Source organism: Manduca sexta, chromosome 6, assembly GCF_014839805.1.
Source record: "Manduca sexta isolate Smith_Timp_Sample1 chromosome 6, JHU_Msex_v1.0, whole genome shotgun sequence".
NCBI lineage: Eukaryota > Metazoa > Arthropoda > Insecta > Lepidoptera > Sphingidae > Manduca > Manduca sexta.
Window position 1 is genome coordinate 7008761 of NC_051120.1, and position 134336 is coordinate 7143096.

A 134336-nucleotide genomic window follows, 5' to 3' on the forward strand; every position below is an offset into this window, starting at 1 on the left:
TATAAAAAATCTAATCAAGAAAACATAAATCCATAACTTCCTAAACACATTTTATCAATGCCATTATTTATTACATTATTAGTTTCTAGACACTATTGGACGCTACTAGATAATTATATCTCCAGAGGAAAAACGCTGCAGATCGAAATACAGGTTCTTCCTAGATCACCTACAGATACTTCAATATTGTATGAAAAATTATAAACAGAATGTAGAGTTAAATATTGTTACTGTACTTTTAAAATAAATAAATTTATATTTATAACTTATTCAACAAAACGTGAAAATACAATTTCAATCATGCACATGATCCAAATTCTCACCCAAAACCAAACACCACAACGCTTATCAAAATTAATGGTATTTCTAGTAAATACCGCTTTACCATAATATTGTATGACAATAGGGTGTTTCCGAAGGTCAGTGACGTAATTATCTAGAAGCCACTGAACAGCTACATTGTAATTAATTGAGTCCAGTAATGGCCTTGCTATTGCTATTGTTTGTGAAGACTATTATATAATATATCCTTTATCACGTGATATATGCTTCCATATAGTGTGAGCTTCAATTCTCCTACTTTGTAGTAATTTAAGTCTTTCTCAAAATTAGACCATTATTTAAACACACACTTTACGCTTATTCTCCAGAAGGGTTAGACAGAGCTGCCGCTAGTTCACCATCCTTTTGCCATGTCTATTCCGTCCCATGAGGTAATATGGAGCATGCCTATCGCCATATCGAACATAGATTCCAGTGTCCGTACTGATATTGAGCAGAAAGTCCAATATCACTTCACCCGACTCGGCGAATGACAAGACCTTAGCTTCGCAAAGACCGCAATACAACTACGCCATTAAGACAGACATTATAAATTAGATTATGTTAAATATGATTATAATCATATTTATTACCATAATATTTGGTAAGTACCGATCTAATATTTTCTTTCTACATCTCACTTCCTTTATGACTAGTGAAAATACTTCCAAAACTATTAATGTATCATTGACTGCAATTCACGTGATGCTTGATCGTATGCACACTGACGTATTGTATCCCCGAAGGGGTAGGCAGAGGCGCAACCGGTGCACACACTTTCCGCTGTGGGTATTCCGACCCATAATGTGATAGCGGGCGAAACTATCGTCATATCGAACACTAGATCAAGCTGAGTAGAAAAAACCTAATAACACTGCCTGACCTGGAGGTTGAATCCGAGACCACTGCAGTCGTATGATTCATCGTACTTTTCATAATATTATTTTTATACTAAAACTAATAAACAAATATCGTAAAAGCATAGAATATGGACTTGCCTATTCTTATAAAATTAATAAAAAACACGAAGCTATAAAGAAAATTGAAACAGTGTTTTACATGCGAAACTTTTATTAATATTGTGAAATATTTTTGCTCTAACCGCGCCGGGGAAGAAAAATATTGTTATCTCCAGAATTCCTAAGCTGGATGAATGTTCTCCATTTGTAGGACCAGACGCATTGCAGACGTCATCCAAATTTCATAGCCAATTACTGCAAGTGTTGCGTAAATGTTTGGATTTATGTCTGATATAAAACTTTATTGTCAAATCGTTTGATGACTACTTAAAAAACGTAGTTTCTTTAAATTTCTCCAATTGCGATGTTAATTATATTATTTGTAGCTAGGTGTTATTTGCGGCTTTGCTCGCGTGAAAAGCCTTTCTCGCTACTAATGTATTTGAACATTATGGCGATTTATAGCGTCGCCTGAGGACGCTAGCGCCATCTATGCAATTAATCCGATCAAAATGTCCAATATTTTCCATGAAAGCAAATTCCCAGGATAAAAAGTATCTTATGTGTTAATTCAGGATATGGTCTATCCATCTGCCAAATTTCATACAGATCCGTTTCATCATTTCTGTGTTTACCTCTAACAAACATACAAACATTCAAATACTTTTATAAATTTACATATTTATAATATTACAAATTTAAAAGTAAAAAGTAAGATATAGATATAGTAAGATAATATAGAATGTCTGTCTAAATACTCAAAAGTTATAATAAATAATATATGTATGGATAAAAAATATTTATAGTTAAAGTAACTAAAATTAAAAATATGTTTCTTTAATTCGGTACCATAATTTAAAAGTTCAACTAAAATATTACAATGTTATGGAAGTTGACAAGTTTACTACACTTTGATCTTAGCCAAAAGGCCGAGATGTATGTTTTATCTTTTAATATTTTACTTGTGACAAACAGTTGCAATAATTATGTCAAACTTTCATTTCATTCATTCAATTATGTCAATTCGTTCAAATCATTCATTATTCATTCACTATCATAGAATCCAATCACGCGAAGTTAAGTCAATATCAATCCCGCTCTAACACAATAAAACAGATAAAGCTTTATAAACAACCTCCATGCAACATCAATACCGCAATGAAAATAATAATATTTGTACTATTGAGTCGCAAAGCCCCACAGGGACATCTCAGTAAATATTTGCTTTCAGCGTAGAAAAATTAATGGCAAATAGGTTTCCCAAAGTCCCTCAAGTAGGCCATTTAAATTCTTCAGAATTCCCAAGATGCGATTACATTTAGAGACCATTGGTATTTTTAAAGAACGTCAAAGTTTTAGTGTCAACGGTCCGTGCCAACTGCCAATCCAGTTTTCAACTTTATTCCATTTAAATACTAAAGAAAGGAGCGTTTATGAACTCGTTAATATGCTGAGCAGCATAAATACAAAAGAAATGCGCTGACTACATAAATTCTAGATTTTTGGAACTATTTGACTTTCGAACGGAAATTTCCTATTTTAGAAACAACTTAGATTAAATTCTAACATATTTAATAAAACAACTAACAAATTTTGTATTGTGTTTTTGTATTGCAATACCATTGGCTTGTATTGCTACTGATATTTATAAGGCATCGCTTAAGAGCGTGGTTAAAAACGTGTTCCCGAACTAGTGTTAACTGTATCTCGGGAGTCATTGGATTCAAAATAAAATATACATTTATATAATTGTGGCTATCAAGATTTATTTATTTTTTCTTTGTAATATCCTGACTGTAATAAAGTTCGATCAGTTCAGTCCGCTCCGTGATTCGAAAACTACTTTTACTTTGATTACTACTAATTTAAACTCACTCATGCGCCTTTACAATTTGTCCTACATAAACGTTTGCAGCAAATAGCATACACTATATCTGTCTCGGACAACCCAATTCTATTAGCAATCTGCTGTGGCACCGTTCATAATAGAATAAACGGGCTGCATCCAGACAATTATGGAATATGATAGCTAGATGCTCGCGAATGCTGTAGGAAATATAGTTGTTAACATTCCTTACGCTAAAATCTTTACAAGAATTATTTAAATATTGTGAATATCTCCGAGCATTTAAGACCTTTTATGTCTGATTCATATACCTTCTAAAAAATTTAATATAGTTGGTTCAGTCTGGCACGTAATTATAAAAGGTACTAAAAATATTAAAAAGATATTGAATTTTTCTGGAATAAAAGTCCCTTATATTTTCCAGGGATCAAAATAGCCCTTAGATGTCCTTCTTTATGATTTAAGTTTACATCGCACTAAAATTCAATAAAATCAGTTAAATACTTTGTTAGCTTAAAGCATAATAGAGAGATAGACGGAGTTACTTCGACATCTATACTTACATATGATTAGGACTCTTCAGCTTTATATAATACTATAGATTTCACGGCAATTACTGTATCATCATCCTATTTACTCTGCTAGCGTTCACTATTAAATTGAATGATTCTGCTTGCTTGTCCACCTTCTATTACGTTAGAATATTCGCGTCTCGGTCAGGGAGGCGTTTTAAACACTTTATCTAACATAAAAGGGAGACCGAAGCTGAAAAGCATCTCTAAAATATGTAGGGCTCTATTAACATAAAACTATGTAGTGCCCAGCAGTAGAACATATAATACATTGCTGATATTATTATTATTTATATGTTAGCAACATTATTCTCCTATGAGAATTGGTAAAGCCATTTAATGCGGGCTTCTGAGCTAAGCGAAATATGGTTGTAAATTTCTAGTAAATAATCTATCTAGACAGATTTTTTTATGTATACAGTAATAGTAAGATTCTTTCAAATTGAGTTTATACTTACACTTTTAAAGATAAGACTGGCAGGAAAAATAACCTTTCTATATAAAATCTTACACAAAAAAATGCGAATGTGAATATGTATTGAATTCGATTTTGAATTGATATTTTAAGCAGTAATACTCCATCGATTAGATCACTTATGTAGATAATACAATAATTAGGTAACTTGATCTTAACAAAAGTAAATCTCGCGACAAGCTTTTACCTCTACATAGTATTGTAAAAGGATGTTCCCCACATTAAAGACTTTTTTATACTGCAAACGTTTTTTTTACGATTGCAGGATATATTATATTTAATAAAAATACCGCTGTACAAACAACAATTTTAATTCATTTTGACAAATTGTTTTCAATATTTCAATACATTTTTAACTCTATAATAATAGAGCGCTGCCTCAAAGAATATAACTTACCTATTCTCCATAGTATAAAACAAAAAATTTATAAAAAAATTAAGGTTACTTTTTCTTTTGGTTTCATTACAACGTTAGAATACTGCGAGTGTACCCACTTTAGTACCTATCAGACTAATAGTAATTACACAATATGGCGAAAAATCTGCTATGGTGAGTCGTTCGGATGAGTCACGAGCCATGTCCGAAGGTAACTGTCGCGCAATACGATAAACTGGGGATCACATAAGCGACTATAGAAAATACAGTCTCACATAATTGATGTTGTTACAACTACATTGTAGTTTCCATTAAGTTTTTACCATCATTTTGCCGTGCAAAGATTTTAAAAAATATCCGCTTCTATAGTCATAATCATTTGTTATTTCAATTAGAAAACCGATGCAAACTAGACTGCAAACAAATATCAGTTATAAACAAAGGACATGAGAATACAAATTCATCATTAACATTTTAATATACATCAATATGGTTATAATGATACGTCGTTCAATGCGCGAATTTGCATTATTGTAAAGGATTATTTTATCCATATTCGGATTATTTCACGCACTACTTGCTTGAATACAATATTAAATGAAATTTATAACGAGCGATAATTCCGCAAATTCATTGTATACTGTTTATCTTTCCTTTAAAATAATGGTTTATGGTTGTAGATGGTTTATCGAACAACTACATTGTTCGTTTCTGCCATAAATTATTATTTCACTAGTTTTGCTAATATTACAAGTAAGTCTAAAGAAGTTTATTAGAAGTAAACTCAGAATCCGCAGAATGGATTGGAATGGAATTTGGCACCAGATAGACTAACTTACTGGATAATTAAAGTTATTTTTAACCCGGTAAAGTAGAGTTTTCAAATGAGAAATCTAAGCTGGTACACAAGGTGTTAAAATTGGCCACAGTGACCCACGTGAGTGTTTCATGATCCGAGATTAGTCTGAGTAGGCCCGGATCCTACAGCCCGGCATAATTACCTCGACTGCCGGGGGTAATCATCAGTCGACATTCTATTAGACCACGCTATACTTACCATCAGGTGCAGTGGGGTCACTTCGATTGTAAAAATCTATGATAAAAATCTATATTTATCATACTATGGCGGAACTATAAAAATACCCACCCTCTTAGTTCTTATGTTGCAAGCTTGAGTATAATGCAGGTGGGAAGTAAGTGGACTCATTACATCTTGGATATGTATCTCCCACTCACACGGTCCTCCCACCGCTATAAAATCTGGATTGTTCCTAAAAATACTAAAGGTTATTTAATAATGGATGTGTTAAATGATTGCAGCGGTAGCGTCGTTAAAAAATTCCTAAACATTAACTATGAAACATAGCCGTTAAGTAGTCATGACTTCCAAAATCAGTATAAAAAACAACATCAAATCCCCAATAAATAAATTAATAGTACACTAGAGTACAGGCTCTCAGTAATACGCGTCTTTTACGCCAGTTTACTGCGTTAGGTGTGACCAAGAGAGCAATCAATACAGCCATTAAGTTTATGTTGGGCATTACGCGACACATTTCAACGTAATTGATTATTTTTGTGGTTCTTACAATATTGTTCGTGACGTACATTTGGAGTTTGTTGTGCTAGAAGTTATTGACCAAACTTCACACAAAGATTAGTACAAATTGTCAGCTATACTAATGACTACTAATTAATCATTACTCAACTTTACTCATATAATGAATGCGAAAGTTTCTAAAATGTTTGTATGTTTTTTGACCGAACAATTGAACGGATTTAGATGAAATTTGGCTCATGGACACACCATATCCTGGATTAATACATAGGCTAATTTGCTTTGATGGGAAAAATGGTATTTTTATCTGATTTTTTAAATAGATATCGCTGTCGTCGTAAAGTTTTTTTGGAACTTTTGAAGTGGGAAAAGCTTTTGAGTGAGTTGCGAACAAGTTATAATTTATTTATTTTACTATAAAGTTGTTAGATTTTTTTAATCTAATAACTAATGCTCCAATTTCGAAATAAAACAAATGTTCTTACATTTCTTTTTTTCCCGACGTTAGAGTGAACTCTAACGTCGGGAAACAAACAAGCACAGGGTGAACCCTGTGTCTAAAAAACGCGATAAAATCCGAATACTAGTTTTATTTTCATGTCTAACATTCGCGTAAAAATAAGAAATCATAATACCACATATAAGGCCTACTATAGGCCAGTTTCTACGCTAACAATAGAGGTTTGCCCGGCGACGCTGTGAACAAATGCTAGTGATAAAAATTTTATTTTTACTATAAGCGGTAAAATAAGTTGCCTTAACCAAGATGCTGTTTTGCCACCGTCAACCATGTTTATAGATCGTTAATCTGTATTTTTGCTGTATATACGTATATGCAAGATATATGAATGGTTTATATTAACAACATTGTTATTATGTATGTGGAATGTCTTCAATAAATGCCAAAATAACCGGGGATTTTCCAAATACACATTTTTTTTTCTTCCGTAATTTACTTGTCTTAAGTCTAACGTCGTACTTACAATAATCTTCTTTTTTTCATTCCCATTCTTCCACTCACTTATTCTTAGCATTGAATTTATAGCTTTCCCTCCTACCTTATTCTACTAGTTTATTCCTTTCACCTACCTTCGGTCCATATCTGTGCGTTCCGTTTCTACCAAAATGATAAGAAATTAAATTTCGATCCTACATATATTATTTTGCAGATTAGCTTATGTTTGGATGGACGGCAGCGCTGGCTCACGCTACCGTTCCTAACGCACCGAAGATGGTCACCACAGAGATTTAGTTGGTATGCCGGGTGGTCGCCCAACGTTTACCATCTTTTCGAGCGGCTCAACGCCGGGTCGTAAACAACGGCGAACATAACATAACCACCTAGTTACGGACGCAGGACGAAGAAACAAAATAAGAAGGGTATGTTTATATGAAAGTGTATACAAGTCTTTCAAAGGTTCACGATGCCTCCTTTGTTATTCAGTTGTGTAATATTGAATATCTTGATAGACGAGCACGCCTCTGCGCAAACCTTAATCGAATTCAGTTCCTCTTAGCCGAAGTTAGACGGAAATAAAGATTAACGAATATCAGCCAAGTATGCAGGAGATAGAGGTGTACAAAAGTGTGCGCAATACATAGGTGCCGTCTGTCGCTTCACTCGTATCGTCCATTGAGACGGCAATCCGACATGGCTAGAGAGAGATTAGGCACAGGGCTAAATTTACGTGCTTTTTGAGGTATGCTTTGAGTTTGGAGTCGGAAAGGTAGTGGTGTGATACCCACACCACTACCTTCCCTACCTACCCTTTAAGATAAAAAAACTCAATCACAATTACATTCGGCCCGACCCGAAATTCGAACCCAGGACCTCAGCGCGGTAGTCGTATCGACTCATTAAATCTACGCCGCGGAGGCTGTAACAAACCGTAAATACACAGATGGTATGCCCAGATAATGCCTTCTCTGTGTACTTTCTTGTCAGAGGTTCGCTGGGTGTTTACACTTTCAAAGTATCTACACCCGAGATGTTTGCTGAGGTGGATGAGAGCTGAGTGAGCGTTGAGATATCAGATTATGGAGTTCGAAATAAAACTAGTTTTCTGATTCTATCACGGTTTTTTATATTTCAATTTTCAACGTTTACGTGAACTGAGGTGTTGGTCATCTGAAAGTCAGTTCTAATATCTACCTACATTTTTAAATATACATTTTTTTATTTAGCTGTTGACGGTCCGATCTACGCAGAGACAGTTTCTTAAAGTCTGACAACCGATCTATTAGCTTCTGATTTTATTAAATGTAGAACAGGATCCTAGGCTAATGCAAACTTCCAACCATTTTCTCTATTGCAATTTGTTTTTTTTTTTTTATTTCCATAGCCTTGCGCATCGTCCTAGGTAGGAATCGATATTCTTTAGCAAGAATTTGTAGCTTATCTAGTCAAAGATAATATTTAGAGCCTTCTTCCGTCTGTTCAACAACTGCATACTTCCATTCAATGCAAATATTATTTTATTTCGATGTCTAACTCTCGCATAACCAGCAATCATTATGGATTATAGCTATCAAGGAACTACTGACGTTAATAGTTTGTTCCTGCCCTTATTTTCATGAAGGTGCTGCTACTCATATATTCATGAAAGTCATATGCTTTTATTACATAATAGTTTTCTATTGCTAGGCACGAGTCTCCTCTACTACCACGCTAGAATAGTATGGATCGAAACAAAAATGTATTAATAAAAACTTTTATTTTCAGCCGGTAGAGATAGACTGGAATATGATTCTGCATACTCAATAGGCCCAGGTTGATTCCGCCCAATAGTGAGATAGCTGACAAGTCTATCGCAATATCGAGCACCAATTCCAATATCGATCATGTTTAGTTCTTTTTGTTTGGTAAAACTCACGTTTTGATTTCCCAGACTGGTAATAGAATAATGAACCTTATTAGTAATACTAGTATTTCGATAGAATAACATGATAGACTAATTATATAGATAAAGAATAACAACTATAAAGATAGCCTATTTTTTTTGTAACTTCCTCCTCTAAATGTAAGACGGTGAAACATTATAATTTATGCCATGATTGAAGGAAATAAAATTATTTTGATTTTTACGGTCTATCGCTTGCATATAGTCGTCTGACACGAACCTATATGTATATAGATGTATATATATTTCTCCACAATTCGCAATCAGTAATATAACATCGCGTACAATAAAACTGAATTTCCATAGTTATTTTTGTTAGGAAACTACCATATTAAAATAGCTCATGTTGTTCCTTATAAAAGCACATATTTTAATATAACGGAGTCAAAGTTCTTGAATATTTTACGTGGGCCGAGCGCAGCCAAGCATTAATTTTCAAAGCATGTCTAATTATGCCGGAGAATGTTCGAACAACGCACAACCCTCACTAGTTATACAGGTTTCTTTACTCATGCATACTTCTATACTTATAAATGCGAAAGTGACTACTAATCTCTCTCATATGTGAGAGTCCGCTTGGGTATGTATCACCGTAATGTCTATATCTGCCACAGAGCAACAGTGTTTAGTCATTGTTTTGTTCCGGTTTAAAGAACATTGTAGCCAGTGTAACTACTGGACATAATGAGAATAATAAACACCAAACAGTACTTTGTAATTTAAGGTGTTGGATGGTGTTTCTACCGTTTATGGGCGGTCGCATCGCTTACCACCAGGTGAACGGCAAGCTCGTCTCGTCATTCAAAGCGAAAAAAAATAACTCTGTCTGGGGACTGCCCTGGACAAAACAACCTGATGTGCATTGCAAGAGGCCTACACTCAGCATTAGCTGGATATATGGGCTGAAGAACTCTTAATCTCTGTAATCCTTACACGGCTCAACCACTAAACCGATTTCGATGTTTGTTATGAAGATAGTTTAAGACACTTAGAATGAAGGATTTCATCCCAGGGTAATAACGGGAATTTTATGCCGGAAATATGTACATTTCGCCTGGGCAAAGTCGCGAGCAAAACTTAGGTGTCTTTATACTGCCGTGCTAAGGTCAAAATTGGTATCTCAAAAAAAAACAAAATCTTGATTTTTATGGCGTCGAATAGCTTAAAGAAATGCCCATCCAATGAACTTACCTAAATAACTGTATCTTCTTTAGAACTTGTTAAAAAACCTAAAAGTATTTTCTACATCTCAGTTTCACTTAAAAAAATATAAAACTATATTTACAAAACTTCGATTATGGCGAAACAAGGTTTCCTAGACATACCTAAATAAATTTAAGAGCCTCAAATATGTTGTATATTCTACAGGCGTATTTCGGTTTCATCAGTCAACGCAATCCTCCACTATGTCAGTTGTTACTTAATGTCGTATAAAGATTTCTTTGTAGCTAGTAGCTATAAATTTTAGTAAACATACCTATATTGATGCCCACTACTTACTACATACATGGCTATATAAAATGCCGTATAAACATAAAAAGGAGTTGTAATTAAATTAAATGAATACTAATTTATGACAATTATATTACATCCAATTTGTAGTGTGTATTTATAAAAGGAACTGTTTGACCTATATTAGAAAGCTCAATTTACACTGCCTCTTAACAAAACTAAATACAGCATATATGTGTAAACTCTGTTATGAAGCACTCAACTTAAAATATATCGGTTGACCGGACGGTTTATTCCAATTGCCTCTATAGTTACTTGTGAGATAACCACAACTCAAATCCACATGCTTACCACAAACCGAACCTTTACGAGTCAAACATATGTACATATATTATTGTGGTGTCTGCTCTTGATTGAGGCTCGAGTTTACCTTTAGCGTAATGCGGGTTGCGACCAAAAACTAATTTAGTTTAGCTTTACTCGTGTAACTGAGAAGATGACTTAGTGCAAAGCCAAGTATTCTTGGTTTGTCCTCGGCACACAAGTATATTTGCTGAGGATATATTTTGTATCCGCCCGGATAGCGACCACCGTACACAAAGTGTTTAAACCCGCCATAGTGACCTACGTAAGTGTATCGCGTTCCGGAATCAGCCTGTGTATATCCAATTCCAACAGGCCGGCATAATTGTGTCGACTGTCGGGGGTAATCATCTCTCGTCAGCTAACATTCTATTGGACTCCACTCCACTTACCATCAGGTGCAGTCACATTTTCGGGCCATTATAAAAAGAGAATATCGCAGCTATGCGGGCTAACCGTAACTAATTCACTTTAGTTTTTTGTCTGCAACCTGCATTAATATAAAATCAATATTCAAAAAATATTCTAGTTCAGTCTGTATACATCTTAACATTACGTTACATGAAACATATTTTATCTTGAAAATAACACTGCAATGACCTACTCGAAGCGTAGATGTAAAATAAAAAGTGTAAGTATTGAACAAAATAAATATGAATAAAAAAATATTTTAATTTTATGCGGCTTTATGCTACTTCTACTATAAGATAATTCCTCGCAATATCAACATCATACTTTCAGTCAGAAATACACTCACTCACGCGCTATAATCGCACTTAACAACAAAATTATGAAAAAAATTTAAAAAGTAAAACCGGGATTTTTTGGGTAAAAATATATGTTGTTCGTGGAAATATTTTAAACACAATGTTAGCAGAGATAAGAGTATGTAGTTTCATTTATTAATGCTATATCAAAATGACCCTTTATAAATAACACTACTCTACAAAAAAATGGGTATGGAGCGCAACATAAAGCTGAGTACTAAATTCTGGTTAAACCGATATCGCTAAAGCCAAATCTGATGCCCAAATTTTTCCATCACGCCAGGATTTTCTGTTAATGTACATTCTTTTTTTTACTATTTTCAGGGCTATTTTGTGGTTTGGTAAAGTAAAAATTAAAAAAAAAAAATTAATTACAAATATTTTTTTAATTAATTACAATAAACCTGACCAAATCTATAGTAAAAGCCAAAACCAAAGAATCAGGTGGATTTTTTCTTTGCGTATGGCGATTTTCTTTTATAATCAAGGTCAGTTTCTCTCATGAGGAACCAACAATGATCTCCCAACATCCCTGGATCCCATCGACCTTGGTATCGTTGTTCCATAGTAATGATGTCCTGATGGAACCTTTCCCCTGTTCATCACTCACAGCTCCTAAGTTTTGCGGGAAAAAATCCAAATGAGAATGCAGGAAATGGATTTTTAACGACATTCTGCAGCCCATTTTTGGTAATTTTTAATAAGTCTGTAACGATTTGTTCATAATTTTCTGATTTTATGTTTCCCAAAAATTGCCTAATGATACATTTCAGTGAGTTCCAAGCATTTAATTCAATGTCGTTGAGTTTTTTCAAAATCTGTATCTTTCATAAGTTTGCGTATTTGTGGGCCCACAAAAATGCCTTCCTTTAATTTGGCGTCGCTTAGTTTTGGAAAAATTGTTTTAAATATTGAAAAGCCGGGCCTTCCTTATTGAGAGCTTTTACAAAATTTTTAACAAGTCCAAGTTTAATGTGCAAAGGAGGAAGAAGCACGTCTTTTGGATCAACAAGTGGGATAGATTTTACATTTTCTTTCCCCGGTACAAACGATTGTCTTTCTGGCCATTCTTTAACAATATAGTGTTTCTGGGTTGCTCTGCTATCCCAAAGACAAAGAAAACAACAGTATTTGGTGAAACCCCCCTGAAGTCCAAGCAACAAACCAATGACTTTTAAATCTCCACATAATTGCCACTTAAAACGATCGTAGTTTATCGATTTAAGGATAAGCGCCATACTCTCGTAAGTTTCTTTCATATCGATCGCGTAGGCCACAGGAACTGAAGGCTTTGTGTTACCATTGTGTAACAGCACTGCTTTGAGAATGGATTTCGACGAGTCCACAAACAATCTCCACTCATTGGCTTCATGTTTAATGCCTAAACTCACCATCAAACCATCTGGATCTATGCAGTAACACAATTTGTTTTCAGCCCTAAAAATGTTAACAAATGTTTATTACGGTCTCTAAATACACTTATCTTTGTATCTTTCGCTAAAAGATTCCATTGTTGTAATATGGATCCTAAAAGTTCAGCATGTTGTTTGGACAGATTAAGATCGCGGACTAAGTCGTTTAGTTCAGGCTGTTCTATCAAATGGGGTTCTCTACTTCTATCATCATAAGATGGAACAAACGATGAAGCTGTATCTAAAGATGCCTCGGAAACGATTTCCATTGCCACTGGAGGAACTGGTATCGGTAACTCTTCGCTATGTGGAAGCGGTCTTGTAGCTGAAGAAGTGTCGGGATAAACAATGTTACCTTTGTTTTTCTTGAAAAGCCCACGACATTTGTTAAGCAGAAGTAACAGTCCACATCATGGCTAGTAGGCTCACGCCAGATCATTGGGACAGCAAATGGCATTGAAGAACGCTTTCCATTCATCCAGTTACTTAAATTTGCAATACACGTAACACAACATCGGTGAGGTGCCCATTCTTTGTCTTGGTGACCGATAGTAAAACCAAAATAACTTTCGTATAACATCTTAACATTTTCACTGATTACTCTTCTTTGTGTAGAAGTTGTAAACGAGCCACATATAAAACAAAATGAATCTGCAGAATTAACACAAGTACGTTTAGCGATTTTAGCCATTTTGAACTAAAAAAAAAGTAAAAAAGCTACTCGAATTCACCGAGAACAGCTCACGGAAAAGAGTTAAATGACAAGTGACAATCGTAATAAACGATTATGGACATTTATTTTAGTATCTACCCTCAATAAGAAACTAAAATGGTTCGAATCGTATTTAATTTGGGCGTATACCATACGTTTACATTTATAAAAAAAAAAAAAAAAAACCTGACGTGTAGGAGACTTTTGGTGATTATATTCGTTATCAGTAATGTTTAACTAGACAGAAAGTAAATGCAGTTACTCTGTTGCGAAATTTTGTAAAGTAGTGTAATGTTACCAAATTAAAGTGTGAGACAGTATCTACAGATTTGCATTATTTCTTAGGAATTTTTGCTCGTGATTCCGCCCACGTGAATATTTTCCGGGATAAAAGTCCCACTATATATTTTCCCAGGATAAAAATACCGTATGTCCTTCTCAGGGCCTCAAACTATCTTCATACCTAATTTCATCGGAATCTGTTTAATGGTTCAGCCATTAAAGCATAACAGACAGTTTTAATTTGGTATTTATTATGTAAGTATAGATTCTAGACGTTTGAGACTTCTTATGTCTAGAGTATTAAGTGCAGTATTATTCTAGGTTACGTTTCTAGTATGTAACACTCTATTCTATCAAACTAGCGATCAGCTTGGCTTGACAGTTTATATTATAAGTTAATATATCAGGTATTTAACTACGTAGCCTACAATGCATCAGTCGTATGACAGTCACGTCGAAAATAGGAACGTAACTTACCACAACACGAAAACATCCAAACCTTTCCGAGACAGTGTCAATGAACTTAAAGGTAAAAGGATTTGGAAGGGAAATAAATGAAGCCCGGTCATTGGTCGGCAGGCAGTGTGCCAAGTCTAGCTAAACATTAAATAAGCGATAGTATGACTTGCTACTAAAATATCTGGGATTTTGCGAGACGAATTTTGATATTTCAATGATTTATTATCTTGATTTATAAGCAAAGCATTTTGATTTATGTTTTTGTAGGAATTAGGGAGAATGTCCTGTGAAGTATTACAAATTATGTATTCTTCCTTCTGAAACTATACACTTATTAAATCATTGGTTTGAATTCTAATTGTGATATTTGCAGTTGAACTAAAGACTCTTTCATATTAAAGCACAAGTTGAGTACAGTAATTTAGATATGAATGTCTTATATACTAACTAGTGGACTCGGCAGATATTGTTCTATCACACATCACCTTCTACGTACACAGCATTTTATATCAGCCACGTTTTATCTTTAGGTCACGACAACAGCGCCACCTATCAAGTTCACCCTTATAATGACTCAAGCTGGAACTAACTAAACTCTCACAAAAATTTTGATTGAAATCGGTTATATGACGTTAGGGGTAAGCGTTTATGAAAAATAATATATACAAAAATATCACCCAAATTGAAATCTATCCCGTTTAACACAAACCGTCCTGATAATTAGGAACACAGCAAAAAAGGAATCAGTCAATCCGATCGAGCAATTCTGAAGTTATGTGATCTCACATACATTTGGCAACAACTTTTTATTCATATAGAAATAAATATATAGCATATTATATAACACCACATTCCATTGTTTCCTTATCCGACGGACTACAGCTCATAAAAATATAGTGTCTCTCACAATAAAGGACAGCCGCTAACTTCACAATACATTATTATGTTCTGAACACAATACACGTGTGAAATGTTCACCCGAGCAGAAGCGAACGATTCTGAAGGATTAACCCGCGTGTTAAAATATATTCACATGGGTTTCCTTTAGGAGGTAAACAACTATAATGATATACGACTTAGGGTACATTATGTATACTAACTAATCTTCACACCAGATATTAAAAGATAAAAAGAAATTTTCAAATGATATAAAAAATGTATAAAGAATATTAAGGAAGAGAAAAAAAAATTAAAGATCTCAGAAATATGTGTAATATGTTTATAACACTAATTAAAACAGCACTGCATTAATTACTTACTGAATTGTTAAAAATACTATGTAAGGTTTATGTTTTGTTGGCTGTTCAAATAAATCAATAATATTATTTCGCTAGATAAAGACTCCTTTTTAAATTTTTGTTTTTAGGTATCTGACCCCGCAGTCAACACCGGAAGAAACCTGAGTGTGGAACATTGGGATCCCTCGACTTAGCGACTGCAGGCCCTGAAGGAAAGTTAGGAGGAGATAGCTGGGAGGGAAGTGCGGGGGAGGAGATAAGGAACCCTCTTAGGATGAGAGGAGGGGAGAAGGCCAGGAAATGTTCGCGAACCCTTATAGCCCTTCATGAGAATTAGCAACCATGAGGTATACACATTTAACTCTGTGCCTAGGGTCGTGACAAATGTCCCCTCATGCATGGGCGTGTATTCGGTGTCCTTTTCATATTAGCGGCAAGGTTATTTCGTTAGATAATGTCAAAGGAAACTAAAATCAGTATTAACAGCTGATGCTTCGAAATATCTTTCAAACCCTAAAGTCTATTAATAAAAAATCCTATTAAAACTTCTCAATACTTAAAAACGTTAAAGTCAAGAAAGGTATTAAAATTTTAAAATTGTCCCAAAGCGAGTTCGCAATTTCGCGCGTTTCTTCACATTTGAAAGGTTTAATTAAAATTTTATTACTGTTTTGTTGACAGGCGAAGGTCCGGGGCAAAGGCTTTGGGCATTTAATCATTGCTATCGATAGGGTTTGTAAAATACTTTTGATACATTTCTTCTTTACGTTATTGAAATTAGAACGATTTTTGATATTTTATTATTTATTTATAACTTGTAATGTGATTACAAAACTAGTAATTTATGAACGCACAAATGTTAGACATTAAAATAAAAGAACTTAGAGGATTTTTTGGGATAATTTGTTTAATTTTTCCTCCCGGAGCTCTTTCAACACTGGTTTCTCTGTTTTACTTTTTCATTAAAAAGGGGGTTACATATTCACGTAAACCGCATTTCGTTTATGCTATCTCAAAAAATACCTAGAGATATAAATTCCCATTCAGATAGCCTCGGTGGCGTAGTTGTGTTACGGTCACGCAGTGCTATTGGGTTTTTCTATAGTATCAGCACGAATTCTAGAATGTGTGCCCGATATGGCGATAGGCTACCTATCACATCATAAGACGGAAAACACACGGCGGAAAGTGGGTCCACCAATTGCACTTCTGTCTACGCCTTCGGTAATACAAAGGCGTGTGTAATTTATAAATTCCAGTTTCCCCTCAGCCGATAGCGCTAACTGTTTCCACAAACAACAACGAAAAGTTGACATTACTCTAATGCCGAATTACAAACGCTCTACCGAACAAAGGAAATTATTCACTAATGCCAACCGCAACGGTACTTCACAGAGACTCCGCATCACCATAATCCGATATCATAACTAACCCCTTGGGAACTAATAGTATCACTGTAAGAGTTATGCTGTTAATGGTTTGTTTAGAAGTTGAGGTTGAAGTTTTGGTCGTTAACTTGTTATATTTTTAATCAGTATCAGTCTGAAGTCTGGATTTTGTGGCCGATATGGCAATAACTACTCCCTCTATCACATTATGGTACAGAATGTCAGTGGCGAAGCGTCCATACAAGCCGATTCCTACCGGGTTACCTTTTGTAAATAAACTTAAAATAATAAATGAAAAACAACTATATAACTAGAATAATAATGGTATATTCAAACAAGTCATCCTATACCGATTTATTTCATTAAATCAATACTTTAACGATTACGGTACATAGTTCATATTATTATCAATTCGTTAAATCGTAACTCGCGCGCAGTGCTCGTGCCTTATAGTGTTCGAAGTGAACCCGGCCGCGCATAGCTTCCCTCGCGATATTGTTGTCTCTTTCACACGCAGCGCGGCGTCTTTGTCTAATCTTTTGGAAGTGACGTAAAAATACATGTGTGCGTGCGTGTATGTGTACTTCAGGGTAACCCGAGAATTTGCGGCTTAATGTTGGGCCATTGGCGCGAAATTTTTTAATAATTTAAAATGTATAATTAGTGTTTATGTATAGTGTAGGTTATTGATTTTTGTTGGGCTCTTTTAGATAAGTACCTATGTTCAAAATATGTGATTATTTGTTAAATTTAGAGTTTAGAAATAACGTTTATGTTACAAGGAAATTATTATGTATTATGATATTTTATTGATTTTAATTTATTGTGAACAGCGTATTACATGTTAACTGTAGAAAAAAATATTTCCTCGGGTTACCTTTTGAAAATTTTCACCCTTCGCCACTGCAGAATGTACTCGGCAGAAAGTGGGTGTACCAATTACACCCCTGCCTACCCTTTCAGGAATAAAGCGCACGTGCATCTGTGTATGTGCACCGAAATCAAAGGTTATTTTATTATTTGTCTATATGCATATTTATTTTTCGTGTAATAATTTATGTATGTATTACCTACTGTTTCCTATTTTCAATCACATCAATGCGTCACGTAATAGTGTCCTTTGATTTCATATTCTTCAATGTATAGAAATCAATAATTATTAAAACAGAAAATGAAATAGCGAAACTAACAACCTGTGTTTTATATGTGAATTATATCAAAAAACAAAATGGAATATCGAAACTAACAAATCTTTGTTTTATATCTGAATTTCAAACTGTTTTTGGTGTAAAGAAGAAATGACAAAACGGTGATTCGGTAATAAGATAAGCTTCTAAGTAAGGGACACTAACGAAATTTATTTCAAAATATAAAATATAATGTGTTAAGGTACTTTTTAGTAAACTCATATAGAATTCTCAACTAATATTCTGCAACTTAAGCATATTTTAACAAATTAGGGTTAATTTTGTAGAGTCAACATAAAGGCTATTATGCAAAATAGGCTGAGTTGTGTCTATGTCTTGGTTGCTATTTATAATTATAAATTCCTAATTTAATTTCACACTACATTTTTATAAATTACAATTAGACCTTCATTAATGTCACATGTGTGTCAAAATCTTATACTGAAGAGAAATAATCGCCTCAAAAAAAAAATATTCCATAAGGCATAGCCTTTTTAATGGTGTAATATTTTTTTAACCAGATCTGTAATGTACTAACTTTACTCCGTTATAAAACTTAATAAAAAAAATATATATTCCAACATACAAATAATCAAGAATAAGCGACTTAAATATAAAATCATAAATCAAAATGGTGATGAGCTTTAATAATTTAAAGAAGAATTGGTCACCATCCGAAATCCATGCAAATTAATATAATCGCTCGTAAAATTTTTCCACGCCATATTTTACAGCTTCCAGCTAAATATTTCATAAAAAGGGTTTCATAATAAACGTTTTATAACTTCCGGTCATTTCTGTTACAATTAAGTGTAAAATAAGGCTTTAATTTATAATCCAAGGCTTTACTTTGTTTGAAAATATTGAGGGGAAATACTTAAAGTTTTATGTATAACATATTACAACGCACATGACCTTCAGACTTCTTAAGCGCTTGAATTCCGTCTTAGTTATATCCGGTTTAAAGGGTAACTTTATCTTTGTAGCAAAACGTAAAAAAATTCCCTTCAGAAATTTTGACAACAAAAATAACGAAAAATTGCTTTAAAAAAAGTTTGATACTAAAAAATAAGGATAATATAATAATTTTTATTCATGTCTATCGCTTTTATCCTTAAAATGTAAGAGAGTAGGTCTATTCTTTTATCAAACACTTATTCCGATCCCGGGAAACTCAATATATTTTTTCAAATTTACAAAGTCACATTTGTTACGACCCAAAAACGATACCAGGATCCGGTGGCGAAGGGTGACATTTTCCGAAAGCGAACCCGACACAATATACCGGGTACATTTTGATATCGCGTCACTAAATGAAACCACTTACTATCTACTTGGAAATAACACTTCACAATTAGTTACTTGAACCGTAAATGTAAAATAAAAAAGTATGTTTCAAACAGAATAAAAAAATATATTAATATTTTAAATATTTTTTTTTTACGGCGCGTAAAATTAAAATTACTTTTTATTAAAAAAGTAATTTTAATTTTACGCGCCCTAAAGCCACTACTACTACTCTAAGAGAGTTCGTTGCAATGGCAACATCATACTTCACGCACACGCCATATTCGCATTAAACTACAAAATAATAAAAAAATCAGAAAAATAAAACCAGGATTTTGGTGAAAATATTCGTTATTAATGGTTAGTTTATTCGTTATTAATGGATTAGCACAATGTCAGGAAAGGCGAAGACGAGTATATTGTTTCATTTAGTAACGCAATGTCAAAATTGCCCTGTATAGGTACTAATATACATAAATGCGGTCTACAAATCGTTCTAATGATAATTAGATGTTATATAAGATACGAAACGGAATCCTGTAGGAATCGAGTTTTATATACCTTTCGCTGCTGCCATAACCTCAACACTCACAGCCAATATTCCCATTAACGATATAATCAAGTATTTTAATAGCTAAATATATAAAATTAACATTCCGTAAATAATATTAAGCAAAACGAAACCTTTTGTACATATAAATCTCCAACACTCCTAAAGACCTTGAAGAAGGCAACTTAAAAGTAAATGAAAGCATAATTCTACCTAGACACGCGAAACGATGATTCGTATTAAAAAACATTGAATCACACTGCGGTATTGAATTTCTTGGTATTTGTTAGTCACCAGTGGCGAAACGTTTATATAATAGATTACATGGACGCTTCGCTAGGAATCTGGATTCCTGCTGGCTTCGGATCTAACTTATGTAAAAAATAATTATGATTAGAACGATTTGCAGACCATATTTATGTATATTAGTAACTCGGTGGCGTAGTTGTATTGCATGTCCGGTACAATAGCGCTCTGAGGTCCTGGGTTCGAATCCCGGGTCGGGCAAAGTGATATTTGGGTTTTTCTGCTCAGTATCAGCCCGGAGTCTGGAATTTGTGCCCGATATGGCGATAGGCTCGCCCCCTATCACATCATGGGACGGAACATACTTGGCGAAAAGTGGGTGCCCTAGTTGCGCCTCTGCATACCCCTTCGGGGATAAATGCGTGATGTTATGTAGTACCTATACGCTGTGTTGGGTTTACCTTCGAAAAAAATCAGCCTTCGCCACTGTTATTCACAAATCCAGTTGCGCGTAGGCAAGTTAGGTTTGATATTGTGAGTAATACAAAAACATTTTCAAAAATTAAATGTAAAAAAAATTAAACCGGAAGTTGTAATTCGACGAATTATTTTTAAACCCTAAAATAAAATAATAATTAGAAAAACACAATATACTATACCTAAATACTATTAAAATGCAAACAGATTATTTATCTTAAAACAAACCTAATTACATTGTAAATGAATTCTCTATTAAGAGTAAATGGAAATACAACATTGGCATGCGAATCACTACGCATAATTGTTGTGGTCACCGAAAGCACAATTTAAATAGTAATATCGAATTTATTACCTGACTTGAATACATAATACTGATTACGAAATCACAAAACGTTTTATAAAATGATTATTAATTACACGCATAATTTGCATTAAAAATTAAATTGAACTTTATGTCCTTTAATGGTACGTTAAGTTTCATTAATCGTAAAACACAAAAACAGTCATTACGAACAGATTTTTTTTTCGACATTTAAGTAATTAATTTAATGCTAAGCACGTCTGTAACTAGAGAAGACTTTTCTAGATCTATAATTCAAAGGTCTACCGAAGACTGTAATTAAAATGACTTGCAACAAAAGTGTATGTGACGTTTCATTTACCAAAAATATAAAGTTAATACTAAATCAGGTAATCCTTTTTAGATGATAGTGATCGTTCAAGATTCTAAATTCGACCGGCGAAGTTATACTTGTAACACATATTCTGCATGAATTTCATTTTCTGTACTCTTCTGTATAAACTTAAATTATGTCAAATATCACACTCCTATATTCACGATGAACTAATAAGCATAAAAAAGGTACAAGGTTTTTTTTCACGTATTAATATATACATCAGTAAATATATTATGTAGAATATATACCTTATTAAAACTAATCATGAATAAATAAAAAATTGGTAGTCCTTAAATAGCTCATATTACTTTTAACCGAAAGTTTATATTACAAACATTTAGCTAAACCTTTTAGAACATAACAGCCTATACGATAGGCTATTAGCATACATTACGAAGGGTCAATAAAGGACCGTTCTGCATGATTTCGTGTCAGCTATTCATACGAATCGTATTTCAAAGTTAAAAGAGCATATAATTTTTATTGTTATTTATTGAAGTTTTATTAACTTGAAAGTAAAGGTATTTATTGCATTTGAATTAAGAAATAATATATAAAATTCGTTTACTTACCCAATATTTTTTTAATAACAAGATCAAAAAGATAAAATTCAAAAATATATAATGTCCAAATATTTTTGTACATCGCTTTAATATTTGTACAAAACACCCACATATGAAAGTGTTACGAAGATATCTGAAGTCAATATTTTTTTTAATATTTTATCATAACTTTCCCAAGCCTTTATCTTAAATCCTCAAAGTCTAAAATAATTTTCATATCTCATTTATGTAACATCATAGTATAGCAAAACATAATTAAGATATAATTATCTCGTAACAAGCTCACGCAGAATAATTTGCCGACGGCACGCTGCGATCATTGACCTATTTTCGTTTCCGAGAAAAACTTGTACTTAACTTTGTCTTTCTTATAATTATACTTAAGCGATTTATTATTAAAGTGATTTAGTATTTGATCACAAAAAATAAACTTAAAACTTTATTTTTAATATCAACTTAAAAGTTTTTTAAACACATAAAATAATTATTGATATTTAAAAAATATATTAAAAAACATATTTCACATATAAAAAAAACATCTAAAAATAATAAAACAAATTTACTCACGTAGCAAAGTTGTAGTCACAGTTCACAATCACTTCACAGTCAAACAATGTCTACGATCGGAACACGGGGCTGCTACGGCTACGCGCGTAGCGGACTACGAACGAACCGCCACTGACGCTACGACCGCCGGCCTAGTCGGAATTCCACTCTGATCGATGAGGCTTCACGTCTAGGGTGTGCTATGTTTATCCCAACCATGATTTATAGGTACAGTCAACAGAATCATCCTTCTTCTCCAATGTGGATGCAACTACGAAACTTTTTAATGATGATGAATTACTTTATCACGCCCGAATATATCTGTTGTATGAAAACTTAAGAATGAAACTATAAATTAAGCAATTCTTTTAAACACATTGAACAAACATAAAATATATTTTTAATTGTCTCAATAAAATATATTTAAAAAGTGTGCAATCTCAAACGCGATGCGAAAATAAATGATGACACTTGAAATAAGCTTTTTCTTACGAGCTTTTGTTTATTTTTGTTGTTAATTTATTAATACATTACAAACTTTTCTTGAATATAATTAAATTCTAATATTCTACAGCAGTTTATTTTAAACTAGTTTAAAATCACAATATCAAATACCTCAGTAATCAAATACCGAGGTATTGCTCGCGGCTTCGTCTGCGTAAAAAGCGCTACCAAAATCCTTAAAACGACAATGTCATTTATTTAATAGAATAAGATCAACAAAATAAATAGTCAGATAAGATAGCTCTTTATTTTACAGATTATACTAAAACAGTATTCGCGCCTCACAAAAACGGACCAATCTAGATCATCCACTCTACAGCGTCCTGCTCGCAGACATAAACTACCACTTGCTATTATTCGTAAGACAAGCTTTAGTCAGAGATTTTTTTGTTTGCAACAAAATAAATAAGGTACTAGACCAATAAAAGTAAATTTGAATGTAAAACGATAGTAACTGAATAACTCTTAAAATTATCCTATGAAGATACGGAGAATCTTCTGCGCTCAATATTTTTACTGTAATATAAACTCACATACCAAACACACACACACACGAGCAAGCACACACATAAAGTCCTGCTGCAAAAGGTTTACTCTTGATTTTATTAATAATAGTTGTTTATTTAATACGTTGCCTTGTTTTGATTTTTTTATAAGGTTCATCATTGTTGAGTCCTTTATTTTTTTATAAATAGAGATGTATATTGTATAATTGTGACATTTTATATGCGAGGTTAAGTCGCACATTGTTGAAACTATGTTTTATAGAAGTACATTAAACTGAGTCATTGGAAGGTTGCTGATACTTATAGCTCTGGTCTTTCTATTTTAAATACCAGCAGATCAGAAATTTGAATATACTTGTAATTTAATATACTTGTAATACCTGTATGAGAATAAATAAATTAATTAAAAAACCTTTATTTTTCTTGTAAGTAAATTTATTTTTCATGGATGCAAGTTACCAGAATAAAACGTACCCTAAGTGTTAATTTAGGACATGGTCAATCCCTGTGCCTAATTTCATTGAATTTATTTGTAACAAACATCCAAATATTTGCACAAACTTTCACAATAATTATATTAGTAAGAAGTAAGATAATCTTTTGCCAACATAATTATACAAGCTATTGATGCAAGAGAAATATCCTCGTGAGAATTGTTAAGACATGATTGATGTGCCACTAATATGTATTTAAAATTTTTACCTCCATAGGACTGTCACTACCAGTTGTTATTTGCTGGTGGTAGGATATACTTTATATCCGCCCGGATAGCGAACACCGTACGCAAGGTGTTAAAACCGGCTATAGTGGCAGATGTAAGTATGACGTGTTCCAACATCAGGTTGAGTATATCCGGTTCCAACAGGCCGACATATTTGTATCGCCTGCCGAGGAGTAATCATCTCTCACCAGTCGACATTCTAATGGAACCCACTCCACGATGATGTGGATGTGATTAAAAAATATTAGTCAAATAAGTAAAAATATTTTTTGTTCAAGTGAATAAATAGATCACAACAGTATCGTTTTGGTTGCCATTTTAGTTCAGATTTTTAACAAATAGTTTATATCGACGTTCATGCTTAAAAAATGTACGTCAATGATTATTACCAACTCATCCTCCCTTTAAAGTTATCTATAAGCCGGCAGCGCACAAACAATAAACATATTGTAACCATAATTCACGTAAAGCCTGTGAATCTTCACCGCAGAAATGTTTTCACTGTCATACATTTTTCCATATATGAATATTTAAATTAAGCACGGCATTGAATGGGGATCCAAACAATGACAATTTCGGATTCGTGTAGAGCTTTTAATCTATACTGCCCGTGCTGGTTTAAAACGTTTATGTATCATGCCTATAGGTTATTATTTAACCACTTCCTGCATTATTAGACTGCCTCGGTGGCCTAGTTGTATTGCATGTCCGGTACAATAGCGCTCTGAGGTCCTGGGTTCGAATCCCGGATCGGGCAAAGTGATATTTGGGTTTTATCTGCTCAGTATCAGCCCGGAGTCTGGAATTTGTGCCCGATATGGCGATAGGCTCGCCCCCTATCACATCATGGGACGGAACATACTTGGCGAAAAGTGGGTGCCCTAGTTGCGCCTCTGCATACCCCTTCGGGGATAAATGCGTGATGTTATGTATGTATGTACTTCCTGCATTATTGTTTTGTTCAACATTGTGTTGTTGTTTTTGAATGATTAGGCGGCAGTGAGACATCGGGTTAATAGTTGGTTTATATGTGCAGGATAAAATGACCTTTGCACCTGATGGTTAGTGAAGTGGGTTCCAGTAAAATGCAGTTAGTATGATGCGCTTGCACACCGCCTAAAAGATTTGTCAATAAAAATAATATATTTCTGCCGCCAAGCAGCAGTGTGTATTCACTGTTGTGTTTCGGTTTGAAGGACATTGTAGCCAGTGTAACTACTGGAGATAATAAGACTTAACATCTCATGTCTTATGATGGCGAGCGTAATGAAATACCAAACAATACTTTGTAATTCATGGGTTTGGATGGTGTTTCTACTGTTTATGGGCATCGTGTCGCTTACCATCACGCGAACGGCAAGCGCGTATCGCCATTCAAAGCAATAAAATATATATTTTATTAAACGGTGTTTCCATTTTATTAATCAAATAACAAGTACCTAAAAAAATTACCGAATATTTTATTCCTATATATTTGTAATATTGATTAAATGTGATTTATGAGTGCAGACAAATGTACATCGTAATTCCAGCTCGTAAAATATAATGTCGCGTGTGTCTGTACCTAGATCCTGTGTCGCAATTTTATTACCGCAAAATATCTACATTATTATTGAGACACGAGAGATTTATTATTAACTTGCTTTTGCTCGCATCTCTACCTGCTGGCTATGGAGGGAAATTGGCAAATGATATTTATACTCCTACTTATCTTTCTATTCGATTAATGTCATCGTGGGATAAAGACAAATTAGTGTTCCCTGAGACTCGCCGAACTTCACTGTTCGATGTCATATAATGCGTGCCACTGCTGATCCTGGCTTACAGGAGTTGCAATGGTGAATGAGAGGGCAGGAAAGCCTCTACTGACTGCAGCGGATGGATAGAAAATATAATCTTTAATAGAAAAAGATATGAAATAGAAGTAATATAAAGCTTATATTACTCAGTAGTTAATTAGAGCTCTCTGCTCGTGATTTTTTTATCACATGAGTGTTAACATCACATGAATAACTGCCGTGATTGGTAATTAACTTTGCGTGTCAGTATTTTTAATGATCGAAAAATTATATAAATTATTCGCTTTAAATACCTTTGGCGCTGCGCAGACGCTAATGAGCGGTTGCATGAGTGACATGACAAAATGGCTATAACATATTTACCTTTATAATTTACTATCATAAAAATAAAATCGGATTAGTTAGTAGTTTATTTATTTATTTATGAAAAGAACAATTAAATAAATTTAATCAAAATATATTTGAATTCGTTAGTTCGTTTTCAACAGCGAATAAATAGTAGATTATTTCAATAGGAAATAAATAGCAGCGCATTTATAAAAGCTTCGTCTTACAAAGTTTCGCACAAATGGTGTTTTTAAAATACGGGAAAGTTTAAAACAATAAATTCTGGAGCAACAAATATATTATTTTTATGTTTAAGTTTGAAACTGTTGCAGTTATTCGTGTATTAACTACTCAAATACATAGTTGTAAGTTCGATTTCCGCTCCGGAATATATATATATATATATATATATATATATATATATATATATATATATATATATATATATATATTTTACATTTAAAAGAATGTTTTGAGCAGAATATATTTCTTTATAAATACGGGTTGTTCGAAATCTAAAATTTAGTACTTTTGGAATATCTGTAGGAACTGACGCAACTTCACAATCTCATTCAAAGGTCCCAAAATAAAGTTTTAATAGTAACCGTTTAGTTTCACGAGCCTCTTAACAACTATGTCTTTTATAGGTCCATTGTATTCTGAACTTTATACTGAATGAAATAAAAGTAACTGTTTATGTAATAAAAATAAATGTTTACGTTTGCCAATTGTTTAATATTGTTTACATTAGTATTATATAAACATATATTATCTATATATATAAAAATGAATCCTTATTTCCCTTGGTCACGCTATCACGCGTGACCGGCTGGGCCGATTTCACTATTTTTTTTTTTGTTGTTGTGTTTGTTATTGTCAGGAGAAGGAGCTTATGAAAGAAAAAATTAAGGAAGTTGAGCGGAACGTTAGAAAATTTAAGAAAAGTTAATTTCAGCGATTGACAGAATGCGCGCTGCAAATTAATTGTTAAGACGGGACAAAGTCTGTAAGATCAGCTAGTTTATTATAAATAAACATTTATTATGGTCTCATATTTTAAGTTCTTTATATTATCTTCTACCTCTACAATATTATGTTTTACTTTTTAATTAAGTATTGTTTAATTGCATTAAATGTTATAATATGTGTTGGCGTACCTTATTGCAATAAGTGAATAAATAAAAGTATAAAAAATCGAAACATATTAAAATAAAAATATCAGAGTCGACTAGATTAATATTCAACTATTAATATTGTAAATGAGAAAAAGAAGACACTAATAAGTCATTTATTAAAACAAATATGCATTTATTTGTTATTTAAAGTGAAAATACAATGATTACAAAAATCCATTGCAAACAACAAAACTAACTTTCAATTGTAAACAATAGGAAAACTGATAGCGCAAACAAAAACAATTAATGTTGGCAATTATTTATAGTCGGTATTGAGTTCTAAAACAAATGCACGCAGAAAGCTTACATTATTCACTTAAAGATGATTAAAATAATTGAGGTACCGGGGGCAATGGGTTATATTGTCCGAAAGGGAATCCGACACAAAATATAGGTGCTACGATATCCATAACTGCGGTTTGCAAATCGTTCCAATTATAATTAGATTTTACATAAGTTGCAAAAGGAAAGCCGGCAAAAATCGGTTTTTATGGAACCTTCGCTACTGAGCGGTACACATATTGTGATATTATAATTTAGACTACCTCGGTGGCCTAATCGTAATTGTACACGGTACGACAATCACGTTGAGGTCCTGAGTTCGAATCCTGAGTGGGGCCAAATTAATTGTGTTAATTACTCAGTCGGAGCTCGGAGTCAGAACGTTGATGTTGAGATACTGCCACGGCTGGTAAAGCACGTAAAGTCGTTGGCGCTGCGCCTGGTCTCTCTCCGGTCATGTCGGCTTGCCGTCTCACCAGACTATGACAGTGAAGGAACAGAGAGTGCACCTGTATATTGCACATACACTTGCGCAGTATAATAAATACCCCCTGCGTACTTGGCTTATCTTCGTTTATATTGGCCGTCGTGGCCGAAATTCGGTTAGAAATGAATCAATATTAGTTTGATTACGCTAAACCACAACTAGGTAATTAAGAAAGATTAGAATAGTCTCAAGTATCTTATATGACCAAGATTTCGTCATAATTAAGATCTTCTATGTTGTAGGGAAAACTCAAACTAACTTTTTTGGAGAGAACTATTTCCATAAACTAAAGTTTGCGGATTCTATCTTGTTTTTTATTCAATACTCAATTATGATGTTCCCAAGGATTTTGAGCGTACAATCATTAAAAACCTGGATCGTTCAAATCAGCTCTATAAGAATTTTTAAACTTTGCATTATTAATCCGAACTTCAGATAAAAGGTATTTTAATTAGAGATCCAAACTTCAAACAATTTGTCTGGAATGCACAGTTCAGGTAGTTGACTTCAGACAAGCGGTTGCTCGTGAAAGCAAAGACAAATCGATTCTACAACATCCATTGTTTTGGCGACCTCACACGGAAGTAATAAACCAAATCAAAGCAGGTGAAACTAAACGAATAACAACTTACGCTATATTAAATGTTTGAAGGCATAATCTTGATTTTAAAATATATAAAGTTTATCCGACCCACTTAGGATTAATAATAATAATAATAATATCAGCCCTGTATTATAATACTTGCCCACTGCTGAGCACGGGCCTCCTCTACTACTGAGAGGGATTAGGCCTTAGTCCACCACGCTGGCCTAGTGCGGGTTGGTGGACTTCACACACCTTCGAAATTCCTATAGAGAACTTCTCAGATGTGCAGGTTTCCTCACGATGTTTTCCTTCACCGTTAAAACGAACGATAAATTCACAAAGAATACACACATGATTTTTTAGAAAAGTCAGAGGTGTGTGCCCTTGGGATTTGAACCTGCGGACATTCGTCTCGGCAGTCCGTTCCACACCCAACTAGGCTATCGCCGCTTCACTTAGGATTATAAACAATAAATGCTTTGGCGACCTCACACGGAAAAAAAACTGAATAAAAGAAGGTGAAACTAAACAAAAAACAACTTACGCTATATTTGAAGGCACAATCTCGATTTTAAAGTAAACGCGTATCCAACCCACTTTAGATTATAGACAATAAAAGTGATCCTCCCATTAATCAAGTTTCCCGAATAACTAGGCAGAAACAATCAGCCTTGGCGTTGTCTTTCCCGTTTTTGGGTCGACGCACGGGTCTTTGAACCCGGTACAAACTTAATTACGCTTCGGCAATCATTTCAGAGTTACAGAGAATTATTTTCAGTAGGACAAATACAGATGTGAATGTGTTTAAGTATAAAAGCAGTGGTTAGTGTATTTACTGGGAATTTTGAGACTTCTCTTTTAATGACCCTCAAGATACAAGCGTTTGCTTGGTTTAAGAGACAGCTGATCTCAAATGTGGTTAAGCCTTAAGAATTAGCTTTAGATATTTATATATTATTCTCTTTTATTTTTGTGGCTAAGCTTGTAAATAAATAAATGACAGAGTGATCAGGCGCAAGACTAATGGCCAACAATGTATTGACATAAGAGGCTCAGTTCAGTGCCAAGTCGAACTTGTATTTCAAAGTATTTTCTTCATCAAGTCACGAGTGAATCTTCTAGACGAGCGTGATCCGCTGTAGACCACATCATCACCATTAGGAGACATACTGATCAAAGCCTATATGTATAAAACGAAAGTCATTGGGAATATTAAAAAATATCTTTCCCTTTAATGAAATAGAATTGGATTGATAAGTAGTTTTTCGATTCGTCCATTAATTCTTATCACTACATACTTCCAAAGTCTTCAATTATGCCATCATAGATCATGATTAAATTAGTTTGTTATATATTAGAGACCTATCCGAATATCAGGTTCATTACAATACCATTTTGCCATCGACCAAACATCACTACCGGCAAACTGTTCGAAGGCTAAACTAATACAAACATATAAAAGAGTTTTCTACGGTATTCGACTGGCCGCCAGCCAAATCACTCGCGAAAGAGTGGCTAATAAGCGTGGCGCAAACAAAAACCTTTGCCGACTTGTTAGTGATGGTAAAAAAGATTTTTGCGAGGTAAATATTGGGGTAATGTTTGGTTGGACTGCGTCATGTGCCTTTTGGTTCATCGGTTTTGTGACATGTAATTCTGAAATTGGGGTAAATAAATTTGAGTAAGACTATGTACAGTCAGCCACAAAATTAGCGGAATCAATTCAAATTTCAAATCGTTTTAAAATGTGACTGTATCAATAATCTTTTTTTCTTCACTGAAATAAACTTCATAGAGTTTATAACATTGTAGATGAAGAAAAAAGAATATTTCGATTAAGGTTAATGTGTAGAAACGTTTTGAAATTTTTGATGTGTTCAGCTACTTTTACGGCTGTCTTTACTTATTAGTTTATCGGTATTGCAAAGGTATTTTTACCGGCGACATATTGGTCCTAATATTGAAATGGTGACACCTAGACGCAAAGAACTAAATGACTATTAGGCTCCGCGCAGACGATAAACACTATGTAATAAATCTTTTAGCAGCAATTTGACAGCGCCTACGCGATGCTTTATTATATCACAACTTAAAATATAACAATATTAACAGAATCCAACACTCTTCTTAATTATCGATTACAATTTCCACCGTACAAATAAACCTTATGAATCAATGTTTACACTAAACACTGTTTTACCCTTTCTAGTTTACATCAAATATTTTGAGAAAAGAAGAGACAAAATACTGATGAAAAATTGATAAAACGCAATAACTTTAAGAGCCTTAACTGTATACTTTAATAAATCCAACGAAAATCTCTTAGAGACAACATTTTCATGATCTGTGAAAGTTAAAGAGCATAATAGTTTCCAATTTTAGGGGTAAAAAGGTAGCGTAATAGCTCCTTAAGGGTCAATAAATGTTTATCAGTTCTCAGTAAATTGAAATTTGTGCCCTAAAACCTTTCATACTCGATATCCTTATTTAGTGTGTGTTTTACTTCAATAAATACTCAAATAAAACCATATCACTGCAGCAGGCAGTCCCTTTATCAACTGAAAGTAACAGCTCAAGTAAAGTTATACGAATTGCTACAGCACAAACGTCTCGAAAGTAAAAACCATAAAATTAAAGTATATTTCGGATTTTATCACGGTTTAAATATTTTGCTTTTCTCCCGACGTTTCAAAGACTTTGCAGCCTTCGTAGTCACGGAGAGAAAAACCATAAAAGTTGTCGTACCACAAAAATCGTCCAATTAATAGTTGCCACGACATAAACATCGCTAAAATAAAAGCTAGTATACCTAGCTTAGAGGTACCACAAAACAAACTGCATAATTTAGGCAAATTAATATTAACTTTTAATTATACTGCCCATGAACTTGCAGTCAAATTTAAAAGCAGTATATTCTTATTGCTGTGGTTTTCTTAAGATGCGTTTTTACATATGACAATTACGAATTGCCCGACTTGGAATTTGATAGTAGAATAGTTTCCTGCGACGGCAAGCCATTTCTATTATTTTGTAATCAACGTTAATGTGAAGTTTAGTAAAGATGTTTAGATGTTGACACGTAAAATGTAAAGTAAGTTCTAAGAAAAATGGTACATGTTACAGCCTAAGAATTATTTGATTTAGTTCATGATTAACAAGAACTAATTTAACCATTGTATATTATTCTATCGCATACTGTACGTAGTACATATATATCATTTGACTCATTTTTTTACTTTAATCAAGTGTTTATGTCATATGAAATCGAACACAGAAAGAATGATAATAAAAGTAATTACGTTTTGGTAAATAGAGATAAACTAAATTCCGAATCATAACATAGATTTTTGTTTCCCAGTAATTTTTATTTACGGAAAAGGACTTCCATGCGGGTGAAGTCGCGGTCAAAAACTAGTATGAAATTAAAAGTTCATTCAACAAACTGCGGAGCGCTGGAAGACTATCTAGCGGCGAACTATTTAGCAACTTCTTAAACGAAAGCATTGTTCTGAAGAACATAGTTTGCTAAGAACCTAAGATATTTACTAGACTTAAACTGTGATCATAATGTGTGATTTGAAATGCGATGAATTCCAGTTAAACAAAAAACTATTTGGATAATGTTACGAGGTTCGCGCGACTTCGGGCATATATAGGATTATTCCCAGAATAAAAGCTTTATATTTACTTTCCTTTACTTTAAAAAAAGCAAGCAAGTTGGGTATGGAACAGACTGCCGAGACGAATGTCCGAAGTTCCAATCCCACGGGCACACACCTCTGACTTTTCTAAAATTATGTGTAAATTTGTTGTGAATTACGGTGAAGGAAAACAACCTGAGAAATCCCGAGAAAAAGTATTTTGAGGATGTGTGAATTCTACCAATCCGCACTAGGTCAACTTTGTGGACTAAGGCCTAATCCGTCTCAGTACTAGAGCCTGTATCCAGCAGTGGGACAGTATAGAATACAGCACGGATATGTTTATTATTTACTTTCCTAAAATAGAAAGAACATATCCCATGCCTCAAACCAAAACATGTCCTCAAACTTGATCCAAATCAGTTGAGCGATTTCTGTTTACTTTTATCTAACATTCGCGTAGAAAGCAAGTACAACCAAAACACCTATATTAAATGTTGAATTATTTAAACGATATTCTAATGGCCAACATGGCCGAAGCCTCACCTTGGGTTCCATGTATCTTGTACGTGACCAGAATGAGACCATGTTATCTTTTATTTAAGATGTAACGTACGCCATCTGTTTGGATTCGCTGCTGATTGAATTAAAATGCTTCTTGGAGTGGGATTAATGTAGGGCTACACGTGTAACTTTTGCTGGTGGTAGGATATATTTTATTTCCGCCCTGGTAGAGACCACTATACATAAGATGTTAAAACCCGCCTAGTAGCCCACGTAACTGTCGCGTTCCCGGATCAGCCTGTGCATATTCGGTTCCAACACGCCGGTATAATTGTGTCGACTGCCGAGGGGTAATCATCTCTCGTCAGTCGACATTCTAATAGACCCCACTCCAGTTACCATCGGGTGCAGGGAGCTCACTTTGTCGTCCCTGTACAAAAAAAATTGTGGAGTAGATTTTTTTTATTACTTAGCACGGCATACTAGCAAATTTGTCACCTGATAAAGAATTATAAAAATCAAACAGACACACATCACGCCTATGTCTTCGAAGATATCTCTTCGAAGACATAGGCGATCTGCCTATCGGCAGAAATGGAACCAGGGCACACAATTTTCGCCGTGTGTTCCACGTTACAAATAAAATAAGACTATTTTAATGATAACAATATTTTAGAAGGAATTAAATGAGCATAATGATCTCATATATTTTGATATATCACCGAATATATATTAATTGTTTATTGTTTTAAAATTTATACAATTAAATTTCTATGAAACTACAAATAACATCAGTACGCTAGTTCATCGACCTAGAAATAGAGGGCCTACAATACTTAACATTGTTTTTCAGCCTGAATAATACCCTTAGAATTATACTCAGGTCTCCCTAAGCTAGTTAGGATCAAAGTTACTGTATAATAATTATATTTGAGCAGGTAATAAACGGACCGCCCTGTGGAATGGGGGCGTTTGAAGAATTCCACCACGGTATCCCCTGCCTGTCGTAAGAGGCGACTAATAGGGGCCACGAAGGGGGTCGTCGGCGGACAGCATGGAGCTGTCCGCCCTAATGCATTTTTGTGCATCCTTGCACATTTTTCGGTTGACCCCCGGGATGGACGGCAGTGTGTAGTTGGCGTCATGCTGCCGTAGACGCCGAGGGCGTCCTTCGGTGCGTGGGGGTTTCTGAGCCCCCCCCCCCCTCCCCCCATAGGAGACGGGCCGCAAGGCGGCACCGCGCAGGGGCGGCTGCGGACGAATACTTAGACACTTCCGTCAGAAGAAGCCCGCAGTCGTCCCTAATGCGCCGAAGAGGGCCACCGCGGAGTCGGTAGGCCGTGCATAGGTTAGTTGTACTCGGGTTAGGGACTCGGCCCGGCGGTCGCCCGAAGGTCGTCATCAAATCCGGGCTGCTCAACTCCGGGCCGTAAGGCACGGTTACCCCAGCATAACCGCTCAGTCGCCCCCCACGAAGGCTGGGCGGTAGTAATAAGGAACTTTCTCCGCGAAACCAAAAAAAAAAAAAGGTAATAAACGGAACAATAATTAAAATATATAATTCACAAAGTCCACTAAAACTAGTGTCAAGGAGTGACCTGGTTAGAAATTAATGAAGTAATTATATACACAACACGGCGCAAATTGGTTTTCAAGATGTTAAACAGATCCTAATATAACTCGAATTTGTAGACTAGAGTCAACTCGTAATGTCTTGAGAAAACATTTGTTATGAAGGATATTAATGTCTTGTCTTTGTTATGTAGAATATTTAGCTTTGATTACTACAAAAGAAACTAAAGTTAATATAAAGATATTAGTGGCCAAGGGTCTACATAACCCGATTCCTGCCGGCTCCCTGTACGTAGAATTTATGCAAATCTTATTATAATCATTGGAACGATTTCCGGACCGATTTTTTGCATATTAGTACTTATATGTTGTGTCGAGCTCCCTTTTGGAAAATTTCGCCTTTCGCCATTAAAATACAAAGAATAAAATTGAGGTTAATTCGAAAAGCACTTTTAATTATTTTATTACACGATCTTAAACTTGTAATATATGCATAACACTATTATAGAAGTATCTTATAATTATTTTAGATCTAATCGTTAGCTGATGTTCTGATATAGAATAAAAACACAACTTTTCTGTTAGTTCATATATATAATGTAAATAAAAGCAAACACTCAGAAAAGTAACTAAGTTAAAATTACAAAGATCAAAGTAATGTGGATGTAAACAAGCCTTTCAGGAAATTTCGGCGGAACGTAAATAGAAAACTTGCGGAGTTCGAGCCTTAAGAGCTCTCGAATAGTGGCGCGTTATCTCTTAAACCGATGACAAAGAAGCGATGCAACAGTACGGAATAAAGGGAGGACAAAAGATGTGCTAGGAAAGTTTAACAAAGCACTGGGAACCTTTCAACAGATACTTCTCGGCTTTATTTAACTTCATTTTGCTCGCGACTCCGCATGCGTAAGAGTCCTTCCGTGAAATAATAGTCCTTAGTTCAAATATGTGCTAAACACATATATAAACTAAGGCCTACTGGTGGTAGGTCTCTTATATGTGAGAGTCCGCCTGGGTAAGTACCACCGCAATGTCTATTTCTATCACCAAGCAGCAGTGTGTAATCACTGCATTGTGTTCCAGTTTGAAAAATATTGTAGCCAGTGTGAAGACTGGATACAATTAGACTTAACAACTTATGTATGAGGATGGCGAGCGCAGTGGAATACCAAACAATGCTTTGTAATTCAAGGTGTTGGATGGTGTTTCTACTTTTTATGGGCGGTCGTATTGCTTACCATCAGGCAAAGGGCAAACTAGTGTTATCATTAAAAGCAATAAAAAGAATGTCTATGAAGCGGTTTCTACGTATATCAAATAGTCTAACATCTTCGTCAACATCACGGGAATAATTTAGGCAAAGTATATATAATTAAAGCGGCGAGAGCCTAGTAAGCGGCGATAGCCTAGTTGGTTGTGGAACGGACTGCCGAGACGAATGTCTGCAGGTTCAAAACCCAAGGGCACACACCTCTGACTTTTCTAAAATCATGTGTGTCTTCTTTGTACATTTATCGTTCGCTTTAACGGTAAAGAAAAACATCGTGAGGAAACCTGCACATCTGAGAAGTTCTCTATAGGAATTTCGAAGGTGTGTGAAGTCTACCAATCCCCACTAGGCCAGCGTGGTGGACTAAGGCCTAATCCCTCTCAGTAGTAGAGGAGATCCGTGCTCAACAGTGGGCAAGTATATAATATAGGGCTGATATTATTATGATCTATAATTACTATCTGCTAGATATATATTTAATTTCCTTGACGAAGTATTATTAAGGTCACTATCGATTGAAAGTCATGGACAGATACATAAGCGATCGCGTGATAGGTGAACTCCTAATGCCAAGAACATTCATGCATATTTTACAGATCGTTTGAGAAAGCCTTGAAGAACAACGTAGTAATGTTTGTCATATCAATACATGTGTTGTTCCTACTTGTTAAATTATATTGAGTTTTTCTGTTCAGTATCGACCGGCAATATGTAATGCGTACGATATGGCGATAGGCCGCCTCACTGAGCAAAATACACACAGCGAAAAATGTAACCACTACTGCCTACCACTTCGGGGATTGAACGCGTGAGTGTGTATAGTAAATAGTTTCATAACCAGCGCATATATGTAGAACATCGAAATATATGATGAAGAGCGTATTTTTCCGCGGACAAAAAGTTGTTATCGCTACCATAACTTGGGGGTGAATGGAATGGTTATGTTGGTTTCACCGGTCATACTGCCCAATGTCGACACTCGGGAGTATAACATCATCCGAGCGAGCATCAAGTCAAGTCCCTAGCCCCTGTATACCCCATACTGGCATACCAACTATACCCGCTGTGGCTTACTTCGGCGCATACGGCACGGCCTCGGGGTATCTCGTTGCTCTTAGATAGCTGCTCGGAACCGTCCTTGCGTAAATATATGAAGAGCTGAATATATCAGTCACAAAACATTCAATACTGTTCTTATTCAACACCGCAGGATCAAAATCTTATCAAGTATACGTTACGCTTGCGCGCAACACCGGCTATAATCCCGATCTAAGTTAAGCGTAACTTGGCGAAATTGATCAAATTATATTCAAACTCCTTGAACTTGAGGGAAATCGAGATTAACTCACCAATTGGTTTATCATTAATTCAATATCCGGATTTAGAGTTTAAACTGTGTTGAAGTTCCTAACGGATCGTGTAATCTTGTATATACTTCCATAGAATCAAAAGTAGTCTTTCCCAGACCTTCTGAGTACCAGAAGAGTTAATGGAGATCAAATTATACACTTCGAAACAGCATGACATCCTAATCACGATAAATACAAAGTAGTAACAAGAGCGAGCTACGTATCAAATAGTGGATCTCGCCCCCTTCGACCACCATATAGAGAATAACTATATTTATTTATATGTATGTATAGTATCTGTATGTATATATTTTTTTCTTTAAATAATTAATTATATCCTTCGTACGATTGTGCTGCCCCTTATTATTCCGTTTTCTCTTATATCCATCCCATGGTTTTCTACAAAAGATTGCCTTGGGCGATAAAACCGCCATTTGTACTTTTTTCTCTTTTCTTGTTCTACTATTTTTATCTCTGGTGTACAATAAAGTATAATAAATAAAATAACAAATATAATTATTAGTTAGGTAATTAATTACTGTCAATGGTAATATATTAAGAAAAATTATAAAATCGTTTGCAAAAAGAAATTTACAAAAAGACGACGTGGGCTTTGCTCATTAGTAAAACATTTCCAGATATATAAACAAATGATAAAACAAAGTCCCACGGCTCTTCATTTAAGTATTTCATGCATTAGGAAATATAACCAAACACTTACATAACAATAACGTTCAATACAATATCTAATTCTTCGTATTTTGTCTACGCAATAATTAAGGCGTCTTTACACTGTAATTGGAATCAACAATGAAATACACTTAGCGCATTATTTATACTTCAGAAACGCATAGAGTATAAACTTGTCTATATTTAACAGAAAAAAACTATTCATTCCACGAGCCTTATCTTCCAAACCGAATTTGTAAGTTCAAGTCGCTCTCAAAAACACATAAAGTCATTTATAAATTAATTTTGATAAAAACAAATTTTAACTGGAATTCTGATGTTTAATCTATAAGTTTTATTAATCTGAACGAACTTGCATTTATATTAAAATAATCTTGTATATTTTTTATTCAATTTTCTTTTTTGAGATAAGTTGACGCAATGCATTATTCATCTTTAGAAGATTTAATTTAAATTAGAATTTTGCAAGCTATACTCAGATATCATGAACACTTTCTGATTTCAGAATGAGTTACATCGTTAAGAAAGCAAATAATAATATTATCAAATACTCATATTATATCAGCCCTGTATTATATACTGTCCCACTGCTGGAACTGGCCTCCTCTACTACTGAGAGGGACTGGGTCATAGTTAGGAATTGCAATCCGGTCCGGCGGATCCGGTACGTTTTCGTTGCCTACCGGATCCAACAATATCACCGGATCCGGTGGCCGGTTCCGATATATTAAGAAAAACGTAAGTTCTCTTATCAAAACCGTGCGAAAGTACTAAAAAACTTAATAACGAAATGAGCGCTTATGAAACTGAAGGAGACAGAGGGAAATACTTGTCTCTAATATATGACTTTTTGACTTTAGTGAAACCAACCAGTGTTGAAGCTGAAAGGGCTTTTTCGGCCGCTGGTTATATTTGCAGTTCCTTGAGAAGTAGGCTAAAGGATGATACTATTAATACAATTTGTTTTCTAACTTTTAACGTTAAATGAACGGTTTTAACTTAATTTAAACCATAAATAATTCACTGTTGTTTGTAATCTTTGAGACTGATTATTATATAATCACTGACTGATAATAATTATAAATAAATAAGAGTTGATTTTCGCACAAAATCGTTTCTATTTTTTCCCGTAGATTATTCCTTATATTATGCCGTGAAGTTAGAAATATGCCCCATGTTGAACACCCAAAATACCAATCCGGATCCTATCTACATAACCTTAGAAAAGTCAAAGGTTTGTACCCTTGGGTTTTGAGCGTGTGGCCATTCGTCATTCTGGACGTTCAGTTACCCTTAAATAATGTTTTATTAAATAAAGTAATTAAATGAAAACGTTCTATTACTACACGGGTGTGGAAATTACTTATATGTTATTTAATGGTCAATGTTTTAAATCTAATATTCAATTACTACATCTCATAAAGTAGGTACACATTAAACTAATAGTTCCCACAGGCGACTTCAAATGTCGTAAAAATAAAACAGAATTATGATTCCAATTATTTTTAAGATTATGATGTATCTAGTAGTATATTAAAATGTTTGAAATGCTGCCCAATTTAAGCGTTTTGTATGAAATTGTTAATCCCCATTATGACAAGAATTACAATGTTTTTTTAATAAATTGTCGTTACAGATGTTTACAGTCTCAAGTAAACATCTTAAGGTTACTATCCTTTGAAGCCTTTGGACAAGCGATATTGACAAAAAGTAAAAAAAAATATTTACTCAAAAGTCATTGTTCCTCCCAATGTTATTAACTCTACATGAATCTAATCCAAAATCATGAAAAAAATCGATAAAGAAAAATTGGCATCATACTGGCCACTTGTAATAAAGAATGAATCCATACTCAATATTACAAAACTAAAAATTTGTTCGTTTGAACGCGCTAACCTCAAGAACAACTACACCGATGTATTTTTCATTAACTCTTTTTATCCCGGGAAAATATTTAGTCAGGAATAAGTTTTTCACGCGGGCGGAGCCGCAGGCAAAAGCTGGGTTAGAATATTATTTACAAAGGTTAATTGAAACTTTATTTAACAAGAAATAAAGCTGCATTGCAACGTGGAATCACGCCTACTTAACATCGGTTCACATTAAGTGGAAAGTTTTAGCTCGGCTGAACTACTTTTTATCGTTAAACACTTCTTGTATTTCAATTTTGTTGATTTATTTCCATTTCTTATTAGTATTGATTATTTTGAAAATGTTTATTCGAATCTTCCAAATTAAACGAAGTTTCTTCGGTCACGCAGGCTATTTAATAGCATTAAGTAAGTAAGCACGTACATTGTATATAAAAAAGATGTCTAATCGTCTATTAATTTAAATCACAATTAATACATATTTTCGTAAATATGACCATAGATGGTATTGTATAAATACGATAACAAACTGAATTACGTCAACGTACTTAAGATTTCGAATTGAAGAAAATAAATATTTTCTCGCCAATTTTATTTTTATACATTACTGGATATTTTGAGGATGTTGAACAAAAAATAAATCAAAATTATTAAACAAAAATGTTAACGTATATGAAGCATTATTTATTTCAATTTAATATATAATAGTTATTGCAGTAAAAAACCTATTAACAAATTTTTAGCACATTAATTCCAAATTCTAGATGTCTGTTGGGATTAGTATTATTTTCGGTACTAAAAGCACTAATTCTTTACTTTTATTACACTGTAAATGCACCCTAAGCTATTCAATTTGAACATTTGTGATCGTAAAAAATCCAGAGGATTGTCTGCACAATGCACTAAGGATAATGGATTTTTCGACCAAACAAACGTTTAATCGCAAGCCCTTTCTCAAAAGAATGAGTTTCGTAGAAATTTGTGATGTGTTTTTCAGATGGTTTTATACTCAACTAGCGTATGCTCGCAGCTCAACCCGCGTGATTATTCTCGGGATAATAGTTCCTCTTTTTTCCCAGGATAAAAAATGCCTATATATATTTATATCAGCGCTGTATCGTTCATGCTGGTACTGCAGCAAGAAGCTGAATGACGGTTCCTATTGTTGGCACAATGGGTATAATTGTGTATTTTTCTTTATATTTTTTGTTTTTTCTCTGCTTATATTTTGTACATGTTATACTGTTATTGTCCCAATAATAAATCTTTTCTTTCTTTCTTCTTCTATAGCACTCAGAAGTAAAGTACTTCCTATACCTGACAAAAAATTGAAATCGGTGCAGTAGTTTCTGCGATTAACGCATTCAAAGTCTTTAGCTATATATTAGTACAAGCTTTTTCTCGCGGCTGGCCCCACGTGAAGGAGTTTTCCGGGATAATTTTGTTCCGACTTACTTGATATAAATCGTTATATTATGACCAAATTACATAAAATCATTATAAATTATAGCCTATGTGTTATTCTTATGTATAATCAATATATCTGTAAAGTTTCATCCAAATCCGTTCAGTAGTTTCTTTGTGAAAGAGGAACAAACATACATCCATACATCGATCCTCACAAACTTTCACATTTATAATATTAGTAGGAGAGATTAGCCCCTCATAAGTCTAACTCCACGTCCGGGCTACAACACCTTGCCACGTGAGGGGCGGATACATCGCCACCATAATAGCGAACACTGCGATGGCCAACGGAGCTCTAGCTAAACCCAAAATTATGGAGAGAAATACAAGAAGTAAACGTTTAATGCCGCTACCCGGGGCTATCGCCGGGACACGTCTGCCGCTGGCAGTGGGCGTGTAGCAGGGCTAGCCAGCGACTCACCGCTGAACAGGCGGGCGGGAGTCGGGGTTCCAGAGGAAGGCAGGAAGACCCTATATGTTACAGCCGAACATAATGACGGTGACACTTTGCGGAGCAGGGAACAATTTCCCGCTTACTCTGCCGGTACACCGCCACCGACCACATTATGTACAGCCGAAGACGCTAGAAGAAAGTGGTCACCTCAGGAAATGGAAGAACTACTGTTTTGTTACTTTAAAGCTAGGGCAAAGGGACCGGGATACATAAAGCGATTACAGAATTTATTTCTTCATAGAAATCCAGATAATCCAAAAATTGAATTTAATGGTAGTGTTTTGTCCACCCAAAGCTAAACGCATAATATCACGTAATGCTATATCATCCGACAAAATAAAAACCATAAAACAAAAAGCAGAAGAAGCCATACATACCTGTTACTCAAATATTCCCAACACTATTTGCTCAGGCGTTCAATATTCCCGTCCATCAATCCAACACAACGTCATTCAAGCAACCCAACACATAATTACACAGGAAACCAACACTAACAATAATACTCAGAACAGACCTTCTTCAAATCAAGTCTCATTAGACTCACCATTATTTACTCAGAGCGAAAATGCAGAAAATGATGATTGGAGGCGAAAATGGAGTAAAGTTGAGATGGAAGAGCTCATGTACTGTTATTTTAAAGCCCGGTTTGATGGACCTGGTTACATGAACCGCTTATATAGTATTTATGTGCAAAGAAACCCAAATAACCCAAAAACAATTAATCGATTTAATGGTCGTAGTCTTTCAACACAAGCCCGTACAATCATAAAAAACAATATGCTTTCTCAGGAGCTGTTAAACCGAATAAAACAAAAAGCAGAAGGGACTCTAGAAGTAACTATTAATAAAACATCTAACCAACAAAATACATCGTACACACATAGAACACAACGAGATACCCGAAACTCCCCAATAGTGCAAATTGCTACAATAGACCAAGCGACGCAAAATTTTATAGACAACCAGGACCCAATAATTGTACAATTTCTTAATATTTTATCGGAAACAAAGGAAATATCTGTTACTGAAAGGGAGCTACTACCTAAGGCTAAAATAAATAAAAAGTTCATAGATAATTGTCATAAAATTAATAAATATCTACCCCAACTATTGGATATACATACCTCTCTTAGTGACATGAACGAAATACTATACGCAGCTGCTAAAACTTTAATAGTTAGTAATGAACAAAGTCCCTACATACCGACACCTACTCTTAGAACTGAAAAAGAACCAGCTTGGAAAAAGAGATTGAAAAGAAAAAAATTAATATGTTTAGAAAAGAGTTAGGGCAGTTAATAGAAATAGATAGAGGAGTAAATTCACACAGGATGTTAAAAATAAAAGATAAATTATATAGGAAATACAAAGTACAAAACGAAAATGATCATGCCAATACAGCCGAAATTCTGAAGCAAAAAATTAAGGCACTCGCGGGTAGAATTAAGAGATATGAAGAAATAAACGCCAAGAAAGACCAAAATAAGTTATTTAATGAAAACCAACACAAATTTTACAAAAGTTTAGAGAACAATAGTTACAGAGTAAGCCAAATACCAAGTAAAGATAGTATAGAGCAGTATTGGACAGATATTTTGTCTAATCCGAAGCAGTACAATAAAGATGCTAGATGGATAGAAGAGATAGACGATTTATCACAGAGAGTCGAAACAACAGAAACAGATGAGATAACAGTAGATGAAGTCAAATTAGCTATTAGGAAACTACATAATTGGAAAACACCAGGAATAGATAAGTTACAAAATTACTATTTAAAATATTTTTCTAATTCACATAAATATCTTGCAACAATATTCACAAAAATAGTCCAAGGGAAACAGAATCTAGAAGAATGGTTCACTACAGGTCAGGTAATACTGATACCTAAAAATAATGAAACAGCAAACCCAAAGAATTGGAGACCCATAGCATGTTTACCTAGCATGTACAAACTATTAACTTCCGTTTTAGGTAATATATTACACAACCACTGCAGCAACAATGACATTATGGCAATAGAGCAACGAGGTTGTCGACGTGGAGCCAAGGGATGCAAAGATCATCTCATGGTCAATAAAGCAATATTAGAGGATGCACATCAGATGCAAAAGAACCTGAGCATGGCATGGATAGATTATCAAAAGCCTTTGACAGTATCTCGCACGAATGGCTTCTCAAGATCCTTGATATATACCGATGCCCACTAATTATCAAAAGTTTTTGCAATTGACCATGCCCTCATGGAAAATCATTATGACAGCCCGAGGCTACCATGAATCAATAATAACTGAACCGATTCACATTAGACGCGGTATTTTTCAAGGCGATTCTCTCTCACCGATCTTGTTCTGTCTAGCAATTAATCCTTTGTCGTATATATTAAATAAATACAAACTTAAAGGGTATAAGCTTAAAGAAAGTTTCCGGATTAACCACTTATTGTATATGGATGATTTAAAGGTTTATGCCAACAATAGACACAATTTAAAAACTTTACTTGATAGTGTAGAAGTGTTTACAAACGATATAGGAATGAGTTTTGGATTGGACAAGTGTAATATTATTCATATTATCTCAGGTCGCATTAGCAGTACAGTCGGAGAAGGTCACGTACTTTTAAGCGGAGAGACTTTCAATCAACTAGCAGTAAATAATACATATAAGTATTTAGGGGTTCACGAATCAGGCAAGATAGATCATAATATAATTAGGGAACAAACTAATAAAGAATACTTCAAAAGAGTCAAAAAAATACTTAACACTCATCTTAAATCACGAAATATTGTAAAAGCCATAAATATTTACGCTATGCCGGTTCTGCTTTACTCATTCGGTGTCATAAATTACAAAACAGCGATTTAAAAAATTGACATAAAAACAAGAAAGTTACTCTCAATTAGCAAGGCACATCATCAGAAAGCAGATATAGAAAGATTATACTTACCAATAACACAAGCGGGAAGAGGGTTAATAAATATAGAAAATATGTACAAAGCACAAATTGTCAAATATAAACAATACCTAAGAGAAGAACAGGATCATTTGATAAAAGTAATAGTACAACATGATGTAAATAAAGAAAAATATTCAATAATAAAAGAAGCAAAGATAATAGAGACAGAATTACAGCTAGATCATAAAAACATACAGATAAGGAAATCAAAGAAGCTATCATTAAAAGCAAAATCGGCAATGGCGTAACAAACCACTACACGGACAGTTTCCCAAGGAAGTACTTGACCAAGCTAATATAGATAAAGACCAATCATTCAAATGGATAAAAAAGCAACAAGTAGCTCCCTCAATAGAATCCTCTATATTTGCCATACAAGATCAGGCAGTTACGACGCGGCAACACCAACGTGACATCCTCAAGTTACCAATAGATGGTAAATGTCGTCTATGTGCTACTAAAGATGAAACAACGCAGCATATCATCTCTGGGTGTGAAAAACTAGCAGGGAATTATTACATATATAGGCACAATAATCTTGTACAATACATCTATTGGTGTCTTGCTCGAAAACATAATATAGAGGTTAACAAATTATGGTGGAAAGAAAACTTAACACAACCGAAAGTAGTAGAAAATGAAACAGTTAAAATAATGTGGGAAATTCCAATTCAGACCGATGTCACTGTAATACATAATAGACCAGATTTAATATATGTAGATAAAGTTAACAATTTCACCTACCTCATAGATGTCACGGTACCTTCAGATTATAATATAGGAGCAAAGGAAATAGAAAAACTTAATAAATACCACCTACTCAAAACTGAGATTAGGCGTTTATGGAACACGGAAACACAAGTCATCCCTATAGTAATAGGTTCAACTGGTATGGTGACAAAAGTTTATCCAGATATATTAACACATTAAATTCCGGCATAGATATCAACATCCTCCAAAAACAAGCAGCAATCCATACGTCCGTTATATTAGGCAGAGTGTTGGGAGACACGTTTTACGTACACGGGGAACAACAGGGAGACTGAATCACCTCTTCCCTGAAGGTATCAGGGCGGGTGGTCAATAAACCCGAGCAAAAAAGCTCGAGTCAGAGAAAACTTTGAAAGTTGAAGTAGGAGAGATTCAAAAATTAAGTTGTCAGTTGCACGATTATTTAGATATCTCGAATGTTTTTAAAAAACGAATTAAATGTACGGACATTCAAATATTGTTCTGTTTTTTTTATTTGATTAGTAGAACGTGCATCAAATTTTTATTGCCATATTTTATTTACTAGCCTATGCAAAGTTTACAGAATTCATAAAATCAATTTGGTTTGCAAAGTGAAAGGATTCATGCAAATAAAACATCAAAGTGCATTTATTTCAGTTATTTACATAGTTTTGAAAAATCTCGCGGCACGCACAAATTTCAATATAAACGAAAAACTCGAGACGAGAATTGGAGTGCGAGATCGAAATCGCTGACATGTTTTGAAAATATTTAATACTTACGATAAATATATAGCAATAATACAATAGTAAGGAAATATTTAGGGTTCCGCATCTTAAAATTAAAAGCAATATAAACTAGTCTTTATCGTATCTTAGCTTAAATTATTCGTAATCACCTGTCGTGTTTGGTTGGTTAATAAATCTTGCCTAGCGAAGACTTAAGGACTGAAGAATTGTCTTCAAACAATATTGACAACTCCAAAGTAATTTCTTATATGTCATCGATATATAGTTTTTCTTTTTATGTCGATTGGCCTATGTTCAGCAGTTGACTTTATGTGGCTGCTGATGATGATGATGACATCGATTGAACAATAAAGCTCAATTCTTGTGAACACACCGCAGTCTATAGTTCCAAACATTTTATATCAACTCCTAATTATTGTTTTACAACTGTCTTACTTTCAAAATATAAAACAGCTAGTTAAGCACGAGTGATAAACTTTATAAGGAAATTGATATAAAATCCGTATAACTAAAATTAGAAGGCTGGGCACGTAGGCGTTTAACATTTCATTCTGAATGACATTGCAGAGTGAATTTTGCTAAATTCCCTTCAAATGTACAACGAGTGCCCGCGGCTAGCCTTTGTTGGGTTTCTCTTTGTTACGATTAAAAATAGAAATGATACGATTCCTTATAAAAGGTACATTCAATTATGAACATAGTAAAGGTAAATGTAACGGTTATTTAAAGATGGTATTGTATTGTGGTTACTGTGGCTAATAGACAATTTTGTTGCCAAAAAGAGGCCCTATATCGACAATTATTGACCTTTTAAGCGCCAGATTTATAGTTTCCTTAAGTAAAGGATACTCAGCTTGTGCCGTCCCGCATGTTCCGCGTCCGCATTTCTATTGTACGGGAGGAAAAGAGATCTCAGGTTGGGGACCTGCTTAAATTAGTGTAAGGGCTAAGATGGGCCCCTCAAGCTTGTGAACCCAATATTATTGATACAGTTGAGATAACGGTAGATACGCCCCTGTTAATAAAGCATTATAATTGTGATTTGAGACTATTTATTATTTATTTAAAACTATTATCAATTTGTAGATGTATTCTAGGTGTATGGTTGTGGATTTTTTTGTCAATTAATGACGCAGACTTTATATAACAGAACAAATTATATGAACAATTACAATAGTTTTTAATCCCAAATTGAATTAAATGATTGTTTTAAAGACAAATTTTACAAAAAGTTATTATTAAAAAGTTTTTTTTTTATTCAGACTCCTATTCGGTGACTAACTTGTAAGGAAAAGTTGCAATTTATGATATTTTTAATTCTAAAATACAATGTATACCGTATTTCTAATATACCATAAACTCATAATGATTTTAAATTGTAGCCAGTGTAACTACTAGCCATACAAAGACTTAACATCTCATGTCTCAGGATTGCGAACGCAGTGAAATACCATACAATACTTTGAACTTTACGGTATTGGGATGGTGTTTCCACTGATTATGGGCGGTCGTATCGCTTACCACGAGGCGAACAACAAACTCGTCTCGTCATTTAAAGCAATAAAAAAATAGCCAGATAACAACTCTACAATTTATATACGAATATAAATAGACAGATATTCTTGCTCTTAATAGTCACAAACATCCATTGCATAGCCATAGGCGTTCCTAACACAAAGGTCCTTATTTTCAATGTCCTATTCAAAGAAAGGAATAGAGGCCCTTAGAGAGTTGGTAAATCTTTTTGAGTCGCTCCGCCCATTCGATGTAAACACCGACCTTCTGAAATCTTATTTGTTTTCTTATAAAGGGAAATATAAGTTTGCTATTCTGTTATGTGAATACTGTTTTATTATGTCTTATTTTTTTCTGGATGAGTCTGACGTCATGGAAGCAGTAGTTACATACATGAGAGTATATGCCCTAAAGTAAAAATAAAATTAATTTCGGGTTTGTCAATTATTGTGGTTTATTAAAATTGGGAGCAATATTTATGAAAATAAATTATACCTATATAAATATTGGAATAGACTTATTTAGTACTACATTCACAGTTTTAGACTTTAACTGTCTATTAACAAAGTGTGAACATAAAAGCTGGATTCTTGTAAAATATTGTCCTCGCATTCTATAGCCTATTTCCTATCTCGGGAACAGGGTATAGTAATCTCCCCGTCTCAATAGACTACTGGACACGAAAACAGAAAATAAATAAGCCTATTAAAGGGATACAATTCCACGTGGAACAGACCCTCAGCGCATGTAGGTCTGTCTGACCTAACTCGAGTGAAATGTCACTTCTCATTTATTTGCTATACTTAGCTACCTGACCAGACCACCTGAATTATACAAGTGAAATTAACATTGCTATTTTCTAATATAGATATTTACGCATCAAATAAATGAAAAATATACGAAAAACAATCTGGCTGTAATCTATAAACATATGTATAAGTATTATAAATCAGTCCCCTTTTCTATCTGTATGTTCTCGATTTTCTCAAAATCTACTTAACGGATTTTTATGAAATTTGGTATGGCTATAGTTTAAAACCCTAGGAAGATTATAGGCTACTTTCTATCCCGGGAAAAAATGTAGAAGGACTTTATCCTGGAAAACTCCTTGACGCGGGCGAAGTCGCGACCAAAAACTATTTTTCTATAAACATTTTATTATAAAGCAAAAAAGTCTTTAGAGACTTGACAGATATTTCCCGACATACCAGCTTCAAACAAGACATAAATTTTTAGGCTGAAGAAAGGAATGGTATATTTAAATACTTCTTTTTCCCCAGTCTCAGGTTAAAGATAGCCTCAGCCCGAAATATATCAATTTTATAACGAAAACTTCAAAATTGTACCCACAATAACTGAGTTATGAAGGAAGTTTAATCAAACTTTTAGCAATATAACATAACTAGGGACCTTCTATTACTCAAAATCACGTCTTCGGAAGATTTTTTACAGCATTGTGGATTTCGTTTATTTAATTCGGTATGTTTGAAGTTTTCAGTTGACGATATCTTTCCGGAAATTATGTAAAATAAGCAATTTAGTTGATTCACTTAAATAAAACTTCAGAAATTTCTAAGCATCTTTCAACCGTGAAACTGACTTCTTGTTCAATGATAGATTTTTTTGTTTTTATAATGATAAAATTATTGTCCAAAATTATACTATGATTCAAGCTGAACTTAACTAAACTCTAACTAAAAATATTTAAATCAGGTGATTTCAGAGATTAGCGTTTCCAAAAAAAAACAATAATATCATATATTCAGCCAATATTTTCCGCCCTTTCCCGTTGATTTTTTCAAAATATTTCTTAAATGTAAACCTTGTCCTAATAATTAGGAACACAACAAATCAATCTTGCCGGTCCAGCCTTTCTCAATCGATGGCCCAACATATATGTGGCAACTGATTTATTTATATAGATTAGTAGAATAAGTGTGGTAACACCACGGGAACTGATATCAAATTGAATATTCCATTGATTCGTAGGAGAGACAGCGCACGTGTAACTTCGAACTAATTACCCTCATTAAAAAGTTAATGTCGAAGCCTAATGTAAAATTGTACCTATTACTCAATATATGTTAAACTATCATGACTTATTTAAAATGCTATCAATAACTTAGTTAAAAATGATATACGATTACTCCTTACGTTATAAAATAAGTGATTATATCTTTAACACTTTAAATATTATAAAATTCTTTATAACTTTCAAGTAATGTGCACAACTGAAATTAAATAGAATCACTCTAGTGTATACACACACATCACGCCTGTATCCCTGAAAGGATAGGCAGACGTGCAACCAGGGCAACCACTTTTCGCGTGTGTTACGTCCCATGATGTGATAGAGGGCGACTTTGACGCCATATCGGCCAAGAATTCCGGACTCCTGGCTAATTAAGCAGAAAACCCCAATAGCACTTTGCCCGACACAGGATTTGAACCTGTGACCTCAGAGTGTTTTTTCACCGCACACGCAATAGAACTACGCCACCGACTACTCTAGCAAAAATAAATTATTTTTGCTGATCCATTAAGCAATAAAAATGGCAAACCAACATCATCATGGAACGTAAATAACAGCCTAAAAGTAAAATTAAATTAAATCATTTATATATCTCTCCAATTTTAGTCCATTCAAAGCGCTTATAAGAAATCTCTTTACAAGTAGACGAAAGTATAAAACGTGAATATAAATAACCATTTACAATACAACAGCGACACAAACACTGCGAATAAAAATGAAGATTTATATCGTTGCAAAGTTAGCGTCTGCCTCCCCTCAACTACTTGAAATATTCCTTCACGTGTGGTGCATATACATACTTTTTAGAATTCCGTACATAAAAGATGCTAAGATAATCCGTATCTAATCTAAGCTATCTATATGTCTAATCCCTAATTGTATTGCTCGCTTGCTGGCAAACTTTGCAAGGACAGTAATACCAGCCATGTATTACTGATCTGATTATAATGACTGGACAAAAGCCTCTGCTACTGGAGGATTAAGCCTTAGTTCACGACGCTGGTTTATGCAAGTTGGCAGATTTCACACACCTTCATGATGATTCACATTTAAAGCGATAAGCAATACTTATATAAATAATATCAGCTCTGTATTACAGACAGTCCCAGTGCTGAGTACTGGCCTCCTCTATTACTGAAATACCCAGGCCTTTGTCCATCATATTGGACTAATACGGATTAGAAGACTTCATATACCCTCAAAATTTTTATAGAAAACTGCTTGGGTATACAATTTTCCTCACAATGTTCTCCTTCACCGTTAAAGAAAATATTAATTGACAAGGATTACACACATAACTTTAAAAAGTAAGAAGTGTGTGCCTTAGTTTTTAATTTTACAGAGTTTCACGCAGTTCTAAAAGATGCGAGGCCCCAGGCGAAACTAAAAAAAAGGACGCGAGGCCCCGGCCGAACAAAAAAAAAATCCCGGTTTTAACTGTTTTATCAGTAAGATCGCAAAAAAAAATGGTCCACCGAGACACCACGCGCCTAAGGTCGCCATGACATTGCAATGCAGTTGTCCATATAAAATAGTCTAAAAGTAATTATGCAGGCTAAATGTATATTGAAAATAAATTAAAAGAATGCTTTGTTGACTGATATGGATACCTTTTTACATCGTTTACTTTTGCAAATGTATTTACTCGCTTAATGGTTTAGATTTTCATTGTGCATTAAAAAGTGAGGTTATTTTTCTTATTAACGTTTTATTCAAACCACTGTTATATATTAAGTAATTTTAAATTAAGTAAGTATGTGATATTTTACATTTACAAGTCTATAATAATATGGTCTGAAATTTTTTCACAAAATTAAAAAATAATGAGCTTCAATCTTTTTATATGTTAATACGTACAAAAAGATTGAAGATTGATTGATTTTTATATGTTAAAACATACAATAGACCGGCTGTGGTTCTATCAATAACCGCATTACAATTAAATGCAGCGACTGTTATAAAATGCTAGCGTAGCTACGATAGATATATCAGTATGAGAAATTATCGTAAACTAAATGTATAATATTACTTCAATGAACTAACATTTCCAATAATCAATAATTATGGTGATAATATTTTTACAAAAAATCCTATTTAACAGTAGAATGGTTATTCTTCAAATAAGATCGATTTCTATTAAAGTCTTGTAATAAGGTCTTATTTCGGCGTATGATATATTCACGTTTTAGATGTGATTATCTTCTTTATAGCCGTTTTTTGCTTCTTTATACATTATTTAATCACTTCAAGTCGATAAAAGAATTCCTACGCGTCGCTTGTTCTGAAGTTCGAAGTTCAAACGACGTAGGTGAAACCAACCTACATAAAATTGAACTAAAAATATCGTCTACCCACTTTTTAATTACCTCTATCGTATTTGAATTATTAACAGGGGTTATTCTTTGTAAGATGATATTATGTAGTCTATTACACAATAACAATGAGTCGAATTCATGAGAATTTGTTCCGACTAAAGACAGTTATTTAGTTCGCACATTTCTTTACATTAATTTTCCTCTCCCGAGCATAGTATGGTTTCTAATACGTACTATCAAACATATAACAAACGTATTAGATTAACAGTTAAATGCAGTATACAGTTTGCAGTTCCCGCTGCTGCTACGTGAACCGCATCGAGACTAGAATTATCGACAATTTGATACAACCGTCGCGACGCTCAAGATATTGCAAACAGACAGCATTTATTGCGGTTCGATCTTAAAAACTTCTTAATATTGCAATATATTGTCTACTAGCGTTTGCACGCAGCGCCCCTGGGTGATAATGTTTTTGCGGGATAAAAATAGTCTTTAGCACTCAGGAATAATGTAGCTTCCTATTAGTGAAAGAATTTTCAATATCGGTTCAGTAGCTCCAAAGATTAACCCCTACAAACCTACAGACTGACAAACTTTTATTTTTTATATTATTAGTATGAATAAAACTACCTATGATTTAATATAAAATAACATTACGAGCATTAAGCGATTTTATAATATGTAAAGAACATGCTTTTAATTATATTAAATATTCAAAGTCGAAGAAACGATTTTTTTCTGCTTAAACTATTTCTCATAAAGATAATTATCTCCTATTCATTACTTTTATACCGTGTTCAAATAACGAACATGACCTTCCACATTTCTAATATCGACAAGATTTATTATTATACGATAAGTGACGCCATTACACGATATATCAACGGCATTCATGTCGAAATTAATGTAAGAATGTGACGTAATTTCCTCGAAGACGCGCAGTCACGTCCTCTCAATGTCACGTCACCGAACTAATGATTCGTATAATGCGAATTTCGGCAGCTTCTTCGAAAACGGTATAAACATATAAGCTATTAATATTCATTATTATTTCATTTACGTGAATTGCTAAGATAATAAATAGAGTTAGGTACTCAGAGGCGACCTTAGTGAACCGAGCAACCGCCCTGGGTCTCGCGCCTACAAGGGCCTCTGACGATCCTTTGGAATAACTTTTTTACGATCTTACCGACGGAACTGTTAAACTGGTGATTTTTTTTTGTTCCACCCGAGCCTCGCGTCTTATTTTTGCTTTCGCCTGGGGCCTCGCGTCATTTAGGGCTGCCACTGTAGGTACTTGATCATTAGGGTTCAATGGTTGTGCGGGATTGGCTGACTTACTTATACTCTATGTTTCAATTTGCAAGTATAAGCTGGTTTAAGCTACCGGGGTATAGGTAAAAACATTTACAACGCTTAGGGCTTGTTTCAAAACATCTGAGTAAATGCTACTCACAAAAATACAAAAATCAAACTGTAATCTTTGCTCCCAAATAAATGGTAAGAAAATGAGTACTACATAATTGTCTAATACGATTACAGTTAAATAAAATTTCCTTGAACCTTGTGACACACGCCCTTAATAGATTATGTTTAATATAAATCAACATCGAAAGCTGCTCTATCGCCGATAGAATGAGACAGTTTCTACCATACTTACATCTCCGCCATGGATTACGGCTCGGGCAGCGACGCGGGTAGCGACGGCGTGGCGGATAGCGCGAAAGTGTGACATTGGGCGCATTCGTATGTCCCGTGAATTTGTTTACTATAATTAATATTTCCACGAAATATATTTTGCGGTATTTTTAGGTATAATAGTTGGATGAAAACTGTTGTGATTTTTGTTCAAAAGCGTAGATACCGTTGCATATTGCCTCAACTTTTCTAAGTATTCACGTAATTCATCAAATAACAGTCGTGATTATTCACGAAACTAAAGTCTGTTATTGCTTGATTGAGCTCCCATTTTAATTTGTAATAGGTAAAACTTACTTCAAATACAAGAATACCAATGTGAAAAATCTCGTTTTGGCGTAATCATGCCCAAATAATAATTAATAAAGGCACGTGTCCCGCTTCCCGCCGCCGCCGCCGCCTTAATATGAATCTACAATAGATTCAATAACTTTAATTCTACTAGAGCTAGTCAAATAATGAATTAATGCGAAATAATTTAAATCGTAAAATTAGTCGTTACTCTGTGGCAGTTTAAAAATAACACCCAAAGATCGAATTCTACGTAACATTCTGAACAAATGCGCAGTATTTTCTTATCCCGCAAGAAAATAAAATAAAGCGAGGAAATCGTAGCCACAGTACGATATAAGTAGAAATACTGAAGCTTTTCCAATACTTGTGTAAGTACTTCTCGATGAAACCTAACGTTGCGACTCGGGAGAAATGTTTTATATATTCCATTTATTTAAAGATATTAATGTAATATCAAACCTGCAATCCCAAAGGGTAGGCAGCATCGTCCATATTTTGCCAGGTACTTACTTATACGTAGGTTTTTACGTAAATGCTTGGACGTCATTTTGTCAGATATAATAGGGTAAATCCGATCCTAAATAAAATTAAATCTTTCCAATCCATTGTAAGTACAGTCAGCTACAAAACTAGCTGAACAAATACAAAACTTCAAAACGGTTTTCCACAATAACTTGAATCGAAATACTTATTCATTTTTCTTCATATAAATGTGATTCACTTTTCAAGACTAGAGTGACTAAAGTGATTGCGACCGTTGAATCATCCGCCAACTGTCGTTACAAACCGCAATCGCATCCTATGTCTAGAACAATGGATCGACATGATTTTTATAGCAATACCTAGGGTTAATAAATTGATTTCACCTTTGAGTAGGAACTAAGTAGACATTTGATGTATTGAATTATTTAATTAACAAAGCTTAAGTTGTCATTTAAGAGCTTGTTCTCAGCCTATTCGGCTTTGTTTAATAAACAAATGAGTTTTCAAATCCGTCCTATTCTGTGTCTTAAGACATCATATGAGATGTCTTTCGATCTTAAGACACTGTCTTTAACTTGAGTGTCTCAGCTAATATCGCATTTCAAAGCGAAGTTAAGTTGCGTTTTTTTGGCCCATAGTTTATGAGTCAGTTGGTGATATGATTTTTGTCTTAGATTTTATTTTTATGTTTATTAAATAGCAACGATCTTAAGAAACTGTTTTTATTTGACAGCATCTCAGCTAATATCGCACTTTTAAGTGGTATGTATTATTATGGCCCTTAGTTTAATGTTTTTAATCTTAGATTATATTTTTCTTCAACAGCTGAATCCATACTTGCAGGACATAAGTAAAAGACAACACATAATATAGGACAGTCTTTATTGTTATTTAAGTAGTTAGCATAATAACAATATACAGCGTCTAAAAAATAACATTCAGTATAAAAATAATATTTAGGAATGGAAACGATGTAAGCTCATCGATTTGTTACAAAAAAAAATTTAATAACAAGATAAAAATCTAAATTAAGAACATTGGATCGGTGAGTTATCGAGATAAAAGCCTCTTAAAAATAATATTTCACATATATTCCAATCATAATACACATTAAAATGCATTCGATGTATTAATCGATTATTAAAATCGGCTGTATGAGACGTTCGATTCGATAAATTTGTCAATCGATTTTTTTCACGATTGATTATAGCCAGTATTTAAAACAGAAAATAGAACAAGGAATAAGATATAACAGCCAATTAAAATAATCGCTTAATACACATCCTTCACTATAAAAACAAGAATTTTCACCATTTACAACTTAGAATAAAATTTACGACATTTTTACAATTCTTTATAGTTTGCCAACCTGCTTAAAAGACGATATGTTTAAAAAAATGAAATTAGACTAGGCACTGACACCCTAGTCTTCTCATACATTAGTTCATACATGCCCATTTGACTCAACATGAGTCGCGTATAACGTCGAAGCGTATTCAACAATATAGAATAGTGTAGATATGATGTAAATATGTGAAGATATATAGAATAGACTTGTAGGCACCTACGTTTTGTACTACTTATATATATGGGAGGGGTCATCCATAAAACGGTATTTTTACACTAAAATAGACCAGGGATGGCGAACCTTTAATGGTTGACGTCCCATTATTGATAAAAAAATGGCCCGTAACGTGCCATCCAGGACCGGTTATATCTAACTAGGAGCCCCTTTTTTGCGACGGTTTTAATAAACCCAACTATGTTTTTGTTTTTTTTTTTCCGGAGCTCGACAAGTGGCTTCTGAAGCCCAGAGAAAGATACATATACATCGTTTGCATGGCACATTACAACCGAATTATTTTGTCACGTACCACCACAGGTACGCGTGCCACTGGTTCGCCATAACTGTTAGAGACAATAAGTTTACAAATACATGAATATTTAGAATGAAAATACATTTTTTTTTTAAATAGTGATGACTACCTCGTTGGCAATAAATGTATAAATTTAAAATACTATTTGATGCTATTTGATTATTGGCTCTTGGAGCAATTTATATTTGTTTCTATAAGATAATTTAGCCATCATCTAATTGATAAGCACTTTATATGAATGATCCCAATATGAAATGACCCTTATATTAAAACTATATACAGTGATACTTATTTACATGGCACATACTTGGCTTTGTTATATCCATTCAAATAAAATACTATTCTTAAATAACCATTGGGATTTTTACAATTGATTTTAATTAGAATGGCACTGAATTCATTATCTATAACTAATTTAACTCACATCAAATCACATTTACAATACTTATGCACAATTTGCATCACCTTGTATCACTCAAATACTTTGTCGAACAGTTTTGTTTGCATTACGATATTGATTATACAGGGTGCGGTATATTTACCATTTAATTTGATACCAGACAGAGGTCAGTTATAATATAATATTTAAAATATTTTTAAGTGAATAAAAGATATTTCAATTACTTAAATAAACACCCTGTAATTTAAAATATTTATGTAAATATCCTACTGCAAACAAATTACTAGTTCAACTCATCCACTGGAACATGGAAATTGAATTTCCAAACTTTAACTAAAGAAGTATAGAACAAACAAATTCACATACATACAAGGCACAAAGTACTAATAAGGCAGTATTTCTTAAGTTATAGAAGTTTCAATTCATAAAAATCTTTCATTCAGTAATATATTATAAGGCATTTACTCTTAGGGTCACGTCACACTACGACGTAACAGTCGCTGCGATTTTTTGTCGCGTAACGCCAATATTACCGTTTCATACTAAAAGCATGTTTAATCTACGCCAAACCGAATACGTTACGTGATAGACTACAGGCAATGAAAATTCCGCCGTAGTGTAACGAAACCTCAGCCATTTCAAATATCTTGATACACTTACAAACAATAACACTCTGAATTATCTAATATAAAATGATTTATAAGATAACACGTGAAATAAACTATTAGAGATCCTTTATACTGTGTACGCTGGAAGCGCGAGTAGGAAGTTATAATAATTCATTGTAAAATCGTCTTTAATGACGTAGCTTCAGCATCTTATTCGTAAGATGATTTCAGCTAAATAATTCTTATGCACTGGCAATATAATTGAAAATAATATTTTAATAAACATTTAAGGATTTATGAAACCAGTCTATGCTTGGTATAAAAGGTAAGTTTATATAGAAACGATAAGTTATAATGTCTACCTAATACAGTAAACTTATAGACATATTTGAAGACTCATAAGATATGCGAAAATCGGTCTTAGAGACTGTAGATAGAATGTTTTATACATGTTGGAGACGAACGCTTCTAGTGCATAGCCTACACTTTGTATGTAAGAAAATACAAAGTTGCAGACTGTATCGCGTTTTAATGTCATTTGAAGCGCGATAAAATACGCTGTCTGCATATACCCTTATAAAAAAGAGGGAACCTAATGTTAGTTTCAAAAATATTATAAAATCAGGAAGTAAAATAAGATTCAATTTACATTAACTGAGCAATGAACTACTTCATAAAGCGGTGGTAAAGAAGGTCAAATTCAAAATCATAATTTGGGAAAAGAATTTACCAGCAATGGGACATTGAGAAAGTAGATGTTAAAGATTGCCGAATATTCCCCCAGTATGGGAAAACTTGGTGCAGAGGACGACTTTAAACAGTAAAATATACATAGTGACATATACCACTACTCCAATTCCAAGATTTTAGATTTCGTAAATCTATTTTCTCATTTATTTTCAACATACAAGTTGTTTTAATTTCTGGAATACCTTGATTCCTTAGTCAAATTTGAACAATTTAAAAATACTCCAAATCCAATTGGCTATCTTTCATATCATTTCCCAAGTCATTGGACTTTGATGAAATTAATAAACAATTTCAATAAAACTTATCTTCTTCAATATCCAAGTTGTTCTTGTTGTTGGGTTGGTTCGAATGCCTTCTAATAGTGCCCATAGAGTCGTATTCATTGGCTATGGCTTTTGGGTACAGTTTAGGAGTAGTCACAGTTGGATTATGGTTGTTTGCGTTTGATAAGTTGTTGCTTTTCGATAGTAATATTCCACTGGTGCTTCCAATCCCTGAGAATGATGGCTGGCGTTTCGCTTTACGCGGCTGTGGACAAATTTACAATATAAGTCCGAAGTTATTTACAATATAAGTCCGAAGTTATTTACAATATAAGTCCGAAGTTAATAAATTTATTAGATACTAGGTTTTGCACGCGGCTTCGCTCATGAGACATTTCTGGGAAGAAAAGTCTAACTGTGTAATTTTCGTGATAAAAACAAATATGTTGATTTAGGATATGGTCTATCTTCGTGCCAATTTTCATCAAAATCCGTTCAGTAATTTATACTTCTAAATATATTACTACAATTTCTTAACACAAATGAGACATTGCATTGGCTTCTTATTGCTTATAAATTTGTCTATGATTCTTAATTAGTTTCTGAACAAACTTACCACTTCCTTCAAAGGCACAGAGACGTAGCTGTTCTGTTTAGCGGTGATGTAGTGCGGACTGGAGGGCACGCGGTTCTGCCTCCGCCACGGCATCTTGGACCCGCGCCGCTGGCAGAATATTACACCCGCCAGGCATACTAGACAACCTAATCAATCATTAAAATATTTATTAATTCTGTTCAAACAAATTCGAAAATATTTTTTTTCATTTATTTATTTAAAAAATGACTACCTTTGCTTGTTATGGAATAGTCGATATTCTTATGAGAAGGTTACGTATACTGATCATGTGATGTTTAAATAAAATTTTATATAAAAATTTTCAAACGGTTCATTAACGTGGACATTGTAGCAATGGTTATTCCTACCCTTTGTTAGAATCTTTTTGAAAACTTAAAAAAAGAAATTTAGAATGTGGGACTAATTTTGAATTACTCGTTTGTCATGTTACTGTCGAGTAAGGCGTAGAATTTTTATTTTTACACAAGTCTTGCTTCATTTTTCGTCCTATAAAACCTTTTTTTAAGGACACGGAAAATGACCCTACGGCACCTGTTGGTAAGTGGAGAGGGTTCCAATAGAATGTCAACTAAAGAGAGATGATTACCACTCAGCAGTCGACACAATTATGCCGCCCTGTTGAAACTGGATATACACAGGCTGATCCCAGAACACGATAGACGTAAATGACACACTATGGCGGGTTTTAACACCTTAAAATATATCCTACCATCAGAAAACCTAACACCCTCCAACACCACAGTATTTCTGTTTTAAATTAAGGTCTAACTCACCCATCACAAAAGCAGCAACCACACATCCAACAATGCTTCCTACACTGAGCGACTCGCCTCCAGTCGTTACAAAGGATGCCATCTCCACGCTTGGACTATACGCTGGCATGGCATAGAGTTCTGTAAAAAATAATTGTTTATGAATAATAAAAATCGTTTGGTTACTATACATGGCTCATACTTATATTTTGTTACTGTCCCTCTCTTTTTAACCTACTTCAAAAAAAAAAGGAGAGGTTATAAATTTGACGTGAACGTTTTTTTTTATAATAGCTAATTAATAAACTTATGTTCAGATTTTCAACATTTATATTTTTTCTAAAAAACTCTATCTTTTATTAACATTATTCGAATTTAGGAAAATACTTCAATGACTATCACTACATCCGAGATATAGTCATGTGCTCGTATATTATGCGCATGTTTAGTTCGTCAAACATTATGAATTAGCTTATGTTCGCCATTCAGCCCATTTAAAATGGCGTTACGTTTTTACAGTCACCGAAAGTGTTTTATATTTCTAGATTTTGAAGATGTTCTAATGTAATGAGCAAGATTTTAGGATCACTACATAGTATAAAACAAAGTCGTTTTCTCTGTCCCTATGTGTGCTTAAATGTTTAAAACTACGCAACGGATTTTGATGCGGTTTTTTGAATAGATAGAGTGATTCAAGAGGAAGGTTTATATGTGTAATAACATCCATTAACCATTAAAGCATCGGAATGTTCGCCGGCAAACATGACAGGTACACGGGAATATAATCTTATATACTATATAATAAGGTTATTTTTCCGTGACACGAATAATGTCATGTAGCTGTCGTGTTTGCCGGCAAACATTCCGATGCTTTAATGGTTAAATAGTGTAGAAATATATAAGCCGGGTCGCTAAAGTAATCTAATCTAACATATGTAAAGCAATGACGTTTTACAAATAGACGCGTCATACACTAACAAAATTAACAGCGCAGTATTTACTATAGTCACAGTCCTAGCAGCTCGCATTGATACGCACCGAGTGAGCCCGACTATGTCCGAATGGGCCCGAGCGTCGACCGCCCCGTCGCCATGACGGTCGAATAAAATGCATTTATTAGTTAAAAAATAATTTAAATAGTGTATACTTATTACAAACGTATGAAATGAAACGTTTTTTTCATTCACAGTTGCAGTATAATTTGTACATCGTCTAAAAACACAGGAAGGCATTTTATTTATAAAAACACATAAGTCAGTAAGCCGACTAGCGGCGACAGTGGTTGGAGGTTGACTAAGTGAATGTCGGGCAGTTACCTTACTTTCGTCTTGCCAGTATTGAGCTCGGACAACGTATCTATGTAATAAAAACATGTTAGATGTGTTGTGTTACCGTTGTCGAGCTGCGCGTGGCCGGCGCCGCAGCGCGCGACCTGCAGCTGCGCGCCCACGCACGCGCCCGCCGCGCACGCGCGCCGCCGCACGCGCTCGCCGCCCGCGCACGCGCCCCACGCGCCCCACGGGCCCCAGCCGCCCTCCGACTCTGCAACATAAATAAATTATTATTGTCACTAAATATTAGTTTTTTAATCCTACAATATTATAATGTCGACTGCTAAGAGTTTATCTCTGGATAGTTGGCAGCATTATCCTGTCTCCTCCTTAGGGTTGCCAACCATACTTTATAATAACGTATCCTACTTTATTTTCGATAAATATACTTTATACTTTGTATAAAAATAAAGTATGCGAAAATACTTTGTTTCTAATCTTTACTGTGATATGTAAAACGAGTCATTTAAAGTGAATATGTTTTATATCTATACCCCATAATTAGATAAGTACTGAACTATTTATCGTTTCAAAGATCGTAGTAGATATTATGTTGACAACGATTAAATAAAATACAAGCTATTTATTTATTTAAATTTAATTTTAGATTGTAAAAGTAGCTTTGAAAGTTTTAAAGCGTAACAAAGAATTGTTAGCGTTTGCTAAAAGCGCACAAAAATATGTGTTTAGGAAAATAAAACCTAAATTTGAAAAATCCTTTTTTTTCTTTCAAATATATTTTTTTCCCATTTAAACAATTTCATGTTTTTTTTTTTGACAAAAAAGTTGGCAACCCTACTCCGCCCACAGTCCGTACCCACCTGCACAAGTAGGCACGCAGACGGTCCGCTCGAGCGCGCCGGCCGCGTCGCTGCAGCCGCGGGACGACAGGCACGCGCGGGTGCGGGTTCGATGTCCCGTCGCGCCGCACGAACCGCTGCACGAACTCCACTCGCTCCAGCAGGACCACTCACCTGGACAAACATTACATATCATTTATAAGTCTATATAAAGTAATATTTTCTTACTATTTTTAACATTAAAATGTCGACGTGTTGAAACTTACCGGTTAATCCGAATTCAAATGCTATTTTCACTAATAAATGAAACGTCGTTGAAAACAAAACTTCTAAAATTTCTAATGACATTAATTCCAGCCATTGAGAAGCATTACTAACAAAACCACGTAACTTCAAAGAGAACAAAGGCAATATATAAAATCTTACCAGTACAAGGGTGCGTGTTACAACCACGGAGCATTTCGGAAGATCCATTGCACGGGGGCCGGCGGCAGCGCCTGGTGCGGGTCTGTTGCCCCCCACCGCAGGGCGCGGAGCACGGCTCCCACGCCTCCCAATCTTCCCAACCCCCTTCGTCCTCAGGCGGGGTACTACTACACTGTCCGTGTGCTGTACAGTATCTTTCTTCTTCGCGGGCTACCGACAACTGAAATAAATTTAAATGTTAGTTTAGTTTTAATTCAGTTTGGGAAATAGAATGCAATATTAAATAAGATGAATATGTAATATGAATAAAGATATTTACACTGACTTTTATTTGTTCCGGCGATGGCGCTTTGCACACGAATTTAAATCTCTTTTCAGTATAACTTCCGTCCGATGTGTTACCTGTTACAATAAGGAATGTTAGAAAACATACGTGTCTTATAAAGAAAAAATCTGCAAAAACAAATATTTTTTTTTGCAAAACAGAAGCTTCCGCCGCCCATGGACTAAAGCAAAACCAGAGGCATAGCCAAGCCGTTGCCAACATCTATATTATAGTAACAATACATGTATCAATTAGTTGTTACTAACCAGGTATCTGAACCCAAGGCGTCCAAGCCGTCGTCTTGCGAACTTCACAGGGGCGCATGTCACACGCCTGCTTCTCCACCTCGGGCCCGTCACAGTCCGCACCGCCGTGTAATGGCGCGGGGCTTCCGCACAGGCGCCGCCTCTCACGCATGCCCCCCGCCGGCCCGCAGCCCACCCCGCCTGAACTGGTACATGGGGACCACGGGCCCCACGGAGACCAGCCACCGTCTACTGGCGCCAGCGCCGGATCTGGAGGATTTTTTTTGTTTGAATTTGAATAAGAAACGAGCTTATTATATTTTTGTGTAAACAAATCCACCAAGCTGTAAAAACTATCATGCTATATGTTTCACAGCATAATAAGAAAAACTTCTTAGGGTTCATTCGTTACTTTTTCTTCCTTTAAATTGAAAATAAAACACGATTCTTCTGTCAACAATGATATGCTTACAGATACATTTGCTATTCTATAGAAGAAATCACTCAAGAGTTTTGTAATTGCGCACCACAAAAACCGGTAAAGATCTTTGCTAATACTGTGCTACAAAACCCAATCCCTAAAAAGATTTGCATGTTTATAGAGACCCACCTGGACACGGCGGCAGATTGTGGCAGTATATGTCGTCGACGTCGATGCCGACGCAGACGCGGCCGCCGTGGCGCGGCTCGGGCGAGCTGCACGTGCGCCGGCGCGACTTGCATATATATAGAGACCCACCTGGACACGGCGGCAGATTGTGGCAGTATATGTCGTCGACGTCGATGCCGACGCAGACGCGGCCGCCGTGGCGCGGCTCGGGCGAGCTGCACGTGCGCCGGCGCGACTTGCATATATATAGAGACCCACCTGGACACGGCGGCAGATTGTGGCAGTATATGTCGTCGACGTCGATGCCGACGCAGACGCGGCCGCCGTGGCGCGGCTCGGGCGAGCTGCACGTGCGCCGGCGCGACTTGCATATATATAGAGACCCACCTGGACACGGCGGCAGATTGTGGCAGTATATGTCGTCGACGTCGATGCCGACGCAGACGCGGCCGCCGTGGCGCGGCTCGGGCGAGCTGCACGTGCGCCGGCGCGACTTGCATATATATAGAGACCCACCTGGACACGGCGGCAGATTGTGGCAGTATATGTCGTCGACGTCGATGCCGACGCAGACGCGGCCGCCGTGGCGCGGCTCGGGCGAGCTGCACGTGCGCCGGCGCGACTTGCATATATATAGAGACCCACCTGGACACGGCGGCAGATTGTGGCAGTATATGTCGTCGACGTCGATGCCGACGCAGACGCGGCCGCCGTGGCGCGGCTCGGGCGAGCTGCACGTGCGCCGGCGCGACTTGCATATATATAGAGACCCACCTGGACACGGCGGCAGATTGTGGCAGTATATGTCGTCGACGTCGATGCCGACGCAGACGCGGCCGCCGTGGCGCGGCTCGGGCGAGCTGCACGTGCGCCGGCGCGACTTGCATATATATAGAGACCCACCTGGACACGGCGGCAGATTGTGGCAGTATATGTCGTCGACGTCGATGCCGACGCAGACGCGGCCGCCGTGGCGCGGCTCGGGCGAGCTGCACGTGCGCCGGCGCGACTTGCATATATATAGAGACCCACCTGGACACGGCGGCAGATTGTGGCAGTATATGTCGTCGACGTCGATGCCGACGCAGACGCGGCCGCCGTGGCGCGGCTCGGGCGAGCTGCACGTGCGCCGGCGCGACTTGCATATATATAGAGACCCACCTGGACACGGCGGCAGATTGTGGCAGTATATGTCGTCGACGTCGATGCCGACGCAGACGCGGCCGCCGTGGCGCGGCTCGGGCGAGCTGCACGTGCGCCGGCGCGACTTGCATATATATAGAGACCCACCTGGACACGGCGGCAGATTGTGGCAGTATATGTCGTCGACGTCGATGCCGACGCAGACGCGGCCGCCGTGGCGCGGTTCGGGCGAGCTGCACGTGCGCCGGCGCGACTTGCATATATATAGAGACCCACCTGGACACGGCGGCAGATTGTGGCAGTATATGTCGTCGACGTCGATGCCGACGCAGACGCGGCCGCCGTGGCGCGGCTCGGGCGAGCTGCACGTGCGCCGGCGCGACTTGCATATATATAGAGACCCACCTGGACACGGCGGCAGATTGTGGCAGTATATGTCGTCGACGTCGATGCCGACGCAGACGCGGCCGCCGTGGCGCGGCTCGGGCGAGCTGCACGTGCGCCGGCGCGACTTGCATATATATAGAGACCCACCTGGACACGGCGGCAGATTGTGGCAGTATATGTCGTCGACGTCGATGCCGACGCAGACGCGGCCGCCGTGGCGCGGCTCGGGCGAGCTGCACGTGCGCCGGCGCGACTTGCATATATATAGAGACCCACCTGGACACGGCGGCAGATTGTGGCAGTATATGTCGTCGACGTCGATGCCGACGCAGACGCGGCCGCCGTGGCGCGGCTCGGGCGAGCTGCACGTGCGCCGGCGCGACTTGCATATATATAGAGACCCACCTGGACACGGCGGCAGATTGTGGCAGTATATGTCGTCGACGTCGATGCCGACGCAGACGCGGCCGCCGTGGCGCGGCTCGGGCGAGCTGCACGTGCGCCGGCGCGACTTGCATATATATAGAGACCCACCTGGACACGGCGGCAGATTGTGGCAGTATATGTCGTCGACGTCGATGCCGACGCAGACGCGGCCGCCGTGGCGCGGTTTCGGGCGAGCTGCACGTGCGCCGGCGCGACTTGCATATATATAGAGACCCACCTGGACACGGCGGCAGATTGTGGCAGTATATGTCGTCGACGTCGATGCCGACGCAGACGCGGCCGCCGTGGCGCGGCTCGGGCGAGCTGCACGTGCGCCGGCGCGACTTGCATATATATAGAGACCCACCTGGACACGGCGGCAGATTGTGGCAGTATATGTCGTCGACGTCGATGCCGACGCAGACGCGGCCGCCGTGGCGCGGCTCGGGCGAGCTGCACGTGCGCCGGCGCGACTTGCATATATATAGAGACCCACCTGGACACGGCGGCAGATTGTGGCAGTATATGTCGTCGACGTCGATGCCGACGCAGACGCGGCCGCCGTGGCGCGGCTCGGGCGAGCTGCACGTGCGCCGGCGCGACTTCACCGCGATGCCGCACGGCGCCGAGCACTCCGACCACGCGGACCACGCCGACCACCCGCCGTGCACCGTGCAGTTCGTCACCGATATACTTGAACCTGGAATTAAGTGAAAATAGTTCTAGTAATATTATATTTGTTGGCTGGCAGCCTCGGGGATAAACAAAACTGCAGATTTACGGAGCACAAGGACGTGCATTTAATAAGAAAAACAATTAGCTACCACTAAATGGTCGCGGGCACGATCGATGCGACGCCAGCGCATCGTACTTACCTAGTTATACTTATGTGACACGGAACATTTAACGGCGCGGTATAATGAATATAGCTATAGCTAGGCACACTTTCGCAACTTCGTGTATTAACAATATTGACAACCAATCACTAGTGAATTGCCGTAACTAGGGCGATGCCAACGGTGCCAAGGAATAGAGGCTTGTCCCTGGATGGCCGCGGAAGTATCCAGCTCAAGACCAAGTTTTGTGTTATTCACCGTAATTACAGCTCGAATTGGCCGCATAAAAAGCTAGTTACAGCTCTGACCCGATGCCAAAACAATGATCAAACTTGAACACCTTTTGCAAAGCCCATAAAGTTACCCTTAGTATTTCTCATCAAACTTTGATTAAACTTTAAACTTATCAATTTTGTCTTGAAAAATTTCTGTCTACTATATCTCTTCAGTCTCTAGAAACAATAATCACGCTCGCGCCTAATTCTTAACTCCGGATCATTGACAGGAATAATCCAATGAAACAATTTTTAGACATACAAACTTTATTCTGTTTGGCCCATTTTTGCTAACGATACTAAAGTAGAGATTAAAATCATTTATTGAAAAGCTATTGCGAGCTTCCAATATGTTGATCTGGAAATGTTAACGAGTGACCCATTCTTTTGTATTGCTTTGTATGACGAGACGAGCTTGCCGTTCGCCTGATGGTAAGCGATACGACCATAAACAGCAGAAACACCATCCAACACCTTGAATTACAAAGTATTGTATTCCACTGCGTTCGCCATCCTGAGACATGAGATGTAAGTCTTATTATGTCTAGTAGTCACACTGGCTACAATAGCCCTGGCCATGTTTAACAATGGACATCCTGCGACTGACGATGATGATGATAATAATGATTGAAAAGCTATAAAATTTACCTTTGCAAGCCTGTCCGCCATTCGCCGGCTTAGGATTGTCACAACGTCGTGTCCGACATTTACACATATCGGGCTTGTCGTCTCCGTAGATGGAGTGAGATGTACCGTCCTGCATGCATGACTCCCAATCCGACCAGGCCGACCAGCCACCGTCAACTAAAACAACATACAAAGGAATAAGGAAAGAATAATATCAGCCCTGTTTTTCACAAAAAAGTAATATGAAGAAACTGAGTAGTACAGAAAACTTAAATAACATTTATTTTTATTTTATTTTATTTATTAGGGATTACCAACAAAATTTACAATATTACATACAAATGACTAAAACAAAAAAAAAACATTTGGACTAGTTGCAATTCTAATAACAGGCAACCACAACATGCGCAAGGTTAGAAAAAAATAATTCATATAAAAATAAAAAGAAAAATGGTTAACAATATAAATCTATGTATATAAATAAGACGACCATAAGAGATGAGACAACTATAAAAAGGTTTAGAAGTATTTTAACTTAGTTCATAAAAGGCAGTTGAACTACAAAATTGATCTCATTACAAGCATGCGCAAGAGTCAAAATCATCGAAATAAAAAAGCAGTTCGACTTTGGCATTAGAGCAGGAAAAGAAAGATCAATATTGACTATTACTAAAATGGAAAATGACACAAATATAGTAATATAAATATAATTTGGCCTCGTTACACCTTCGCACATCCAAAAATCATTAGTAATCAATTGACATTGTTAATAATTATAGAAATGTAATGAAGTCGACTTTTTGAGATACGTAGGTGTGCAAACAACCAAAATTGTACATCGTGGGCGCCATTCATAAATCAATTGAATGAACTTTCGTATAAGGACGGAACAAACAAATTAAACATGCAAAGGTTGATTTAGAATTTAGAGTATTTTGTTGTCTCTGAATATCAGAATCAAGTAGACGGAAGTATGTAGGAGGTAGAGAAACTGATAATTTTGTTCTAGATATATTTATGTATAGGTACGAATGGCATGGCTCAAGCCAAAAGTAATCATTTAACATCAGGTGATCAGTTGTGTCCTCCCAAAGTATACAGCAAGCGGCGATAGCCTAGTTGGTTGTGGAACGGACTGCCGAGACGACTGTCCGCAGGTTCAAATCCCAAGGGCTGTGTGCCCTCTGACTTCTAGAAAATTATGTATTCTTTGTGAATTATCGCTTGCTTTACCGGTGAAGGATAACCTCGTGAAGAAACCTGCATAGCTGAGAAATTCTTTATAGGAATTTTCGAGGGTCTGAAGTCTACCAATTCGCACTAGGCCAGCGTGGTGGACTAAGGCCTAATCTCTCTCAGTAGTAGAGGAGGCTCGTGCAACGTGGGACAGTATATAATACAGGGCTGATATTATTATATCAAAGCATGTCAAAGCAGATGTTTTGACATGTAACTGGAGTGAGCTCACACATATTATGTTGCATGTAATTTGTTATGGCTTAGCTTTTTTTTTTTTTTTTTTTTTTGTTAGATAATTTATTTTTATAATTACTTAGTTGTAGAATATAGTTGTAAGTTATTATGTTATTATAGTTCCGCCAATCGAATTGGGTGTAACCTGTAATGGCTGTAAATAAATAAATATTAAAGTATTAAGTGGTGAGTCGTTACCAGCAGCATCAGCGGCGACGCAGAGCGCGGTGGCCTGCGCGAAGTTGGGGTCGGTGAGGTGCGGCCAGGCGCGCACGCAGCGCTCGCGCGCGTCGTCCCAGCCGCAGTGCGGGTCGGCCGCGCCCACGCACGCGCCGCGCGACGCGTGCCGCGCGCACCGCGCCGCGCCCAGTCGCACCACGCCCGAGCTGCTGCCGATGTACACTGACATCTGCCGACCAATTATATTGTGGGTAGTTATATTTTTTATGTGATTTCTCACGGTTACAAAATTACCATCAATGTTTTAATCTAAAAGAACTTTCGTCCCTCAAATTATTTCTTATTCATTGTCTCTTTTTAGCACTTTTATTCCATTTGTATGCGTTGTTTTTGATTTTATTTCCACCTAGCTAGCTAAAGTTTTTTTTTTTTATGTACATATACTTAAAATGTGTTTTTTTGCTTTTCAAACTTTACTATTGTAAAAACCATACAAATTGAGATTGAAGTAATATGTCTAGTGTAGTACACTGTAAAATCAACTGTGAAGAAAGCTGTCCATTCCAATATATGACAATAGCATCCAATGTCTGGACGAACACAATCCGAATTTCGTTGTATTTTCTGAATACTTATCCTTTCAAAACAACGTTCCGTACAGTCTTGCTTCTCAATATGGGCTAGTCTAATTATTTCAACAATAAAAAAATATATATATTTTAACCTTCATGAACTCACCGTATCTTTCACAAACTGCATAGCTTGCACATCAAAACCTCCTTTCTCGTCCCTCAACTTCCATTTCTCTACCAAACAGGCCCCATCCAGCCGCGGCAGTACTGCCAACTTCAGCACATATCCACTGTCCGTAGCCACGAACGCTACCAACTGTCGCTCAATGTTCTTGGCACTTGTGACGTCAACTGTGACGTGGGTAAACCTTTCTGACGTCACTTTGTATATCGGTGCTCCTGATATGGGCAGTACTGCTTCGTACATGAGATGGTAGCCATGAAATTCTATTGCTTCGTGAGCTCTGAAATAAAACAGGTTAATTATTGTATTTTGGTTTATCCAGAAAGGTAACAGCCAATCGCTGACTTTTGAGTTAGGATCTATTCAGCCTCGTGATATATCCTTGCCTGATTCAGTGGCTTCCATTCGTCCCCTAATTCGTGATTTATTTTCTAATAATATATTCAATTGTTTTATACACTTATGAAGCCACTTAATAAGACCTATTGCCAAAAATGGATAAATAAACATTTATGGGCGACTATGATTATGATAATAACAATGATGATATTGACACACACAAGTGAAATCGTGGTAACTTTAAGTTAGACTTTTTCATCAAATTTTTATTTACCTAGAGTCTGTTATACACTGGAAGTGTTCCCGGGCCTGTTTGGATGGCGAGCGTTGGTCCCAGGTGAAGGTGCGCGAGTCCTGCACCTTGTAGGGGCCTTCGAACGCCGCGTGGATATCAGACATGTTGTACACGCATACAGCACTGCCGGTTATGCTGTTCCTGATCACAAAAACAGATAATATAGTAGGATTGTTCCTTAAACAAAGCTGTATATTATGACAGTTTGGAATAAGAACAGTAGGTGAAAGATCCTAGTGCGTTATTTCAAAATAACAATGACATTTCTAAAAATATTTATATTGTTTTCGGACAGAATACTACCAATAGGTAAATAGATCGCTAAAAAAATCCTTATTTAAATAAATAATTAGAATATTATATATCAGGAACATAAAGGAACATTCAATAGTCGTAGCAAAAAGGGGAATGGATTCAGCAATATATATATTTTTTAAACCTTTAAGTACTCACGTAGGCGTAGTGAATGTAGCTACAAGCATCTTCTCTTGAGGTAAGTATTCCACACTCTGTATCTCGTCGTAGTAGAACGGGATGTCTCCTGGAACCAGACATTTCAGCCGCGCCTTGAGGAACGTACTCCACTTGTCCTTCATCAGGTAACCTCCTGAATCGTTCTTGCACACGCGTGCTATGCGCGAGTAGATTATCTGCAAAGAATGATCCATTTAATCTATGGACTTATTAATCACCACAAATTTATAGCGGCAACAATACACCACAAACACAATACTAATCGCACGCACATAGCGTAAATACTAATGTCAATCTTAAACGTCATCGATGTAATTACTCGTGCATGCCTATTATGGCTACCATCCCACCCTAGAATCACACTACCAGCCTGCACCAATAAATCAAACTTCAGCCCTACTGACTTACTACTAAAACTATGGACTTTCTCCTGCTTTCTTGAAGGTTGCTGTTGCGTTTATGAGATTGTTAGAAGTCCAACCATTACCTCACCATCCCAATCTCTTTCCTTCTTAAAATTTGGCAAGAAACTCAATTCCCTTGGTAGTGTCATTGTCATCATGGACATAATATACGCTCAGGTAATTCTTCCACTACTCGTTTTGTGGTAATAAAAAAGCTCTTAAACTCGATAAACCTAAGGCATATATTCCCACAGCATTTATTAACATTTACCCTAAACCTGTAGATACAATAAGTTGAAAAAGAAAGCATACATACCTTCCCACAGTTCATATACTCCACAGCGATCTCTCTGTATACGAAGTAGACAAAACGATCGTCTTCGAAGCTGCCAACGAACTGCGGCTCGTTCAGACGGTTGAAGTCGTACTGCGCAGTACATAAGTTACCAGAATCGTCTGACGATGCTCCTCGACTCCTGTACAAACGATAATGAACTTTAATAATATGTGAACAAGAAAAACAGCAAAATTTATCCAAACATAAATAAGTACTTAAATTTTTGACTTTATTCATGGTATATTATTGTTGATGTCTTTAAAAAGACCTCCACTGCCGGTTGCATTAATTCAAAATTTGTATATTTTCTTTGTCGATGGATCTCATTAACATTTCCTCACACACATACCAAACACATCTACAGTTCCTCACCTTCATTCTTAATCATCAAACACACTAAATACGTGAGTAAATTACCTGCAAATAGCAGTATCAGAGCTGCTGAAATCGGTGGGTGTACCGGCATAGTAGTCGCCATTGGACGCCAAGACGGCGGTCACGTTAGAGTGAGGATTGTATGGGCTGAGAGCAACCCCGGTCACGGATTCAGATACCGTGTTAATGGACTCGATCTGAAAACCAACATGGTGTACTAATGTTTCATTAGGATTACGACCTATCGTGGTATATATGCGCATACGCATTAAAGTTTTTCGTGGACCTTACCACTACTATTTCGCTGCAAAACATTTAATGGTCAAAACAAAAGAATACTTAAACAGAAAAAAATATGTAATTCAACAGTTAAATAGCAATATCAAGATCTACAGCAAACTATAAGTCGCAACATAGAGTTAAAATAAACAAATATAAATCCTGTCTAAATTTTTATACATTAAAATATACCAACCTCTCTCCAACTGCAAATAGGGCTGAACGCGTTAGTTCCACAAGCGAATATCTTATGCCCGTATGAGAGCAGCACCTTCACGTAATTATGACAGTCTTCTTCTGACTGGCCTTTGACTTGGCACATCTTTATGTCTGCCGCCGGTGCGGGCCACTCTGCGCGTTCCAGCTCCCGAAGACCACGCAAGGAAAGACGATACAGCACATCCCTAGAAAAAATCAGGCTTGTTTGCGAAATACGTTCTTAACTGTAAATCATTAAGGTTAATTTTAAATTAGATTAAAGGCTACGGTAAAGTTAAATCAGTAATTAAAACAATCGATGTTTTTCTTGTATTCTCAAAGTCCTTAATAAAAATGTAACGAGAAGTAAGTTAAAACACTGATCAATAAATGTGTTTTAAAATATTACTCAACACAATTGCTCTGTCTAGACGTGTCCGTTAAAAGATTGCGTTGTTTAAATCAAGTTTAATTGATTGTTACTTAGTAATATAAGTATAGATAATTATGCAGTGAGTATTTTTAAAATAACAACATTTATGAACGGTTACTACTATAAGCAAATGAGACGCAAACATTCTACCTAGTTCTGGGTTATTTTAGTTTAATAAATCTAGACGTAACGTAGAAGTATAATATAGCTATATAATTAATTAATATATAACTATACTATACATTATACTTCGAAATAAAATTAGCGTTCGGTTTTTATCATTTTTTTCTCCCGAAGTTTTTAATACTTCGCACCCTTAATGATCACGGGGCGGTCTCGGGTGTTAATCGTCTGAAAAGTCAGTTACAATATCTTAAACATTTTAAAATTATACCATATTTATTCTATACTTCTATTCAGTATTGTTAAGCCTCATTTCATTCACATCTCGGCTCATTACCATAAAATCATTACCCATCTGCAGTCCACACTCACCGTGGGACATGCCATAAATCTTTGCAAATCGCGCCCTCGAAATCCAGTCACGTGTGTGCAAATAGACAAGACTTAGAAACAGGCCTAACTTTGCCTAGGCGCCTTGTTATACAGGTTGTTTCAATGTCTATGAATAAATTAAATTTAAATTTTAAGACAAAGCTAAGTAAGTTTAAAACGGAAGGTTTAATATTTCGACATTGGATATTATTATTTATGTTTTAATCTCTAAAAATATATTAATATTAAAATTAGAAAAATAGTTTAATTTTAATGTCATTCGCGTAAAAATAAGAAATCATTATCAAAAAGATTTAAAAAAATACTTGTACATTTAAAAAGAGGCAAGGGAGCCGTTTGTAAGATTGTAAATATCACAAATGGTCCAAAACAATAAAAATAACCTACTTATTATATCAATTACAAAGCATAATGATACTGCACTGTATTTGACCCTTAAGGACATATAAATTCTCATAAACATCAACAATTATTGGGTTAAACAGACATCACGCTCGCTATTAAACGAACAACTTACTCATAGCATAATCCTATGAAAAGATATAAATAAAAAATTCAAAAATACACAATTATCTTAATCTCTCATAACAACATCATCCTGTATATGAAATAGTGTGACATACAAAACATGATACATTCGCATACAGTCGTGATCAGTGTGTCAAGTATCAAATATCAAAGTCGTAACTGATATGCGTTGCACCAGATGGGAAACGGTATCGCAATAATTTATATGCACTGTGGTGCTTTACATATTCACTCGAATGTTTTTTTTAATTTATTGTATTAACTACTTATAATAAAAAGATTTCATACTCTAACAATCTTTACCGATAACTTGAAGTCAAAAGAATAACCATACAGATAAAAAATACTTCTTTTTGTGCTGGTTCATGACTTCATTTAATTTATTACTTCAATCTTAATACATTTTAGGTAGAGATCAGCTTGAACTATTAATATACTCGGAATTTTATACCACAATCAAGCGATAACCAAAAGCCGTTATTTTTCTTAAAGAAAAAAATGTTTCTAACATGTCTTTTTAATTGTAAATGACTATAATTTCATTAATAATCAAATCCAAGTTATAAAAATAAAATAAGTGGATATTATAATACATAATATTTTCCAAAGCAATGGTAACCTAGTTTACAATGCCAACTGTAATAATGCAAATGAACAACTAAAGAATAACCGTAAGGTCCGTAGACAAAGAATTTGAAGCATCGTGTTAGGAAAGTAAAGCTCCACCCACACACTACTGGATAAAGAGTTTCTTCGCTGCGAGAATCACTTGTGCAAACACTGTTTTAATAGTTTGGCCAAATGTTGGCCGATAGGGAAGTGTCGGAGTGTGAACCATTAGCTTTAGATATGTGATGCTAAAAAACAACAAGAATAGGCAACACTTTCGAAAACTTTAAGTTCTTAAAAATTTTATTAATTGTAATTGAACCAAACTAATGGTTGATGTAACATTGTAATCATGTAATAATAATAATATCAACCCTGTGTTATATACTGTCCCACTGCTGGACACGGGCCACCTCTACTACTGGGAGGTATTAAGCCATAGTCCACCACACTGACCTAGTGCGGATTGATAGACTTCACACACCCTCAAAATTCTTATGGAAAACTTCTCATGTATGCAGATTTCCTCAAGATTTTTTCCTTCACCGTTATAGCAACCGATAATTCACAAAGAATACACACATAATTTTTAGAAAATCAAAGCTGGGTGCCCTTGGCATTTGCACCTGGGGACATTCGTCTCGGCAGTCCGTTCGTCACCAAGCTAGGCTATCACCGCATTCAACATTGTAAACCTTAGTCTAAACTTACAACCAGACGCGTTTTTAGTAGCGGGAAATTTAAAAAAATGGTTATCACAAAAGAAACTCATATGGGTGATGTCGGAGTTAAAATCTATTTTAAAGTAAATTTTGTTATGTGTCATGATATAACAAGATAAACAGAATACTGTCGCTAAACTTGTAGATAACATCTTTTTTAAGAATAGTGGCTCTTATCTTGCAAAACTGATAACTTGCATTTACGTGAATGCAGATCTGGTTAGTGATAATAAAATATAGTGTCACATGAGTTCTTATATAGCATGTTTCAAAAATATTATAATATTTGAAAAATATAATGTATAAGTATAACATAAAGTCATTGTATATTTTGACCTCCTTTATAGTAACAAGACTTCATAGTTTAGTTAACCAAACCTAATCAAAGGGTTAAATGAAGTCAACAGATTAAAGTTTAAAAAAAATATGATCTGATTTTTTTATTTGAATCTTTGATACAATTTAAGTTGGTTTTCTTTGCTATGTTTCACTTATAGCATCACTTTTATAGTACGACATAACCTTAAAACTTTATTGACAAACGCATACTTCCCTCCTTTTGAAGAGAACCGCTTTACACTGAACCTAAACCCATATATAACATTCATAAATTCCAAATTGAGTAAGAATTTGTCTACATTATAAGTCATAGTTAATTACTTCTCAACAATTTGTTAAAACGGGTTAAGAGTGAACAAATGGCTTCACTGTTAATTTAAGATGTTTGTTCGAAGCGTATAAAATATTGAAATATTTGAAGCGACGTTTCATATGAATAATATTCAAGTATAAGGAACATTACTCATTAATAAAATGGGCATTATAGCGACGGTTGAAAATCTAATTTACTTAAGCACAATTTTGCGACACCAAGTTTCATACATATTTAAAATCAGCACTTTTTTCTGTTTTTTTTTAAACTAATTAAATTTTTTGTCAATTGTCAATTAGCCTTTGAACCGTCGATACGTATTCTGATGAAATATTCTATTTAATAATATAATTATTATGCTTAATTAAACATAAAACATAACCACGCAACACCATAAACCCAATTCAATATTATACTTTGATCTCATAACATTAAACTAGATTTTTGAATGCACGTGCATAATATAAAGGCATTATAGAGCAAACAGTCAATGGTAAAAATCCAGGGCAAAGTTCGTAAACATTTAGCACGTCAGTCAACAGAAATAGTTCTTAGTACGCCAGTTATCATATCACGAACTACGGACACAACAAATTATTATTCCCTTTATCACTATTAAATAAGCGGTCAAACGCACCGTTCACGACATTGTTAGTAATATAATGATATATTATGCTATAATGTTAATAGTAATTATTATTGTCGATAAAAAACTTATTGTCTGGGTTGAAGTTGCTTTATTTCTGACACCATCTCGCATCACACAAAATCTTTCCAAGTATTTGCTTAACTACCTATTTGAAACTACCATTCCCATGTGTATTTTTACGAGGTCAAATAAGCAAGCAACCTGACGGTAAATAAGTAAAGAACTATAGTATGTCCATGGATAAAAAAATGGGGTTACACTGACCTAACATTGAAGACTGAGACATATAAGAATGATTTATGTAAAAGAACTTAAGATTGGATAAATAGCCCTTAATTTCTGATGCGGTGGAACGAAATGATATCAACCGTTATACGCACAGAACTCTGAGAATCTTACATACGTCGGAGAAAGCTACTTAGCATACTATCGACTACTCAGCATCGTACCACAGTATGTTCCGAAGATTCTATAGTAAACAATGCGTAACACATACGCAATTTAGCTGGAAATAAGAAGAGAATACATAAAAGATCTCATGACGATCTATCGCAGATTCAGATGTTAAATACATTTGACGTTCAAACAAAACTCTTCTAGACATTATACTACATAGTAATACAATTTTTATTCATTTTATTTAAACAGCATTAGCTAATACACAGTACAACTATCGTAAATGAAATAATAAGGTATAGATATTAGTGTGTGTACCTCTTAAAAGTATTTACAACTTAATCCAATAAATATATTAAGTACTTAATTGGATATGTATTAGTAATGTAATTATTTATTTTGTGTTACAAATTTAAATCCATGTTCTGGTCATTTACAGTTATAGCATCATATTCACTATCGCAGCCCATTTCCAAGTTCAAGGCAATGTTGCTATTGTTTATGGGTGATCGTAGCGCTTACCGTCAAGCAAGCTTTTAGACTATCACATTAAAAAAACTAAACAGCGATGGCCAAAGAGGAAATTTTCTAAAAGAGAACCCGACACGACATGTAGGTACTATGCATAAATGCGGTCTACAAATCGTTCCAATGATAGATCACTACATAGTATAAAACAAAGTCGCTTTCTCTGTCCCTATGTGTGCTTAAATCTTTAAAACTACGCAACGGATTTTGATGCGGTTTTTTTAACAGATAGAGTGATTCAAGAGGAAGGTTTATATGTATAATAATAACATCCATTAAATAGTGGAGAAATACTGTTATTTTGTTATGTTATATCCGCGCGAAGCCAGAGCGAGCCGCTATGTTTTTATATACAACGTTCACAGTTTTTCTGTAGTGTATTTAGTATCAGCATTGAACCCGTGCGAAGCCGGGGCTGGTCGGTAGTTCTACATAAATCCTACTTAAAGGGAAGCCGGCAGTAATTGGGTTATACCTTCGCCACTGCAAAATAGTACCCGCAGTATTATTGCTAAAGACAGAAAGAAAGAAAGAAGAGATTTCCAACTCCTCCCTATCTTTCTATTTGATTAATTTCGTTGCGGGATAGTGACATATTAGTTTTCCCTGAGACTCGCCGAGCTTCACTGCTCGGTGTCACAAAATGTGTGCCACTGCTGATCCTGGCTTACAGGAGTTGTAGTGGTGGGTGTGAGGGCGGGAAAGTCTCTATTGCTAAAGACACATCACCAACCGAAAAGTTTACAATGTTTTCCACTACACCGTAATGCTTTTAAATTTTTATAACTATTTTATATAATTCATATTCATAGTTCAATTAGCACATTAACATCAGTATGTGCTAATATGTATCTGTTATGTGTAAAAAAACACTCAGTCATAAGTAAACATGTACATGGATTGCACTAAGCTCTAAGACAAGCGCGTGAGTTGAATTCCGAATGAAGTGTCATTTAAATTGGTTAAAATCTAGGAATCTTAAACTTCGAGCACATTCTTTGACCAACCACGATCTTGTCTCAATACGCATTGATGAAAGCAAATGATTCTGTGAATGGTTCGAAATTGTTATTTTTAAACTTATATCATTAAAATAAAGACAAAATATTTAGCATAGCATTATTATCTCCGAATAAATTAACGTAATAATAATGCTTACTAAACTTAGTTTTTCCAGCACGCGAAAGTATCGCGTTCTATTTTTAAATCGGATAATAATTAAGTTTTTCTATTCACTATCACCATGGAATATGAAAATGTGTCCGATAAATCTTAATAAATTCGACCCCTATTATATAGAATTTAACATAGCTGTCTAATCGTGGTAATGATGCTGATATAGCTATATTTAAAGAAGGTATAAACCCTAATATGTAACTTAAAACTCCATCCAAAAATAAAAGCAAATTAAACATGAATTTCGCATCAAGCCCAAAGTACATTAAGACCGCATTTTTATTCAGTAAAATTTAATTAAATTGAGATACTAAGCGGGACATTCCGTTAACAACCTGTTGGTTACATTGATAACAACTATCTTATATCATAAGTTGTCAGTGTAGGTGAATGACTCAGGTTGTTTGCTCAACTCATTAGAACGTGGATACACTGTTATCATTAAATGTTATGGTGTTTTTTTATGATTTATGTATCTGGCCGCTGACATGCCATGTGGCGTTTGAGTTACAACGCATGCGCTCTGACTGTTTGACAATTTCGAAACAGTTTAATGTATCGAGCTGCGAGCATTAAACGGACGGAACGGTTGTGTTTAAACATATAATGCAACGGTAACTAGAACCGCGTGAGATCTGGATTATAAGAACTAAATCATTGTGTCAATAGCTTTTAAAACGGCTTCGATTTACACATAAATAAAATAAAAATCCATTCATTTAGCTTACAAGCATTATGATCACTGCCATTCATTATAGCTTAATGATTAAAACATAAACTTAACTTACTGCCACATATCCTTATAAGTCCTGACATAATACTTGAACTAGATGTCAATTGACAGAGATCGATCACATGTCAACAACTTGGATCATGTTCTAAATTTAAAATCCTCGCTATTCTTAAAGGCGTTTATTTTTAACACTACAATATTAAACCTATGTACAACAGGCTTAAGAGAATGTCATACTGGATCCAGCGTAAGTACGACAAGTCCATATTTTCTCTAGGATGTCGTAAAAGTCGACTATACAAAGTTGCATGATGAGCATAATTCCATTGAATATTGATGAGAAATAGCCCTTGTGGACTTCTATATCTTCTTAAGATATTCAAAAAGGAATATAATTTTAAACTATCGACAAACTTTTCTAAATATACATTCTAAACCACTCCTAATACAATGTAGTCAAAATACAATGTCAACCGACGTATAATCGTCACCGGTATTAAACCTTCATTTACCATCCTTGGGTACTCACACTAAGAACCAAAACAGGCTCTTCTTTAGGCTTAATGTTATTTTCATCTAATGTAATCACAGCTTTATTTACTATAAATGGTTTAGGCCACGTTTAGACACTCACCTTGCGCCCACGATCAGTTGGTCCCTTGCCACATCGAATAGCAGTTGCGAAAATGATTTAGAGCTCTTATCTTCAAATATATCGCTGTCCACCGCCAGCAGATCTGTAATTTTAAATCAATTATGAAAACGGAAATTACTTATTATTAGATGAGATTTATTTACATAAATTATTATTTGCGGTTTAATAAGTTTTGCATGGGATTGGATTCCTAAATTATACCGGACTATGAGAGTAGAGTTGGTCGCCAGTTTAAAGCGCCATTTCTGCAGACAATTATAAATAATAGCAACAGCATCTATAAAAATTCTGCATAAGAATGCATTATGGTTGTCTCATTAAGCCCAGTTAATAGAGAACAAAATCGTGTTGCTGAGAGTTTCTAGTCACTTCTTCTTCACAGCGATAACACGATGGTAGATTGCTAGTGGTAGTATATATTTTATATCCGACCGGATAGCGACCACCGTACACAAGGTGTTGAAACCCGCCATAGTGGCACATGTAAGTGTGTCACGTTTCGGGATCAGGCTGTCTATATCCGTTGCCAACAGAAAAAAAAATGAATGAGAATAAAGGAAGTTTTGTGTTTGAGTTTAGACGAAGCCTGAATATTATGTTAAATTAATATCAACGTTGAGACGCATGATAGTAAAAACTATAGCTATATTTATTCTAAAGTATGTATATTGTATATTGGCGGCGATAGCCTAGTTGGGTATGGAACGGACTGCCGAGACGAATGTCCGCAGGTTCAAATCCCAAGGGCACACACCTCTGACTTTTCTAAAAAATCATGTGTGTATTCTTTGTGAATTTATCGTTCGCTTTAACGGTGAAGGAAAACATCATGAGAAAACCTGCACATCTGAGAAGTTCTCTATAGGAATTTCGGCCTAATCCCTCTCAGTAGTAGACGAGGTCCGTGCTCAGCAGTGGGCAAGTATATAATACAGGGCTGATATTATATATATATATATATATATATATATATATATATATATATATATATATATATATATATATATATATATATATATTGTATACCTAAAAACACTGCACCGTTCACACGCTTAAGTCGAAGGTTGATACAAGCAGACGTTTCTAAAAAGAAACCTTGCCCAAGACAGCATTCAAATGTATAAAGAAAGAACAACCCTGTTCCATGACATAGATGAAGATATTCAAAGTATAGATTTGAGATAGATGTCCCGGGTGTAATTACGATAAATAACTAGCCCCGTCCGATGGTAATGAGCCATCATCGCCATCAGCACTCGCACCGTACAAGGCATTCAAATCGAGTTCTATAAACATCTTGTATGCAAACTTCTGTGTAGGAAACTATGAGGATTATGTTCTGATAAGATTCTTAAGATAGTAGGTGTTGCTTGCGGCTTCGCCCATGTGAAAAGCCGCTTTCCAGGGTGCCTTAAACACTTTAGTGATTCATAAAGCCATACGCCAGTGTCATCTATTTAAAAATCGAATTAAAAAAATTCCCACGGTAGTAAATTACCTTCATAAAAAATAACCTAGGACCTAGTCTATCTGTATGCCTTTTATCCAAATCTTGTTCCTGCGTTTACTTCTAATTCTAGTAAACAATTTCAGAAGCTTTCGCATTTATATTAGTTACATGAGATGTGACATCTCGTAATGCCTAGACATTATGTAGATTAGGTACTGGTAGGTGTCTCATATGTGGGAGTCCGTCTGGGCATGTACCACTGCAATGTCTATTTCTGCCGTCAATAAGCAGTGTGTAGTCAGTAGTCACTGTTGTGTTCCGGTTTGAAGAACATTATGGCCAGTGTAACTGGACATAATAAGACTTAACATCTCATGTCTCAACATGGTGAGCACAGTGGAATACCAAACAATACTTTGTATATCAAGATGTTTCTACTGTTTATGGGCGGTCATATCGCTTACCATCAGGCGAACGGCTAGCTCGTGTCGTCAAAAGCAATTAAAAAAAGATTTTGATATATTGCCGATATTTATATAAATCTAATACAATATGTACATGAAGACATACAAACTTGTCCCTTCGTCATGCTAATAACCTTAATCACCATACACGAAATAAATATCCATTTTAATAGCACTTACAAATATCATAATTAATCATATTTCTCCACGTTATGTGTATCAATTAAAATACTATCATTAATTTTATGATGTGAATTAGAAATCCATTAACTGCTTGATTAGAATATCAATTTCTAAGACAAGTGTAGTTGATAAGCTTTCGTTAGACAAGGTACCAGACTACGGCATTCCTGCGGTTATACAGATACCTGATAAAGGTAGGAATTCAGACAAAACAGGAATTTAGGGCATGAGAAAATTATTGAAATAAGATAATATACTCGAACCTGTAAAATGTTATACATTATTTAGATTCCGTCAGTATTACCAGTTCGGAAAGTAGATATCACCAGAGAAGAACAGGCAAGAAACTGGTGTTGCTCTTTTCAAAATTACTTTAAGGTATCGGTGCATGATACAGAGAAAAATATTATTGGTTTTTGACTGTTGTTTCCAGTTCGGAAAGCAGTATTCACTAGAGAAGAACGGGCAAGAAACTGGTGTTGCTCTTTTCACAATCAGTTTAAGGTGTAAGCTACAGTGCATGATACACAGAAATCAATAAAATCGTTTTTTTTTAATGTTGTTTAGAGCAGTTCATTCATATATATGTAAGAAATGTATTTAAAAAAAATTACATAAAATATGCAATCCTATTTTTCTTTTGAAATGAACTAAAGGTGACAATCGTAGGTACATTTAATGTCCCATGTCCAGATCCAGAATTCATGATATACGTTATTTAAGAGTTAACCGTTTGTAAACCTTGGCAACCAGGATCGATGGATGTGCCAAATGTTGCGATTAGAAAGGCACTAAATATAGATGGTCCCCATTCTGGATCCGTATGAACAAAATATCATCATTTACTATCATGATCTGATATAATAAAATTATAATTTATTTCCTACGATCAAATAAAGACTTTTTATCCAAAAATTAAACGGCTTTCAGAAACCACTAAATTATTATGGTTACCATAATAATTCTTTATATTTACCTGAATATTACACATTGAAATAAAACTATTTTACGGATTTTATCGCTGTTTTTTATATTCTAATTTTCTTCCGTCATTTCGAAAACTTTACAGCCTTTATAATCACGAGGGCCTGAGGTGTTCGAGGTCCGAAAAGTCAAAGTTACAATATCTACCTACATTTTATAATACAAAATTTTCAATTTTTATTTTAAAATTGGTTACCAATATTAAAATGGATTAAAAATTAAAAAAGATAGACATCCTCAATCCCGTTAAAGAAGGAAAAATAAATATTTAATAATCGTATTAATCTTAATGTAGAACTTCAAATCGCAAACTAAATAAACTAAACGAACACTCAAACATTACTTAGGTGTTCAAACAAGGTTAATGGGATTTCGCGGCAAATATTGTATTCAGGCAATGAAATGCAAGTCGCAAAATTTTAGTTAGTATTACCTTGATAAATAACCCCGTTTTACTTTAACCAATAGTCAGCATATCCTATTAAATAAAAATATTTCTTTATGGAAACGAATTTAAATATATTAAAATACATTGGCCTAAATAACTTAGACTAGACGTTGTTCGCGGCTTCGCAAGTGTGAAACGCCTTTACTGCTACAAATGTGCCTAACCACCATAATACATAAAAAAAGTTTGCTCTATGTTTATAAAACAAAAACAAAATCATTATTTCCCATGGGAGTAAATTATCGGGATAAAAAGTAACATATGTGTTAATTCAGGATATGGTGTATCCATGTAAAAAAATCATCGAATGCCATTCAGCTATTTCTGCGTTTACTTTTAACAAATTTTATCATTTGTGCAAGATTGTCTAATACTAATGAATAAGTTAAATTTATCCATAAAAGTAATCAGTACGACACTAAACTATGAAAATAACTTTTACGATGACGGTACACAGAACATTTAGTAATTTATACATTCAAAAAAATATATTACAATATTAAATTATATCAACAAGCACTTAAAACTTTAATTATAACCCTACAATCAAACACGCAAATGCGCAGTTAAAACAATTAACGAAAGGAAAGTAATGGTCAAACAAAATATACCGGTTATGGTAGATTTCACCCATTAGAACTAGATGCAAATATAAGTTGGAAATGTCGTGTAAATCTCCGGGTTTATCGAGCTTAATGCGTGAAACCGAGCTGGAACTCACTTTTTAGAAAGGCGCGTAATTACGTGGGCGCCAATGAGGTTGCATATTTACCTTATCAAATGTGATGAAAAGAAATTGATGTGTACTTGACGTTGAACAAAGAGTTCTGAGATCATGTAGAAGTTTGTCATACAAAAATTTTGCGCTTCTGTTATGGTTACTCAATCTACCGTGAAATAGCAAAACGTCAATTTAAATTCATATTTTTTCCATATAGATTTGCATGTATTTAATGCGAATATAAGCATAATTTCTGTAAATATATTATTTTTGTATTAATACCTAAGGACGCTCTGACAACTAGTCACAAGGTGATTTCAAAGAAGACAGTGACTTATTTACCAATGGGTAATAACTTTTGAATCACAAATTTGGCTATACCTAACTATACTGTTTAATGTCTTTGATATTAAACAAAATATTATGTTCTGTAGTGGCCTTTGTAAGGATTATATTAAATAGGCCGAGTTATGGCAAAATGTACTAACTAGTTTTAAACAACATTCGTGGATTGTGTTATTCGTTACAGATGGTTTTTTTTATGTAAAACATTTGTGTGGCTTGATTCACACATACTTTTATATGTCGGATATAAAAAGATCTTGGCGTGTTTTGCTTACTAAACTATCACATTAGGATTAATTGCTTATTAAACAATAATTACTTATGTATTTTTGGATAATTTTTGGTTGGTATATTTTTCATAACGGGGTCCAATTGTAAACGACCAATTCTTTTTACATTTAAGTAGCAGTATTTACGCTATAAAAGCTTTATACCTTTCAAAGTTGCATAACAGAAAGGGTCCCATAACTTATTAAATATTATACATCATAAAAGCACTAAACGTCTTACGCCATCCACGCAAATCACCATTTCTACCAGATTCAATTAACTATTAAATAACAACAATAAAACGTTATAGCTGAATTATTAGTTTATGGTTAGATTTCTATCGAAGTCCAACGTTTCCTGTAAGCATAGGAGTTAACGCCGCGAATAACTTAACAATACGATGATTATTACGATAAATAACAACTGCATTGACGTCGTAAATTCACCTTCCATCAATCTATTTTCATGGGGCAAAGGGGATTCCTGATCAGCGGTCGGCAATAGTGCTCATTTTAATAGTGTTTCAGTTGGCTCAGTTAGATTTATAATACTTATTGCAAACATATTTCTAAAGTGAACCTTATAACCTTTTCACGGCCACTGGTTCTATTATCGTATCAAACTTAAAAATTATTTAAAAGGGCGATGTAGTGAACAAGGAGAAGAGAGATCGATTTAATTGAAAAAAAAAACATATTGTTAAATATAATAAAAAAAAACTTCTAATTCAAGAGAAGTTGTCGAATCTAATTTTTAAATCCGTCTATCACGTTCAAAATCAAAAATCATTTTTTTTATAACCAAACCTATGATTCACTTTTCCAAGAACATAACGTGGTCCAACAAAGCTCACACGATTATCAACAGTCAATAAATAACAAAACAAATGCGTTTTACTGCCGACTTATTCTGATTTACTGTTCTGGGAACACGCAATGCTATCGACTTTGCGATGTGTGGTGACAGTTTGGAACAAACCATTCTGTGTTGACTTGTATTCTATTATTTTATTGGTGCTTTCTTTTACTCCACAGGGTTCTGGGACAATTGAAAATAGTTGTTACATTGGATTTCGTTCTGTTGATTGTTTTGTAGCTACGTTATATTTATTAATATTTATCATCATCAGCCACAGGATGTCCACTGCTTAAAATATATGTTATATTAAATAAAACTATTTCTCTGCGTCTGATTTTTCTCTGTATCAATGAAGGTTGCAGTCTTCGAAACCAAGAGAAAATTACAATGAAAAAAAAATACGAAAAAGAATTTTATTTCGAAGTCTAACATTCGCGTTAACAATTATACGTTATATTGCTGTTATTCTAGAAGATGTTACAGATAAATAATGGCTTTATCTTAGTAATAGACAACATGTAATGATTACATCTAGTCTCATAAAGGGGTCATAATATTTATTTGTTGGGAAATTATAACCGATTCTTAAAATATTTTTCCCTATTTATTTAGCGAAAATACTTACGCATGCGACCTCGCCAAAAAGTGATGATATAAAAAAAATCACGCGGGATCTACTTAAACTTTAAACAAAACGTTAAGTTCTATGGTTCTATGGTGCTATGGTGCAATTAAACTGTTTCAGGTTGTAAATTCAACCACATTTGCCAAAGCGTCGACTTCTGCAGTCGGTTAGTAGTGACAGTCATTGACGCATTTCCACAATAATAATAATATCAGCCCTGTATTATATACTTGCCCACTACCGAGCACGGACCTCCTCTACTACTGAGAGGGATTAGGCCTTAGTCCACCACGCTGGCCTAGTGCGGATTGGTAGACTTCACACACTTTCGAAATTCCCATAGAGAACTTCTCAGATGTGCAGGTTTCCTCACGATGTTTTCCTTCACCGTTAAAGCGAACGATAATTCACAAAGAATACACACATGATTTTTAGAAAAGTCAGAGGTGTGTGCCCTTGGGATTTGAACCTGCGGACATTCGTCTCGGCAGTCCGTTCCACACCCAACTAGGCTATCGCATTTCCACAAGCTTGTCATTAATTAATAAAATACCAAATTCAGTATTCGCAAATTCAAATTAATGGTACGTACGCGTTGCATCATTTCTGTTTATGAGAAAGAACTCTAAGCTAGCTTTGTTATCTTCATAGACTTCCTTATGTACTACGTGGATGAATCAGTATACAACACACATGCAATATACATTACCTTTTAAATAAGACCCATGTATTCAAGTTTAAAGACTAATAACATTTGTCTATGAATTTCAATATAAGCAACATTGTTTAAGGTTATAGCTTAAGGTCCATTTTTCATACATTTTGTTTCACCTTTAATCTGGGTAACTAAACAAGTATTGACAAGTAAAGAATTTAAATTCACGTCTAGTTAGTGATTAGTTCTCGCAGTTGAAAGAAAAACGTAAAAATAATTAATATGCATGGATATTTCGGCCTTTAAAATTTCGTCGTATTAACCCAGATTAAAGGTTTAACAAAATGTATGAAAAATGGACCTTAAGCTATAACCTTAAATGTGGTTGACTATAAGCGCCGGTAATTCATTACAACATTTATATGGTAATCTTTTTTTTTATTAAAACGTGCACGGCAAAGTGACCACACTGCAGCTGATGGTAAGTGGAGTGGGGTCCAATAGAATGTCAACTGACGAGAGATGATTACCCCTCGACAGTCGACACAATTATGCCGGCTTGTTAGAACTGTATATTCATAGACTGATTCCGAAACACGACACACTTACATGGACCACTTTGGCAGGTTTTAACACCTTGTGTACGGTGGTCGGTTTCCGGGCGGAAAATCATTCTAATAAATATATTTAAAAAAATCTTTTCAGTAATAACAGTAATTGTCAGGATAAAAGCTTTTTAGTCTTCATTAAACAATGAATCAAATGTTCTTATTATAAATTTTACATTTATCGGTTTATTGTAAGTGGGTTTTAGTGTACAAAACTGTGAATTATTTGGCTTGTAGGTGACGTGGCCTCATCGATACTATAGTAGGATCTACTGCAACGTTCGACTACAAACGAATATGTGCACAATCCACATCAATTTCTCCACAGACCTACATAAAAACTGTATGTCCTATTTACCTATCAATCAAGTAATAAATTCAATTAAAGTATGATAGCTTCACAATGCAGTGCGCAGAATTTGTACGACTTCGTAAAGGAAAGATTTATTGACAGCGCATTCGCGTCGTGTTTTCGATATTGATGAGATATTGAATCGGAATAACTAACAGCTCGGTTACACAGCGCGAGGGTGCGTGCGAGTTGGTTTGGTAAGTTACTGGAGAGCACGGTTTTTGGACTTTATATATTGCTGTTAATAATTTAAACTCGTCTTTCCTTCTGCAAAAATTATGCCCAATATCATCCATCAATAACGAATATTTTCAACAAATATATCAATTTATTTTTCAGATTTTTTTTTCACTCTATAGTTTATTGTGAAATGAGAATATTGCATGTGCGCAAGTGTATTTCTGACGATAAGTATGATGTACCGCAGCGGCGAATTCTCTTAATACTATTGGCATTAGAGCATGTAAAAATAAAATTACTCATTGATATTTATTATAATCGAAACTAACACTTGCTTAATCTACATCCTCATCATCATCATATTGTAGTGTTATTTTCAAGAATATGTGTATGTGGTTTCATTCATTAACTGAATGTAAAAATGACCCTGTATATTTTTGTTTCCACTCATGTATTGATTTAAAAAAATAATTTCACCTGACACAACACAGCTGTCTTCATAACTCAGTAGACGCAAAAGTAACACCCTACAACTCATATAACGCTACATAAATCATAGGTATTCAATATTACGTAGCTGTACATTTTGACGAGCATGCGAATTCCCGATAGGCTGCCACTATCGGACAGCTACTCGCATTGTGTAACCACACATTCCATAACAACCTTTGACTGTTTCATTGTTTCACACGATTCAATGTGCGTTTATAGAAATACTGAACTGAGTGCAATAATATTCGTGATCATTATGTATGCCAAATACGAAATGGTAGGTAATACGTTCACGAGGTAGATTCAAAAACTAAGTTATTTAAAATTTATTTAAAAGTGTAAACAAAATGTAAATCCGTTATTGGCCTTAAGATAAGTGTATCAGATTGTGTCACTCTAGAATTAAGGGCTGTGGATTTTTAAATAAATAAATAAATAAAGTATTAAATAACGCAAGTTTTTGACATTCGCATTCTCTACATGTCTTCAGCAAGCAAATATTTTGTATATAAAAGTATACAGTAAACAATTCCAACTGCATCGAATTAACTGCGCCAAATATATCGTTTACACCGCGTAATAAGCTCATGTCCAAACACATAAGTAGCTGAGCAAATTATAAATTTTAAATTGTAGTAACTTTTGTCACCGTATTGACTAAAGTTTACTGTTTACAAGAATAAATTTCAGAGACTTTATTTTAAATTATATAGAGATGTGAATATTCCGATTGAACTTATGGTAAAGGACCGTTTTAAGTTTTGAATTAAGTTTAGACCTACTAGGGTTTACGTAAATGTCGAGTCGGACAAAACTCATCCAACATTTCCAGTACATAGGTAACTCAATAATATCACCTGATCATAAGTATTATAACTATGTCCAAAAATAAAACTATTTATGACATTTACGTAATCCGTTTACCAAATCATTAAAAAATATACGGTGTTATAAAAAATACTAATCAATTCATGGCTTGATATCTTCAATTATAATCAGTTAAAAAAATACTAGTTCGTTTATGAACAGAACTTGTTTGTAGATAATAAAGTCGCAATTAGCTCACCTTGTCGATTTATTATCCTGAAATCATCTTCAGGTAGCTCTCCTTTGCTGAGCGCTGCTAACAGTATTATGGCGGCTATTCCGTATATTGGTCCCATCCTTCAGCTTATTACTTGATTGGTTCTGCAACAAAAAGGATTAAATTCGTATAAAAAATGTATAATTGGTTTCTAATTTACATACATTTAAGTTCATTTTTGCATAGCATGAATTGCAATATGTGCAATACTGTGGCGTACTTTATGTCTCAATGGTCATGTATCAGATTACCTTATAATGTGCATATTCATTTACTTATTCAATCTACGTTTATAGTATTAAGGTTGCATCGGCAAACAAGGATCTTTATGTAACGAGAGCTGGTAGCATATTATAATTTGAATTTTTGAAATTAGAATGATTAAAAACAACTGTTACTGTATTCTATGTGATGTCTAATTCTAGTTGTGTTTTGTGTGCAATGGTTTACTAATAAATAAGTGGTTATTTTAATGAAAATCTAGTTTGACTTCACTCTCTAAACACCCTATAGGTAATACTGCTCTGCAGCACATAGTCTAAGAATGATTGCCTATAGCCCAAGTAATAAACCGTGGGATAACCGACTTTGTAACTAAATAAAAAAGTACTTTTAAAAATAACATTACCGAAAAGGGCCATAAGAAATTTATTACATAATTTATTCCGGATTTTGCAAATCAACACAAAAATGGTAGGAATACATTAACAACCATTTATGTGCGTGTGCATTTAAATACGCTCAACAAATTACCCACACGCTCTGGTCGATTTTTAATTAACAACTTTTACGTCTTATTTGCGATCAACTTTCTTTTAAAAACGACGGCCCAATAATTACTCGTTTACACGAAACTAGAATTGCATAGAAATCAATTTGCTTAATAGCCAGTCGAAAGATCACAAGCCGGTTTTAACTTTTTAAACATTATCGCCGTCTGTGTCAATGCATGTCCATTTGTCTATCTGTCTGTCGTTCCGTTATCCGGTTTTAGTTGTGAAGCTTAATGTTCAAGGATTCTTCAAGTGGTCACTGATAGCTCTAGACTCTGTTCTTTTAATATTGAAACATCGTTTTGAATTTAGCAGAAAACCTTGTGAACGCTTCATTGCCTGGATTGTAGAGAGTGCTGTCATATTTCAGATGCTGGTTTTAATGGGTTAAGTCTTTATTACTTCATAGCCGGGAATGAAAACAAACTGTGGAGCCGCAGGCAAAAGCTAGTCAATCATAGAGAACAAATATAAAAGAATAGATCAAAATATATAATAGACGTTGAATCGATTAAAGATCCTTATTTTAATGTATAACAGAAACCCAAATATAAAAAACAATCAAAATTACTCAAAAGCATTTTCATTTGGCAATTATTCCAGTTGTCTTTATTAAAATAAATAACAAAAAACTTATACCAATATATTGGTAATGTCACGCCTTGTGCTTACTGCGGTTTCTCTCGGTTTGTTTCCGCATAGGGACTGGTATCGCGGCGATTTATAATCCTAAGATTTATTTGCACTGAGCCTATAATTTACGTATTAAACCTCTGCTCGAAGGTAAGGCTAATGTACTGTAGACTTTGTAAAGGATGGTTTAAACAATTTTATGTTAATAATTTAGACAGATGTAATAATATAATTTTGTCATAATTTTAGCTTCATATGAACAAAATTTATATTTTCTTTACGATGGAAAAAAATAGCGTCTCCATGTTTTCTTCTGAAACTAAAAACGGACCTTAATGACAATCATAACAAAGCAGAACTAAATTGGTTTCCCTCTTCTTGTATCATCGAGTTCAATAAATAATTCATTATCAAATCAGTGTACATAAAATACATGTGAATTAGAAGTCTATAACGCTAAAAAAGTTTAACTTAAAAGTTTACGTTTACTATAAACAATCCTTAAAAGGCAAAATGATAAATAACACCGCAACGAGCGGCTACTTTAGATTCCGAATCGACGTGATGTTTTATTAGTTTTAATTTGACTTAATTGGTTTACAATCTCTGCTTTGGATATGAACTACTGACTCGTCTATTTTAACCGCGGTATAATTGACCGAGATTGCAGTTAAATATAAACATGTATACTGTTTTAAGACTGACGATTACAAATATATAATATGATGATGATAGGTTTTTAGCAGTAGCGTAGCTTGCAATAGAGAGGCCCTATATGTAAATTTGTTAGGGGCTCTTCAAGGCAATGCGAACTTTTGGACGTCTGCTTAGTTTCATGCAGGTATGGGCCAAAAGGGGCCCAAAAGCTCGGGACCCCGGTATCACTGATACGGGGGTACGCTATTAGCTACGCCCCTGGCTTTTAGACTCTTTACGTAGTCAGTAGACAAAATATTTTACATCGATTTATAATGTTGCTTCTATTTGAGGAACAGTTTCAAAGACTTCTTTTTTAATCTGTTTTATCCCACGCAGGGAAAACTTGCCTCTTGTTTTCAATTGAAATCTACCACATCGACTCCTGTGTGTTAATCGTCAAAGCCTTGTTCTTATGTTGCAAGATAACTGTTTAGCGCATGATATACCAGGTTTCTATAAGTATTGGAAATTTCATACTTTCCACGCAATTTATTCTAAATACGTCATTAGTATGCAGAATAGTACAAGACGAGACCGCAAAATCTAGAAAATTATAATATGTTAACTTAAGAGAAGTAGGTTTACATCTTGGTTAGTTAATTGTTGCCAATCTAACGCAACAAGTAAACCTATAGAAATTACTGGTGGTAGGAAATATCTTATATCCGCCCGGATACACTATACACAAGGTGTTAAACCCCTATAATAGCCCATGTAAGTATTTCGCGTTCCGGGATCAGCCTGTGTATATCCGGTTGCATTAGGCGGGCCTTATTGTGTCGACTGTCGAGAGGTCATCATCTCTCGTCATTCGACTTTCTATTGAATCCCATTCTTCTTACCATCAGGTGCACTGTGGTCACAATACCGAGCCCACATAAAAAACCAAAAGACACTTGAATAATACAGATTTGACTGAATTTAACCCATTTACCTGCGGAATGTTTGCCGGCAAACATGACAGCTACATGACATTACGTGTGTCACGGGAATATAACCTTATTATATACTACATAATAAGGTTATTTTTCCGTGACACGCGTAATGTCATGTAACTGTCATGTTTGCCGGCAAACATTCCGATGCTAAATGGGATAATAAAGCAAAAAACGAAAATGAATATCGATATCGTGAGACAAACATAATTTTCTAAGAACCAAATACCCACGACAAAACAATAAAATTCAAAAGCCAACCTTCAACCTACGAAAATAGCCACTCCTGGCCAAACAATCATGACAGTTCTATTTACAGTCGCAATTAAACTGATACACGAGTGGTGATCTAATTTGACCGACGCCAAGCCTGTGTATCAACTAATTGGTTTGATGGCGACATCGCAACTAAATATTTTTGTTTCACGTACATTAGTCTCTGGTTTATTTTTACAGGGAGGTATTGAAGATAACATTATGGGAAGCGATTGATTGGGCTACTTTGACTGAATTATGACTGCAGTATGTATGGTGAAAATGTTCTGTAGTTAAATTAGCTTGCTGGTGGTAGGATATCCGCCCGGATAGCGACCGTACACAAGATGCTAAAATCCGTCATAGTGCCCACGTAAGTGTGTCGCGTTCCGGGATCAGCCTGTGTACATCCGGCTCAAACAGGCCGGCATAATTATATCGACTGTCGAGAGGTAATCATCTCTCGACAGTCGACAAACTATTGGACCCCACTCCACTTACCATCAGGTACAGTAGGGTTACTGCCGTGCGAATATAAAAAGTAAATGTACGATAAAGAGAGTATTTCATTTGTGTACCAACGAGTAAAATTTATTACATATTTAATTGATATACTCTATCGTATTGTATGAACACACGCTACATATTTATGTCCATTCGTTTACTTATTTAAATGCTGATTTATTAAAACCAGTTGTCCATACAATATGTGCAAAGCCACGTAAATTTCTAGGAAATTTCACTTTGTGCGAACAGAGGGTCACGGACCAAGTTAACAAACGCGGAGTGAAACAGCGTGTCTAAATTATTATCGAATAGCGAAAACGGCGCAGCAATCTCAAAGAATCCGGATGCAATCTTAAAAATAATTTCATGCTTCGATTCATACTTTTTTGTACGAATAGAAAAACACGCAAACGACATGCAAGCAGTTCTAACTTTAAAAATAAATCATTCTCTATTGGCGCCAAATGTTAATAAACAACCTTGTTTATTGGCCTTTAAAGTTATGAGCAGAACATTTGGATTCCAGGGCAGAATCATTAAAAACTCAATTTCACATATTATAAAATGCTTTATTGCATATCAACGTATTACGAGCAATCACAATTTAGATTAATGTGATTATGATGGACTTATATACCTTTTATATTAGTACTTATACATAAATTTAGCCATTCCTAATAACAAATGGAAAACAATATAATTTTTGAAACAAAATTGGTATTACAAATTCTTATGTTTACGCGAATCTTAATTGAAATAAATCTATATTTCGGATTTTATCACGGTTTTTATATATGTCTTATAATTTTCTCTCGAAGTTTCGTGACACGGTCACCTTAGTCCCCCCGTGACCATGAAGGCTGCAAAGTCTTCAAAACGTCGAAAGAAAATTATATTATGATATATTAAAAACCGCGATAAAACCCGAAAAATTGTTTTATTTGTAAATCGATATTGTTTTGGAAATAACAGCCGTATTCTCATTTAGTTACTTAACAAATTTTGATAACGAAAATGGAGACTTGTTACGCAATCAAACAAATTATTAGTAACAAAAAGATAAAATAACATGTAAATTTATCAAAAAGTGTTAATCGAGACGCCGCTTTCGCCTTTTTAAATAAGTCATCACCATTAAGTCTTTATTTGCCAATTAACGACACCCTTCCCACGAAAATTCTTTAAAAACACATAAACAATGTTTACTGCAGCCATCAAAGTTTAATTTCTTAACTGACTCCACGCCTGATAACGTATAAATTCGTCTGTCTGTACATTTATATCAACTGATTGAATTGCTCCGGCCTACATTTTGAGAGCTCATTAGTTGTATATCAAACAGATAGCGTCAGCGATAGCTTCCGTATTTTTAGTTAAGCAAATATGTAAACGGGCAAATAAAATGATAACATATCAATTTTTTACTACGTTACACATAATTTTCTTAAAATTTTTAGTGTCATTTGTTATCTACGTTAGATTAGTATTTAGGTTCATTTATATATTAGGTCTTTATATTATTTACTTTACCTAATGCGTTGGCTTCTCACATCGACTGTAAACCGTTTCGTTACCTCTTAAGACTGTCAAATTATGACCCCAGTAATGACAACATACCTAAATTAATAAAATGCTTTATTCATCACATAGGCGAACATAGTAGCATTTATGATAAATCGAGGTACATGAGAATATTTAATTATTATTTTAGAAAGTCGCTAATACAATTTAAGACATATTATATGGACATAAAAACCTAAAATTAATAAGATGTATACGGACTACTGTACACTGTATTCTATCATAGCGGTTGAAAGGTTAATTGATTTAAGCAACATTTTTTTGCGACAAGTTCAAACATATTTAAAACTAGCGACCCGCCCCGGCTTCGCACCGGTACAATGCTGACTATTTAATGGATGTTATTATTATACATATAAACCTTCTTCTTGAATCACTCTATCTATTAAAAAAACCGCATTAAAATCCGTTGCACATTTTTAAAGATTTAAGCACACATAGGGACAGAGAAAGCGACTTTGTTTTATACTATGTAGTGATTAGCAATTTTGTCTATGTTTTTAACACAGTTAAAATCTTTCTAAAAAAAATGACGCTTAAGTCAATTAGCTTTTCAACCGACGATGTCATTTCCCTTAGTAATGCGGTCAAAATATCTATCCTGGATACAGACCCGACAGAACGTAATACGTTATGATCTTGCTTAGATTATGTATAAGAAAATTTATCTTAATCGCCACCTCTGCAACGATTAAGCAACAGACGTCATAGCGTTCGTAATAATCTCGTTGGAATGCACTTGAAGTACTTATGAATAATTATATACGTTCAGTATTGGACTTTGCATTTATTACTTACGGTGTGTACACATCAGGCGAATGCACTGCAAAGGTACCTTTTTTTGCACGTGCGCGGCAAAGTGATCCAACCTGGTAAGTGGAGTGGGATCCAATAGAAAGTGGACAGACGAGAGATGATTACCCCTCGGCAGTCGATACAATTATGCCGACCTGTTGGAACCGGATATACACAGACTGTACCCAGAACGCGACACACTTACGTGGGTACTTACTTATTTACTAAGTAGACTGTCTGCACAACTCCTAAGCCATATGCGCGCTATTTGTATTATTAGCTTAAAACATTCAGGGCTGTGTTAATAGATGCAAACTCAGTTTCGCTCTGAAGTGCAATATCAGCTGAGACGCTATCAAATTAAAGTCAGCATCTTAAGATTGTCGCTATTTTATATACAGATATCAACATCTCAAATGATATCTTAAGTCACAACAAATTACGGATTTTGAGAGCAATGTTGTTCATTAAAGAACGCCGACTCAGCTGAGAACAAGATCTTAAATGTCTACTTGAGATCCTGCTTAAAGTTGAAATTGATTTATTAATACGGGTCTAGGAAACAACTTTACGACAAGGGATACTAACAAAGGTGCCGAGATGCAAGCGGACAACACGCACATAATACGAACATTACATAGGTTCTGAGTTCTGAGTAAAGGGTTCTGACTGTTCTTGTAACTGCTGCGAGCGGCATGCAGCGCATTCGCTAGTTGTGTAAACGCCCTTAAACCAAAAAGCAAGTTTAAATCTTATTCATCAACCAATGCAGAAATATTCACACTGACTGTTGAGACCTATTTTCAGCATGTCTAGACGTCTTGAAGGCAATTGTAAAATGAAAATTAATAAGATATTTCACTATCTTTTGTATTAATACAAAACGAGGGTAACTGCAGCACTGATGTCTCCGGGTCTGACAAAGTGATATTAAGTTTTTCTACTCAGTATCAGCCCGGAGTATGCAATCCCTGTATACATATTATGTGAATAGGGTCACCCCCTATCACATCATGGGACGGAATACACACGGCGAAAAGTGAGTGCATTAACGCCTCTGCCCACGCCTGGAAGCATAAAAGGTTGAGTGTGTTTGAAGCTAACTGCCTAGTTCACATGTTTAGTATAAAACTAATTTTGATAATTACTGTAGTTATGAACCGAAATTAAAACCAACTTTTAATAACAAGCGATCGCAAATATTGAAATACCTTCGAAACGATTAACGGTTTTTACATTTTTCTCCTATAGTTGGGTAATAGTATCTAATTAAATATAAACTCAGGTGCAACTGTTGACCGAGTAAATAGTTTGAAAGTGTTTATTTACTATGTGATAAACGACATCTAAGTACGTATTGGCGTGACCCGTTTTGATATTAGTGTGTACACTTTACGTAGTAGTAACACTTTACTGATAAAAAGATATCCTTATCTGTTCACTTCAATTACTACCGATATGGATACGAACAGGTACTTTTAAGGGCAAGTGTTCTTTAAAGTTAAATTACTAATCATTATGATGTCGATAGTAGAGGCATTTATTTAGTGTTTAAACATAGTTTCAATATTAAAATGTAATGAATTAAATTCTGTGAACCTTAACGTTATACATTATTTAGATTCCGTCAATATTAACTCTACCAGTTTGGAAAGCAATTGTCACCAAAGAAGAAAGGACAAGAAACTCTTTGTTGCTTTACAAAATCAGTTTAAGGTGCGTGATGGAAATAAAAATACAATCGTTTTATTTTTATCATTGTTTAAAGCAGTTCATTCATATACTCGCAAAAGAGGTAATAATTAAAATATTCATGATAATAAATCAATTATAGCGAATATTATGAACTGACACGAATTGGATTTTAGTGTAGAAACCCAATATTAGTAACTAATTAAGGTAAAGAGCTGGCCGAGGGATCGAACGTCGAACAGTCGAGTACTAATTAAAACTAAACCTAATATTGCTGCTCATTACACAGCAATAACATAATAATACCCAATCATTATACACATATACTATTATATAAAGCTGAAGAGTTTGTTTACAAAAGTGGACGAATAGAAAGAGGTATGTCAGAATCAGGCAATATGACAATCTATAGTCTCTGCTACCCTTATGGGATAGAGGTGTGATATATATGTGATTATCTACTACTGGAACTATCCAATCAAAGTGATTACGGATCAAAAACTCCGAGCAACGTACTCAATCGCAATTAAACTGCAGCCTTTAATGCTTCGAGTCAAAAGTTAGACTTTATTTAAATTAACAACCATAACCGTAAATTAATGGTACTTTTATGTTAATCACAACATATATTTTTCAATAAATCAATATTAAAACTGGTTATAATTTACACAGTAAAGTTACAGTAACCGACATAGATCGATTTAAAGAAATTAAAACACATTTCAGATTTGATAAACACAATTAAAATTAAAACTAGTCTCGGTGAATTATACAATTTGAGATCCTTCAAGGTATGTCGAGTAATTTTACTCGAGTATAATTCAGGCAGTCAGTGGTAAAAAAAAACTGGTTTGGACCGTCGCTACCGTACGCCACATATATTTGAATTAGCTTGGCATTTAACCACAAAAATAAATATCCATTGACATAGTCACAAGTCACGATATTCTAGTGGGCTATAGAACGATCAACCGAGACGAATGTCCGCAGATTTAAATCATTAGGTGTGCCACCTTTGACTTTTCTAAAATTGTGTGTATTCTTTGTAATTTATCGCTTGCTTTAACGGTGAAGGAAATTATCGTCAGGTACCTGCATACCTAAGAAGTTGGAATTTTGAGGATGTGTGAAGTATACCAATCTGAACTTATCCGGTGTGGTGGACTGAGGTCTAATCTCTCTCTGTAGTAGAGAAAGCCCATGCCCAGCAGTAGGGCTGATATTAGTATTATAGTTACAAAGACAGTCAATCTTTATTTTAGTGTATTGTTTAATCGAAGTCATTTTAATTTAGCTGTCACTTTGTTAAGCAAAAGTTCCCGTCTCTTTATGGAGGTTTGGGTGGTAACACGACTACAAAGGTCTGCTCGCTATAGTTTCACCTATTAACTAAGAGAATTGACTAATTATCTTGACCCTTATTTGTCAACAAAACTTCAAACCAAAATATAAGTGCATAGAGTCAATTATTGTTAACTCATGCTGTAATATTTCGTTTCCTTACACAAATATATCCGTTTCTACGTGTAAAACGTGAAGAAGTAATTACGCGAACCAACATAATTATAGCGACTGTTAAGAGGCACTCACGATTCTCAAGTCTACTTCTCTGAAGCGTCATACTTTTATCATTATGAGTGGTGTAGTCAGTATTAATAATTATGCATCATGTTATATGTTTAGAACTCGAATACAATGAAAACAAAGTTATCTACGATGTATTTAAAAATTAATGTGCGTTGAATAAATAAAATGTTTATTTAAGTACATATTATTACGTATTGAAATCACTAATTGTATGGATTATTCATATGGCGCTAAGTAAAATGATTTATAATTTCTGCAACATCACTGAAATCGTTCTTTATACATTTAGGGTGCTTTGTGACATCTACACCAAGGAATTTAAAATACCTACTAAAAGAACAATGAAGCAGTAAAGAACAAAAAGTCCTTGAAGTTGCTGCAGGAAAAGGAAGCTTAACAAGGTTTGACTAACAACAACAAAACAATTTATTAAAACCAATATTGCATTTTATTATTTAATTTATTATAATATTATGCAGTTAATGACTTCGTGTATTTTTTTACTACTAACACGTCTAGACTGTAACGAAAACCGAACACAAAACGAGTTTTAAAAGAACTATATTTGGATTTACTTAAGATATTTATTCCAAAATATAAGAAAAATTTGCATTAACGCGAAAGTTATTTTTGAATTTACTTAAAACTCCTTCGGTAGTGTTTTGGTCTGTATTTCATTTTAAAGGTTTTAAAATATCAGATTTTTTTTATATCGGCCCTGAACTTGAAATTGTACTCTATAAATGGCAAGAGGTTGCCTACCCATATTAAGGGCTTGCATCCACGATATAGTAAGTACAGAAGCTTTCAACCTTGATATTGTAGAACAAAGAAATCGCCACTGTTAAAATCGATATCTCGCGTAATATAGATTAACTCGTTATTACACTTGAACATTGAGTTGATAAACAAAGCTACGTGCCCACAGCCATGTCTGCCTCGTTGTACTGAAAACTACTTACGAACAATGGGCTCTCAGAGATGTACAAGAAAGCCACTGTTCTGAGAACGTACTGTAACTTTGACCTTTGAGTTCAACAAAAACTTATGGGATCGAAAGTGGTTTCTGTTTAAACTAAATTTAATTTAGTTATATTAAAGGTTTATACGATAACTAAACCTGTAGGTAAAAACCTTTTACACTAATATAAAGAAGTAGACTGTAAGTTTGTTTGTAGGGTGAAATCTCAGGAAATACTACACCGATTCTCAAATAGTTTTAGTCCATAATTGAATCGAAGAATAAAATAGTATTTTGATTTGAATCTTTGTATTCCATGAAGACACGTAAAACCGCGTGACATTACTAGTTAATTTAGAAATAACAACATAAGTAAAGTATGTAACATAGTGAATAACTTTTCAATTCTTTTTGTGATCTAATTGTATTCCAACGGCTACATTAACTCAAATGTATTTTGCATTTTAAGGTTGATACTTTGACATGACCTAACTTTGATTGACGGGCGAACCTAATATAGTATACTATTCAAATCTAATTGTGATACGAAGTAACATGCCACCCACGATATCTAATGGCAAGAGATTTAATTCCAAGCGTCATGACGAGATTTCTCCTAAAAAAATTGAGGAAGATAATCCTCAGCATGATTCATGTAAGCTTAGATTCGATACGCTATAAAAGCACTTTAGAACACACTGTAACGTCAGTGGAGTAATAAATTAGTGTACGTGTCGTCTAGTCGTGGTAAAAAACTGGGACACTTTTAAAATGGTACAGAACGATAGCAACCTTGGCAAACATTGAAATTAATTATTGGCCGTTAGTTTTATAGATTTATAGTGATATAAATGGAGATCGAAGACTAGTCTTATAGAGAAACATAAAAACAATGATATAAGGAAATTTATAAATATACTTGAAAGCAACGTATTGGTACAAAGAAATATGAATAATAATGTTTTAAATTTAAGATAATTTGATTTATGTAATTTAATTATAGCTTTAGTTATCCTACCGAGTCGTTGTATTGTGGTATTCTAGCTCTTAATAGCATAGAAATTCAGTCGAATCTCTACGCCATTAAGAGCTTGAATAGAATGAATATTGTTGAAGTCAATTTTAGATCGTAAAACTCTTTCTGAAGATCAAATGTCAATAACTGTATTCTTTTATCTCAGTAAAAAAAAGTATCATTTTCTCACAAGCAGTCACATCAATATAAAAGAGTAAAATAACTGGTTTTATCTATTTTTGCTTTTAAACTAATGCAAAAATCAGTTTTTTATATAAGGTTACGACAAAGTGACCCCACAACACATGATGGTAAGTGGAGTGGGGTCCAATAAAATGTCAACTGACGAGAGATGATTACCCCTCGACAGTCGACACAATTATGCCAGCCCGTTGAAACTCGATTTACACAGGTCAATCCCGGAACGCCACACATTTACGTGGGCCACTGTGGCGGGTTTTAACACCCTGTATACGGTGCTCGCTATCCAAGCGGATATAAAATATATCCAACCACCAGAAAATTGATTTAGATTAAGTACAATATTTAATAGCATTTCTATCCATCGTAATTCGTATCTCACATCAAATTGAGTGTATCTTTACAAAATCATTATAATCAGCGTGTCGTATCAATCAAGGCCTCATCTGAATTGCAACACGCTACGGTATTGTTTAAAACCAATTTGCATATAACAGCTATCGTCTCGAATTAAAATTTCAAAACTTTCAACCCACTAATTGACGCTGTGACTAAGAAAGTGATTTGCAACTTAATAGCCAATGCTCAGGATAGTCATAAACCAAAACCGTTTAAACGAGCTGTAGATCCCGTTGTGTCGTGATTTTAAGATCATTGACTATAATTGACTATGTTACAGTCAAATAACTCATAGTAAAAATTGGATTGAGTGCTTTTGATTTAATCCTGTCCAATTTGTGAAATCTCAAAAATATTCAAGTGTGTTCGAGAAGTTTGCTGTATGGTTGGAACCAGAACCTGCAAATTATTTTCCTTTTCGAAGAACCCAATAATGGTCATAATATACTACTTGTTTCGAAAAAGACTTAAATTGCATCTGGTGAAAGTCACCCCTACTTAATTCATTGTCTTTTTTGGACTCCTGAACTTGCCATCAGCCTCAGTCGATTATCGAAACCAGAATAAAAAATTGCATTGAAGCCTGCAGCCCGTGCCATTTCTTAATAACATCATTTTTTAGATACGCGAAAACGACTTTTTATTAGAAGTGTTTCTGATAATGATCTTTTTAGGACACCAAATGATTCACCATAAATTAAGAGATTATCACTGGCTTTCTCATTTCTTTGACCGTCGATCTCCTTGGAAAGGATGTGAGCATAATAAATGACTGTTATTTGCCAACTCCCAAACCTCATCTATATATCATCCGAAAGTCCGGATGTTTGAACATTTGTTACCCAATGGCATAATGTGAACTGGTTTTGAATGGTAATTCAATGACAGTTTGAATTATATTATGGTGTCTTTTATTCTGGAGCAAAGTTGTTACGAAAGTACCGTATATACTATGTCAGAATATTGGTTGGCAAATTTGGCCTTAAGTAATTCAAACTTCGCTATTAAAATATTGTTATTACGAAGATGGCATAAGTGTATTGATTTCTGAATGGTATTCCGCTAATATAAGAGAAACTGCGGCATGAGATCTAAGCATGGTTATTTTTTTAATAAAGTACCAATCGAATCTACCCATGACAGCCTAAACTGACGTCAGTGAACACTCTGAACACAAAATAAATTACGAATTACAAAAAAGGAACATCCTACACTAACAATTTAAAATACATTAAAAAACAACGCAAATTCTAGAATACTAGTAATGTCTTCATTATATTCGTTGAATACATTTGGTGAATCAAGATATACTAAATATACGGAGACCAGCCGGAAGCCGTCGTCGGAGTTATCTGTGACCTTTACTTATGGCCCCAGTCGGCTGGACACTATTTCGGAGCACCTACTCAGATGTTTGCTTGATATCAACAGAATTAGTGTCTCCACTAAAACTGCGTAGTGTACATATTTGTAAGTCGTCACAGACTTTGTTTTTCACGAGATAAGCGTGCTGGTATTAAAATTCTTTTATCTTTGGAACTTAGTAGTTTTTTTACAGCCAGTTTAGATTTTTTAAATTAGAATGTTATTAAATTTAAATTTAGAATGCTACCAACTTAGCTATCAAATGAAAAGATGGACTTAGTACAACTTATAAATTTCCAAAGGTAGTGAATATAAATTATCTAGAACTTAGGCCTTGCGGAGATGCTATCTAGTGTCGACTGAACAGAATCTGACAGATGCTGTCAGTTTCATAGTAATCTAGTGTCTCCAAGACAAGTTGACACCGTCTACTCTACGTGCTACACACGTTAATAGAGTTAGCAATGATACTGATGATATTAGTATAGATTTGATGCTCTTGCGACTTTACTTTATTAGCATGTTCATATTTGGGATAAATGTATAGTCATTGCTTGTTGGGCCATTGATTTGCTAGTTTGTTACCTTTTCCTAAAGCGGCCATCGAGAGCAATCAATCTTCGCCATATTTGGCTACAAAACAATTTGTATCGCAGGTCGACTAAAGTTTTGTCTCGGAGAATCAATCAAAAAATATATTTTGTTTTTTTTTTAATTTGAAGAGCCTAATGTGACGTTTCGTTTTAAAGTTCTTTTATACACTTTTTTGTATATTTTGTGTTGCATTTGGATAGATGAGTAGGTGTATTAGTTTTTAAACCGACTTCATAAAACGGAGGAGATTCTCAGTCTGCTATATTTTTAATACCAAATTTTACTCCTTTAAATTTTTTTAAACATATTTTGTCATTGCATTTGCAACCTTAACTGGCAACATAATGCGTCTTTTTAGAAAAAAATACGTTTGCATCTGTCAGTTTAATCTCAAGAATTAAGAAACAAAGTATGATAAGCATCGCACACGCAGTAATAAAAGCTTTGTTAATTGCTTTGTAAGACAAATAACATGGATATCATATAACGTACACATCTATGTATAATGTACATGCTTACGAAGGGCATTGTCTTACGTGTTAAAACAGCAAATTATATAAGCATTCTTGACGTATTGACATAAAAGTAACTATAGAATACTCTTCAATTCTCTTGCCTATGAATATTTGTAAATATTGATATCGCTGAATCTCATAAAATGTACATAATGTAATATTAAAAGATAGTTATTAATTAGCCCCATAACCTTTTAATAGTGAATAATGGTTTGCCTATTCTTTAACAGATCTATATGTAAACAACGCTAACGATTTTTGAGACATTTCACATGCTTACACTCCAAACCGTATCTTCTATTTCTTTCGCTGAACTATAAATTTCTAACAAAGAAATGTTAAAATACCGTTGCAACGAACAAATCGACACTTCACAACTATCGCACTAACAACTGTTTGTTCAAATAATACACGGAAATAATACGAACATTTATCGCCTACCCACCAAACGCGGTTCGTAACCGTAACGGCATCTCTTTATTTGGTCGGCTTTTTCGAAATGCATTTAAAACCCAACATAACACCAACAGATAAAAAAAAATAAAAACGTTGTATAATTGTAAAATGTGAGTAGATATTGTAACTTTGACTTTGCGGATGCACAATACCTCAGTCCCCCCGTGACCATGAAGGCTGCAAAGTCTTCGAAACGTCGGGAGAAAAACTAAAATATGAAAAACCGCGATAGAATCCGAAAAGTAGTTTAATTTTAATGTCTAATATTCGCGTAAACATAAGAAATCATTATGTATTTTTCTACAAATGAGAACATCTAGTCCCACATCTGATAACACAACTGCTAATTGCTAGCTGCTAATACTTAGTTTAGACTAGTTATCATCATCATCATCAGCCCATTGCAGTCCACTGTTGGACATAGGCCTCTCCCAAGGTACGCCAGAGTTGAGTTAGTTATATCAGCAATATATAGCGTAATTTTTTTTATTGTATAATTGTTAATAATTCTATATTATGTCAAATGTGGGTTATCTGTTTTTATATACATTTAGATTAGGATTAGTCTTTAATATTCACTTCAAACAATATTAAAAATTAAAGCTTCAATAGTTCTAGGTTTCTTGCCGCAAATCCTGCAAGCGTCATAATTTACAGAAGTCAGCTTTGTGATTTTTTACCCATAAATTGCCTACGGAAATCGACTTCTGCAAATTTTCTTTTTAATCTAAACATCGCATTGATATTAGATACAACATCTAATATCTAAGAACGAGTCGTTATAGTCATTTTAAGATTTTTAATTCCAAAAGCTCACTAGCGACCAAGTCTTTTGTATTGGAGCACAAGGGACTGCACCCCGTTGCTTGGCGACTAGAATAGACATTGTGTCGAATTATACAAAATCCATTTCTAACAAAGCGTTGCAATTCTATTCAGTTAATATCAAGAAACAACAAAGCTATAGTTAACCCTCATATTCCTCTCTTGTGTCTTAACTAGATAAAGGATAGCCATAAGATACCCATAGCTCTGTCCGTACATTGACTGGTAAAAATCGACTTTTATCTCTTATCTATATAACTTTATTGATGCTCCATTGCATTTGGTCATAACGTTATGTTTTAACCCATAGCCTTCATCGATAAATGGGCTATTGAACAGTCAAATAATTTTTCAATTCGAACCAGTAGTAACTGAGATTAGCGCGATCAGACAAACTCTTCGGCTTTATATATAATAGTATAGATTCTAGAAAGGGTAAGCAGAGTTGCAACTACTGTACCAAGTCGGAAACTTTATTAAGTTATAATGTAATAAGGAAAGCCTCTGGGTGTATCAGACACGTTTTTTGGAAACAAAAAAACCGACAATTTCAATTGCACATATTGTAGAGTTTATATTCGTCCCATGATATGAGATAAGACAAGCCTTTCGTCATAACGGACATCAATTCTGATGCCAAAGAAATTAGACGTGTTTTTAGAAACAAAGAACCGACACTTTAAATTACCTCACGTAAGAATTGAATCCAAACATTACAGTTTACAATTCAAATGCATTACTACTACAACAATGAACCGATTTATTGTAATTTGAAAAATACCCTACTATATTTAATTATCGCCTCAGTTCAGCTAGACTAAATTGGAAGTCAGTTCAATTCCTTGATCGCACAACTTATTTAAATCTATGATTATAATTTGACCAATTATTTTAAAATGCATTTGTAGAATAAAATATGAAACAGTTGTTTCTTGCCGTATATTCCCGCTAAAATTATGAAGGTAGTTTAATAACTATACAATTACCTAATGGTAAGTAATACGTATTGGATTTATAAAATACATTTCATTGGTTTAAGACATTATTTCTAAGCTGGTCCCATTCTTTTTGTTACATGGTCGGTGAAACATTGTATTGACTTTAACAGTTATTATTTGTCAGTTGCTATTGTTACATCCGAACACATGTTTCTTCACGGTTTGTTAAGAATTCGTTAAAGATCATGCGAACTGTCCCTAACTTTGCATCTTAGACGCGATGTTGGAAAATACGCCTTAAGTACTTATTTTTATGGATATTGGAAATATAATATATAAATCTCACATAACACGAGAAAATGCGTATAAACTTTATGCTTGTGTTTTTAAGAGGTAAACAGAGGTGGTAGTACTCGTTACTAAGCTTCGACGAGGCTATGTATCTTCACCCATAATTTCCATGAACATTATTTTTTTTTTTATAATGAACTGGGTCCGTCACATTCAATTATTTCTATAACTGCTGTGAGGATCTTTCGCCTCCCAATGAACAACATAATCAATTGTGACCTGGAATCGAACCTACAAACCTACCAATCCCCAGTACTATTCCGCTGAGCGAACTTGAATCAATTTGAGACCAACTGCATAATGAAATAACTATGTAGGTACTTACCTTATAGACGAAATAAATTTTAAATTAATTTAGCAATAGTTCTGAGAAATAGATCCTATGTAAAAAATTGAAATCCAAAACAGGATATTCTGTGATGATTAAGTACCTACTAACAGTAATCCACTTTAGCAATAGGAAATAAATACTTATTGATAGTTATTCCTATTTGGATTTTATCCCTGCATACTTCCCATGGGCTCATTGTCCTAATACCAGAGTGCTTGTAAGTACTGCATGGGAACCGAGGTTATGGGTTCGAATTCAGAAGAGTCGACTTACAAACCAAAACCTCCTCGATAAACCCGAAAATTTGTTTCATTGCGATGTCTAACATTCACATAAACTTAAAAAATCACTATAAAAAAGGTTAGTAATTTTTTATTTCAATAAAATTTCCTAATGATTTTTTTCTTAAACCAATTTTAAAACCCTGAAGTCATTCAGTATACGTATAAAATATTATAATTATAATTATTGTAGTTTATATGATCTTACTGTAACTGTACACAATTTTATATGATCTCACCTACTGTAACTACAACTTTTACGAACACATACTTAGATCAAAGTAATTAAAATAGTGCGTGGGTCTCGTAAGCCCGCAGGTAGAACATCGTAAACTGGCACCAACGCCTCTGAACCATCGTAAAACTTACCCTCTCTCGATTTGGTACGATCGAAAATGGATGGACAAAAAGAAATCGCAAAAACAACATCGGCCGCGTTACGAAACAAAACATGAAACTTTTTACTTACCATAAACGTTATGTGGGTGAGTTGATATTCACTTCGGAACGATGAATAAAACCCATTCTCAAACACTTAAAACAGTTTATAACATTGTTTAATTCATCACTTTTGTCCTCTCGCTGTAACTTGTTCCGATCACTGTTTATTATTATTTGTTGACACAAAACGAGGTTGTTGCCGTCTCTAACATCTGGACTTCACTTGACATAAATTTCACTCAATGTTTAACATCCGAACTCACTGAAGCACCAAACTTGACTGTCTTTAAAAACGCGTAAATAATTTAATAACAAAGTTTCAAACACTTGCAGGTAAACGGTGGCCAAAGAAACAAGTGGCCGTACGAAAAAAACAAAAGTTCTATGCAGCGCACACAACCTCCACAATCAATGCGACGCAACAGTGTGAGTGAATGGTTATGAGAACGAAGAAACCCGCACGCATGCGCTCTCTATCTAGATAAACGTTGCCACCCTCGATATGAAAGGTTACGTAAATAATAAATAAATACACGTAGGTTAGTTGCTTACTATATTTCCGTTGTGGCGGGCGCGAAAGCATTAGTTTATATTTTATGGACGTGAAATATTTATTTTTAACGTTTCTTACAGATCAGTCATCGGATATAATTAGGTACCTAAACATTAAAGTTTCCACATATACTTACTTATTGTTTTAAATAATCGTATAAAGTTGTAACAAAATAAAAAAAAAAACACTTTTTAATAACTTAATACTATTCTACCCACATGTTCCTACAAACTTTATGGTTTTCCTGGTGAGACGTTGGTTGTACAAAGTAATAAACATTAAGAGCAGTACCTACCTACTAAGTACGCCCATTTTATATACTAGGTAGAGTCAATAGTAGAGGAAGTAGAACACAGGCTTAGATACTGACCAACATTCTTAATAAGGGGAAAACCGTGAACATAAAAAACAGTAAGTAAATAATCCCCGCGATACGAAATTCCAGAAAATTTAATTTGTTGTGCACTATTCAGCTTTTATATGTAATCCGCGAAAACCAATGTGAGTCTCATGAGGGCGCCCCTTTGTCAACCATAATTTTTATATATATTTAAACCATATTACTGGTCTTCCAATCAGGTAAGAATTAAAAATTTTCTGAACACATGTTAGCGACCCAAATAAGTATTTCCATAAAGTGGTTAAAATACCTGCTTGTTTCAAGAATTAATACAGGCTGACAACACCGGGCTCCAGTATCGTTCCCCGCCAAGACGCTAGCCTGCGTACGTACACGGAAACGCACACACGCACGGAGTCTCCGCACTGTGATTGGCCAAGAAGTTGTCGAACGTTTGCCTCCGCCCGCGCACCAACGTCCTTGCGGTCGCGGGCCACCGACCGCTGCGCTTGATGCTATGGTTCACTTAAGTACAAACTTACAGCCCAAGTTTAACTTACTCACTTACGACTTGCAACTAAAATACGGAACCGAATGAAATTCAAATTTAGAATTTACTAATATTTTTTCTTTGTTACTCCTATTCAACCAGTATTATATTATGATAATAATATTGTCTAAACCGGAACTGGCAGTACAGGTACCTGCTAAAAAGGATTATTATTATCTTTTTATTGCTTTTTAACTTTTGTACAAGTGGCGATATAGTTATCTATGAATGTATTAACCCTACTTAGAGTATTTTAAATGAATGTATCATCAAATTGATAAGAAAAAAAATATAAAAAATGTATTTACAGTAGATAGAGAAAAAAGTTAATATAATTAATTTCCATGTTTAAATCATTACTATTATTATTTTGTATTTAACATTTCGATCAACTAACGTAATGTCATATAATTAATTCAATACCTTTTAAAAAGCTGTATTTATTACATTAAAAGCAAATTACACTAATTTTTTTTTGCCTTTTTGATTGGCCGTCTTTCGCAATTCCCACGAACTATAAACCGACGTATAAAATAAAAACTATACAATAAATCGTAGTCATAGCGTAACATTTTAATATTACAATATCATAAATATTTTCTATATTATTATGATAATTTTAATCAAACTGTTGAACCGGAATTTTAATGCCGGCGCTACAGTTCAACACGAGACGTGGGTGGCGATGGCGGCCATGTCATTTGTAATGTAAAACAGTGCTGGGCATAATCTTTCGCGCAATATTATCTACATGCAAAGAAACACGTGTGTACACCTCAGAGAGGGAATTTGGGGGGAGTGGGTCTCGGCCCCCCTTTTCAAAATCCAATCATAAAACTACTAGCCACCAGTCTCACAGTAATATTAGCTGCAGTAAGAAATATTGACTTGTCAGGTTACCTCATAAAAAAATATGTTTGTTCTTTAATAATTAACTACACTAAAGCATCAGAAAAATGAAAATCTAGTCCAAAAACTAACATATGATTGTTCATTACTAATAAACCATTATAATCCACCAGATAAATAAAATTTCAGTCCAGAAAACCAACTTACAAGATTGAACAACTTAGTGGTTTCAACACAGAAAATTCCATGAGACTGAAGGCGCTATTACCATGTAATAACACCGTATTTTATTGATATTACCTCTTAACATCTGATTGCGGGCCTGACAGTAATAGTTTCGCTCAACGCTGAATAATTTCTCTTAACTTCCTTGTAAGCGAAGAGACCACATGCGAAGGACCTAAACGCTGGTCACGTCTGCAAAACATATGGCGAAATAAAATGTACATATATAAGTATGCAATATGAATTATAATAGTAAATACTAGTGTCGCAAATAACGATTTTCTATCATCATGTTATAACGTAATGGAAGTTTTAATAACTGCTTCTTAACAAAGTAAGTTTAGGTTACTTCTATGAAAATATTGGTTGAATTTCTTTCGGGTCTGCAAGATTGTTGTCGAGTTACTAAGTGTGTTGTAAAGAAATTAAGCATGTGGTTATTTTAAGTCAAAGAATGTCAAAACGACTCTGTATAATTCGTTTTCAACCTTAATTTCATACACCTACCATGATTATCTCTGCACCACCTTAAGATTGACTGGTAGAGAATGCCTATGGCATTAAGTATGAAGTGCTACATAAATAGAATAAATAAATAAAATAATTCGATCATATCGCCAAAGTACGTTTTAAAATCCATCACAATTGAAATTAAGATGCCTTTATCTAACACTAACCTTAATAATTAGTCAGGCGCAAACACGCCCACACGACGAGTCGGCTAGTTCGAAGAAGTCGCTACTTGATCTCTGCATTACATGTTTGGACCACTAAGAGCCTCTTTAACGATGTTTAAATAAACGCTAATTGTCGGATATAAACTGCGGCCAAATGCAAAAGTCAAGGTCCCAAATAAATGGTCAACAAATATGTAAATTCAACGTCAGCTGTCTAATACCTTAATTATCGGATAACTTTTACTTGAACATTGTGGAATAGGCCCTTAACGAATTGTCAAACGCAGTCAAAAGTCCCTCTGTGTCCACTTTCGAGATAAAAGACACTCATCACAGAGATGCTACTAAGGCACCCACTTTTCACCGTGTATGTTACGTCCCATGATGAGACAACGGCTGAAGCTACCGCCACTTCGGGCACAAATTCCAGACTCCGGGCTAATACTGAGAAGAGCAACCGAATACCCCTCAGCCCGACCCAAATTTGAACCCGAGACCTTATAGCGGAAACCGTACCGGGCGATACAACTTCGCCACCGAGGCAATCAACAATAAACAGTATCCTACACGTTATGAGACGACTCGATCTATCCATATACAAAATTTCATCTAAATCCATTTAGCAGTTTTTGTCTTTTCTTTTTACAAATAAATCAAAAACTGTCGCATCTGTATTATTAATAAGATATACTTTATACATCCAAAACACAACTAATATTTTCGTTTTTAACCTTGCCAGGAATAATAATTCCAAGTCGTCTTATTTTTCATCCAATTCCAAAACTGAATATGGATGTTTCTAAGAAATCGCCCGCTAACATCTTGGCGGCGCGGCTGCCGAAAAGCAAAACATTGTAAAAGGCGATAACAACCTTATATCATACGATCAAAGTTGCTATTATACTGCATAACTACAGTGGACGCTTGCACTTTCCTTGTTATAAAAAAAAACTAAAATTGTTTACCAGCGTTTAAGTACGCAACTATATACTGAATTATTTTTTTAAAGACAAAAATAATGTTGCAGTAAGTATAAGCTTCCTAGAGTAACAATACATTGAGTATTTGTGTTCCCTATGAAAAGGAAACACTTTTACAACCTTTTAATTCTTATTGTCTTTTTACTATAAAATGGCTGAATATGTTACGTCGCCTATTTGAATGTCTACGTTATTCCTCCTACATAAAATCCAATTTAGCATAAAATTAAATATTATTTTACCACAAATGTCAATATATTCAATACATTTTCAATTTAAGACCATATTTTATACTCCAAAAAGGTCAAATACAAAAAGCACCAACCTACATAGTAAACATCCTTTTTTACAGTGCCCACGCGTAAATAACTGCAGATATGTAAATGTTTATAAGTTTAGCCTCGTATTCCTTAGTCTAAATGTTAATTTATTACAACATATATTATAATTATACAATACACCTGCTTATGTCTGTCGCGACGTCTCTAGCTTACAACACAAAACAAGTTTAAAAGCAGAGACATACCCATTAACAACAAATAATATTGATTTGAGATAAGACTGAGGTTTTTTCATCCTATTGAATTGAGAGCTAATTGCTCGCTTCCTGGAAAACAGCCCATAAACAGTAGCAACAATATAGAATTCATATTTTGCTTGTTTATTTTTAAGATCGATACTTTTGATTTATGTTGAACCCCAGACCATAGCCTTAATAGATCGCCGTACGCATTAGAGTAAAAAAAAAAGTTTAATCACCTTTTCATGTATATAATTACATACTTACATTGACAGGAAGTTTGCCGGCCTATGCTATAAAAAACTTATTAAAATTCCATATTAAAAATGTTGATTATTTATTTAACATGCATCTAATTAGTCATAAATGTACTTCAAGATTGTCCACTCGAAGACATTCGACAAAATAACGGTGAACAATGACATCGTGAGAAAGCTCACTTGCCATACGTATAATATGGTCTAATATATTCATATCCAAAAACATTTCCCGGCCCAAATATGGGTAAATGTGTACATTACCTACTTCTGTTTAAATAACGGGTTTTGATAAATACAATGACTTTAATTTATATATTGTTTAAATAGTAAAAATAGTATTTTGAATTAAAATCTGACACCAGAAAAGTATAGTATTATCTCGGATGGGCTGCTTTCGACAACAATACAAGAATTAATAGTTTTACCAAGCCACTTTGTACTTCAGTTTACAATCAGAACTACCCACTTTTTTAAGAATGTTTTAGAAAGGATTTAGCTTTTGTTTTACAACAGGCCGCCTCGCTATATAAATACTTTTCAAGATTCCATTTCAGCCAAATCGTGTAAGAAAATCCCACAAATTGCTGTCCTGTTTGAAAATCGAACATCCCAATTTGCAGCCCATACACACTACCACCAAGAAGGCAATATTTAAATAAATTAAAACGGTTATTCTAATTTGATAAGAAGTAGGTCTTCTCTTATCAATGTGAGATCAAGGCGAGGTCGTCAAAATAAGATTATTAAAATAATACGGAATTTATTATTTAATTAAATACACTGGTAATTATTCGCTAATCTATTGGACTTACGTCCAACGCACACGTAAACAGAAAAATGAAAAACTAAAGCAATCTTTCGCCATTGGAACACTACATTGCATACATTTCTAATTGCCCCCCCAAATTGTTATTTATCTTAGAAATTTCAATTAAAATTATATTTTATACTTACACATCATTTAGTTATACCTCACCATTTACCAAATTTAAAAATACTAAAAAGAAAAAGCAATATCGAATCTTTACTATCGCTTCGGCTATCAAGTGCAAATCCCTTTAAAACCCCGGTGACAAATCAACGCCAGCAAGTCTGCCGGGCATTACGCAAAATAAACGATAACTCTATCTTATCACTGATTAGATTAATGCAAGGCTTACTGGATAAATATACACCTAGTATCCATATCTCATACCTGCATTACTAAAAGTCGCTGATTAATAATTATAAAAAAATATGGGTCAGTGTGTTTATAACGTGTAATCCTACATTAATTCTACGTTGACGAAATGGCTACAAATAAACAGCTATGTTTATAATCAACGACTATTCTTGCGAAATTTTATCCCTTTAGTGACAGTCCATGCATACTTCCGAAATTCAACACAGCGTCTATATTTTAACACTACAATGTTTACATACGGTCTAAAATGAACCTATTTTTCGATCGTAACCCTAGAATCGATATTATACGTTCAACCCTTAAAAATAAACGGAACGACAGTGTAACTTAATTTGGCAAAGGAAGCAACATGAAGCCAAAAAATGAAGCCATGTTTGTTTTTATTCGTGTTGTTTTTAACTCGCTTCCTGTCACTTTCCTAAATCTCTCAACGCCAGATCGATCATGCTGTGAAGGGCACGGTTCCACATCATCTCACAGATAAGATACGTGATACTGATTTGTGACGCTTGGCGTGCGACCTTGGTCATGATTTTTTTAAGTAATTGTCGGATTGTTTTTGTTATATTTTTTAGTTGAAACGGAAACTTTGGTATTAATCATTAATTTAGATTTGATCTATCGGCTTTATTTGAATTTGCTTTTCGTTTTTTATACGTTTGTTATGAAATTAACGTGTTGAAGTTTACGTTGGCTTGATGTTGATTTTAGATCAAGTATATTCTTGATTAGAATCAAAGCTAATGTCAATTTTACTTATACTCTATCTCGGGACACAGCTAGAAAATTGTCATACGTGAATATATTGATTCTATTATTTTATAGGTATTAATTACATTCACCTTTTCTGGGATATAACTTACAAAGTAGCGTTGAAGACTCAAATATTATTATGACAACAAACTGGACACAAAACATTCTCTTACGCGTATAAAACATGCCTGTGTTTTGTGGTCTCTCATGACAGGAAATCTCAAATTAGCAATTGAAGGTAACTAAACTAAATTATTTCTATTATCGAGTTCGAAAAATGTTTACCTACAAATCTGTTAAATGCTCTCATGCAGTCCGAGACTTGCAAATCCGGTTCCAGAATTAGAAAACCTTACGCATTAGTAAGATGTAAATATGCTGATGGCTTAATTAATAAAGCACTTACATCGCTTAATGTTAAAAGATTTGCGAAACAGATTTTCATGTAAACGGAATGCGGCTTCGCTGGACAAAATTGTCTAATGAGTTGTGCAGCGCCACAAATTTAATTATAACGGGACCTGCTGACGTGGGTTGGTGCATAACCTGTAAAGGTAGGCGCACATCAAAACGATGAGCCGCGACGCGACGCGTGCATTGGATCAGTTCTGGATTTGTAAAAAAGGCCGTATATGCCACGGCCTATGGGCGCCAGCTTCTTAGGGGCGGCAGATTTCAGAGGACGCTCACTTGAAATAATTATTCATTGGTTTATTTAACTTTAATGCATTTCATGATACCAAGAAATGGAAAATTATGAAGTATTTTAGAAACCTACATCCATACCTGTACATATATACATACATAAACCTATCTACGTGGCGTGGCGGAAATAAAGTAGCCTACACTCTTAAAAATATAAATCCAGCACTGCATTGGATAGTGCGATTTACGAATCTTGATACACCAAGACTTGAATCTCACGTACAATTTAACTAATACAGAATATTGCCAGGTCATACGATACGTCTGTGTGTGCTAAACCTAATCCACATATTTCACCTTACGAAATATGACAGTTCTTGTTAATTATTTCGTGACTTTATCGGAGTATGCCGAACGAAATACCATTTAATAACTTTGCTTTTTTAACTAAAGCCGTAATTTGGTGGAATCAACCCTGTTATCTTCTAAGCTGTAATCTATAAAATTCTACCGTTTAGTCAGAAAATATCCTAATGTAACCATTTTTTTTAACGCAAAACTTACAGCCCTAACAATATTTACTGAAATATGATAATAATTCTAATAACATGCAGTATAAATACTAATATGTATGTTAAATCTTTATACAGCTTTAACTGTAGTTAGACAAAGCATATCGCATCATAAGTCATGAATACAAATTACTGACGTGACATGAAAGAAATTCCTTCACGATAACAATATGATACTTCTATTACTGAATAAATAATTACCTTTAGAACTAATACTTAAGAGGAGTGCATACACACAGTTAATCTGTTTACGATTCTATAATGTTTGTTATGAAGTGATGCATCGCTCATGACGCCTGAGAGATTTATTATATTACTAGCTTCCGCCTGCAGCATCGCCCGCGTGGATTTCGGACTTCAAAAATGGAGGAGGTGCTCAATTTGTCGGGATGTTTTTTTAATGTATGGTGGTATGCAGATGGTCCGATTGTCCAGTCAGGGTCTGATGATGTGATCCTGGTGAAATCGAAGGAAGCATATAGCATGATTCAGTATTTACGCGTGATGGCTTATTATTAGCGTATTTCATGTATAACTTTGGTGTTTCTATACCGATTTCTATGATTCTTTTTTATGGAATATTTAATAATGTTAACTTTTTTAATTAGGGATGACTGAGAGTGTTATAAACGTAAGAGTAGACAAATATAATGAGAAACCTTCGAACTGCTAAGCTATCGGGAGTTACACGTGTTATTGTGAGTCAACCATAAAAGATAGACATATGCTGTCGTGGGATATTTTTTATATAATTTTAAGGAGAACATTTCCGTCATACATATTTTCTGTGTAGCTTTAACCATTAAGGTTGCACACGCGACGGAAGCTTAAAAAATGGAGTAACTTCTCCCGTTTTCCCAACATTTCCCTTCACTGCTCTGCTCCTATTAATTGTAGCGTGATGAAAAGTATACTATAACCAGCTCAGGAGTATGAAAAATAATTGTACCAAGTTTCGTTAAAATCCGTCGAGTAGTTTTTGTTTCTATAACGGTTATACAGACAGACAGACAGACAAAAATTTTACTAATTGCATTTTTGGCATCAGTATCGATCCCTAATCACCCCCTGATAGTTATTTTGGAAATATATTTCATGTACAGAATTGACCTCTCTACAGATTTATTATAAGTATAGATGAACCTAATTTTATTTTTCTGAAAAGGATTTTATGTTACGCCTGAGAGATTTATTATATTATGAAATGAAACTACTATTTTATGCCTGAAACAGTTTTTATGTCATGCATTTATAAAGAAATTATGTTTTTATTTTACCTAATGGTCATTTCTAAATATTAACTCAATAATCATTTTATCTATTCATATGACATGCTAAATGTCCGTCCTCTACATCACCCGAAGGTTGACTGTGAGAGAATTCCCATGGCATTAAGTCCGCCTGTATACCATGTATACAAAGTGTAAATAAATAAATCGATGTCAAATCTCTATCTTTCTTCTTTCGGATCTAAAATATATCAGACGTCATCTCAACAGCGCTAAACCTTTAAACAATCTAGCAATATATTAATCAAACTCAAAATACCACTCAAAAACAAAATATATTCATCTAGACAAACCTAAAGTCGCAAAACGAGTTTAAAAACAGGTCATTCATAATAAAAGTTTGCACGTGACAATACAGATAAACGTATGTAACAGTACCCCGCACTGATAATAATGCAGACTGCTTGGCGTTCAAAACGTTGTTACGCGAATTCCGTTGGTCATGTTTTGTTGACGGCATAAAACAATTTACAAAATAAAGAGTTTTATAAATAAACTTAATTTATCATTGACAATAATTAACGGCAAGTATAGGAACGTATTTTAAATACGCATAGTTTTTGTTAATTGCGGTTTTGAGATTTGAGATCGCGTAACATTTGACGGAAATCAAAATTTGTTGTTCATGTCAATCATGTATAAGTAGAATATATTTAAAATAATTTTCCGTTGATAAGAATTTTAAAGGTACATCGTAATAAATTTTAATTCACAGAAAAATTGTTACGGGCAAAAGTTTTGCATTATTTTTGAGAATCAACGCTACAATAACATGGTCACTTTAGGCAGCGACCAACTTTCTACATAACCCAACCTCTTATAATCCATGCAGCAGGAAATATATTTCATACGCGCTTATTCGAAACTGACATACTTACAGCAAAAGATATTACGGATTTCAAATAATTTTATGTTCTTTTTTATTGTATTTCCGATATCACGTTTGACAATATCTTCATCATGACAACCAACATGTGCATGATATCATTTCTGAAGTTATATTCAATTTCCATGTCCTTATTTCCGTGGGATCACTTACCTTCGAAAATTGCTCACATTACTGTATCGTTTACGTACTTTATTGGGCCCAATATTTTCTGAATTTTATGCAGCTCACCCACTAAACAAGGCCTTCCTTAAAAATAATTTTGGCAATATTCGAAGCAGTAGCCCAGCTACCTACTTGAGGCTAATAATGTTATCAGTCAAACGAGCAAAATATATTTTCGGGTGTGTGTTTAAAGTGTGTTGAAGTATTTTCAGAATAATAATTTTCGGTAGGTAATGCAATAATGGCTTGGCTATACTTCTGGTATTGTAAAGTCCATGGGCGGATGCTGCTTACCATCAGGCGGACCGCTTGCTCGTTTGCCTACTAAGGCAATAAAAAAAAAACAGTCTTTCTGATTGTTGATTATCAAATTAATTTAGATGTATTTTATGTTGTTATACCCACACAATTACTCACGCCCTTTATCTCGAAGGTAGGCAGAGGCTCAACTGGAGTACCCACATTTCACCGTGCGTATTTCATCCGATGATGTTATAGGGGCCTGTTAAAAAAATAAATCAATCATAAAAGCTGGTAATCCTTGTGATAGGAAGCGAGCGTATTTAAAAATTAAATCCATAATAAAAATTAAACATCCTATTTCTACTTGTATCAACTTAATTTCAAAACCATACGATAACTGAAATCATACATTTTGTTATAACACAAAAACAGTCGTACATAATTACGAAGCAATTAAAGGAGCCTACTTTACAAGTTCGCTATTGCATCTGTACGTCAGCTCACAAAGCAAAGGCAGGTGAGGTCATTGTGTACACTCCTGCACCAAGTACTCTAGATATGCTTTTATTGGCCTGATAACAATCTGGACTCGAAAATGAGCCAACACTAATTAAGGACGTAAAATTGTTTTTATTCGTGATCATGAATTCGTGTTTACACAATGGTTAATGCTTTTCTTATTGTGTAACCTGGTTTAGACAATATCTAATATTGAGATACTGCTTCGGTGGCATAGTTGTGTCGTACGACTGCCATGCTGTGGTCTCGTGTTCGATATCGGTGTTTGGCCATGATATTGAGTTTTTCTACTCAGTATACCCAGAGTCTGGAATTTGTGGTCGATTTGGCGATAGGCTTACGCCCTATCACATTATGAGACGGAATACATACGACGGAAAATGAATGCGCCATTTGCGCCTCTGCCTACCCCTTCGAGGATAACTAAGGCGTGCGTGTGATACCCCTTTGCCTTCTTTTACTGCCAAGTTTTGAACCCCTTTAAAAGACTGATCTGTCTTTATGCGACTCAATGCCTTTTAAACAATGTTTAAGTAAATTTTACCGGCCAGTTAATACATAAGGCAGTTATTGAATAATTGATAATGTAGTCATGCACTTTTTGTTTCTCATTTATTTAGGAAGCTCCTATGTATGTGGTCGCTGTATAATTCGACGGTTAGCGTATACTCGAACCTTTTGAAACAGCTTAATATCTACTGCGTGAAGATGACGAGCGCAGCATAATTCCTATCAATAGATATCTCAACAAAATTCTGTGTCGTGTTACTGTAATTTTAGATCAGCTGTTCAAGCATTATGTCCGGTTTCTCATCCAGCTTTATTAATAAAACTACTAAGCTATCTTTAAATAAATAATTATTGCGTATTTACAAAAAATTAAAAAAATAAATCACACTGTCATATGACATTAAACGTACGATAAACAAAATTGTAATTATTGTGTTAAATTTATTACCGAGTATCCAATATAAATTTCCCCTTGCAGAATATAATAACTATAATTCACTAATGACATGAGTACATGACAAATCGGATTAACAATATTTTGCTGATTTCCTGTAAATTGAGTATAAATTGACTTGAATTGACAGATGGCGAGGAGCTCCTCTTTCGCACCGGTTGGGAAAAGCTAATTGTACTGTTGTAGTAGTTTAATCTGTCCCTAGCCTGGACTACAGGTATATACCTTGTACCTTCTGCTCCTATTTATAATGTTAACTCTACCTAGCTTATGCCCGCGGCTTCGCACGCGTAGAAGAATACCACTATATATTTTTCCGGGATAGAAAAAGGCCAATGTCCTTCCCAGGGTCTCGGACTATCTTCATACCATATTTCATTGTAATCTGTTGGGAACTTTTTAAGTTAATCGCGTTCAAACATGCAGACAGATGCAGCGAGAACTTTGTTTCAATATATATTTAGAACTTTTTAAGAACAATTCCGTCATACATGATTGTTGCGTTACTTTAACCGTTTACGCCGAGCACACAACGGAATATCTCAAAAGGAATAAATTTTCCCCGTTTTTCCAAACATTTTTCATTAATGCTTCGCTCCAATTGGCCATAGCGCTATATTATATAGGCTTCCTTCATGTTATACTCCTGTATCTCTCAAAAGTATATAAAGCCGTTGGTCGTGCATCTTATCTCTTTCTGGTCATGTCGGATTGTCGTTTCACCGGACTATGGGAGTGAAATAATGGGAGTGAACAGAGAATTCACCTGTCTGTTGCGCACATACTTGTGCACTATAATGTTTCCTGGGTACCTGGCTGATCTCTGTTGAGTTAGGCGGCCGTGGCCAAAGAGAGAAGGATTCATATTGACATATGAATCCCAATGAATATATAATTAATATCAATATACTACTTACTACAGTTTCTGAAAGATGTAAATCAAGCTTTACCAAGATTAAAAGCTCCTATCAATCAATACTGCATGGCATTATATTTCCTATTCAATAATCTTCTAGATTTATTACAAGAAACTAGTATCATTTATTTTATGTCAAATGGCATTTGAATTGGTTTTGCAAATCATTTTATAGTTGTCCCCTTTTTAGAAATTTATAATAATTCTAAAAATAGCCTTTTGTATTAGTAGATTTTAAATTTGAATTATAGTTATTTTTGAGTCTGGAACTTGTGTACGATATGGCAATAGGCTCACCATATCATATGGTGGTATGCGGAATACACTTGGCGAACAGTGGGTGACATAGTTGCAAATACCTTTAAATACCCGCATGATTTAATGATAAATGCTTCAACAAAATCAGCAATTGTCTTTCTTATTGGTGTAGTACTTCTTAACAATTTGACAGCGTCTGCGCCAAGCCTTAAAAGGTAGTTACTGCCTCGAAAATCTCTAGGCTGTCATTTATTTTACACAGATGTTTGTTCCGGGTCTTGTTATGTGTTGAGTTCTTCATGCCACCCACGACATAATTGGACGATAGTGTGGGAGTAAACACATGGCATTGCCTATCAAAATATTACGTGATATTTTAACAGAAGCTATCAATAATACAAGCTGTAATAGCCTAGTTGACTGAAGAATGGACTGTCGAGACAAATGTCCGCAGGTTCATAACCAAGGTCACACATCCCTGACTTTTCTAAAGTTATGTGTATATTCTTTGTGAATTATCGCTTACTTTTATGATGAAGAAAAAAGATCTTGAGGAAACCTGCATACCAGAGAAATAATCTATAGTCATTTTGATGGTATATGAAGTCTACCAATCCGCACTAGCACCGCACCATCGTAGTGGACTAAGGCCTAATCCCTCTCAGTAGTAAAGGCCCGTGTCTAGCAGTGGGACAGTATATAATACAGGGCTGATATTATCATAAACATCTTACAAGACTAGCGGCCGATTTCAATGAACGATCCCAATTGATATTTACAGATTAATCGTTGAATTAGACCAATCATAATAAAGTGGAATACTTACCATCGGCGGATGCCACTTAGATACAGGATTTATGCCAAGACGGGATAAAAATACTAGCACAAATCAAATTACTAACTTAACCAGATTTATTACTCGACAGCGTTGAATACAGTGACTTATGCAAAATCCATCGCAGGATGAATCGTGACCACAGCCGTTCGCCTTGACACAAATATAATACAAATTCTGTACTTGTAATTACAAACACGCACTGTTAACATCTCACCTACAAAATTACAAATTCGTGAGCTCCAAAATTGTTAACTTTGAAGGATATTGTTTGAACTTAACGATCTTCTTTACTTTGATTGCTTTTCTATTTATTTGTTTCATAGTTTGTTTTTACTGGAGTGGAACAAAGAACTGATGATGTAAACCGGGGCAGGCTTTGATAAGGTAGACCGATGACCTGAGGGTCTACTTCAAAAACGTAGCGGGATTCGGGAAGAAGCTAGACGAGTACTGCCCTGGACAAAACAATATGGTATGCAATGCAAGATGCCTACACTCAACAATTAGGAGGACATATAAGCTAAAAGAGAAGTTTGTTTTTAAGTGATCCTTTTATTTCGTGGTTATCAAATGCTTGTTACTCCTCTTTATGGAATTTGGTTATTTTTCTTTAATGAATATGGTCATATTGTAGTCATCATTTAGCTAACCCTTTTGTAAATAGAGTCCGATACATTACCTTCGAATCTCTTATGCTTTTATACTCTTACATCTCTATGTTTAAGGAAAGGGCCTTACAGTTTCACACATTCCTAATACAGTGTGCTATATTCAATACATAACATAGCATTGCACCTTTGTGATCATTAGTAAACTTATTAAAAATACTGACTGATAGAATCCACTATCAAAATCGATTCACTAGAAGCAACGCTAGGTTTCAATATAAATAGGATAAAAGTGTTGGGCTTCGAGTCGCCCTTGCAGAGTAAGTGTTAAAAGTAAACCAGGTTTTCCGTTGAATAGGAACTTATATTTTCAATAGAGTGAACACATTAGACAACCGTATTAGACTAGCACACATTGCTTAGTAACAGTACATTGTTATTTCATTCCAAATACAATAATTCAAAAGATACATACTGTTACACGGCCAGTTTACATAACATTATTAAAAAGGCTTTGTATTTGGCTATGCAAACCTCAACAAAAAGTACATGCATAGGGTGTTAAAATTACTCTTCCTTGCTTCGCCGTAGTCAGATAAAAATCTACAGCGAAATAAATATAACTGTGATTTCCACGTAATGACATCGCCCGTCCGTATCAACAGTTCTGCACGGTTGTCGATTTACTCGTTTCAAAGTTCGTTACGATCCGACGCACACCGAGGCTGCGGGCATTGCAACAAATATCAACTCTAACGTAACTTAAAGGACAAACTGATGACAGTAAACATTTTAATATAAATTAAACACGGCTTAAAACAATTTCATAGATTACCTGATTTTTTATAGATGTTCTAATAATAGATGTTTTTTTCAATTGAACACCACTGGCTTAAAGATGTTTTCATTGATTAACTAGCTCTTGCTCGGGGCCTCTCCCGCGTTAAAAAGGTTATCCTGGATAAAGGTCCGTTATATATTTTTCCGGGATAAAAAGCCTATGTTCTTCCCTGTCTCAAACTCCATACTAAATGTCATGGTTTCATTCGGTATTTTTTTAGTTTATCCCCTTCAGGCAGACAAGGGGGACTTTATTTTATAATATGTATAAAGAACACACGAAATTTGGATGTTCGTATTCATACAGTTAGCAAGGATTATTACCGTAATTTTTCGTAATCGTAAATTTACACCAACGCAATATTTGCTTTGAGACCATTGCGGTATTGATCACAATCTTAACCGCACCATCCGGATTCCAGAACTTCTAAAACATGTTTATTTGCCCACAATTTTCAAATAAGACATAAAATCAACATAATTTAAAAACATTTTTATTACTATAACCATTCTTTAACACTCTAAAATAACCGCAAGCATAAATTAGTATCAGACAAATGATGCGTGCCACCTTTCAAAGCCACACACGTGGAAGTATAGCAAAATTACACACAGCACTAACGATCAAATAATGTAGAACGATCTGAAAAAATAAATATTTTGAACACGCAACGTAATTTAATTTAGAGTAATTTGTAAAATGACTTTATTACCCATACATTGGTTTATGCCAGGGATCGGCAATCCGCGGTTCACGACCTACTTTTAAATAATAATTAGAAGTTATTTCCGTAAAAATAAGTTCCCAGAAAGAAAATGTTTCTGTCGACAATGATTTTGTATGTTTACACGAATGTTAGACATCGAAATAAAACTATTTTTCGAAATTTATCGCGGTTTTTTATATTATGATGTTCTCACGACGTGAAGGCTGCAAAGTCTTCGAAATCAATATGTAGTCAAGTTAAATAAAAAAAAACTCTAACTACAATTGTGCAGCATTTGGCTAATTTATATAATTTATACGTAACAATTTTTTTGTGAGCAATGAATGAAAAGGTGAGATTTTTTTGAAGTAAATTAAATCGATATTTAATACTGTAACTGTCAAGCTTTCTCCTTATTTAAATGTTTACCAACCCTGGTCTAAGCTATACATAAATGCATGGAAATGCCATTACGCTTTCATAACAAATTGTACACGCCCTGTATAATCAAATTACTATTTTTATTTGAATCTGTTGGCGAGACTTTCGCCGTTACGCTGTTCAATTATAATATACTATAGAAAATATATTGGTTCAGCAATTACTTTGTGTTTACTCACTGCTGGTTGCAATTGGACCGCTTTTGTATCTTGCGCTATTGATTTTATTATATTGATTATAATTAGTTTTATTATAATAGCTTTAATGGTAGAGGAGACATACAATTCGAATGATTGTGAAGCAGTTTTACTGATAATTTTATATTAAGTTCTGACTAAACTTAATAAACATTAGTAATTGGAGTAACCAACGGAATATTTAATACTATTATTCTGGCTTGGAAAAGTGACTGCACCGCAGTTATAAAATAATAATTATGATGTACATATAAGTAAGAATCAGTCACATTTCATCCATAGTAGCCATTTTGTTTCGCTAAACGTATAATCATGTTCCGTCCATTCGCAAACTACAATTAAAAACCTACAAGAAAACACGTTACTCGAATCAAAAGGCTTAAAAACCGCCAAGAACCGAATGAATAAAATAAAGAAATGAATTCATATTTATATTACACACGTCATGCGTAAAGACAGTGAATAAAATGTATAATTTTAATGCTTATTTCCATTAATAAGACAAGGAGGCAATTTAAAGGTTGCGAATATCGTATAATATAAATATTTATGTTTTTATAGTGTGAAATCAATGAGAGTATGGGAATTGCTTTACATAATTCATCATCATCATCATTCATAATTTCAGCCGGGAATCGTCTACTGCTGGACATAGGCCTCCACCATTGAGCGGTAAAGCGACCGGTTCTGGGCCGCTCTCATCTATGGGACTCCGGCGACCCTCACCAGGTCGTCGGTCCTTACACAATTACTAAGCGTGATATATTCAAAGACCATAACACGACCACTTGAATGAAAGGAGTTCATAGACCGATGAGTTAAAACTTTACGTAACTTGAGGCCCGAATCCGTCTACGCGCGTTTTAATCCAAGCACAGCTTTGGTAGCTGTATAGGTAAAAGATTCAAAAGATCCCCTATTTACATATTACACTATCAAAATTGACCATCGATTAGGACGCCTAGACTGTAATTGGAAAAAGACGGATTCACCCCAGTTGGCGGAATAAGCCCTCCCCCCTGACTAAGATAAGATTGTGACGAAAAACCAAAGAACCGTATCATGTTAAAGGATTGGTCAAGCTTTCGTTTTATTCATTCTAATTCCGACACAGCCATTATCTCGTAATGAAAGAACACATTACGAGCAACCATTAAAATAATTATCACTAATGTATGAATAACTTTGTTATGTCAGAACTAAATATTTAATATACCGGACGCATAATCAAAATGTTATCTTGAAAAATCCGAGTCTTATTAATTAAAATAAAATACAGACAATTTCGGCGATAACATCGGTTCACATACAGTTTGATATTTTACGACTTTTTGAGTATTATAATAATGAAAACATATGTAGCTTTATCAGTTGTATCAATATGACAATGTTAAGGATGATCAGAAAGTATTTTAAATTCACATGAGGATATTCCAAATTTCCTATTAAAGATTTCTTTTATATATCGATATAAAACTAGTTTTCGGATTTTATCGCGGCTTTTTGTGTTTTAATTTTCTCCTGACGTTTCAAAAACTACAGGCTTCATGGTCACGGGGCGGGCTATGTTAATCATCCGAAAAGATAAAGTAATAATATCTAAATACATTATTATACAAAATAACAGAAACCTCTCCTATTAATTTCATGATATTCATTATTTTTATATGACCTAATTCTGACATCATAGGATGCCAGCATAGATAGATAAATTGCAACTACACGACTTCTGATATTCGTGATGATAATATCACTCTATGGATAGGAATGATGGTATCTAACTAGACATATAGATAGTATTACAGCGAAGGAGTGCAGCAGGATATTACTTTAAAATAAAATCAGTGAAGACAAGATTTTGCAGACAACAAATGCATGTTGATTGAGACAGTGGGATTTGGTTATGAATATGTTAATAACTGATATCACTATAGTTAAAGATATAGGTATTTGGTGTTAGGACATATTTTATATCCGCCCGGATAGCAGCAACTGTACTTAAAGTGTTGAACCCCGCCATAGTGCCCACGTAAGTTTGTCGCGTTCCGGGACCAGCCTGTGTATATCCGGTTCCAACAAGCCGGCATAATTGTGTCAGCTGCTCAGGGGTCTGCTCTCGTCAGGTGACGTTCTATTGGACCCCACTCCACTTACCATCAGGTGGGACAATTTTACGTGCACGGATAAAAAAAAAAGTACAATATCACTAACCAAGTATCTTAAGACGCATAAAACTATAAGCAAATCACGCATAAGAGATGAAGCGAACGTTAAACCAACGGATGTGTGAAATTGTCCGAATTGTTAGTTAGTAATTAAGTATCCAGCACCTAATAGTTAGCGGAGAGGTTTTAATTTACTCTAACTAGCTATGAATTAAGCAGAAACCGTTCAAACTTAAATGGTTAAATATTATTGTGATGGTATTTATTCACCAAATGAAATATTTAGAAATAGATTGAAAGTTAACGGTTCTTTCATAATAAAGGCGATATTTGAGTAAAACCTTTTTATTTCAAACCATTTTTACAAAAATCGAAAACAATAAAATCGTTACCAGAATTTTTCGTCTTCTTTACTAAAACCATTTTCTTAATCCAGCTACACCAAAGAGAAGATGAATATTTGATTCGCCAAATCTAAAATTAGTACAATTGTCCAGATTTGTATGAGTGCTCAGACATGAGCGAATACGATTCTAAGTACTTCGACTACAGGCTATTTTACTGCGTCAGGTCCAAGGTGGAAGTAATTGATACTTGTTTATGCCCATTAAGTGTTCATAAAGGTCATACTTAGCTACTTTTGCGTGATTATCGTATATAGATACAATTATAATAACTGTAGGCACATTATTGTGCACGAAGCGTTTGCTTACGGCGGTGTACAAGATACAAAAACAAGGCTGTAACCAGAGTACCTTAGCAATATAAGAGCATTTAATGTAATATGTAAGGTTGAATAGTCAGATTGAGAAACTTAAATAAGGGCTGTTCGATAACACATCTCATTTGAAACCATAGACCTAATAAGCACGTTACTGCTTAAACCTGGGTTTTGGGCTTAGGTTTAGGTTTGGGTTTGGGTTTGGGTTTGGGTTCTGGTTATAAACATTTCGTAAAGCTATGCTTAGTTAAAACACAAATTTACTCGATCAGCTGTAAGTCAAAACACGCCATTCTGCCTCTTAATTAGAACTAGGAACCGGTGATGTTTTTGACAGCTATTTAAGCAATTTTTAATCCTCATAGCACGAAAACAAGTTTATAAGTAAGACTGTGTATGGATAATTATATAGTTCACTTAAATACTAAATTTCCAAAACTAAACTATACAAGATCAACCTAGTTCATTTTAATGCAACTTCAAGCTATCCCGTGAAGGAATATTAAATATGATATGGAATGGAGAGGGCCACTCGCTTGATATGGTAAACGCGGCACTTTCTACACGACCGGACCAATATAACTCGATTCTTGGCTTAGACTTCACGGATCTGTTATGAATATTCATATTATGTGCTGATTAAGACAATATGGGCTTAAAGAGTGATTATACGCCTGTTGGCTATGTAATATGTCGGTTTATCATTCTGAGTGATAGGCGTTTCGGGGCGAGATGTTTGGCGGAGGAAGGTAAAATGATTTTTGGACTACTATAAATAAGTATGGTGAGCAACAAAAGTAACTGAATAAACCCAAAATTTCAAAATTGTTCTACAGACGAATTTTAATCGAAATATTAGTAGTAAGTAGAAATTAATTTTGTGAACAAAAAACGTTTTTTATCCTTATCCTTATAAAAAACGTTTATTAGTAGTACGTTTGACTAGTAGAGAATGCGTTCAACATTAAATTCGACTTTATACATTTATGTATATAAAGTACTTAGTGTAAATCAATAAATATTATTATGTCAGATGTTTGGGCTAAAATTAACCAAATATCGTTATGTCTATAGATTTCTCTAAAGGTTAATTTACGAGTTTTGTTTTACAAGATCCGACACGAGATTTGATGTAGCCGCTAACTAATCTATAATCTAATAGAAGACGCCGAAATATATGATTTAACCAAATATATTTCTCGGAAAGGACCGAGGGCTTATAAAAAGCGGGTCTAGTTTTAAATCGTAAGGTCAAAAGGTCGAAGGTCGGTTACCATTTATGATACTTCGGTATTGCGAGCAAATTCGGATTAATACCCTAATATCAGATAAATTCCCATCAATCAATAGGAAATTAAATGAAGTATATGGACTCTAAGAAATAGGAAAACCATATAATTCGATTATATTTTATAGTGTTCTCAAGTATAGATAGAGCTATAAATTCGCCATATATCATAATAAAATTGGATCTTGATGAAGTTTTAATATACTTAATTGCGACCACATCCGTTGGTAATTAATTATTCATATTATTTGCTATTAAACCTAGGAAATGATGGTTATCTTTTTTAAACTCTTTTAAGTAACAATTTACAGCTTTGAGAGAGTTGTATAACCTCCCAAGTATTCAGTCTATGGAAAATACCCGTCATATTTGCTATTAAGTCCACAGCAACTTTCATTTGCACCGGTAAATCTAAATAAATAAAATATAGATGAAGTTTTTTTTTCTTTATGTCAACGTAAACCCGACCTAATGCCAGGGTCACCTATCACCAGCTGCCACCCTCCCCCCCTTCCTAGAGGTTCTAAAACTCAAATGAATTCACCAATTCCATTCCTAATATTCCGTACGCTCAATTACGCTCTGCTCTATGTTATTGTTAAAGCGGGAGAGGGGGTGAGGAACAAATGCTCTCGACTTTACCTACAATTCATACTTTTTTCATTCTCCTTATCAACTTGCCCTCCCCTAGGCCATCGGCTGGCGACGCTCTTGGTCAGATTAATATATAGAAACACAATAAAACGCCTGATTGATTAATTTTAAACTACTAACACACTGGGTACTTACAGTTAGCAAAGATCAAACTATGCTGACCGCTGTTTAGTTTCACTTTACTTCTGTTAGCCTAAGGCGGGTTTTTATTACTTGTAGGTGTCTGGCGTATTCTGCGTGTTTTGTGTCGCGTACGAGTGCTAACATCTTTATTGATGCATAAATTTACCGTAACTCTTCATTTTACTGCCAATTTGATAGAAATTACACTTTGATGTTCCTTTGTCTGACATCAACACCATCAAATATAGATTTCCTATTTATTTATTGAAATTTCTGGCACCGAAGAATTCCTGAGTGTGATGTTCAATTTCATTCCACCGAAACAATCTCTGTTCTAAATTTAGTGTTGCCCAAATGCAAGAACAAGACGAGACTTAGCCAGTCTTGGTCTTGGTCTTGCGCCAATACACCTGATCTTGGTCTTGGTCTTGGTCTTGCGCTCCCAGTCTTGGTCTTGGTCTTGGTCTTGCAGCAAGAGTCTTGCAAGTCTTGCAATTACCTATTAGTCTATTACTATTTATTAAAGTTTACTTTAAATCTTAGAAAAACGTATTAGAATTGGAACATTGTGAGCTTGAATTAACATAGCCATAGTAAAGATCAAGCAGATTAATAAATAACTGAAGATTTGATAAGAAATTCGAAAAATCAACTGACCTATATGTCGTTTTCCATGGAAGTAACTGTTTCTTAATAAACATTTATGATTTATAAGCTTACATTTGCTAAAACATGTAAAAAAAACAAATTAATTACAATAACTTGACTGTATTTTCACTTTTAAATTTCTAGTCGGGCTATCCTTACCATTTTATCCCAATCATAATACTACTTGCGTGATCAGTATAATGTATTCATTTTCATTCTAAGCACTCTGAAACTTATTTATTCTTTGGAACACCTGTAGGTACTCTTAAAATTCGAAATTATTTTGCATGAGTATACCTACGCCCTATGGCGGCAATCAAATAGTGTCAAATGTTATGATTTCGGCGTGGCGGCAACGATTGTTTTAGATTTCAAAAGAAGCCGCCGGCGCGTGTATCATAACCATGTACTTTCGAAAAGCGGCAAATTTCTTTGAGAAGTAAGTACAAAACCTTTGATGCCGCATTATCAAAGTGCCGATGGTTAAAACATAGCTATGCATGCACTCAGTTTGATTTTAATAGATATTTTTTATTCGCTATGTTTATGGTATTAGTCGGAATGCGCATAGGTCCAGTTTTTCATATTCTTTGATACAGTTTTTTGCGTCTCATAGAATTCCTAAGCGTACCTACCTATACACCGAACTGTTACACCTATCTACTCAGTGAAATAGCGCTAAGTCCTAGCTGCAAGACGCAAGAGTCTTGCAGGCTATGTCTTGTTCTTGCTCAAGTCTTGCACGGTCAGTCTTGGTCTTGGTCTTGCTAAAAATACGCGGTCTTGTTCTTGGTCTTGGTCTTGCAAAAACGCAAGAACAAGACCAAGACTGCAAGATCAAGACTGAATTTGGGCAACACTAGTTCTAATGAATAAGGGAAACGTTTAAGGTTGAGCATACATTTGACCAAAGTCAAATATGAGTTTGAAAATTAAATTTATATCCGATATGCTAAAAGCCACTAATCGAAACACCATAAGATAGAATTGCTATTAGTTAAGAACACGGAAAAAAACACTTATACCTCCTACGTCAAAGATCCAAGGTAAACTGAAAGCAAGGTGAAGGTACCTATATATACAAATAACATACGCAATGCCATAAAACTGCTCTTGAAAAATCTACAATAGAACATAAACTAATACATTACTAATCGACTCCATACACAGCGTTGAAATAACTGGTGCCTTGTGATAAAGGATATTTGTCATTTAAAAGCTCGAGATTCCTGTTGCAAGTGATGCGAAGGATCATAAACCAGTTCCTAAAAAAACAATTCTTGATGCGTCGCCGCAATGCTTCATACTTTGAGTTTCTGCTGTTTGGTTTTTGCCTTCTGTCACTACTTTTGTGATTTAATCGGTGATAGTTGTTACATAATTTATAGATATCTACATATTGTCATTTATGAAAAAAAACCTTTTGATTAAAGAAACAATAATCTTTGAATTACAAAAAAGGTACAAGCAGATTAAAAGTATTTTAATAAGTTCTCACTAGGTTCAAACTTCAGATTTTAGATAATATTCGAACAGATAAAAATAATACTCTACCTACATTATAGCATTTAAAATAAAAAAATCATCAGAAAAACTGATTTTTGACTCATACGATATTAAGATTCGTTCAGCCAAATTTCGAAATCTTTAAATTAAAAGTCAATTATTTCGGAGTCAATGAACATTGCCCTGCTTTTCATTATATTCCGATTGGACTATAATAAATAATTCGACATGTTTCAAGGTTTGTTTTGAATTAAAAGTCAATGTAATTATGGACCACGCGATTTATGAAGTTCTGTTGGAGAAAGGGCACATCGACCTTTACTTTTTAACCGACTTCAAAAAAGGAGGAGGTTCTAAATTCAAGGTTTTTTATGTATCTTAACTCAGGATTCAATAATTTATTAACCGATTTGGAAATTTCTTTCCTTAGATTTTTTTTACTAACTTATTAATGACCACCTATTTACCTGGAGATTTCTAAAGGCCCACACCATCCTCACGTAATTGATCCCTCTTTCTTTCTTTTAAATTAGTCCACTCCCGTATTTTACTATCATAACTGTTTATGGTCCGTGGAAACCATTCAATATCAAGTTCTCCACTTCCTCATTTGCTGGTCCACACTACAAAAAAAATATGTTCGATACCAGTATAAAAAATGTTGGACTGTCAAACCTGCTTTCCTGTGCACATTGTCTTACTATTTAAGCATTCCGTGACCTTTTTCGCTTAAGGAATATAAATAGGTGATACTAAATATATATAATAATACCAATATGCGCATATGCCAAAACAAAACAATATTTTTTACAATCGAACGCCAGGTGAACGAAACAAATAGTTAATTGTAATAACTTTTGCAATTTAGTTCTTTATAACAACTACGAAGAGAACAATTTGCAGCTCCAAAAAATTAAGTTAATATTTTTAGAATAGCAGACGGTAAGATGGTAATAGGTGATGGTGACACCTGCTGTAAATGTGGAGCTTCAACTGGTAATACCAAACTCTTATTAGGTAGGCAGGTAAGTAAGGTTTTTGTTATTTATTAATAAATATCAAGAATTTTAATGATTATTTATTTCATTCATCCGCTAATACGAAACTGGTGATCCATTTATATTATTATTGTAAAGATAATGTTTGTAAGTTTTGATAGAAATTACTCCCTGAAATTAAGAATCCGCTTCTGAGATGTATTTATTTGCATACGAAGTGTTGCTCTATCCGTATGATATTGCATTACATTTACGTTCTTATTATTTCTTTCTTATATTCAATTATTTTCTTACATTCTTATGTTCTTTTAAGTGAGTAGCTGTTTTCGACATAGCCAATATGGGGGTGTTATATTATTAATAATTATCTACAAACATAAAAACAGGATACACAAAGTAGTCTTTAAAGTTATGAAGATAACTTATAATTCTTTCGCTGATAGAAATCCATATTATTCCATCGATAATGATTTTTATCTCGGAAACAGACGCAAGCGAAGTCGCGTGACAATCCAGACGTAAGCCTCTACAATTCCGTATAAACCATATCCGCCTTAAAACCTTAGACCTTTTATAGTGTAATAGGGAAACATATTCAAAAAACAAGATTTCTGGAACCTTGGCTATGTCCCTCTCTCTTATAGTTTAAAGTTATCGACTCTATGTTCGCCATTTATTATTGTATTGAAGGTTTTGATCGTTTTTGCATTAACCGGGAAGTGCATCGTGTAGAGGTTATGATTTTCGTTCTATAGTATAATAGTTTAGTTTTATGTTTTCCTGGTTATATGATTGCCTTATCTATATAGTAGAGACGAGCAATTATATCGTCTAATAGTAAGCACTCTACTACCTAAATAATAGGAACAGTTTACAACCTTGAATCCCTACCAACCGTTTTCTATAAACGACCCCAATCTTAATCTTCAATCCGATTCCGATGAACCAATCAAAATAACTCATTTGTAAGCATGTTAAAAAAAACTTTGCTCCGATTGGTCCAATTTTGAGATGGATCTAAAAAAAGATCGGGATCGTTTATTAAAAATGTCGCTATGCCACACGTTATTTTGATAGTTCATATTAACGTAACGCGCTTCATCGCGTTTCTGACAATAGAAATTGGCATACAGAATGCCATCCCACGCTAAATTCATGAAGATAACGTAACACGACCGTGTTACGAGTTTACACTGTCATATCGCTGTATAATAAACGATCACTTTTTTCGATCTATCTCAAAAGTGGACGAATTAGAACAAAGTTTTGTTAACATACTTACCAATGGGTTATTTGGATTGGTGAATTCGAAATCGGATAAAAGTTTGAAATTGGGTCCGCTTATTGAAAACGCTTGATAGAGAATAAGGGCTCAGTTCGATTTAA

At 34.9% G+C, this 134336-nt stretch overlaps 2 protein-coding genes and 1 long non-coding RNA gene across 4 annotated transcripts; 2 read left to right on the forward strand and 1 right to left on the reverse strand.

Moving 5' to 3' along the window:
* The first annotated feature begins 43092 nt into the window (after positions 1-43092).
* Positions 43093-44028, forward strand: LOC119193790. Its single transcript, XM_037447514.1, has 2 exons — positions 43093-43687; positions 43793-44028. Exons 1-2 carry the CDS (start codon positions 43093-43095, stop codon positions 44026-44028), a joined length of 831 nt encoding a protein of 276 aa, XP_037303411.1.
* An 11432-nt stretch (positions 44029-55460) lies between these two features.
* On the reverse strand, positions 55461-108339 carry LOC115442185 (semaphorin-5A). 2 transcript variants are annotated; one of them, XM_037446642.1, is made up of 20 exons: positions 107898-108339; positions 89722-89843; positions 80000-80102; positions 72422-72629; positions 71989-72143; positions 71551-71710; positions 70810-71006; positions 70336-70497; positions 69705-70002; positions 68985-69195; positions 67335-67490; positions 66072-66275; positions 63031-63279; positions 62759-62841; positions 62440-62659; positions 62035-62187; positions 61275-61424; positions 59904-60023; positions 59110-59255; positions 55461-58758 (listed from the first exon to the last, which is right to left on the reverse strand). In XM_037446642.1, exons 2-20 carry the CDS (start codon positions 89816-89818, stop codon positions 58522-58524), a joined length of 3309 nt encoding a protein of 1102 aa, XP_037302539.1. In that variant the 5' UTR covers positions 89819-89843; positions 107898-108339; the 3' UTR covers positions 55461-58521. The 2 variants fall into 2 exon arrangements, with proteins under 2 accessions (XP_037302539.1, XP_037302545.1); XM_037446648.1 differs by having other exon boundaries at positions 62765-62841; positions 107898-108337.
* LOC119192916 lies at positions 96910-99679 on the forward strand. The gene is made up of 2 exons (XR_005113781.1): positions 96910-97633; positions 99486-99679. It is a non-coding gene; the product is annotated as an uncharacterized LOC119192916 (long non-coding RNA).
* Positions 108340-134336: the final 25997 nt, after the last annotated feature.

What these genes read in the sequence shown, in the direction of transcription:
- LOC115442185 (XM_037446642.1), bottom strand. Translation starts at nt 89,818, where the DNA reads ATGGGACCAATATACGGAATAGCCGCCATAATACTGTTAGCAGCGCTC. An exon ending in CGTCGCCGCTGATGCTGCTG is followed by an intron (nt 67,491 to 68,984) that starts GTAACGACTCAC and finishes ATGTTGTTTTAG; the next exon opens with TTGACGGTGGCTGGTCGGCC. An exon ending in GCCTTGGGTTCAGATACCTG is followed by an intron (nt 62,842 to 63,030) that starts GTTAGTAACAAC and finishes TTATTGTAACAG; the next exon opens with GTAACACATCGGACGGAAGT.
- LOC119193790 (XM_037447514.1), top strand. Translation starts at nt 43,093, where the DNA reads ATGTTTAGAAAAGAGTTAGGGCAGTTAATAGAAATAGATAGAGGAGTA. An exon ending in AGAAGAATGGTTCACTACAG is followed by an intron (nt 43,688 to 43,792) that starts GTCAGGTAATAC and finishes CTTCCGTTTTAG; the next exon opens with GTAATATATTACACAACCAC.